The 114,970-nt window shown below is 41.1% G+C and overlaps 2 protein-coding genes across 8 annotated transcripts; both read left to right on the forward strand.

The window, feature by feature from the left end:
* Positions 1-4,021: 4,021 nt before the first annotated feature.
* On the forward strand, positions 4,022-62,727 carry gphna (gephyrin a). 6 transcript variants are annotated; one of them, XM_030081787.1, is made up of 25 exons: positions 4,022-4,165; positions 19,255-19,333; positions 19,420-19,477; positions 19,633-19,725; positions 22,938-23,032; positions 23,127-23,193; positions 24,604-24,900; positions 28,470-28,571; positions 33,014-33,151; positions 43,739-43,781; positions 44,021-44,158; positions 44,419-44,511; positions 45,237-45,292; positions 47,243-47,362; positions 47,739-47,797; positions 48,638-48,791; positions 48,980-49,101; positions 49,734-49,821; positions 50,461-50,534; positions 50,660-50,724; positions 52,121-52,219; positions 55,624-55,727; positions 57,011-57,107; positions 57,186-57,324; positions 59,066-62,727. In XM_030081787.1, exons 1-24 carry the CDS (start codon positions 4,102-4,104, stop codon positions 57,317-57,319), a joined length of 2,439 nt encoding a protein of 812 aa, XP_029937647.1. In that variant the 5' UTR covers positions 4,022-4,101; the 3' UTR covers positions 57,320-57,324; positions 59,066-62,727. The 6 variants fall into 6 exon arrangements, 5 of the variants coding, with proteins under 5 accessions (XP_029937647.1, XP_029937648.1, XP_029937651.1 ...); XM_030081788.1 differs by lacking the exon at positions 28,470-28,571; XM_030081791.1 differs by lacking the exon at positions 52,121-52,219 and having other exon boundaries at positions 4,087-4,165.
* Positions 62,728-64,687: 1,960 nt separating this feature from the next.
* Positions 64,688-114,652, forward strand: pals1a (protein associated with LIN7 1, MAGUK p55 family member a). Of its 2 annotated transcripts, XM_030044378.1 has the most exons (18): positions 64,688-64,884; positions 88,804-89,106; positions 90,115-90,292; positions 91,104-91,204; positions 95,386-95,493; positions 97,961-98,038; positions 98,174-98,314; positions 98,890-99,051; positions 99,382-99,459; positions 99,926-100,109; positions 100,661-100,732; positions 100,850-100,921; positions 103,150-103,317; positions 103,450-103,539; positions 104,498-104,610; positions 104,959-105,069; positions 111,670-111,858; positions 111,919-114,652. In XM_030044378.1, exons 2-17 carry the CDS (start codon positions 88,927-88,929, stop codon positions 111,844-111,846), a joined length of 2,013 nt encoding a protein of 670 aa, XP_029900238.1. In that variant the 5' UTR covers positions 64,688-64,884; positions 88,804-88,926; the 3' UTR covers positions 111,847-111,858; positions 111,919-114,652. The 2 variants fall into 2 exon arrangements, with proteins under 2 accessions (XP_029900238.1, XP_029900237.1); XM_030044377.1 differs by having other exon boundaries at positions 111,670-114,652.
* Positions 114,653-114,970: the final 318 nt, after the last annotated feature.

Here is a 114,970-nt window from a genome sequence, read left to right on the forward strand (position 1 = left end):
GTCTGCGTGGGTTTCCGCCAGGCACTCCGGGTTCCTCCCACCGTCCAAAGAATTGGACATGCTAAATTGCCCCTGCGAATGTCAGTGTTTGTCTGTCTGCCCTGTGATGAACTGGTGACCTGTCCAGGGTGTTTCCTTGCCTTCGCCCTATGACCGCTGGGATAGGCTCCAGCGACCCTAGTGAGCATTTTTCTTAATGCAGAAGTCAATAGAAAAAAGTCATTTTAACCTAAATAATACCAATAACCCGAATTTTGGTTGTATTTTCCAACCCACTTTTTGGTAAGTTTAACCCATCAATATAGTCATTTCTACCCATTTTTTGGGTAGAAAACATAACCCAACATGCTGGGTCAGACCAATAACCCAACTGTGCTGTGTTATAACAACCCAGTGCTGGGTCGGTCCCTTTTTGACCCAGCACTGGGTTACCAAAATAACCCAAATTGAGTTGTTTTTAACCCAGCAGTTTTTAGAGTGTACGGCAGCGGATACTTCTATATCTTTTGCCTGACGGCAGCAGGGTGAACAGGCTGTGGCTGGGGTGGGTGTTGTCTTTTAGGATCTTTTTGGCTCTGCGCAGGCACCTCACCTCCCCGATATCACTGAGGCTTGGTAGATGGGTGCCAATGATGTTTTGGGCAGATATATCACTGTTCTTACTTTGTAGTGACACAGACACACACACCCACGCAGATACACACTCTTCCACGCACATACACTACATAGCTGAATGTAATTGACTTTGTTCATACGTCACTATTCTTACTTTTTAGTGACTGACCTGGCAGAGGTCAGACGCGCACCCCCCGGTGACAGCCCCCCAGCAACAGCCCCCAAGGCACTCTCAAAAATTCTGCACGGGAATTTTCTAGTTGTACCTATTGCACTGTATTGTGACTATTGTTTTACTTTCATATACTACTACATATATACATATATTTTTGTTATTTTTTTCTCTCAGTATATTCTCTTGCTGTCAGTTGCACCCTCAGATTGTATGATGTGAATTAATATATTTTTTCATTATTTCATTCACCATATATTCCAACTTGTGTTGTTTTGTACTGTCCCATTTGCTCTTTTACTGTTTATATTCTTATTTCTGCTTCATCCCATTAGCTGTTGAAACACATATGATATTGAAGCTGAATGGCCTTTTGTGCACAGCAGCAATGAATGGCAGACAACACCAATATATAACTACATTCAAATGATCATTTGCATTCTGTTAATAACTCTGAACCTATCCTCACAGTGAATTTAACCTAGTATGCAATACATTCACGACTGCCTTCATTAAAGTAAAAATTCTGACCTACTATATCATGGCATTGTCTGTGAATAAATCATCTATATTTCCTGTTCATTCACCAATAAAATTATCCTGTGATGTGTGTGTGTGTGTGTGTGTGTGTGTGTGTGTGTGTGTGTGTGTGTGATGAGGGAGATGAAAGGAGATGTTTCTGACCCAGATTATCCAGTTTCACTCATTCTGCTGATCCTATATCTGGAAAGTGTGTGTGTAATGTGTATGTATATGTCATGTCATGTACATGTGTGTGAGTTGGACGTTGGGGGGAGGTAATATGGAATGTGTGCAATATAAAGTATATGTGTGTGTATGAGTGCATTTCTCTGCCTGCATGATTCATGAGCCAACGGGCTCATGAATCATGCGACATGGTGGGACTAATTGACTTTCACAGACCTGAGAGGAGAGAGAAGATTTCCTCCCTCTCCTTTTTTTTTTTTTTTTTTATCCTGTATTGTATTTTTTGCATGAGATCTCAAATGTGGGACAGAGAATTATATGGAACATACAGTCTATGCAAAGGTTCAAAACTGAAAAGTGTATAGATGTTCTATAGATGATTTTATTTTTTTTTATTACTTTTAGATGGTATGCAGATGTTTTTTTCTTTCTTCCTTTGTATTGATCCACTTTATTTAATTTGTTACTTGTGTTAAATGTTTTTTTTTTTCTAAAGCTATATATTTCTCTCTCCTCTAGTGTTGAGAGTTATATTTTGTATAGTATACTATTGGTCCTGTGCAATGTCTGATCAACCTGCTGCTGGAACACAAGAATTTATTGGTTTGCTGATTCTGGCCTTTCATTAAAATCAGATGTAGGTCAGTGTTGTCCTCTCTGATATGACTGATTTACTGGACTGATTATATGACTTCTCCGGCAGGCTGTGGGAAGCCACTTTAGCCTAATTCCACATGAGTATGCATGATGATCCATTCATCCCTCTGTCCATTCATTTATCCATTCAAAACAAAGAGTTTTGGGAGTATCTTGAAACTTCAGTGCTTGATGAGTTTTTGTACCAAAAGTAAGTTTTCCAAACCTTTATTGTGCTATACTGCGCCTTTAAGATACTGAACGTTGACATGAATTATCCGCTTTTGGCACCTGCAGTCCAAAAGCATCAACCCAGATCAATCAGACTTTGAAATGCAAGCCAAAATGAGGCTTGCAAGACATGCTCCCATAGGAATTATTGTCTGCAGGGCTGTGGTCTGAAAACATGTAGTGTTCAACACATCAGGCTGATTTCACTATGGTTAGTCACACATCACATGATACACACTCTGTCCCGAGGCATATGACAATACTGCTGTGGCCCTCAGCCCATGGCCTTCCCTGGGGGGAATTCAGAGCAGAGAAGATCCCACACATTGTTGATGTTTTGCTTTGGTGGGAACTGTTCACTTTTCTAAAGACAGAGGTCCATAGAATTTGTGGAGTGGCTGACTTACAACATTAAACTTTTAGACTGTGGCAGTGCAAAACTCTGAATGGGTTATTTGGATGTGATGGGGATAAAAAAGTATGCACCTGTTTTATCAGCCTGCCTGCTAGATTTCAGCTGAACCCACAAGGACTGGGACAATATGGTAATCTCTTGATTCAATACAATCATGATACTATATGTATTGCAATTCTCAAGTATTGTGATTATACAAGTATTGCAATTTGACATTACAATATATTTCCATTTTTATTATTATTATTTTTAATTATCTTCTAGTTTGTGGATGTAAAGTTTCATGATACAGCGATGTCAATGAAATGGCTACTATAGGGGCTAACATCATCAGGCTCAGGATCAGGGCTCACTGAATCCACAAGAGTCTCAGCTTTGCAGTCAAACCTAATTTATGCAACTCCAAGACTGTTGAAACAGTATGCTGAAATACAGTTTTACAAGAAGGAAAAGAACACATTTGTACTGTATAGTTTGTGCCCAAAACTGCATAGGATTAGCATAAGGTGGGTTATGTCTGCAAAGGGGAGACATGTGGGTGCCCACAGAACCCATTTTCATTCAGACATGTTAAGGTCAGAGTCAAGAGACCCCTTTGAAAATGACCATGCCAGATTTTCCCTTACCAAAATTTAGCCTAATTTTGGAGCAAAATTTAGTCCTGATATTTAGATTAGCATGACATGCTTGGTACCAACAGATTCCTTAAGCCATCTAGTTTCACGATACCAATATGTTTACTTTAAATCGGTTCAGTAATATAAACAATTGGAAAAATAATTATGATACTTAAGTGAATCAGTTTTTCCCCATCTTTAGATTCATTATTATACAGCTGAAAGCAGCTGTATAATGATATTTTATCATTAGATCGGTGGGTGCCAAGTTAAAAAAAAAAAAAAAGAAAGAAAAAGGCACCATTGGTTTGGCCTTGAAACCCTAACCCTAACCCAAGTGAGTTTCATTATTTGGTACCATGTCACACTGGTGCCAAAAGTGAGACATTTGAGTGTATAACCCTGCAACTCAGATTTAAAAAGCCATACACTGTCTGCGGTGTTATGAAGGGATCACCAAGTATTTCTTTGATAGATGGAGGACATCTTCACCAGAGGACACAGATTACACAAATCTTCAGAACCTCTCTCCCCCTCCCTCACGCACGCACACACACACACACACACACACACGCACACGCACACGCACACAAGCGCGCGCGCACTGAATCCCCTCCCTGTCGTGCTCCAGAGGTGCAGCAGCAGCCCATACACCACCACAGTGGTTCTATGTATCTGCTGTCAGGGTGCAGACAGAGGTTGTAAACATGGCGGCGGATGGGATGGTGCTCACCAACCACGACCACCAGACCCGTGTCGGCATCCTGACGGGTAAGGACAAGATTTGATAGATGGTAACAAACTGTTTTGTAAATGTACGCTTCTCTGCCGTTTCGACGTCGGTTGCCTATGCTTGTCGGTGTCACGATACGAGCTGTCTGCGCTGCAGAGCTAGCTAATGATAGCAAGCACGCTAACCGGTACCGTTGACTGCCATTGCACTAACGTTATCTGCCTGCATTTTGACGAGTCGGTCAGAGGTGGAATTAGCATTTGTGCAACGCTTTTCTCCAATTTATCTTTTTTTCAGTTGTGTATTTACATGCGCATGTTGGTTGTGCTGTTAAATGTGATAGTTGTGACGCTATATGGCTTTACAGTGAAGTATTCTACCAGTGTCAAGTCAAATATAATAAACAATATGACTTATGGTAGAGACTTTCAAATCAAAACGTTACTTAACAAATGGGGCTACGATTTGTGCAACACTTTTATTCCGAAGGCGAAATCGTCTTTCTTCCGGGCACATACACTTCATACACTTGACGCGACTGACATTTTGTAGCAAGGTTAGCGTTTGCCTACCTAGCCTACATCAACTGCATTATTCATGTACCCTTGCAGACGCGCTCTGCTGGCCACAGTCGAGGCTGTTTTTATTGAAGTTTATATCGAGGCTTTTTTCTAACCGCTGTTTCATTTGTAGCGCATTTACTTGATGCAAGAAGACAACATTACTGAACTGAAACCCGTGCGTTTGGTTAGCTATTCACAGCTAGCTAGTGGGCAAGACGAGCGCTAATGCAAACTGAATTGTATTCTGCAGATGTTTTAACTTTACTAGGAAACGTAGCTTAATAGGTGTTTGGCTCCGTGTAGTGCCGAGGCAGGACTGTGACTGGCTCGACTAGACCTGCTGTCTCGTCAAACTAGGTACAGACGTGAGGTTAATGCTAACGAGGATGGCAGCTTTCAGCTGGAATTAAAATGTAGCACGGCTTCGAACAGCTAGTATTTCGGCCAACAGCAGCTAACCATCCAAGCAAGTAGATCCTCCTATCACGTTAGCATACATCCACACGCCCCTTGTGTGTGTGTGTGTGTGTGTGTGTGTGTGTGTGTGTGTGTGTGTGTGTGTGTGTGTGTGTGTGTGTGTGTGTGTTTGTTCGCTTGTTCGTCGATCCTCACAAATACTAAATGTCCCAAGTGTCCTCACAGTCACAAGGTAGTAATAAAGGGCTACTAAGGAACAGGGGGCCCTCCATACTGAAGACATTTTGCAGGTCTCCACTTCTACAAAGGGCCAGTACAGGGTCAATGATGATTGGTGGAAATATAATCAGGCTTTATCTAGGTTAAATGTGATTAAAGGTGTCAATAAAATGTAATATAGATCATTAGGGCTGGGATGATATGCTAATCTCCCGATTCAATGCTGTCATACTTGGGTGCTGATTCATTATGTATTTCAATTTTACTGGTATTGTGATTCAGTATTACAAGTTATTGCTGTTTTTGTTTTTTGAATTATCCTCTAGTTTGTCGATGTAAAGTTTAATGAAGCTATGATTATTTTAATGGTCACAATGGGTCATTTTATACAACTGATGTCAACAATGAAATGGCTACTATGGGGACCAGTATCATCACACATAAATAAAATCTGGCTCATTGACTACGTTTACATGCACACCATATTCCAGTTCGGGTCAATATTCTGGTTAAGTTAATTTCGCTGTGGCAACTGGAATGTTACGTTTATATCACTGATTCTTGAGAATTTGGATAAATCACGTCCCACTAAGAAAAATGCTATTTCTGCTGGAAATTTACAACATTTTAATGAATAAAAAGAATCAAGGGCATTATCAGGGGGTCCTTTGCACATTTGTAAGGTTCTTTTATAGGTTTATTTTTAATTTGTATTAATTTAATGATTATATGTTGGCCCATGGCCTACAAAACCAGTTGTCCTCGGATAGGATATAATCATTTCAACTTGATTAAAACAATAAAAAGTAATAATTTCATTGAATAATATCTTTACCACATCAAAGAGTACATCATAATATGTATTAAAAACTACAAGCGATGGGTTTTGAACAATATTTACTATTATTTTGTGGTTACTCAAAATGTGTCCCAGATATTCGTCACCACCGTCAGATATATATTTTAAAAATAATAATAAAAAAACTACAAGGTCAATTACATTCCTGAGGATCCCTTTTCAAACCTTCAGCTCTACTGCATGCTTCAAGACCGCTCAGGCTCCTGGAAGTTTGCTATTTTCTCTTAAATCTCTTCATATTTTTGGACACTGCTACTGTCACAACCATAACATGTCAACACCGTCACTTCTGTATAAAAAATATTAAATTAGATTATGGAATAAATGTATACTTTTTAAGAAGAGGTCTAATTTAGGTAGCAACAGGGCGAAAACAAGCTGGCTAATGTGAACAACTCATGCTTATCATGTGAAAGAGCAGGTTTTTGTCACCACCTGACGGTGGTGACAAAAAACGGTGACGGTGATGACTGAAGTCTGAAAAATGCTTATAACAGTGCTCAGGATTGTTATTTTTTGTACCAAATACTTAAATAAAGTTGTTAAGCAAGAAGTACGGTGGCCGAGAAGGGCAAAACAACATTACAAAATGTGAAACACTTTTACAAAGTTTGAGACAAATTTACATTTTGGAAAACATGTTTACATATCACAAAACATATTACATTACCAAAACACTTTTACCAGTCCCGAAACAAATTTACGTTTCGGAAAACAAATTAACAAGACGCGAAACACTTTTACAAGTGCTGAAACAAATTTACAAATTACACAAACCGGAAAGGGAATGTACCAGAGCCCTGATTGACACGGACTTGACACGGAAGTGAAAAAGTGCCCGGTCAATTTTGATTTTTGTCGTCAGTGGCAGTGGATTTCATGGCCACCCAATATGGACAGCGACCGGGTGCTCTTTTGTCCGTATTGTGGACAATACGTGAGCCAATGGAGTCAGTTTTGTTTTTCATGTGGACGGGGTTTACAGCGGTAGCCAAGCAGTTGTCCAAAGGCCTGTATCACGCAGTGGGATTAAGGCGTTATCCTGAAAGCTAGCCTGCTAGCCTATCCTGAAAGCTAGCCTGCTACATAAAGCACCCGCTCCTTAGCCAATCAGCTGTTTGCCAAACCGTGGCCTGCCCAATCATTGAGGATCCCTCTGAACGACGAGACCAAATGAGGAGAGCATTACGGCGTGAAAGGATTTCCCTGGGCCGATCAAACGCGTTAGATTTTGCCGCTGACTCTCTGTATGAGAGAGAGGCTGTGCAGGGTATCCGCGGGGTCTTGAAAAGTATTGAAAGGTGATAAATCAATTTTGGGAAATTTAAGACCCTTAAAAAGTATTAAAAAGTCTTATCACGACTTTATAAAGTCTTAAATTTGGAAAGTATTTTTTCTGAATTAGCTGTCCAAGAGTTTGAGTCCCAAAAACTTCGTAAAAGTGTGTGAATTTATTCATTTTTATTAAAAAAAACAAAGATGAACAGGTACATAAAAAACGAGGCTATTGTGGGTGCGTTCGTAAATTGTCTCTGAGAGCGGCAGAGTGAGCAGGCAGGTGGAAATTCAGAAGCATAAAGTATGCTCTGGCACTCCCAGTGCATATTACGAATGCACCGAAATGTTAAGTGAATCCATGCGTTCAACTTAGCTAGGGCCGAATCACGGACGGAATCGCGGAGTTAGCCAAATAAAAAGGAATCTATTTTTAACGCGGAATTTGACATAATTTGAATGAAATGCTGTTTTTGTGTGGAATATGGACGTATGTCTGGGGAAAATTACATGGAGGGAAGTAAATCTGGGTGGCACAACCCCTCCAGTCGTTTCATCTGCACCACCAAGAAAAAAACATTACAACACCTGCACCGGCGTACGAGTCCAAAAGGAAAGAAACTTTCCAGGCTGCAGCAGCGCACAGACATAGATTGTGTAACAAAGCGAAGAGGTGCCACTCCGCTGTATTTTCACTGGCTAACAGCAGCACACTGGCTTAGCTTGTCTATTCATAGAAGAGGTATCACTTTGGCTTATTTTTCATATTCAATCTATGTTATCACATGCATACTACTGCTCATGGTAGTTGAATTGTTAGGTCTGTTTGATAATTAATTTACATTTTTAAAACAAATAATAATTTAGCATCTACTCCTTCAAGATAATTTATTATGCTCTACAACTCATAAACATACACTAACACTACATAGTGTTTGAGCAACATAGCCTATCTCCCCTGTGCTACAAAAGATCCGTGGTAAAAAAAAATACTCTGTTGTTGTGCGGTGAGGTATTAAAAAATATTGAAAGGGTCTTGAAAAAGTCTTAAAAAGGTATTAAAATTAACTTCAAGATTCCTGCATATACCCTGCTGTGATAATGTGAAGCAGCTTCAGCCTGGCTAAAAGCTGCCTGCTATACAGAGCTGACACTCTGTAGGAGAGGAAAACACACATGAGAGATCATTAAAGGAAATTTGATAATCAAAAGTATTTTAGAGGCGTTTTGCGACATTTTAGGGACATTTAAAATAGCACAGTTAATTAGCTCTAAATATTTTTGGGGGGCTAATTATTCCTGTGTGAGAGAATGGGCCTGATTGGCAGCTGAGGTGAATGACACCTGGGGGAATTCAGCTCTACCTGTCATACACACAACACATCTGTGCAGTGCAGTGAGTTCATAGGTTTCAGCGTCAGATATGGACTTGAGCTGTTGATGTGTAACTTGTGCATTTACACCGTCGGCAATTTGTTGCCAAGCATTCTGCCTTCTCTTCGCGGCAGCCGCGGTGTTCGATTTAGTGTGTAGATGATGTTTTTCCTCCTCATACTTTTCCAGTATAATACGCTGCACCTCCGCCGTGACATACGCTGTGCGTTTTTCCTTGTCACCCCTTACATGTGCGCATTCACGGCTCTTTATGAGGCAAACCTGGATCGAATGAGCGAGTTGATAACTGGCGTCGTGATACTGGTTATCCCTGAACACCATGATATCAATTAGTGTAGCCAGATAGGTCTGAAAACTAAGCTTGCTTCGTGATACAGGCCTCTGGTCCACGAAGATCCAATCTGATGGCTCTAATTACGGAGTTTATGGGGGAGTTATGCTTCCTGCGGTAGAACCTGGCTTCATTCAGCTTGGTTTTCAGGGACCTCAAGCTGATGTGTACACCATGCACACTAGACACAAAGTCCACAATAACCGCATACGAGTGCCCCTCGTTAAAATACTGGATGCGCTGTTGCAGCATATTTGGCTCCTCTGCCTGCTCTGTGTCGCTAACAAACTCTATGCCCATCTTGGGTCACCAACACAATTGACGACAAAAACCAAAATTGACCGGGCACCTTTTCACTTCCGTGTCAAGTCCGTGTCAATCAGGGCTCTGGTACATTCCCTTTCCGGTTTGTGTAATTTGTAAATTTGTTTCAGCACTTGTAAAAGTGTTTCGCGTCTTGTTCATTTGTTTTCCGAAACGTAAATGTGTTTCGGGACTGGTAAAAGTGTTTTGGTAATGTAATTTTGTTTTGTGATATGTAAAGATGTTTTCCAAAATGTAAATTTGTCTCAAACTTTGTAAAAGTGTTTCACATTTTGTAATGTTGCTTTGCACTTCTCGGCCATTGACTTGAGTGGTATAAATTTTGGAAATGTATGTTGTAATGAGGCCACTGTCACCACCGTCAGATTAGTGTCACCACCGTCAGAGGCAGTTATATTGGTTTTAAATGAATATGCTTACAATATGTTTCTTTGGTGCTGTTGAGTTATTAAAGTAATAGTCTCTTTAATACAAAAATATGTTTTTCAAATAAAAAAAAAAACATTATGGTGACGGTGTTGACAAAAACAAAGTAGCCTAATAACTGGAAAAACCTGTTTTATGAAAAAAATGCAAAATGAGGAGGTTGCACCAGTACATTGCTGAACAGCCAAGACCTTGGCCTATAATGATATACCTTCAGATTTTGTAATTTAACGCACTTTTTTTTTTCCAAAATTAAAACCTGTTTTATCCAAATTCCCAAGAATCAGTGATATGTTACTTGGCATATTCCGGTGTTTCGGCGTATTCCACTCTCTTACATAATGCGACACTCAGCTGCGGTGGACAGCAGTACACGTATAGGCGTCTGGTCTGCCGGAAGTACAGAAGAAGTTTTCTTCTGTCGCTATTTCTGTGTTTTCTACCATTGATATCCTCCATGATATTTAAGTCCTTCATTAGCTGAAGGCAGACTGCAGTCTCCTGGCTCTTGCTGCTTTTTGCCATGCTGTAGTGTGCGCCATGTCATTTTCCCCACTTGCAGTAACCATAGCAACAAAGATGCCCCAGAATTCCTTGCGAATCAAGCACACACAGTCGTGACTGAATATTCCGGTTTGGGGCATTTTCCGACTAAGGTGTTTACATGCCTCAACATTCCGGTTGGAACAGGCATATGCCAGGGGTCTTATTCGGGATTCTCTCCAACCGGAATATGACTTTAATCGGGTTCGGTGCGTGTTTACATGACTCGTGCGCAACCGGAATATTGTGAATATTCAGAATAATACCGGAATATGGTGTGCATGTAAATGTACTCATTGAATCCACAAGAGTCTCAGCTTCCAGTCAAACCCAATTTATTTATTTGCATGCCAAAATGTGCATGGTTTGTGGCCAAACTGCATAGGATTAGTATAAGGTGGGAATGTCTGCAAAGGAAAGACCCGTGGGTGCCCATAGCACCCATTTTCACTCAGATGTCTTGAGGTCAGATGCCAGTTTTTCCCTTTCAAAAATTTAGCCTAATACTTAGCAATATTTAGTTCCCTTTCTGACAACCTAGCACGACATTCTTGGTACCAAGGTAGTCTAGTTTCATATGATCCCTGTATCTTTTCTTTAAATCAATTAAGTAATAATAATAACAATACTCAAGTGAACACCCTCCACCCCCAACCTTTAAAGATCATGCAAGAATTCCTGCTGTATCAATCCTGTTAGCATAAAACCTCCTAGTTTAAAACCTGTAGTTTGACCACTTACCCAAAAACAACAAATGTTTTTCTTTTCTTCTTTTTTTGGACTGTGATTCCCTGAAAGATGACGTTAGATAAGAACCACACATACAACTTGTGCTGTATCAAGCTGAAATACTCCAGGTAATACCTCAGACATGAGAAATATAGTCACAGATCATGGACTAGATCATCAAAGATCAGAAGGTGGTTCCTTTACTTTTAAGAACAGCTCCCTCTTGAATACATCTCAGTCATTCATATGAAATAAGCTAATTTTATACAGGTATTTGAGTCTTTAACCTACATGCTGAAGCTGTTTTTCAGCATGGCATTTGTTTCGTTTGATCAAGCTAGAGAACTTGCTATACATGCTATAATTTATATTTGTCTTGTTATCCATTTTTTTAAAGATAATTATATGAGGTTAGATTTGTTAGATGATGACATTTTCCAGTAAGCCTATAAATTTTGTCAGTAAAACAACAAATATACCTCTAATTCAAAACATTTATGGAGTTCAACGTACACTGAATTTTTGAGCTTGAGCTGTCTGAAATGCATCCATAGCACCTTTTTACAGCAGCCATTTTGACATGAAATAGCAGGGTAAACAGGTGTAATTAATGACATAAATTAAGGTTAGGTTTCACTTAGAGCTAGGGCACTGGTGTTGTTCATGCTGACTCACTGGAATGGCTGTGTTACCCCTAAATGGAACGGAGCCTTAATGTAATTAGTAACACCTGTCTTTACCCTGTTATTTCATGTCAAAATGGCTGCTGTGAAAAAGTTGAAGTTCAAGTGTATTTAGAGCCCAATATCACTGTAAACAGTCTCAAAGGGCTTTACGGGTTGGAGAACGTTAGTGGGACCAAGACAGATAACCAGGTGCATAAGTGTACCATATTGACCCGAATACAGGATGGGGATTTTTACCTGTGAATAAATCTGAAAAAGTAAGGTCATCCTATAGTCGGGGTCTGGACCTTTATACTTCAATGTACATTGGCAACAAGAAAGATGGAGAAACACGGTGAACATGCTGAGGAAAGTGGCTCAAAAGTAGGGCAAGTTAACAAACAAATGAGAAGACACTTTTATGCTAATTCTACGATGATGGTGATAAACATTGCAGAGTCATCAAACAGCTGCCAAGCAGCACAGAAATATGGTGTCACGGAATGTAGGGTTAGGGTTAGGGTTATAACAGTTGTGAATGAGATTTTGTAATAGTTATTATACAATATGTGAATGAAAAACAAAATGAGCCATCATTCAGGTGAAAGCCTTGGAGATTGCCCAAGAGCTGACTATACTCGCCAATGAGTTTAAAGCCAGTCTTGGCTGGTGCAGACGAATGATACGGCGTAAAGGACTGTGTCTGTGGCAACGGAGCCTCCCGCCTTCCATACTAATTTCACACGGACATGCCTCAAGGTTAGCCAATACAGAGTGGTTATTGTGCTTGATGGGGATGAAGATCTGAGTATTGTCAGCATAACCATGTAAGCTAATGTTATAGCTGTGAATGATATCACCCAGAGGGAGCATGTAGATGTAGAACTGGGGTGTGTTTCACAAAGCAGGTTTAGTGAAAACTCAGAGTTTGTTAACCCTGAAATGAGGGAAACTCTGAGTTTTCCGTTTCACAAAGGGAGGTAACTCAAAACAGAGAAAGAGGGGTAACTCTAGCCTGTTTCACAGAGGGAGGTAACTTAAGCTCTCGGTCAGTTACCGCAGTAACAGACTCCATGAAACTAACCTGGTTGGGACCAGGTTTTTCTCATGAAACCTCGAGTTTCTCTCTGTGTCCGCCCTCTTTCAGCCACACACGGTATTTAACTTCCTCATTCATTCAGTCAACAGGCGGACGCTTTTTCTCTAGCTCCCTCCTGCCCTTATCTGCCCTGCTCTGCTCTCTGTCTTGTGCTGTCTCTATCAGAGCCTCTCTCTGCATTTCTCTCCGAAAATCCACAACAATGGATCTGATCAGCTGGTCTCTCAATGCAATTGATCAAATTTTCTCTACAAAAAAACTGGGCAAAGGAGAGCCCGCATGCCCCGCCGGAACGTTTGCCGCTGGGTACACCATGGACTCCTGGGAGAAGTGGAGGGTGATGTGCCTGTCGATTCTTTCCGTCGAGGATGTTGAAGACGTCTACATGATTGGATTTATGATAACAGGATGTCTGCTGTTTGGTGCTGGTGGATTCCTGATTTATCGCAAAGTTCAGAGGGTGTTGGCAGCGCTTTTGGCTCTGGAGAAGCTGCCAGCCATAGAAGGTTTGTGCCGAGCTAACAACACTCATGCGTTGTGCAGGAAGAAATTCCTGGACTTTTACGCCAGATGGATAACAGCTTGGAGAAGTTGGAAGCTCGACACTGAGGAAATGTGCCATAATTTGAAATTATTCGGAATCACCGAGAGAACCACAGAGACTCAAGGCTGATGGAAATTGCAGCCTGACCAAAACAATCACCTTATCCACAATTCGGCGCCCCAGCGACCTTGGAAGGCCGCTATCTTCAATTTCTCCTGGATGTTTATGCAGACAGCCGCTCTCTCCCACTCCCTCCCCATCACCCTCCAGCCGGGAACTTCAACTCTGTTCAGGACTCACGAGGCCGTCTCCCGGGCAACGGCTGGGGGTGTCATCTTATCAGACGGCAGAGACAATGTATAGTCTGTATGGGGAAGATGGTCCTGGACTTACGCATACACATACACAAGGACACACATACACGCATCCCTTGAAACTCAACGCCTCGTTGGCCCCCCACCCCCTCTCCCTCCCGTTTTCAGTGCAGCTCGTGGGTGTGGAGCACCATAGTGGCTGCATACGGCCCTCGTCTGTGCTGGACATTTCCCCCTTCCCAAATCCCTCCCCCCTTCCACATGTGCAATGTCTTGAGTCATGTTGTTTATTATGTGCTTATTGTGCTGGGGTGTGTTTTTTTGCTAATGCCATGTTGTGCTCCCCTTGGAGCCCAGTTTGACATTTGGTGTCTCTTGGACGGGATGTAACTTAAATTGGAATTTCCTCTTGTGGGATTAATAAAGTGTACTTACTTATTTACTTACTTACTTTCGACAACAATCCCGTGGATGAAGGTGCAGTGTTACTGTGCAGAGAATTAAATATTCGTCGGGAGATGGTAATAAAACCGTGCATGAGATTATGCAGAGGTCTTACCTGTTTGAGCAATGTTTTTATATTTCATCTTAAACTGCTGCCAAGTGTGCTTCTCCCCCGCGGGACTGCAGCTAAATGAAATAAATTAATAGACTACCATTCAAGCAGTTTTCCCCTGTAATAGGCCTATTATTGTGATTGCAACGGATTAACCCTACATTTAAACTTACGCACTGACCCGAGCAGCAGTGTTCTCCCACGCCGTCTCCCTCTCCTTTGCCGCTGCAGCGGTGTTGCACTTTAAAAAAAAAAAAAAGAAGCAGCCCGACGCTTCCCCGTTGCCATGGTGACTCGTCAAATCGGGGCTCCATTGACACTGTCTTTTTACAGCTGTGGTGCACGCGCTTAACTCCAGGTGAAACTACTCTGAGTTGATCAAACTAACTCAGATCAGCTGTTCTGGAACCGAAAACTCAGAGTTTCCTATCTCAGAGTAGATCAACTCAGATTTCGGGGTAAGACTCGGAGTTTGTTGAACCTGCTTCGTGAAACGGACCCCAGGAGAGGTCCAAGTAGGGCTGGGCGATATACCGAAAATTTACCGATACCGAAATTTATTTACGATAACTGACGGCACTTTGCTCATGTCGGTATGTTCGGTATTTTAAAAAACAAAATAAAAGTCGTTTTTGTCTTTTTTTGGCTGTGTGTAGGTAGGCCTGTTCATGTCCCTTTAAGACTCTGTACTACATGTACAACGTGTGTAGTCACGTGACTCCACCCATCCAGTCAGCAACAAGAAGGGAAAGAGATGCTGAGGATGGACGACGGTTTAAATGTAGAAGCGGCTGCAGCTGAGGTAGTCAAAGTAGATTCAGCCGAGGAGGACTTGCTTGTCATATTTTATACTACTAAACTTGGTTTGATTGTCAGTTGTTCAATAAATTTAACTAAAAGTATTTAATATGTGTTTTCTTGAGTTATTCTCAGACAGCACAGAGTTAGAGTCGCACTTCTCAGGCATGCAAATTTGTCACCTTTTGGCTACAATCGCCGTTTTTTTTTGTTTGTTTGTTTGTTTGTAGTTTGGAAGAGACGCCTGGCTTCCGAGTCTGGTGGAAAGTTTTAACGTTAGTTTGAACCACCTTACGTTAAATTAGACCTTGCATAACGTTATGCTTTGAGCAAAATGGCCAACATTAGTTAGCAAGACAAGCGGGCCACATGCTGGAATTTCCATTAGCAAGATAGCGAACTAATTAGCCAGCTAACGTTAGCTAGTTCTAATGTTAATTCCAGCATGGTCTGCTTGTCTTGCTAACTAACATTAGCTCTAAGCATATGCTTGCTATGTAAGGGCCTAGTCTTCCAACTAACTAGCAACCCACCCCCACCCCCACCCCCCCGTACCCCTGTGACCCTGTCACCTTTTTTACTCAGAGGAGTTTGCATGTCTGACTTCTGTAAATTCAGCCAAAGGTCAGGTATATAACAATTTTGACCAAGGAGATAAAAGTTGCACCAAAGCCAAACCGCTGGATAACATAAAACAAGTAGGCCCATTGCACGCAATCAAAGGCCTTTTCAGCATCCAGAGACAAAAGTGCCTCTGGACACTGAGAAGACAAAGTGTAAAGGATGTTAAGTCCACGCCTGATATTTTTTTTAAAAATTGTCTATTTTTAATACAACCGATTTGGTCTGAGGAAATAATGGTGGGTAAAATAGATAAGAGTTCAAGACGGAAGGTGGGGTGACGGATGGGTCAAACTATCAACTTCCACCCAAGCAACTAGAGTTTGAGTCGAGCACAAAGTGATAATGGTGTTTGTTTTTTGCAAATGTTATGTTATGTTACTGTAACCTAGTGATTTCATGCCTAAACCTAACCTTAACCAAGTGGTTTTTTTATGCCTAAGCCCAACCTTTCCCTAACCTTAATCAAGTGTTTTTTTATGCCTAAACCCAACCTTTCCCTAACCTTAACCAAGTGGTTTTGTTGCCTAAACCTAACCTTTCCCTAATATTCACCAAGTACTTTTAGTGGCTAAAGTAACAAAAATGGCTAAAATGCCATCTGACATGATATGCAAGATATGTTGATTAGAAATGTATTTGTGATAAATCAGAAACAAACGTAATCCACGGCAAAATACATTTACTCCTAAACATAGTTTAGTTGTATGGAAACATCATTTTTAGGAGACAAAGTTGAATATCACAAGCTAAAACAAAACTTGCATGTGGACAAAAAGGTTGTAAGAGATACTGACACGCCAAAGTGGGGAAATTATGCGTTATTTGTTTGAATTGCATTATTTGTTTAAATTGGAATATACAGAAGTAGAAATCAGGGAGTACAGAGAAAAATGGGGGGCTTTAGCAAGTCTGTTACTGTGGGAGTAGCAGCTTTTCCCCAGTCTTTATGCCCAAGGGTGTTTCAAAGATGCCCCCTGAGCATCCAGTCTCCTTTTATAATCATAGTGTCCCTGCATGTAGCCTAACTGCAGCAGTTAGGCCTATATCATTTTGGTTGGCATGCTAGGGCATAACCATGCATTCTGTGGGGGGTCAAGTTCCCCCAATACTGAGAAAATACCAATTTGTCCCCCCAATGTATACTAGAAAATATGTTTCTATCAGTGGACGTTGGTTCTGAGTCGTTAGATTTGTTCCTGAGATATGGGCCCATTTTAAGTGGATTGGAGATACAGTATGTGAGACATAAAAATCTTTGGTCATTACTAAACTTAGGGGCCTATTTAGGAGCACCTTTCAGGCCATTCTCAGTCCACTGAGACCCGTTGTTTTGGTATCTTTGTACTAGACCATATCATGCTAAAATTGTTTTTTTTGTTGTTGTTTTTTTACATATGTACATGAACATGCTTTGATTATGTAGCCTCTTTTTTCCCATTGGAAGCTCTCATTTGGACCTAGGTGATTCCAGGGGAAGGTTCTAATTTGGGCCCCCTGTTTACGTTCTTGCAGACGTGGGATGTAGCCTATGCTATGCCTAAATCACCTGGGGAGACCAAAGTTGTTACCTAGTAAGCATCTTGTAAATTTATTGTCTGTATAATATATATTTTATTTTATAGCTGAGTGGAGTGGAATTGAGGATGCATAGTAACACATTGCATTCTGCAGTACTGGGCCTGCTGGTTGCACTAGAGGAAAGGTCGTGGGGTCAACCCAAATTGCCAACTTTCATCCTAAAGGCTGCATGAATGTTGTTAACAAATTTCATGCCAATGCAAAACTTTTTTGAGATAGAAGTGTGGAATATAAAAAAAAATACCTGTTGGTGGCACTAGAAGGAAGGTCATAGAGTCACCTAAATGAACAGATGTCATCTTGTAGCCATCTATGACTGTTGCCATGAAATAACATGACAATCCACTAAATAGATTTGGAGATATACCCTGCCTTGCAGGGCCTGCTGGTGGTGCTAGAGGGAAGGTAATGGAATCACCAAAATTACAAGGGTTTCATCTTCTAGCCAACATGAATGTTGTCACCAAAATTAATGGAGATCCACCTTATAGTTATGGAGATATAGGGCCCTATCTTGCGCCAGACTCCCTAAACCCGCTATTTGCGGATTTAGGATTTAGGAAGAGGCGTTCCCCGTAAAAGTTGCTATCTTGTGCACCTCCCGCTATCCGCAAAACACCTCCGCTACCCGCTATATTATGCATAGGTATGTTTTGGGCGTTACGTTAGTTAAACCAATCAGTGTGCCAGGTGCCATTGCCTTTAAGGGCAGGATGCGCTATCCTAAATCCTAAATCCTAAACCCGCGATGGAGAGAGGGAGGTAGATTTTCTCAGGGCTTCTACTGAGGCTAAAGCAAGTTGGCTTTATATATATTATATATTATATTATAGGCGAGTTAATTCGGGAGGTGGAGCCACGTGTCCAAGTGGATGTGTCACAAGGTTGTACAGATTGAGTAAAATCCCCGGGTCACACCACACACACACAAGAGGCAGAGGTGGAACTATGTGTAAACGAATTTATTGACAAGGTAGATTGGGCAAATAAAATATTAAAAATAAAAATATAGCACAGCTGCTGGCTTATGATAAAACAATAAAACGTGCTGGCGTAAGTGTCCAATTAAAACAGTCTTTCCTCTAAACAGTCTATATGAGTAATATACTCAGTCCATTCCGGCGGCGTCCCGGTATCAGTCCGACCGTGTGCGTGGTGAGGCTCCGTCGGGGCGCGCATTGAAGCCGCCTGGGCGCGCTCTCCTAACAGACCAAACTTTATAGCGGATAGCGGGTGGTCAGGACAAGTGTGTGCGCAAGATAGCAACTTTAGGGATAGCGCATGAAACACGCCCACGACGCACCTCCAGGCGCAAATGATGCAGTCGGCATAACGGATAGCGGGTAGCGGGTGGCGCAAGATACTGTTTAGGGATAGCGGAAGTTCCTAAATCCGCAATTTGCGGGTAGCGGGTAGTGGCAGCGGATAGCGGGTGGCACAAGATAGGGCCCATAGCCCTCTGGACATAAACTGCTGACTGCCTGACTGACACAGTGACATATTGGCCCCACCTTCCAGTGGGGCAAAAACAACTTCCTAGTGCCTTCACAAAAAAATTAATTGCACAAAAAAGTACTGAGACTTTTTTTTTTAATCGGCATGTTCCACTTTGTTCACGTTATATCCCACCCCAACATTCTGTACAAACGGGAAATACAGTAAATCAAGGAAGCGGTAATGCCATTTCACAGGATCTTGAAGACCTGTGGTGGCCAGAATCCCATATATACTTAAATTTTGGTAGCGAGCAAAATTATAGGAAAGTTGAGGAAATTATTACTAAATATTTATAATTATTAACAACTTTTTCTTTTCTTTTGTTAATTTGTTGATTTGATGCCCAACACTTGAACTCTTCTCCTCTCCAGTCAGTGACAGCTGCTTCAAGAACTTGGCTGAGGACAGAAGTGGAATCAACCTAAAGGACCTGGTCCATGACCCCTCACTGTGAGTCTGCACACACAAACACACATACACATATAGTATGCTGTATACATCATGCTCTAACTGTGTGTCTGTGTCTTCTCCTGAAGGTTAGGAGGAGTTATATCAGCCTACAAGATTGTTCCAGATGAGATTGATGAAATCAAGGTATGAAACTGAGTCATGAAACAAATGAACACTACTTTGAATGCTTTTACTGATTAGGTCCTTCTCTCAGGTTGAAGTTGTATTAAACAGTGAAATCCCCAGTCTAGTTTGATGTTAATATGTGTGCATGTGTGTGTTTGTCCACTTGTGTATAGGAAACTCTGTTGGACTGGTGTGATGAACAGGAGTTGAATCTCATCCTCACAACTGGAGGGACTGGCTTTGCGCCACGTGATGTCACACCTGAGGTACACACACATAACTGTTGACTACTAAAGTAACTTCAAAAAATCCTCAAATAATACTTTTAAGTTTAGGTTTTTCCTTCAAAGCCTAATAAGAAGTATCTTAGAGAAGAAAGATAAACAGACAAAAGTAGCCACACACCAATATAGAGAATAAGCTGTTTATTCATGTTTTCACCAGCAACCCTTCTTGGTCAGAGTTCCCAAATATGATCGGCTCTCAGTCATCCAGGTCAGGTTATCCACATAGAGTTGAATCGAGGTCAACTCTTTGATGATTCTTGAAGACTTTTCACTCTTATTCAAGAAGCTACTTCAGAACTAAAGTGAAAGTTGAAGCTTCTTGGGAGTGAAGCAAAATGTATACAGAAATCTACAAACATTCCGGTTGACTTCAGTTCTACTCTATATGGATGTCCTCAGCATAGTACAATTTTTCCATTGGCACTTTTGGCCACAGAGTCAAACCGTGCTGCACTGATTTGCATTTCAATTACCAATTTAAGCGCACTGAGATACACTACTCACAAAAAGTTAGGGATATTTGGCTTTTGGGTGAAATTTATGGAAAATGTAAAAAGTTCACACTACAGTGATATTATATCATGAAAGTAGGGCATTTGAGTAGAAACATGCACTGGTGATTTCCTCATCTCAAACAATTTATTGAAACAAAAGCCAACAACAGTGGTGGATATACCACAACAAAAAATGTCAGTGTCAATAACTTGTCATGTGCCCTTGAGCATCAATTACAGCTTGACAACAATGTCTCATGCTGTTCACAAGTCGACTTATTGTCTGCTGAGGCATGGCATCCCACTCCTCTTGAAGGGCGGCCCTCAGGACATTGAGGTTCTGGGGTACAGAGCTCCGAGCCTCTACACGGCGACTCAGCTGATCCCATAGGTTTTCTATGGGATTCAGGCCTGAGAAAGTGCAGGCCACTCCATCTGAGGTACCCCAGTCTCCAGTAGCCATTCCCTAATGATACGACCTCGATGAACTGGAGCATCAAACACCTGATGTGAATTTTGCCGTTAAACTTCTTGTTAGAGAACAGCAACTTGTGCAAAAAGTACTGAAACATTGAACAGTTGGACATGTGCATTCAAAAGTTTACAGAAGGTCACATTAAGTTCACCTGTAAAGGTTAGAATGCATTTTAGGTTCATCCTGAAATTTCACCCGAAAGCCGAATATCCCTAACTTTTTGTGAGTAGTGTATGTCGTGCCTGAGATGGACCATCTCCAGCCAAGGCACACTGGACCAGCCTTCAAGTGGGTTGCAGTGATGTCAGAGGGTTCTGTCATCATTTTTTGGTTGGAGAGAAATTGAACAGTTCTGAAACAGAGCTGCTTACAGCCAGACTCATGAATTTTGTATTGTAGTTGACAATGTATCCATATAAAAATTATTATTATTTTCTTTTTCAGCAAATCTTTAATGCTATTTTTTTCAATTGGCACTTTTGGCCTTGCTGAGTTGAACTGTGCGGCACTGATTTTCATTTCCATCACCTGTTTAAGCACACCAAGTTGTGCTGAGCCTCACCCGAGAGGGACCATCTCTAGAGTAGGGTCAAAGAATGCTGGGCCCATTCTGCAGTGACATCAGAGGCCTTCATCATCATTCATTGGTCAGAGAGATATTAGAGAGATACTCTGAAACAGAGCTGCTCAATCTCTTAGTTACATGAATATTGCTCATGCCATTTCGAGTTGTGTCGTTGATGTTTTTGAAAATAAAACATTCCTTTGGGGCGCTGGAAGAGAAGGGAGGAAAAACTTGTCAACACGCCCACAAGTGACACATCTTCAAGTGGATAGCCCTATTGTCATAGAAATGCAATCCCAGCCACACTGGGCTGACATGCCAAGTTGAACTGAGTAGAGCCAGGCCACCACAAGAGTGTGGAAAAACACTAATCCAGAGTTAGCTGCTGCCCATGGTAGACGTCAAGTCTGAAGCTAATGCTAGCTATTCATACTATTGGCGGCCATTTTTATATGTAGCGTTTTACACATTCAAGTGGTTTGAAGAAATACACAGAGGACGTTAAAACATTTTTCAAAAACATTTACAGAATGACATTAAGTTGTCAAAATGTTGCAAAGATCATATATATATCAAACACACTGTGCACATGTACATGTATTTTGGCTCAAATGTTGCTGCAAAGACTACTTGTGTTTGGAAGGTACTGAGCATATGACTGAATACCAGAGACCTGGATTATATAGCATAATGTGTGTGAGCTTTTTTAAACTTTTGATAGCATTTTGTGGTTGTAAAATCATAAAATTAGAGACGCAGGGCCCTATCTTGCGTCACAGTCCCTAAACCCGTTATTTGGGGATTTAACATTGCGTAAGAGGCGTTCCTCCGCAAAAGTCGCTATCTTGCATACCTGCCTTTATCCCTAAAACACTTGCGCTGCCCATTATATTATGCATAGGCGTGGTTTGGGTGTTACGCCAGTTAAACCAATCAGTGTGCCAGATGCCATTGCCTTTAAGGGCAGGTTGCGCTATCCCAAATCCTCAAATCGAAACCCGTGATGGAGAGAGGAAGGTCGCGATTTAGTACTATCTCTGCCATTTTTTCAGGGGTTCAACTGAGGCTAAAGCAAGGTGGCTTTTTATAGGCGAGTTAATTGGGAAGGTGGAGCCGCATGTGCACGTCCACGTGTCCAAGTGGACACGCATTGAAGCCGCCTAGGCGCGCTCTTGTAAAAGCCCAAATGGGATAGCGGGTGGTTCTGAGGACCCGCTATCCGCTTTCCCTAACGTGTGTGGTCAAGATAGCAATTGTAGGGAAAGTGCATAAACACGCCCACGGGCACACCTCCAGGCGCAAATAAAGGAGTCGGCATAATGTATAGTGGGCAGTGTGGCCGCAAGATACCGTTTAGGGATAGTAGAAGCTGCTAAATGCGCAATTCACGGGTAGCGGGTAGTAGCAACGGGTAGCGCAGTGTGAAAGATGGAACCCCCAGTTTTTTTCCCTTGAATCAGACACAGCTAGCATTTTTGAAATGCAAGTTTACCATGAAGGCTTACAAAGTTTTTTGTTGTGGATTGAAGGTAGCACAGGGTCAATTCTCGCTACTTCTTGCTTTGGGTAAAGTATCCCTATAAGTGTGCTTGACCACAGTTCCTTGGGGTAAATAAAGGTGTCAAGCCCTTAGCCAGGTTAGTCTTTTGTGTTGCAGGCCACCAGAGAGGTGATAGAGAGAGAGGCTCCAGGAATGGCTCTGGCCATGCTGATGGGATCCCTCAATGTCACACCACTCGGCATGCTGTCCAGGTCTGTTGTCTTCTTCATGCTATTTAAACACAGCTCTGCTCGAATCTATTTTATTTTAACCAGGCTAGTGATGTGTCTGTTTCACTGTGTGCAGGCCGGTGTGCGGCATCCGAGGCAAAACTCTGATCATCAACCTGCCAGGGAGCAAGAAGGGCTCTCAGGTAGGACTCCTGGATTCTGCTGTATTCAGATATAATGGAAGATAATGGAAGAAACAATTTCTAGGTCTTAAGCTCTACCTATTATGAGAAACTGTAACTAGCTGGATCACTTTCATCAGCAGGGATTAAAGACCCAGTGTGGCTGTTGGAAGAGAGACACTGTTCCTTAAGAAACACCATCAGTCAGATGTGTTTTATTAGATCAGTGGTTCTCAGTTGGGTTGCAGGTTGATTCTTAGTGCACCGTGGGCATGCAGGTCCACTTTGTAATTTTTTTTTTATTATTTTGAACTACCTTTTCCCAAAGCAGACTCTTGCATAAAAAAACATGCAGCCTCTGTCATGGTGCACAATCCCCCACATCTACATAATGCAATGAGCTGCATCTTTCTACGATGCTTTGCTCCGGAGATGTTGGCCAAAATGTGAATTTTGATCTTCAGGTAATCTTGATATTTGCCCTAAATACTCCAAAATGTAATGGACATCCTTCACTCATTAACATATCATTCACAGGGTCAACAATGCATGAAAGCGTTGTGGATTACTGCACTTTTCATTTTGCAAAATCAAATTGAATGGCTCCTAAGTTAGCCTGTGTGTGGACTGTGACTTAATGATTAAGAACAATTGTGGAGGCTGAGGCTGGACCAAAACCATTGTGTTAGATGTTACATACACAGAAGATAAATTTTTTCTTAATAGACTATATATAAGGCCTTCAGCTTTTGACATTTAATGTAATCTTAAGCTGACATATAGTGCCATTACTGATGGTTTCTAGCTCCAGTTAACCCTGGTTACTTCTCTGACATGAAAATAGTGATTCATGAATAACCTTATTTGTAGAGCACTTATCAAAACAGCAACAAAATGCTCTATAACAGAGGTTTTCAAACTACTTCATGTTCTGGATGCCCACTCTAGTTGAGCCCTGGACCCCCACTTGAAGTGATTTTGCCCTCGGGACTGTGATATGAAAAGGTTATTAGCCAATCAGCAAAAAAAAAAAAAAAACATCAACTGAAATACATTTTTTAATTTCAAGAAAACTGTATTTATAATTACTAAAATTATGCAATTATAGCTAAGATCAGTGATGCTGGTTTCATTTAAATGCTTGTGAAAGGCAAATATTTAAACTAGTGCTGATTTCTATTTCCCTGGAAGACCCTCAAGGACTCATGGGGGTCCTTGGACCTCACACTGAAAACAGCAGCTCTATAAGATGAATAGAAATGTAAGCAATGCATGACAGTATGACTCTACAGCACGATTCCCTCTGTTCCACCAGAGGGAATCCCCAATCTCCAATCAGTATCAAACCTTTCCTTTGAGCCAGAATTTAGGAAAAGTGACGCTTTTTTGATCATTTTTTTCACCCCTGAATATGTGCTTTCCTTCACACAGGAGTGTTTTCAGTTCATCTTGCCTGCTCTGCCGCACGCCATCGACCTGCTGCGCGAGGCCTCAGTCAGGGTTAAATCCACACACGCTGCCCTGGAGCAGCTGCCCTCCCCTCCCCCTCTACTGGCCAACACGCACAGCCATGTGCACAGCAACACGCACACCATGGAGCGCGGCACACAGTGTGAGGAAGAGGAGGAGGAGGAGGAAGAGGACAGGAGGAGAGGTCGACACTCTCACAACCACCACCATCACCAGCATGGCTCCTCCCACATCACCGCAGCCGCCATCGCTGCCAAGGTAACTGCTCTATGGGAGATGCTTCTGCTGGGCAGGACATCAGAGTGATACTGGGCTGAAAATCTGGGTGCCAGTGTTGAGAGAATTTCCACATAGATGAAACTTTAATGATCCCTGTGGGGAAATTGGGTCATTGCAGCAGCAGGCAACTGTACTATAAACAGCTGCAGGACATGTTCTGTAGGCTGTGATTCTGTGAGCTGCTGGAATGCTGTGGGTTGTTACGGGATTCATAACAAGAAATACTTATTACTAGATATAAAGTAAGTACAGAGAAACAAAAGACGCAGGTCTCCCTTTTGTCCTGGAAAACCTAGAAAGTTATCGACTGTTTCAACTAAAGTCATAGAAATTTTCAAATTGATAATAATGTCCCGGAAATATTCATTACATCCTGGAAGATTATAAAGTTCGACTCATCAGATAAATTAAGATGTTTGTGTGCACATTTTTAGCCACTGATGCTTAATTTCAGCTCCCAATCATATCCAGCTGCCATGTTTTGTGTACTGTATGGAAGTCATATATATGGAAGGCTAAAAGGGTCAAAAACTCACAAAACCAACGCTTCAATGAACACAACATTGTCAACGGGTTTGCATGTTGTTAGAATCTTAATTTTTTTTAGCAACACACTGCACAGTGCACAAACAACGTATAATTTGAGACATTGGTTTCATGCAGTCTTGAGCTGTTTGGCATCTGTCCATTGTTAATCATTCTTAGATAACTTTCCGTGAGCAGCAGCTAACATTCATTAGTCAAAAAACAATGTTGAAGTATTTACTTGCAAACCTATGTTTAATAAAGCTTCATTAATGCCATGATACTTAAGCACTTAGGGAAGCCTATGCTTTGAGCAACTTTGGAAGCTTTGGAAGTTTCTTATGGATTCTTGAAAATTTTTTGAAAATGATTTCATTAAAAGAGAGACAGAGGGCCCTATCTTGGGAGTCCCTACACACGTTATTTGGGGATTTAGCATTGCGTAAGAGGTGTTCCCCCGCAAAAGTTTCTGTCTTGCGCACCTGCGGTTATAAAACATAAAACACCTGCGCTACCCGCTGTATTATGCATAGGCGTGGTTTGGGCATTACGCCAGTTAAACCAATCAGTGTGCCAGGTGCCATTGCCTTTAAGGGCAGGATGCGCTATCCTAAATCCTAAATCCTAAACCCGTGATGGAGAGAGGGAGGTAGATTTTCTCAGGGGTTCTACTGAGGCTAAAGCAAGGTGGCTTTTTATATATATATTATATATTATATTATAGGCGAGTTAATTCGGGAGGTGGAGCCGCATGTCCACATGTCCAAGTGGACGTGTCACAAGGTTGTACTGATTGAGTAAAATCCCTGGGTCACACCACACACACACAAGAGGCAGAGGTGTGTCTATGTGTAAACTAATTTATTGACAAGGTAGATTGGGCAAATAAAATATTAAGAATAGAAATATAGCACAGCTGCTGGCTTATGATAAAACAATAAAACACACTGGCGTAAGTGTCCGAGTTAAAACAGTCTTTCCTCTGTGGGCGCCCCAGTGGCTCACTGGTTAAGAGCGCGCACCATGTACCAGGGCTTAGTCCCAATTAGGGATGGTCCGATCCGATCCACTGGATCGGTATCGGGTCCGATCCAGGCCAAAATGACTGGATCGGGTATCGGATTTTTTTATTAGAACCCGTCCGATCCGATCCATAAGCCCAAGCTATCTCATATATCCTCAACTTCACTTTGCGCGACATGCCGTAACACAGACAAGCTGTTGCCATGGTTGCCATGTGCCTGTGTTTTCGTCACGTGAGCAGAAGCCTGCAGAGCTGTAGTCATGTCCTCTGTTAACTTTACGTTAACGGAGGAATATTTAATACTGCGCAGAGAATTAAATATTGGTCGGGAGATGGTTATAAGACCGCGCATAGATGTTTTAGCATTTCCAGACAATTATCTTTTTGAGCGTTACCGTCCCACGTCACCTAAATGAAATAAATTAATTGGCCAGCAGTAATTCAAGCAGTTTTCCCCTGTAATATTATTGATTGCAATGGACATTTAAACTTACGCACTGACCTGAGCAGCAATGTTCAACAAAAACAACAAAAAAAAAACATGTTCAAACTCGCTGTATGAATGCATTAAGATTTCCAATTCAGTTGGGGTGAAAAACGCAGCCCGACGCTTCCTCGTTGCCATGGTGACTCGTCTTATAGCTGCTGTGCACGCGCTTAACTCCAGGTGAAACTACTCTGAGTTGATAAAACTAACTCAAATGCAAAATTTGCACCAAGTTGCCCTTTTATTTTATTTCTAACATTTGAATGGTGCAGCTGGGTCTGTTGTGTTTATAAATGCTGTTAAAAGTGATGTGAGCTTTAAGTTTAAGCCACAGCAGTTACACATGACTTCAGTTGTCACATATTTTCCTTCTTTAGGGGACCAGAATAGTTGTTGTACAGTGAATGTGGTGTTTTTAGATGTCAGTATCAAGCAAATTACATCCACGCATTATTAACAACTTTTAGAGTGACAAAAAGAATCGGATCGGTATCGGTATCGGCCAATCCTCAAGGCTGCAGTATCTGTATCGTTATCGGATGTGAAAAAGTGGTATCGAGCCATCCCTAGTCCCAATCACAGCGACCAGTGTTCGAATCCGACCTCAGGTCCTTTGCTGCATGTCATCCCCTCTCTCTCCCCTGCCTTTCCTGTCTATCTCTACTGTGACTGTCAAATAAAGCAGAAATACCAAAATATATGAGTAAAATATGAGTAATATACTCAGTCCATTCCGACGGCGTCCCGGTATCAGTCCGACTGCGTACGTGGCATTGCTCCGTCAGGGCGCACACTGAAGCCGCATGGGGAAAGTGGACCGTACTAGTTAAATCTGTACGTTGTTTTTTAATCAACGGGTGGCCCTGAGCACCCGCTATCCGCTTTCCCTAAAGTGTGTTCAAGATAGCAATTGTAGGGAAAGTGCATAAACAAACCCACGGACACAACTCCAGGCGCAAATAAAGGAGTCGGCATAATGTATAGAGGGTAGTGTGGCCGCAAGATACTGTTAAGGGATAGTGAAAGCTGCTAAATGCATAATTCACGGGTAGCGGGTAGTGGCAACGGGTAGTGGGTGGCACAAGATAGGGCCCAGAATGTTACAGGAAGTCATTTTGTCTTATACTGACTTTTTCACTTTACATAAAAATATTACTAAGCATTGTGAAGCTTAGGAGAGGTGCTGGGGAGCCAAGTGTGTTGCTTTATGAAGACACATTTCTTGGGAAATGTAAAGGAAAGTGAATTCATTAATTTAATTTCATACCTGGAAAAACATCATTCAAGGCCTTTTCTGAATCCACTGGTGAATTCAACATAGAAGTGTTTGATGAAGCTGTTAGTGTTTCACTAAAATGTCAACTTTGTAAGTGTTTTTTTTTCATGAGCCAAATGGAAACAGTCCATTTCATCTCATTCGCCTGCCTGTCTGTATGGACATGTATCTGTATTTGTGTGTGTGTGTGTGTGTGTGTGTGTGTGTGTGTGTGTGTGTGTGTGTGTGTCCATCAGACGAGTCATGCTGTGGTCATGGCTAAGGGGGGTCCCTACCTGCCCGGCACCACACAAGCCCCACCCACTCATTTCACCTGCTCCTGTAACCATGATGACCAGGTGAGACACACACATCCCTCCTCTCCTGTCATTGTTCATGTCCATCCTCATCATCTCATTGTTAGCCATGTCTGTCAGTCACACCCTGTTGAACATCACTAAATGAATGAGCTATATACTTTAAAGTAAAACTGGACTTTGTTTGAGTGCTGAGTTGTATATTTACCTGTGCTTCGTCATAGTTTAATGTGGTACATGCTCTACACCAGGGGTATTCAGTTAAAATTCAAAGAGGTCCAGTTACTAAAATTTCCTGCCAGCAAAGATCCGAATCTTACAATGTCTAAAATTTAGACATTATTGATTATTAATTATTGATTCACATCATATGAGACACAATGGTTTAGAAGTGGATGCAGGCAGAATGAACATGTATTGGTCCGTCCATTCATCTTTAAAAGTTCGGATTTCACTATCTACTTTTCTCATTTTGGAGCAAGCCATTTTTTCGTCTCATCTCCTCTCTTCCGCTATTCTCTGGCGCTGAAAGGTAAACAATCGATATGATTGGCTTGGCTATTGATGACGCTCCTGTCGTATTGAGGGGCTTTCACATAGCGTGCGGTTTGGGCCGCGCTCTGGTATAGCACCAACAGGTGCAGAGCAGCGCGCGTGTGCGTGATAATTGTATGACTATACTGCATTGTCTTTGCAAGAGTAGTGCATATCAAATGATGTCAGTCATCTAGATTTCTAAATACGTACACCTCCTGTCCGTGTAGTAAATCATTTGCTCCAGTTTACAACAGTATTGATCTTTGATTGCAGAAAAAAAGAAAAAAAGAACTCGCCTATTGTGGAAAGCAAAAACATCATATATCTCTGCCAGTTTTTAAACACACTTGGTATTCCCAAATTGTTGGATCTCTCTCTCCATGATTGGGCTTTTTAATGAGATCTCGGTAGGACTGTTGTCTGGTGTCCCACAGCTCTGCACACAGAGAGACAGCCACAATGATGCTTTCCTCCATTGTTGTTGTGCCGTTCTGCCAAATCCGCCAGATTTTTTTCTGATTCCACTATTCTCTCCTATTGGACTCGCCATGGTGTTGTTAAAACATTTTCAACTTGGGCACAGTGCACCCAGGCGCCGGCGCCAGCCAGTTCGGCACAGACTGAACTGGCCAGACAGGGAAACAAGACAATGTATTCAACTACAGTCTTCCAGCACAAATTCATAAATTCACTTCCTAAGGAAACGGGGAAAGTGGACCGTACTAGTTAAATCTGTAAGTTGTTTTTTAATCATATTTCATGTAAATTTTATCATTCTCCCAGACAAAACTGCCAGATTTAGATGTATATTGTTTGAAATTACTTACCATTTACATTTGGAGCAGCTACAACTTATAATTTTCTCACTTTTGTGATGATACTAATAGCCCGTTATTGCTCAGCATAGCCCCTCTTGCTTACTGACACATGCATACATGATTATGCCATGTTGATTTGGTTTTTACTGCAATTGCAACTTCCAACCGGTAAGTAGCATTCAGGTCAACTTCCGACTTGTGATTATAAGAAAGTATATGTCGTTACATGTAAATAAATCCCACTTTAATGCTACTTTTATCATGCAAACCAATTCTGCCTATGATACCACTGAGGATATTTGTTATTAGAGATATAATTGTGTTACCTTTTGATACAGACTTGAAGAATTGTAATGTTAGCTTACTTTGCTTTCCTATTTTCTTACTTTTACTTTCGAATTGATGTGAACTTTTGCAAGATATATTGATGGGAATCTTTCCTCACTTTATCTTTCTAATATGATGAATGCTGCAGTACTGCACACAACACTACGTTCCCCTCCACACAGTGGAGGGGAACGTAGCATAGGGTAGAGTCGCCCATTAAAAACAACAAAAACTAACATATGAACAGTCTACATTACACAAAAAACGTGTTACCTATTTATAGACTGAAAAGTGGGAGGCAGTTTCTGTGTGTGAGTTTGTGTGTGTGTTTTGGTGCGATTTCAGCGCATAAACCAGCAGAACACTATGACTGTGGTGCTAAATGGACAGCAGCTGCTTGTCTCATCTTTTAGAAAGGCTGAATGTGGGATAGCACATATTTATCTCTATCCTAACAGTCAGTGTCCGCCTCGGTCTTTGTTCCATGTCAACTCATGTAGCCATTTGATAGCAATGAATCCCATGTTGAACTGGGGAATCTGGCACCTAGTAAGTTTTTAATGAGACATTTGCTACATTTACCCTTCATGAATATTTATGACACATATCCGATTTACTACTCAAGGTGTAAACACAACAAGTTACATGATGTCTGTTTTTTTTTTTCCCCAAAAGCAATCTGTGTCACCTTCATATGTGGACCTTGACACAATGCGAAACGTTTATCTCTTCATAATATGAGTGGGTGTGAGGAAGCTGAAGAGTAACTGCAACAATTTGCTGACTTCCCAAAGATAGCAACAAATGCTAGAGCAAATGCGGTTAAATTGTCTAAAACTGTAAGGAAAACAAAGAGGAATGATAACTACAAAGTGAGCTGTAACTTTTAAGAGCAGCTCAGGTTAATGAATATAAGTTGTTGAAAGCAACTCCATGATCAAAGTGGCATCTGTGTGAGGTCATTGTCTCCTGTGAGCATGTGCAGAGCATCAGTGCCACGCCAGTGACATCAGTGTTATCATATTGTTTTGTTATCACCATCCACACCACAAAAGGAAAACAGTTTTTTTTTTGTTTGTTTTTTTTTAATTGAAAGGTTTTGCAAAAGTATCTTAAGCCATGACACTATTGGATTTTTTTGTGGCCAAGTTTCCGATGTTTTTTTTTACAGTGGCCAGTGAACACTGCCATATCATGTTCTTGCCCCCCTGGTAGATGTACCACTCTCTGTATGTGCACCACAGGGATAGCATGAATCCTCCTGCATCATGATCATAAGTAATTGTCAACTGATTAATCGGGCCTATATCTAGCTTTTAGAGATATTTGGGATCAATTGATGCCTCACAAGGGCAATTTTTTTTTTTTTTCATTTAAAATAATAAGTGGAGTGCAGATGCATTTGAGCAAGATGAGGCAATGCAGTTTTTTTCTGTGTTCCAATGAATAAGAAATTGATGTTAAATAAATGTTTATGGAACCAAAAACAAAGAGATGCTGCTGTTGCTACTGTGTGCGCTAATAATGTTTTTTTTTTTGTTTGTTTTTTTTATGTATTCACTTCAATACAGTAAATTAATAAAAAATAATAACAATGTTTACAAATTTCCGTTCTTTGTTTGAAAAAAGGAGATGCTGTTATCTGCTGTTAAATGCTATTGGTAAGGGCACTAAAACTTGCATTCATATACTTTTTTGTTTTTGTTTTTGTTTTACAAAGTTGAGTTTTTTGATTACCTATTTATTTAGGTGATAGTTTTTTAAAAAATTGAAGTAAGTGCACTCCAGACAGAGTGCGAATCTCCTTGAGCAAACGGACAATAACCACAGTAACATTAGTGTTAAATAAATCTTTTGTTAAGTTCATCAATTTTGTGTCTCATTTGTTATCATCATTATTAAAGTGTTGTATTTTATCAGATGCCCAAAAAAAACCAAAAAAAAACACAATGATATGGGCATTGGCATCGGCCATTGAAACCCACGGAAACCCACATTGTTCAACCACTAATCCTAAGCCTTGTTTTGTCCAGGAAAATTTGATTTACATCGCTTGGCAAATATCTCCTGCCACTCCAAATAGATGTAACGGATGCTTGTTCTCATTTTAAACCTTGATGCGTTCCTCTATATGAACAAGGCAGTAGCAATGTTAGCGCAAACATGAAAAATGAAGACATGCTTTCACTAGTCATTAGACACCGTTCACAAGCAAAGGTAAAACCATTACTTTCTGGTTTAGCAAACCAAACAAAGCTGTTGACTTGAGCAGTTTCAATAATCCCTTGCTCTACTTTGTATCAAAAGAGAGATGCACTTCAGCATAAACATGTATGTGGTGAAAAGTGCAAAAATCCTGGTGTAGTGCCATGAAAATGGATTTCCACTTGGATAGTAAATCAGAAGAAACACTTTTTACAGGCATGAAGGCATTTGCGCCACCGTAAACAGTAAATATGGGGGAGCATATGCTAAAGTGTTAGCATGGAGCACCAGAGCGAATGATCGACCAGGGACGCATGGATGATTTTGGTGTCTATGTTTCCATCAGTTATCGGTTAAGTTGGTCATGAGAGTTGAGTGTAATAGAATGCGGAAAGGAAATGTCACACCTTGTTTGTTTTGGTTGTGTTTTGTAGTGGAACAAGAGTCTGTAGTTTCATCAGATTTGGGGACTGGATGAGGTCAGTCTTTTCACATTTACATTTCTTTAACTAGCATTAAGTATGTGTGTGTTTATGTGTTTTTGTGTGCATGTGTGTGTGTGTGTGTGTGTGTGTGTGTGTGTGCGCGCGCGTGTAGATCCCAGACTCGATCATCTCTCGAGGTGTTCAGGTGCTCCCTCGAGATTCGGCCTCTTTAAGCTCCACCCCTTCTGAGTCGCCACGGGCAACACAGGCTACCTCCCGCCTTTCCACCGCCTCCTGCCCGACACCCAAGGTACACACACACACACACACATACACACACATGCACACACACAAATAAACAAATGCCGTCAGCCTCTTCAGCACGTGGCAGCAAGTCGGTCGTGAGCCCAGGTGGCACATGTGTATGTGTGTGTTTGTAGTAGAGTGGTGGTTAATGTGTATGATAGCATTTCTTACTCTCCTGGCCTGCCTCTCAGTTTTTTCCCTTTGCACCATTTTGTATCCTGCTACTTGAAGAAAGGATGTAACTGCCAAGTTGCCTCTGGAAAGCTCCACTGACCTCTGGGTCCTTCAGACGAGTGTGTGTGTGTGTCTGTGTGTCTGTGTGTGTGTGTGTGTGTGTGTGTGTGTGTGTGTGTGTGTGTGTCTGTATATGGAGCAGTTGGCTCTCTTCTTGCTCGCCCATCCTGCTCCTCTGATATGCACTGCTTATAATGGTCTCTTCCATATCTGTGTCTGCCTCTCTGTCACCCAACACAGTTATGGAGAACTGTCTAGTCAGCATTTGATTGAAGACATAAAATTTATGTTGGCATTGTCTTTTCAAACTGCATGCGTCTTTTTTACATTCAAGTCAACGGAAAGTGACTGCCTTGGAAAGGGATTATGTCCAGTGTCTTTTTAGATAAAGTGCAGTGCCTGATATCTGATCTCTAGAAAAATCCGCTGTTAGCCTCCTGCCATTTAGATGGACATCCCCCAGGCTAACAGGCCTAAAAATAACTACCTTAATCTACTCACTGGTTATTTTTAAGAATGTTAGCTGGGGGGAAGGCCTCTTCTGTGGCAGGAAGCTAACAGTTAGCATTTGGAGCATCCAGGCAGTATCCAGCACTCAGTAACAATGGGTCTCATTCACCAGTATCTTCTATCTATTTACTGTTTTTTCATAAATTTCTTATTAAGAAAGATTCTAAGAAAAGTCTACGTCAGATTCATGACGTGTTCTTAAACCACCACATTGTTTTCACCTGTGTTCTTATGTTGATGAATTCCACTGCCTTTGTAAATTGAAAGCACGTGCCAGTTGACCCCATGTCAGATGGCCCAAGCAGTTAAGGAGGCCGTTCTTCTGCACCATGAACAAATATAAAGCCAACACTAAACAACATCATCTTATAGCCTCTCTAACAAACGGTAGAATGCCTGCTCACATAGGGACAACTGAACTAATAGCATTTACCATCTAACAGGAAGTACAAACACAAATTTTCCATACATAAATACATAATAAATATACACATAACCGGAGGTCACGTGATGGTGCCGAGCAAGATGGCTGCTTAGGCTGAGGGCTGCGGCACCACCAGTTTATATTTTGTGTGAATATTCTGGTATTTGCAATTTTTTCTCCTTCACAAGCTGCTGAGTGTAAGTCTCTCCTGCTACCGATATGCCGAATTCCCGGAAAACCGAGGCGAATGCGCCTAAACAGCAGCCAGGCACCAAGGCTACCACTAGCCCTCAAGCTACACAGGCCTCTCCTGGATTGCTAGCTCAGGAGAGTGCGGATGAATCTACCTCCACCGCTAAAATACACGCACTTCTTCAGAAATTATCAGATGACCAAACAAAAATCTTGACTGACCAAGCCAAACACTTTGCAGACGTCCGCAAGGATGTATCTGAAACGAGAAGAGCTGTTGAAGCGATCGAGTCTAAACTAGCCGACATGCTAACTAGGATGACCAGCGTGGAGGCCCGACTGGATATGCTGGAGGCCGAGAGGCAGCGGTGCGACTCGCCCCTGGCTTCGGCTTCTGAGGTTGAAAAGCTAAACGCCAAGCTGACAGAATACGAGGACCGGGAGAGGCGAGTGAATCTACGCATTTATGGCTTTCCAGAACGTGCTGAAGATAAAGACGCCATAACATTTTTGAGGGCGACTCTCCCCGAGATCCTTCAGGCTGATTTCCAGGGAGGCCTGGATTTGGAGCGTGCTCATCGGTCGCTAGTACCCGCTAAGCCCGGGGCACCCCCAAGACCCTTCATCGTGCGTTTCTTGAGGTTTCAGCAGAAGGAGCGGGTGAGACAACTTGCTAGGGATATCGGGGATGTCCGCTGGCAGAATCACAAGATAAGCTTCTATCAAGACTTCTCCAAAGCTACGCAGGAGCGACGGCACTCTTTCCTTGAGTGCAAACGTATGCTTCACTCAGCTAAAATCCCCTTTGGCATCGGGTATCCAGCTGTGCTCTCATTTACAGCACCTGACGGGGTAAAGCACCGCTTTGAAGACCCTAAGAAGGCGTTGAAATGTATCAAAAACCTTTAACTGACACTGCCCCGCTCCCCGCAATCATTGCACTCTACAGTGTTACCTGGGTAAGACTATTTGATTTATGTTTTACTCACCGTCTCCCTCTGAGAGACATTAAGATGAACATCTCGAGTTCTTGACACTGAAGTTGGAGATGTTTTTATTTTTATTTTTATTTTTTTTTCATTTTATTTTCACTCTACCTCATAATACTGGTCTACAACTTTATCATAAGGACTGTTATTGTTATGACTGTTCTCTTTATAGGTTCATGCTTAACATGATTTATAGACCATACGTGCATTATTACCAGGTGGGAATGTATATTTGTGCCTTGGTTTTGGGTGTAGTGCATACTTGGGGTATGTGTGTGGGTTGGAGGATATGTCCAGTGGTGCAATGGGTTGTGGAGGATGTCCCGTATTGATGTGTGGTAGATACTGTAATGATAAGATTTAGGAGGGGAAAGGATGTAAAGAAAGGAGGAGAAAAAAGAGAGAGTGATAAAAAAAAAAAAAAAGTTCATACTATTATGATAACGGGTGGTGCTGCTGCCCTACTTGGGTGTGCCAGAAACTCTTAGTTCCCTGAGTTAGTTATCCAATTTTGGATTTACCAGGAAGGTTTGATAGTTCGTTGTCTCTTCACCTTCCTTTGTTCTTATTGGTGTTGTTGATGTGTGTGTGTTTTTTTTTTTTTTGGGGGGGGGGGGGGGATTTTCCTTTTCCTTTTATGGATCCAGACTTCTCTCTTACTGCTGTGGAGGCAACTTCTTTTTTCATTTTACTACATAGCTTTAATATATGACGGCTCTCAAACTCATTTCAGTCAATGCTAGGGGTCTTAACATTTCACACAAAAGAACCACTGTACTAGAGTTTCTCCGCAAGAAAAATATAGATTTTGCTTTGATTCAGGAGTCACATTTATTGTCCAAAGATGCGGGTCGATTAGCCAATAAACTTTATCATCCAATTGCAACTTCATCTGCAGTTACTAAATGTAAAGGGGTGATGGTACTTTGCAAACGCAAACTAAAATTTGACTTGATTGACTCTTGGTCGGATGATGCCGGTCGGATAGCCATTGCTAAGATACGCATGGATGGAAAAAATATTGCACTTATTTCTGCCTACGCTCCCAATGTGTTTGATGTTGCTTTCTATCATTTATTAACCAAAACTCTGCTTGACCTTACAGGGTTTCAGCTAGTTCTAGGGGCGGACTTTAATGCGGTGTGGGACAACAGCATGGACAAAACAGGTGGCATTGAGTCTAGAGACCAACGTCTTGCGTCTGAGGCACTGCACCAGTGGGCATCTGATACAGGCATGGTTGACATTTGGCGTATGTTAAACCCCTCTTTAAAAGACTTTTCATTTTACTCGGCGAGACATAAATCCTTTTCGAGGCTAGATTTTATCTTTGCCTCAAAAGATTTATTTCAGAATATTCAAGATGCGCATTATATTCCAGTTACCTGGTCTGATCATAAACCAGTATATTGTTCAGTTACTGTTCGCCCGTCTCCCACTAGAGCCACTAGGTGGCGATTTAACTCATCTTTATTGCGAGATGAATTATTCAAGACTCAGTTTGAAAGTAATTTCAGTGAGTTTCTGGAGTTCAATGTTGGCTCTGTTTCTGATCCAAGGATTCTTTGGGAGGCAGTGAAGGGCTTTATAAGAAGTAATAGCACCTTATACGCTTCAACACGAAATAGGGAACGTGCAGCCAAATTAGAAGCTTTAGAATTAAAATATGCGACCCTTGATGCTATCTTGCAACATAACTTTAACGTCCATATAGCATTACAGAAGGAACTGATTAAAAAAGAAATTAACTCTCTTCTGAAGCGTCGCTCAGAATTTCTTATGCATAAAACAAGGCAAAATTATTACTTTAATTCCTCAAAACCCAGTCATCTTCTAGCAATGAAGCTTCGGACAGACGAGCATTTTGCTGATATTTTCTGCATTAAAGACAAAGATGGTCTGACCCGAAAACAGTAAATGCTTCCTTTGCCTCCTTTTATCAGGAATTATACGAGTCGGAAAATAATTTTGACAAAAATGACTGCAATAATTTCTTAAATAGCATTGAACTATCTTCCTTAAGTAGTGATGATTCCGCAGAACTAGATGGTCCGGTTACATTGCAGGAGTGCGAGGCAGCTGTTAAGGACATGCGTAAAGGCAAATCTCCAGGGCCAGATGGTATTCCGCCCGAATTTTATGTCACTTTTTGGCCTCTGATTGGCCCGCTGTTAGTGGATATGATCCAACATTCAATTAAGGAAGGCTCATTTTTTAGGGATGTTAATTCGGCATTAATCTCACTGCTTCTTAAGAAAGGAAAGGATCCAACAGAGTGCTCCAGTTATAGGCCGCTCTCACTGCTAAATGCTGATTTAAAGATCTACGCGAAACTATTGGCTCGACGGCTTCAAAATCATATGACAGAGCTGATTCATAGTGACCAGACGGGGTTCATAAAGTCTAGGCTGGCTACAGACAATGTCAGAAGGTTATTGCATGTCATAGATGGCGCTCAAAGTTTAGATTCCCCTGCTGCTGTCCTTTCACTAGATGCAATGAAGGCCTTTGACCGCCTGGAGTGGCCTTTTTTGTGGTCAGTGCTTGAGTCTATGGGGTTCGGCTTACCGTTCATTAATATGGTTAAAGTGCTGTATAAAAATCCATCAGCAGTAGTGCTCACAGGCAAAACTACCTCCCCTCCCTTCGCTATCTCCAGAGGTTCGAGACAAGGCTGTCCTCTCAGCCCTCTGTTATTCGCCCTCTCTCTTGAACCACTGGCACAAGCCATGCGCAGCTCACCTACAATCTCTCCAATTTCTATTAGTGGAACACACCATCACGTCTCGCTATATGCTGATGACGTTCTATTGTATTTAAACAACCCAGCCCAATGTATCCCACATGTTTTGTCGACCTTTGAAAATTATGGCAAGCTTTCCGGTTTTAAAATAAACTGGCAGAAATCTGCTTTGCTGCCATTAAATCAGGCCATGTGCAATGCTTCCATCCCTGCATCTATCCCAGTCACCAAAAATTTTATTTATCTGGGGATAGATATTTATTCCTCTATACAGGCAGTGATTAAAAACAATTTTGGTAATACACTCAACAAAGTCGTGGCAGACCTTGACAGGTGGTCTAGCTTCCCAAATTCACTTCGCGGGAGGGTAGCTATAATTAAAATGAATATCCTGCCCAGAGTCAATTTTGTTAGCTCAATGCTCCCCCTTCCCCCGCCTCCTCAATATTGGTCCAAATTACAATCGGCTATATCCAAATTTCTTTGGCGTGGCAAACGACCGCGTATTAAGCTTACCACAATGCAGCGAGAGAGACAGGCCGGTGGCCTCTCTCTCCCAAATTTCAAATTTTATTACTGGGCTTTTACACTGAGGCCTCTTTTAACTTGGTTTCAACCTGATGCACAGGTGTCATGGCGAGCTTTAGAGGAGCGGCTGTTAGCCCCGTATTCCTTTGTTAATATCTTGCAGTCAAGTACTTCAGTCAAGCAATGCCGTTTGAGATTTGGTCCCCTAATCTCACATTTGCTATTTATATGGAGGAGGGCGGAGAAATTAGCTCGTTGCTCTTCTGGGTGGGGCCCACATTCTCCAATATTTAATAATGATAAATTGCTGATTGGTGGTCGTCCTATTTGTTTTCCTGACTGGGAAAGAAAAAACATTCGTACTCTTAGTGATATTTATGGGGAGGGGGGATTACTTACTTTTCAGGACATATGTAAAAAGTACGGTACACCACGTACGTCCTTTTTCTTTTACTTACAACTGAGATCGTCTTTAGAAGATACTGGTGTTCCTTTACAGGGCCCCCTCACACCACACCCACTTCATAAATTGTTTCGCTCTGCTAAAAGCACAACTGGTTTTGTTTCAAGACTTTATTGGTTCTTATTACAGCATTCTTACAGACCCCTAGCATTAGACGCAATCTGGAGGAGAGATGTTTCAGATCTGAAACCCGCTTTTGACTGGGATAAAGTGTGGATTAATGTGCACTTAGCATCTAGGAATCCTGATCATCAGCAAATACACTATAACTTTATACATAGGGTATACTTAACTCCAAGGAAGCTTCATTTGATGAAGGTTATAAATGACCCTTTATGTACCTTTTGCTCTTCCAAAGCAACTGGCAGTTTTTTTCATATGTTTTGGGAGTGTCCCCCAGTGGCTGTTTTTTGGAGGATGGTCGCTTTTAACCTCTCAAAGTTGTTCAAGATCAGACTACCCTGCTTGCCTGCCACTCTTATTTTGAATGATCTGTCAGATCTGGTTTTGACACTGGACAAGAAAAGAGCACTGTTGGCTGGACTTACAGCCGGGAAAAAACTGGTTGCCACACGCTGGAAACCTCCGCACTCACTTTCTTTCCGGGCGTGGATTATGATGTATCTGGACATTGTCTATCTAGAGTTGTCGACAGCCAGAGTCCACGATGCTAAAGAGTCGGCAATTAACGCTTGGCACACACTTCTTACTACTCTCCGTGGATTTCCGTTGTGATGTGTGATAGGGGGATGGAGTCCTGGATCCAGGGAGTGGGTGGGTCACTCTTGGGGATTTTTTTTTTTTTTTTTTTTTTCCCCTAATATTTATATTGTTTGTTTATTGAGTTTTTGATTTATTTTGTTCTTATACTTATTGGTTAATTATTTTCTTTACTTTAACTGCTTACTTATGTATATTTGAATATCACTGTATATATAGGTATATGGATATATGTCCTTTGACTTTTTGTTCCGCTCATGTGCCTATCTGTACTTTATTTTTGCAATAAAGTAAAAATTTGATCAAAAAAAAAAAATATACACATAACCATATCTCAAAATATTTACAACCCTAATAAATACACCCAACAATATATACAAAATATTAATAAATATTCTATATCAATTAATACCCTGCCAGACCAAATAAAGTTGCATGGGCCTCCGGGTATCTTTCAGCCTGAACACTTGGGAAGGAGAACAAGTAGAGGTAACCTCATGCATCAGAGACACAGTTCAATATACCGTAGCTCTTAGTGTAACTCCAACACATAGTTTCTCTACACATATTACATTCCGGCTGCACTGAACTACAAATCAGTGTGTGCTTCCTGTTGTTACAGGAAGACAATGAGGCGGAATGGCCCAGCATCCCCATTGTGCGTGACTGACTATGTTAGCTGAAATATACAAACAAACATTCAATAATCAAAATACATTTATAAAACAACCAACAACCACACTCAAACCACACACAGAACCTGATTAAATTGAGAGAAGTCAAGAATGCCATAACACAATTCTAAAGATGGCAGAGCACTGTACACTGGACAGACATTTATAAACATCGCACAAAAAGTAAGGAAATGTGTTTGGTAGATTATTTCTTTGTTGTAACAATGCTTCTTGGCAATAAATGTTATATCGTTGGAAAGCCTGTTTATTTCCCTTTTAAATGGTGCCGCATTTGTAAGGAACATGCATTTGTAGGATGAGCAGCAGAGCTGAGTATGTGGGTTGCCCCCATTAAAAATTTTCCAAATCTTCTCTGCCAATGCCTAACAGCTTATTCTGCTGTTGCTATTGACTCTTGTTTTGAGCTTCTGGTATCCCCAGGTGCTGCCAATCAGGTGCCTGATTGTCACCTGATTGGCAGCACCTGTGAGCATGGACCCTGCTACAGTGGTCAGTAGGTGTCTGCTCCAAGAATTGGCATGCCACGTTCGACTGATCTGGATAGGGCCCGTGCGATAGGACAACTTCAAACTGGTGTTCCGCAAAATCAAGTTGCAGCATTATTTGGAGTGAGCCCTAGTACCATTTCCAAAGTGAAGGCCAAGTTCCATATAACGGGGGTTGTCAGAGACAGGCCCCGAAGTGGGCGTCCCAAGAAGACGGCACCCCAAGAAGACCGTTTCCTCACCCTGTCAGCACTTAGGTACCATAGGCTGTCTGCTACAGATTTGCAGTCAAGGTTTGCAGGACAATATGGCCGATGACTCTCTGCCCATACAATCCGGAACAGACTGCACGCAGCCAAACTCCGGTCTCACAGGGCTGCCAGGAGGCCTGCCATGACTACCCTTCACCGCCAGGCCCGTTTGCGCTGGTGTCGGCAACACATGCACTGGAACCTGAACATATGGAGGAGCGTTATGTTCAGCGATGAGTCCGGATTCTGCCTACGGCATTTGGATTGTATGGTCAAAGTGTTGAGAAGATGCAGAGAACGCTATGCTGATTACTGTACTGAAAGAGTAACATCTTTTGGTGGAGGCAGTGTGATGGTGTGGGGCGGCATCTCCCTCACTGGAAAAATGAGGCTTGTCATCATTGGAGGCAATCTCAAGATATCGAGATCGGAGATGTCGAGATGAGATTCTGCAGCCGGTGGCAATCCCATATCTCCACAGTCTGGGACCGAACTCTATCTTCCAAGATGACAACGCTCACCCTCACAGAGTGGGGTTTATCAGAAACTACCTCCAGATTTGGGAGTGGAGAGAATGGAATGGCCTGCCAGCAGTCCTGACCTCAACCCCATTGAACACTTGTGGGATCAGCTTGGGCATGCTGTTCGTGCCAGAGTGACCAATACAACCACGTTGGCTGACTTGTGACAAATGCTGGTTGAAGAATGGGATGCCATCCCACAGCAGTGTGTGACCCGGCTGCTGATCATCATGAGGAGGAGGTGTCAGGCTGTTGTGGCTGTGTATGGTTCTTCCACACGCTACTGAGGCTCCTGTTTGTTAAATGAATAAATTGTTAAATTGCCAATATGTCTTGTTTACTCAAACTTCAATCATCCAATCACAACAACACCAAACAAGAATCAATGGCAGAATAAGCTGTTAGGCATTGGCAGAGAGGATTTGGCAAATTTTTCATGGGTGCAACCCACATACTCAGCTCTGCTGCTCATCCCACAAATGCATGTTCCCTACAAATGTGGCACCATTTAAAAGGGAAATAAACAGGCTTTCCAATGATATGAGATTTTTTGCGAAGAAACATTGTTACAACAAAGAAATAATCTACCGAACATAAATTTCCTTACTTTTTGTGCATTGTTTATAAAAAGACAGTTCTTTGGCTCTGAAATGGATGCACTGCTGCAGGAAGTGAACACCAAACCACCTGCCATTGTATCTTTTTATTGAGCAAGTGATTGCAAAATGAGTGAGGACAAGTGTAGGGACACATAAACAGCGCTGTCACACACGTGCACACACAATAGCACGACAAGGAACAGCGTGACACGGGACGCTGCAGTGGCACAATGGAGCTGAAATCCTCCAGGATGCAGAACTCAGAGCTCATATTTAGTGTCAGTGGTGGATATAAAGTAAGAAAATAAAACGCATGGGGTGCTGTTCCTGTGAACGCTGTATCTGGTAAAGAGGTAAACTTTTGAGTGCAAATCTATGTTAGCGTTGTGTTTATTTTAACAGACGAAAAGCTCTGTCAAATAATCACAGTAATTGTCAAAAATATTATAAATTATATAAATATTAGTGTAATAATCCTGTAGTGTTATACCACAACTGAGCTGAAGAAAACATAATAGCCAATTATTCTGCCCAAATATGTCAGCACTCAAATGTGCCTCCAAGGGCTCTTGAGTATGTGTAGATTCTGTTCTTACCTAAGAACAAATCTCAAATAAGAAAACACTAATGAATGCCAGAATCTTCTTGAAAACTGTGTAATTGTTTTAAGAACAAATTTGTTCTGAAGAACAGTTGGTCAATGAAGCCCAATGAGATGAAGATAACAACACTACTGTCCTACATAAGAGCTGGGGGGGAATGAAATCAAATTTTTTAAAAACGGATGAACTATCCCTTTAAAGAAGGGTGATCCACCTAACCTATGCCGTTGGCGTACTCTAGATATGACACTGCCTTTAAATGCACTGGCCTGATTAGCTGGTATTTGATATTTAACAAAAGCCCTGATATATTGATCTAACTCCTGCACTGAGTTCATTGTTTTGGGCCTAACCCTGTGTTATTCTGTGCACTTACACATATCTGCCTTTGACTGGGAAACAGACACTGGCTGCTGGGAAGCGGGTTTTGAATCTCCCAGCTAGGATTAATGTAAACGATGTTTTCATGTCCCATGTATTCAACATTGGCTACCAATAGATTCACCACTATTTCTTGTTCTGTCATTGTGATTCCTTTCAAAGTGTAATAAAAGCACAATTTTTAAAAGACCCCTTGTATATATTTGCATTAAAACACTTGACCAAATATAGAATGTTTCTCTGTCTCTCTGCAGGTTCAGTCACGATGTGGCAGTAATGAGAACATTCTGAGAGCCAGTAAGTCCGGTGTGTGTGCTGTGTGCACACACAAGCGTGTGGGTGTCTGATTAACATGTCAGCCTTGCAGTAACAACTTTCATCACTCTGGACAATTTAAAATTTATTATTATAGCTATTGTGAATGCACCACATTGCCCATTCCACTTTCTGCACACACACACACACACACATACACACACAAACTCTGTTATGTTGTTTCTGTGCATGTGTGTCTGTGTGCTCACATGTGTGTGCAGGCCACAGTGCAGTGGACATCAGCAAAGTGGCGCGACGCCATCGCATGTCTCCTTTCCCATTGACATCAATGGACAAAGCCTTCATCACAGTTTTGGAGATGACTCCTATTCTGGGAACTGAGGTCATCAACTACAGAGGTGAGTGTCGTCAGGTGTGTGTGTGTGTGTGTGTGTGTGTGTGTGTGTGTGTGTGTGTGTGTGTGTGCATCTCCTGTTTGACTCTGAAGTGATCAGCTGCACCCACATCTTCAGTGTTGTATTTGAAATGACCTCTACATGCACACAAAGAGCCATGGACACAAACACAGGTATTGTAGCTCTCTGTTGTTCTATCTGACGGTACAGCTGGAGTATCAGTTATTAAATCTCTGATTGGTTGGACCTGTCTGTGTATATAGATGGTATGGGTCGAGTTCTTGCTCAGGACATCTACGCCAAAGACAACCTTCCTCCGTTCCCCGCCTCTGTTAAAGATGGCTACGCTGTACGAGGTCAGGCTTGTGATTTCTGGTATTATTTAAAGAGATGTTATTGTCATCATTTTGTTAAAAACAGCTGTTATTTTAATGAAAGAAACTGGGAAGAAATTATTTAAGTAATGCTGCTCTTGCACCTAGCATCTAACAAGTCATTTTGTAGACATTCATTATTTATCAGCCACTGGCTGCTGATTGCCTGGTAGTATTGATGGTCCCGCCCTCCTTTCTAGCATTAATAATGGCTACTGGCCCACAGGGCTGCTAAAGCACGGGTGGGTGAAATTCAAGACTCTAAATGTTATTTCCCATAGAGAATCCGGTTTATAGTAATTTGTAATCATTTGTAATGTAGTAATTCAATTTGAATATATAATTTATAATTTATATATATACATAAAATGAATAATGATTTTAAGTATAGTTTTTGTTATTATTTGTGACAGTTTGACAGTTGTCTTCTAATTTTTCGTGTAATATTTTAAAATTATTTTTTGGCTAATTTCTTGTATTTCTCTTTAAATTTTGTTGTATTTTTTCTTTTTTACTAATTGTAAATTGTAATTTTTTGACCATTTTTCTTGAAATTATTTTAATTTTTTTTTTTTTTTCAAATTTCCAATAGTTTTCTTGTAATTATCTATCTGTCTATCTATCTATCTAACTATCTATCGATCGATCTATCTAACAATTTAAGTGTTCTGATGTCCTTGATGAACATGATTATCATTGACCTGTAGCTGCTGATGGCCCAGGAGATCGCTTCATTATGGGAGAATCACAGGCTGGACAACAGGTCAGAATATAGTTAAACCACATAAGACCACACCATTAATACCACATAACTGCTACTATTGTTAATAACACAACTACTACCACCTCTAGTGATGCTACCACTAGTAGTAAAACATTGTTAATAATACTACTACTACAGAAGTCACAAAAGCGCGTACTGTAATTCTCAGAGATGTTAATGATTAATCAGTAATTGATTAATCAATATTAAGAATTTGACCATGACCTGTACTTCATTCATCACTTTTCAGTAATACAGTATTATCGCTTTTTTGCATTGATTATTTTAAGCTAAGCAAATTCTTCTCTATGTCTTAAATGTGTCCATCCATATCTCAGATGTTTAAAAAAAAAAGCTTTGATCGGGGAAAGAAAACATGTTTGGTCTCTTAAATCATAAACAAAAAGGGAATACATTTTAAAAACATCAGTTAATTGATTGTTAATGGCAATGACCAATTGATTAATGAAACTTCCCAAAATCAGAACCCTAATTACTATTACTAAAGCTACAACTTTCACTACTACAGTGTTAATTTCGTCAGATGAGACTAGACGAAATGTATTCGTCAACGATGGGTTTTTTCATGATGAAAACGAGATGAAGACGAGACGAAATCAATACCCTTAAACACTGACTGTGACGAAATTAACACGTATTTTTTGTTGACGAAAAAAGACGAGACGAAATCTACTTCATTAAATAAAAACGGAATAAAATTTCTCTTTCCTTTTTCGTCATAGACTTAAATTACAATCCAAAAATTGCATTCATTGGATGTGCGTTAGATTTTCTCCTCCTGCGCTGCTGTGTGCTCATGCTGGGGTGTGTGTGTGTGTGTGTGTGTGTGTGTGTGTGTGTGTGTGTGTGTGTGTGTGACTGAGGAGCACACACCCACCGGCACTGTCTGAAGCGTAGCGCGGCGAGAACAAAGTTAAAACCTGCTGCCAATCAATACACAGTCATTTCACGTGTTGACCTATGTTTCAGTAAATGTATTCCTGCCTGAAACACACTGAACAATAGAAGATAAACTTATTATTCCTGATTTGAGATGTCGTAGCTGCATCTGGATCTATATGCATTTATTTTTTTTTTATTTTATTAGAATATGTCAGGCTTTATTTAAGACCTATTTTCATTTCAGATCAGAAAGGTGGGTTTCTTATGTTGTACTTATGGCAAAAGAGTGGTTTAAAAATATATTGTTGCATGTTCTGCTAATTTTTTTTATCTTGACTGTTTAAAAGTCCTAAAGAGTTGTTTAATAATGTTGGTTCATAATAAAATAAGCAAATTAGAACATGGATGCATTTCTGTGAATATCAGACCAGCCACCTTTACCAACGTAGCATTCCTAATCATTCAACATGTGGAGCTACTTCATCAGGTAATAATCACATAAACCTTAGAGATGATTGAAAAAAGACTAAAATGAATCTATTGGTTAGACTAGATTTTTTAATCAACATTAGTGTCAATCTGCATTCAAAGCCTAAAAAAAGACTATTGACTAAAACAAGACTAAAATACTTTGGAATTTAGACGACTAAAACTAGACTAAAATACTTTGGATTTTCTTCGATTAAAATTCGACTAAAATGCCAAGACTTTTCGTCGACTAAAATGTGACTAAACAAAAAAGAATACAAGTTGACTAAATATGACTAAAACTAATAAGGGCATTTGACACAAGACTGAGACTAAAACTTAACTGAAAAATAGCCGATGAAATTAACACTGCACTGCTACTGGTACTGCTTTTACTACCACTGGTGTGATTACTGCTACTAATCCAGTTTCATTGTGTCAGTGCTAACATTGTTAAAATGAATACTAATTCCAAAATATGTGGTACCTGGTACTGCAAGCATAACAAATGATAGTTGTTGAACTGCATTTCTCTTGAAGCTGCAAAGAAATAAACTGTTTGTGTCTTTATGGATGCAGCCCAGTCATACAGTGATGCCCGGTCAGGTAATGAGGGTGACGACTGGGGCTCCGATCCCCTGTGGAGCTGACGCTGTGGTCCAGGTAGAAGACACAGAGCTGCTGAGAGAGTCTGAAGATGTAAGTGCACAACTTAGGATGCTACCCTGTACCTAGGACACTATCTTGTATATTTATATCATTGGCTCCCAACCCAGTGCTCAAGGCCCCCCTGCCCTGCAGATTTTTGTTTCAGCTCTACTCTTTTACACCTGATCCATTTAAGGGCTTCATGCTGATTGGTTGAAACAGCCCTACCTGAACAGGGCATGCATGAAGGTGCATGGGCCTTAATTGGGTCAGGTGTGCAAGAGTAGAGCTGGAACAAAAACCTACAGGACAGTAGGGCCTTGAGGACAGGTTTGGGAACCACTGTTTTATATCAAATTTTGTGGTCGCACACTGTTTCCTGTAGGCTGGTAGTAGTGTGTGATGTTGACTGTCTTGAGTGTTTCAGGGCACAGAGGAGCTGGAGGTAAGGATCATGGTGCAGGCCCGTCCAGGACAAGACATTAGGTAAGACCAACCACAGCACATAAATACTAAAAAAAACAGTACAGCTGAGTGCACACAGTAGTAGTTTTCACAATACTATATAGTTATCATTTATGTCCTTAATTTTCATAATACATCTACATTCAGTGCAGTGTGACTTGGTTTAATAAATTAATAATTCATTAAATAACTTCAGCTTCAAATCCATTGTTATCCCAAAGGAAATTAGATTGCTTAGATTGCTTAATGGCTTTTTTCACAGCAGCCATTTTGATAAGAAATAGCAGGGTAAACACAGGTGTTAGTAATGACATTAATTAAGGTTCTTTTCAGTTTAAATGCTCCAGAGCCTTTCCAGTGAGTAAGTATGAGTAGTACAAGGACTCTGGCTCTGTTAGACCTAAATGCAACAGAACCTTAGTTAATATCATTAGTACCACCTGTGTTTACCATGCTATTTCATGTCAAATGCCTGCTGTGAAAAAGGTCTAATGGAATGGAAATTTGGAATAAATTGTTTGGGTCAGTTTGTCACCTGATTTATTATATAATATGTTGTATATTTTATTAGTCTAACCAGGTGTTTTGCAGTAGTATGTATAGTAGGTTGTTTAAGCAGTGCATCCTTGCGAAAACCCAGCCCTTAAAAATACCACCCAGAAAATGTACAAAATGCTTAAGAAGTCCTCAAAAATAGTTACTAAGACCTAATATCTAAAATGAGGGAACTGAAAAAGTCTGGTGCTTAAATATATATACCAGCCCCAAGATTGAGTGTATTCTGTATTCAACTTGGTGTAAACTAGTTAAAGCAGAAAACCACCTGTATATAATGTGATCATCTTCTGTCTCTCTGCACAGGCCAATAGGTCATGACATTAGGCGAGGAGAGTGTGTCTTGGCCAAGGGAACCCATATGGGCCCATCAGAGATTGGCCTGCTGGCAACAGTAGGAGTGACTGAGGTCAGCGTCCACAAGTTCCCTGTCGTGGCTGTCATGTCTACTGGCAACGAGGTACACACACACACACACACACACACACACACACACTGATGCAAATACACGTTTTTATTTTTGCACACATATCTTTATGCAGTTGTAAAGGTCAGAAAGCTTTTGGTCTGCTTCTATATCGGATTGCCAGTTGAATTCCTGTGTGTGTGTGTGTGTGTGTGTGTGTGTGTGTGTGTGTGTGTGTCCAGCTGTTGAATCCAGAGGATGATCTCCACCCAGGGAAGATCAGAGACTCCAACCGCTCCACCCTGCTGGCCACCATCCAAGAACATGGATACCCCACCATCAACCTGGGCATCGTCGGTGACAAGTATGAGCATGAAATCTGTTCACTCTCATTGACTTCTTGACCTGCTGGCTCTGATGCTGCAAAAGTAGAAGTATTTATTTAGGGGTTTTGTTCTAAAATCTTGGTGAGGTGCTTTTTCTCTCTGGCAAAGACAAGTGAAAATTTCAGAAAATGCATGTGAGAATATATACATAATTCGGAAATCGTATTTTCACCTGCCTCTTTCTTTTGGGTATTACATGTCACTGGCAAAAATATTTAATAAATGCATATTATTTATTTCACTTTAAGGTAATAGTTTGCTCTAATTTAAAATTTTAATAATAGAACCTATCACTTGTAATCTAATAATAGAGACGCCTCTTGAGTCTGTTAAGGAACAGAAATCTCCTGCTTTTTATTATTATACTGCTTTATTAGGGGCATTTTAATCAGGTGAACAAGATCAGTCAATCAGTCACCATCAGCACTGGCTCAACTAACCACTATAAAAGCCACCTGGTGGCTGCTTTTACCTAAAGCAGCCAAACAGAACTGAGTACTGTCTACTTGTCCTCTTTGGGCTGTGATTATCCCAATAACGACAAACCTGAATATGATATAATGCATGTCATAATACGTCCATTATTATTGTTATTCTATCGTATCTTCAGCCCTGATGACCTGCTGTCAGCTCTCCATGAGGGAATCAGTCGTGCCGATGTCATCATCACCTCAGGGGGTGTGTCCATGGGAGAGAAGGTGACCTGTGACCCATTACCACTAACCAACCAAAGAATCTTTTGACATTTGGAGTTGGTATGCTGTTTAATCATGAACTTCTCACAATGTAGGGGAAACATTTACCAGCAATTCATTTACCCACTAAACTACCACTCAGCACTCAGGCCAAATGAGAAAACGGTAGATCTGAGATCCAAAATTGACAGGGATGGTGAAATCAGATTTCAGGTAGTAACAAGTGATTGACAGTGACGATGACCCCTGATTTCTCTGCCTTTCTGAATTTTGGCAACACCAGCAAGGGAATATTTGTAGTCAGTTATAGGGAGTGATGTATTCCTTTAAAATGAAACAAACAAAATAAAGATTTCCATCACAACATCAAGTCATTTTGTGAACAGAGAGAGATGATTAAGTGTGTCTCTTTCCTCTGGTTTTCTTCAAACTTCGTTTTAAGTGTGGAAAAGCTGTCCAGGAGCAGCCATTGTCTTTGAAAATCTTAAATTGCAGAGGACAAATTAACCATCACATTCCAACAGTTATTCCCAACTCCTGGAAAAACTGGCTTACTGAAGCCCAAAAGGCCATGGTGCAACTGTAACCATCTAAAGTGTGCTACCTTATAATTGTCTATCTGTCTGTCTTTGTCTTTATCAGGACTACCTGAAGCAGGTGTTGGATATTGATCTTCATGCTCAGATCCACTTTGGACGAGTCTTCATGAAGCCAGGGTGAGAGAAACAGAGGAGCCGAACTGATTCCTTGTTCATATCGCTACTACTAGCCTGCTGCTACCACTACTGTTACTACTACAAGGATATTACTATTACTAATGCTGTCTGTCTCTGGTTCTCAGTCTTCCTACTACCTTTGCCACAGTAGACATTGACGGAGCACGGAAACTCATCTTTGCTCTACCAGGTATTATATTTCTTTCCTCAGTGTGTGCATGTGTACATGTGCCTTAGTCCTCAAGGTCCCAGTCTGTTCTAACCGACCCGAACTTTTACCTTTTTGGTTTATGTAATATACTGGTCTATACCGGTTTAACTTCTTTATTCTCTGTCATTTCGGTAGCAGAGGTGAACTGTAACTCTCCCTGTTGTCCAGTCCCCTGGACCCTCTCTGACCCATCTGGCCTTGCTCCAGTGGCCCCTTTGTCTCTTAAGCATTTCTTACCTACTATACGTATTGACTTACCCTGGCCCCAACCTGCAACAGCCAACCAGGACGACATTGGCCATTCCTGTGTTTTCCCCTCTAGCCTGGGACCCCAACGTACCATTAGCCCCTGTTTACTATGTCCACGCCCCAGTTGTCCTCATCCTTGGTTTGTATGGGCAGTTTATGGTGTGGTTTAGACCAATATATTGGTTTGCTGCTATATTGCAACAGGATTTATTATAAATCAGGTACAGGCCAGGCAGTGGTGTTGGCCTCTGCTATGATGGAGGTTTCTTATTTTTTTCATTCACCCAGGCAGCGTGCAGATACCTGTAATGAAACCTGCCTTAGTCTACCATAAAGGATAACTCCAGCTATTTCAACCTGGACTCTGTATTCCCATCATGTTTCATAATACTAAATAATTATGACCAAAACCTCATCAGTTGCCTCAGTTGCATTTGCCTTCCTTGCTAAGGTGAGTGGCTCTCCAGTACAATTCTAATGGTGAGTTGTCAATCCAGAAACACACTTCAAAAGCACACAGAGTGTTTGTCTTTTTAACATATTTTCACTCACTCTGTATTGGAGATTGACATACCCTGTTAAAGGAGCTGCAGGTAGCTCAGTAATGAAGCAATAGACAAGATTTTTGTTAGAATTTATTGAAATAATATTAGGAAGATAGAGTTCAGATAAAGCATGGCTGGAATTTTTGTCTCTGGAGCTGCTAACCTAGCTACAAGTATTTCATTGGTCAGTTTAGTTGACTGTTAAAGTAGTTTATAATTTTAGCATCTTGATGGTTTAAATACTGTTTTAGAGTATCCGCCAATGGAAGAAAAACAAAATTCAGAGAAAATGTTGACTTTCAGCAGTTTCAGTCCAAAATTTTTAAGTATCAGTCTTCAAAATTTCTCAGCAGTTGAACCCTAGTCTATACTGTGGGCAAACTCATCTCTTTACCACTGCTGCCCAGCAACCCCTCACTGCAGTGTGTTGCAGTACCACTTTTGTATTCAGTACTAGATGTCTGTAAAGTTATAATGCTTATTTGAAGGACCTTTCTATTGTGTCCTGTGGTCTCAGTACATGTCCCTGGTGGTTTTCGCTCCAGTCCAGTGCTGTGTATGTATTCCTATTGTTATTAAAGGAAACTTCAGCTTCAGAGAGACTGGGCCCTCTCTGCTGGAGGCCGTAGCCCTGAGCGAGACCGAGGCCAGACACCCAGTACCCCCTCCGCCGAGAGGAAGTAGGTCCTAAAACCAAACTCCAAATGATGCCAAAATTACCTCGCACAGGTTTCTCCTTATTCTATGTAAAGAAAGTATACCCTAACCTTGACACCTAAATGACCCGGAAATGACCTCTTTTCCCACACCACAAATGACCCCAAAATGACCTCTAACCTTATAGATCCCTCCTAACTCCACCAATATGAAGTTGGTCCTAACCTTGAACCCTAAATCACCTGTAACCCCATAAATTTTACCCTGTTCAGTCTAGATGAAGTAGGTGTTAACCTTAAACCCTAAATGACCCCTACACAGTTTCTTTCCCAACAACCCTAATAAGCCCTAAATCACCTATATCTTCACTATGATCTCCCTTACTACACTTAAAAGAAGTTGGTCCAAACCTTGATAATAAACTTGGACCCCTAAATGGCTCCTAAGTAACCTCTTACCTTACAACCCTAATAACCCTTAAGTGACCTCCAAGCTTATAAATCCACATCCTCGATCTACCTGTAGGTCCTTAACATCAAACCTCGAATGAGCTCCTACCTGACGAATTCCTCTTCCCTTTACCCCAATAAAGTGAGAAGGTCAACTACACTCTGGCATTCAAGTGACCTTCACCTCATCCCTACATGATTCCAGATGACAGCACCTTGACCTCAATCCTGAATGCAACCTGCAATATGGCACATGCTTGTTTCTCCATACCACTTGCCCTTGCCCTGTTCCAGATCCTGATCCTGATCCTTGCCTTAGTCAACCTTCATAATGATCTGACCCTTGACCCTCAGTTTGCTGTACCTCTACCTCCTTATTTTGAATCCAGAACCCATGTAATGCTGCATTCACTCTGTGGCCTACAAAAACCGAACCAATTAACATTGTGGCATGCCAGTCAACCACACCACCTCTGTCTTGATGCCACGGACACTGTGATAAACAAGGAGTTTGATCATTATACATGCATTTATATAATAAAAACCTTTGTGATGATTGATTTTTATATTTCATTTCATCTCAAACGGCTAATAGATTGTACTTATCATTATTCCGAATTATTTCATGTGATTCTCACTGCAAAACAAAAAGATACCTAAACACTGACTTGGAATAGCTCAGCTACACCAGAGTTTTGGATCTTGTTCTCCTGGGAAAAGCTTTTCTGAAATCCCAAATGGTCCTCTGGATGAAGAATGTTCTTCACATTTTTTATTTGTCATTTGAAGAAGAGACAAAAAGACCGAAGGTACAAGTGCACATGGTACATAAATATACCTCTGCTTTTTACTCATGTTTGGTCTTCTGGCTCAGTAGGTGACACTTTCATGTGTGCTGGTGGTGTTTACCATCATTCTTTTTAGAAAGTGATAAACATCTATCTATGGTATACCACCCCAATGTGAATGCAGCGTTAGCATTGTATTCATTACACTGAAGGTTTTTCTTGTGCAGTGTACTGCTTGCGTGGGTGTGGTCAAGGCTTACAGGTCTACTCGACTTCTCCTTTCGTTCCTCCTCCCTTCTGTTGTCTTTTTTGTGTTAATTTATTGCCTGATTATGGTGTATAACAGGTAAGTTAGTGGTAGAGAAGATTACAGCTGTGAATATTTATAAAACTAGGGGAGCACTTTGTAGATGGTACTTCTCTGGCCTGCTTTTTCCTAGGGCAGTAACATTCCTCTCTTATTTTGATTACATTTAGATCTGAGTTAGCTTGATTACAACACCTTAAAATCTGTCTGATATTCTCTCTGAAATCTGATCTCTCTCCCTCACGAAAATGCAAACTGATATGCACATCACCTCATCTTATAAAAATTTTCTGCTACCTCACAGTTAACACTTACAGTAGGGCCCTCTCTTCATGCCTGCACAGATCAAGTGCAGTGGCTTTTCACTGGCAAACTGGTAACTTCCAAATGTGCTCAGCTGCAGCCCTTTGTTAATTTTGTGGCTTGTCCCAAAATGGGTGAGGAGTGCAGAAAACCGAAGAGTCAAATTAGTTGGTTCTGTGCTCTGATTTCGGTGTCCAAAAATCTTGGTGTGCCTCCACCTTGTGATGTTCTATACTTTCTACACCTACTGGACAAGAACAGCAGTTTCTTAGGACAGGGATTTTCGAACTTTTTCTCGCTTCGGACCCTCAAGTTGACTTTAATGAAGTTGCTGACCCCAATTCAGCTGATTTTGCCAAGGGACCCTGAAATGAAGATATTTTGTTTGTGTTAAGTATTAGATTGTTTAGACATCATACTTGAACAGTGACATAGATACAAACATAATGCTAAAATCATTATCCATACATTTTTTGTATTATAATTTAAGGTGAATTAAATTATGCTGAAATTAAACTGTTCTCTTTTTGATTTGATTGGTTTTGACCTATGCCACTCATACTACACCAAGCCATAATGTATTCTTCCTGGTACAGTCAATTTCTCTGGCTTTAAATTGCACAAAATCTTTTGGTCATGCCCAAGTGAATGCGTCTTCACTGACTCTGTGCCTTGATTCATAATAGAAGAGCCCTGCAACACACTTGTTCCCTGTCTACTAGTTTGTTCTTTTGCCTGTTATTCTATGAGGTGCCTGCTGTTTTGCTTACATTTGTGGTTCAAATCATAATCAAAAATCAATTTCTATTTCCATAGCTGATATATTGTATATCAATTGGAGACATTGCATGTACACTTTGTTGTTAATGAGGCCAAAAACCGCTCTGACTACTGAAGGTCCAGTTGTCCAAATGACTGGACCTTCAGAACATTTTGGATACAGTTACACCTGAATTCGGTGTGCTGTTGTTCTATTTAGTTGCATTCCAATCACCTAGGACACAGTATAATGCCAGTTGGAAAGAAGTTTGAAGGCAACCCAGCTACAGTTACATTTGCCATGCTTGTCTGTCCATTAAACTAACTCATACAAGCTGAATCAAATTTTAAGCAAATGCCCAGTTATATTGTATTACCAAAATCATTCAGGGAAATCTTGTCAAGATGTTTTTGGATATGGATATGGTCACGACAGTGTTATAGCAGGCCTGTTGAAATACCAACCAAACAATAATAGTAATGTTCTGGAAACTAATAATTATGTTTAGTTATGATGGTAACTGAAACATCAGAACCACTTTGTTAACCAAGGACAATACATGTACAGAGATTTACTTAACTTACATTGGTGCAGGCACATATAGCACAGGGACATCTCTGCAGATAGCACTGCACAGATACACATCCAGCTTTCAGGCACTACTTATACATAGGCAATGTGGTACGCAACACAGTTGCATTGAATCAGTGTACCATGAGGTAGTATAGTTAGTATGTTTACACTGATCTGGATAATGTATGAAATTATGCAGATATTCCGGTTTTCCTTGGTAACCAGTCACTGTTGTGTTGTTTTCTAGGTAACCCAGTGTCAGCAGTGGTGACGTGTAACCTGTTTGTGATTCCTGCTCTGAGAAAGATGCAGGGCATTCTGGATCCCAGACCTACTATTATTAAAGCTAGGGTAATGCACAAACACATACACACATTCTGTCAAACCTGCTTGATTGTAAGGATAAACCACAGTATTTAACTTAAGAAGAGCCCTGATGTAGTAAATGAGGAGACTGTCCCTTGGCTACCTGGACCTGGGTCCAATCCCAACTCTACTGAAGCATCTTTGAGCAAGACACTGACTCCCTATCAACTCCAGGTGTGCTGCCCTCTAGTTGTATTTTAATTATAATAAATAGAAGTCATTATTGGCAAGAAATTTGAAGGCATTAGTAGTCTTGGGCCCTTTCCTTAAAATAATACTGCCTAATTCTTTGAAACCTGAACAAACTCACTTGTTTTCTTTCAAAAACATAATATATTTAAATCAAATTACAAGAATTACCATAAAATTGCCATAAAATCATTCAACAAAATTTGTAAAAATCATTAAAAAAAACACCAGAAAATGACAGTTAAGCCACTTAAATTACAAGAAAATGACCACAAATCTCCAAAACTAAGTAAAAAAAATGAAACAATTACAAGAAAATTACCAAATAATTGTTATACATATATATATATATATATATATATATATATTTAATTCCCACAACATTTAAAATAAAATTAAATGAAGTGAATTAAATGAAGTGAAATCTGTTACGAGTGCGATATAAAACAGGCTTCTGGTTTTCAAAAAGAATGAACTTGAATAAAAACCAAAAACAATATAAAAAATAGACTTTTTCTCTATTAAGGAAAAAAAAAACACTCAAAAACTACACACAACCAAAGCAACAAATGAAATGGATGATCAAGTCTTTGTAAACAATACTTAATACTTATAAATACTTATAATATAATACTTATAAATGTTAAGCACACCAGCTCGTCCAGGTGGCTGGGCTCCCCTCTCTCATTTGCTTTGAATCCAAAATATTCCCACATGGGGGCTGCTGCATTTGGTTTGGGAAGAAGTTCCATGTCGTTCTCATTCGCTCTTTTCTCCGCCTCATCTCTACCTCACAAAAATCGCAGTGTGCAAGAGCGTTCCCTCCGTTCATTCCACTAATGAACTAGCTCACCTCGCTGACAGATGACGCACAGCAGTGAACACTCTTGTCGTCTGGTCTCTTTTGCAGAGAGAGACGAGGAAACAAACATGCATGAATGTGGCAATTAATTAATAAATGAAGTTACCATCTTCATTTAAATTTACCGTGCAATTAACCGACTTATTGCATATCGCATCAGGCCTACGCTGACCGTGTCAGTAAGAGTGTGTGTGTCTGTTTGTGGGGGTTGTTGCAGCTGTCCTGTGATGTCAAGTTGGATCCTAGACCAGAGTACCATCGCTGTATCCTCACCTGGCATCACCAGGAACCCCTTCCCTGGGCACAAAGCACAGGTACACACACACACACACACACACACATAGGAAGATATAAATACACACATTCCCTAACTCCTTCTCCCTATCTGTCAGGTAACCAGGTATCCAGCAGGTTGATGTCTATGCGTAGTGCCAACGGTCTGCTGATGCTGCCTCCTAAAACAGAGCAGTATGTGGAGCTGCATAAAGGAGAGGTCGTGGATGTCATGGTCATCGGACGGCTATGATGCAGGTGCGTTATGCTCTTCTCTCCTCTGTCCTTCTACATATAAAACTGTGTCGGTTATTGGTCAAGTTTAAGTCAAGTTAGCCATTAATCACATTGTTTCTAGATTTATCATCACTATCCTGAAGCGATGACATTTGTTTCCATTTGCCTGAGTGAGCGAGACATAATCCTGTATGAGAAGCCTACAGTAAGCTTCTCGAGTGTCAGAGGTATTGTGTGTGAGCTGAGCGCCATTCTTCCACCAGAGGACCATTTTGGATTTCAGAAAAGCTTTTTTTTTTTAATTCTTAAAAGATTTTTTGGCATATCTGCTTTATCTGATAATTACAGTAGGCAGAGAGACGGGACAGGCATAGGAGAGAGAGGGGATGACATGCAGCAAATGGCCTGGGTTTGAATTCTGAGCCACGTTTCAGTGTGCCTACTTTACCTATGGCATTGAAACTTATATAACATAAAACACTTTGAATAATAGAGACTGGTGTTTGTTTCTTGTCATGCTGGTAAGCAGAGGCCTACACTTCGCTGTTTCCACCAGTTGGTCAGCCAGTCAGCAGTTAGATCCAGAGGGACATATCCAAAATCTATTCAGCAGAGCACCATGTAATTTGGTGACAACATTCATGTTGGCTTAAAGATGAAGCCGGGCAACTTTGGTACACCATGACCTTCCTTCTATGCACCACTGGCAGGTGAAATATTTAATCTTGCACACTAATGTATCAAAAATTGTTTTTTGCATTGCCATGAAATGTACTTTATGGTTCAACATTAATGTTGGCTACATGATACTTCAGCTTTAGTGACTCCATGACCTTTCCTCTAGTGCCACCAGCAGGCCAAATTTTGTAACCGTGGTAGTGGTTGTAACAGTTGATATTTTGTAACAAGATTCATGTTGGCTAGAAATCTGACTATTTTAGTGACCTTCCCTCTAGTGCCACCAGCAGGTCCAGTGGAGTGCTTTCATTAGGAATAACACAATTGTTTATACATGGAAATGTAAAATTATCAAACAACACAGGCCAAAGTAGACATACTATAGGTAATAGTGTCTGTGTCTCTGCCGGTGTCTGCAACCACTTGTTGCTGTTTTTGTGACTGTGATCATAAACGTGTGTCTTGACTATTATATTGTTGTACTGTAGAGCATGCTGACTGTCTTAACCCAAAGAAGAAAGAAAAGATATCAGACGTGCAATAGATTATTCAAATCCTGGACTTTCAGAAGGCAGCCCTACAAATTACAAACTATTCTAACACTTGTCTGGTCAATAACCTGTACTGCTAACTTATAAATGGAGAGGTGGCAAACCCATTCAGCACTTTGTTGACCAGCTCAAAGTTTCCACACTTTTCACCAGTTCTGGCTCTCACGCTTGACAGTAACATGTCCTTTTACACTCCTCACCCCAAGCATGATGTAAATTAATATGTAAATATTAAGAATGACTAAAACAAATTACATTCTATTTACTCAGATAGTGTTTTTGTTCTATTCTGTTCTTTTGAACTTCAATGAAAATAGTGTCACGTACCTACTCAAGAATCTCAACTCAAGTTAATGCACTCTGATTGGTTGATCATAGGTGGATATCTATGTACAGGGACTCAACAACACATGTCAGTGCAGAAATATGTTAGCTTCAATGCAAGTGCTGCCCCATATATTATGTTTACGTTATGTTTAACCATAAAATGTGACAAAGTCCTTGATTTTCTCTTTTTGATATTCTCTTCCTAGACTATGATGTCACTCGCTACCGATTACCATGGCAGTGCCAGGACTTCCTGTCTGGACAGGAAACGGGCAGGGGACAGGAAGTGATGCATGTCTACCTGGTCGCCATTAGCTGTGAAGTCATATGCAACAGCCAATTGGAGCCAGCGGAGGCTGAATCCTCATTGGTCAGCTCTGAGGAGATCACTGTATTTCAACAGAGAAAAATGTGAAGAAAAAAGAAAAAAAAAACTATATAAAATATGAGATTTATTCTGTAATATTATTATTATTCTGATGATAATTAATATTATGATTATTAATATTCTTAATTAATATTCAATTTATTATTATCATTATTAAGGTTCTGATTGAATATTATCATCCCAGTAGTAATCATGCCCTCTTTTCTCCTCTTCCATTTGCTTTGTGTGTTTAATACTTTCCCTTGTAGATCTAGACAGAGAATCTCTTCCCCACCCCCCCACCCCCTCCCCCATCCTCCTCCTATTTCCTATCATCTCTTCTCCTCTCCTCTCCAAATCACAGTTCTTCTCCCTGCAGCTTGACCGATAAGAGATTTGAAGGCCAATACTGATATTTTTGGATTGAAGCCGTGTGATAATTCAGTTTCTTTAAAGATGGCCTTTTTTTATGTCAGAAAATCCAAGACAATGACAACATTTCAGCATTTTTCCTTACAGTTTTATTCCTGTTATGGCTGAAAAGCCCCTGAAACATCATTAGACCATTATGGGACACTAAAACTCTCCACTACAAGCCATAGTGATGAAATTGTTTTTGGTGGGTTAGCAGGGTCAGGGAAGAACCTAAATCGAATGAGAGGTGGACAACACTGACACTATAACACTTTATATCAGTCTTACCCTACCTAATGTTGCATTCTGGTGCTCATAAACTAGACAACTGCTAATTTATAACTTGATGGTGTTCAGGTGCTTGTGCAATTCAAAAATGCCTGGAGAAGTTGGGTCCAGGCTGCAAATCGAACTATTTTGTTCTACTATTTTGTCTTACTGCGTGTAGTTTGATCAGATTTTAGGAACCACAGAAGATCACTGTCATATTTGGCTCACTGTTGATGTTACACATACAGCCACGTTAACATGGTTAGTCGTGTCATAATGATGAAAAAAGTCAGGTATCATTAATCTTAGTTTAACTCTTGCATTTAAAGCATCATGTACTGGATATAATGACCTTGTAGTTAAAATATTGAACTTTGGTGAAGTATTGGGTTGTGTATAGTTACCTGGGCTTGATATGAGTCCAAGTGGTGGTGAAATATCCTCACTAGTTGCTCTGAGCTCCCCTGGAATGCTAATCCACAACACTGTATTTCTATTTCTTCATTCACTTCTATAGACCAGCAACACAAAATAACACTTTTAGTACATAAACAAGTGAGAACAAAGTGTATTATGTTAATTAAAAAAGAACAGCAATAAGTCTTGGTACTTCTTATTCTTCTATTTTTTTTTTTTATTTTTTTTTTTTATACAATTATTTATGAAACGATCATAAATCAGGTTGTTTCTTCCTGGCTCAATGTGGAGGATCCCTGCAGACGCTACCTGCCCAATATTGTTTCCAAATCAAGTAAGAAAATAACAAGAAAAGAGCCATTTAATTTCCTCAAAAAATGGGTACCAGGACTTGTTGTTTTCTATATTGGTATAATCTGTGTTGTTTACATTGGTTTATGGACTTAAAGTGTTGTTTTAGAAGCTGCTCTGCTGCACTGTGGAAGTGAATGGAGAGAGAGAATTAGAGTATTGTGGATTAGCAGATCAGAAATCCAGGGGAGCACATAGCAACTGATGAGGTCATTCCATGTGCACTCATATCAAGTCCAGGAAACTACACCCAACCAGTTCAAGCACTTAAAATTTTCTTTACTTTGTTAACCAATTTATGAGGACCATTGAAGACCTACCCTCTTTTGATGCAGCACACCAGATATAGATCCCCTGTTTCTTCCTGTTTATGTGATCGGTGCCAAATAATCCTGTTTTGTCAGTGGTTTAATGCTGTATTCAGGTTGTACTGGAACAACTTGATGGTACAGAGCAACAACTTGAAAGTTTTGACACACTTCAATGCATTTAATCCTGTCAGGAAGCAATGGTTGACTGTTTTTTTGTAGATGTTGATTGCTGCTAATCAGCTTTTTCACACTTAACAGATCCATGTAGTGAATGACACATTTGGTTACATGTTTTTACTGCATACCAAACATTGCAGCATCAACCATGAACCAAAATTCCAGCAAATAGTTTGGGATTTCAGAAGAGCTGTGAGTAGGAAATTGGGTATTTAATGAAAATTGTTCATTTTGTTGGTTGTTTTTGAAATGAATCCATTGTTTCCTGCACTTGATTCCTAATATCATGTGTCATAATATCATATGTCATCAGAGTTCAGGAAGTGGAAATTTTCGAGAATATTTGCCACCTGAACTTTTTGTTCAAGTCAGAAGCTTATGTCTACCGTCTTTTGCATATGACATCAATGCAGCAGAAGCAAGGGGTTGTTAACTGTGAGTTTTTGCCTGATAGGCTGACACAGTCTTATAGCCCCCCACCCCCCAAGTCCCTCTGTCCTCACTGTCCTTCTCATTTTTATCCTTCCTCCCCACTTTTTTGCTTTTGTGCGCATAAAGGGGTGGGGTGTGTGTGTGTGTGTGTGTGTGTGTGTGTGTGTGTGTGTGTGTGTGTGTGTGTGTGTGTGTGTGTGTGTGTGTGTGTGTGTGTGTGGGTGGGGGGGTGGGTGGGGTCTCTCTCTTTGGGCAGGTTCGATTCAGAGGCCAGAGTGTAGCGCCATGTGCAGGGCCTTCGATCCTGGTAAAAGTTCACCTTATGCGGCAGCCAATCGTTAGTGAGTTTACACCATGTATGACTTTTCTGAGTGCAGCAGCATTTTACCACTCTAGCTTGGATGTGAGAAACTTCTCAGTTACCTTGAATGCACCATTTCTATCAGTGACTCATGCCGTGTTCACGCCATATCGGACAGCATTGAACGAGACGACATCTGATGCTCGCATCTTAAATAATTTATGTCAAAGAATTTCAAATCAACGAACTGCAGCAGATATTGTTAATTTTTGTAAGTAGAGTTGATTATTGGTGTGAATATAACTGATCATTTTGAGATTTTTTTGTATCTTGGACTGCTGACATCAGTGAGTATGCAGCTACATATGCTGCTGTGTTAACGCACTTCTACGATTTTCGATGCCAAGTAGGACGTATGGGAGCTTACAAAAATATTCCCCACATATCCTATTTGTAATTACCACCAGGATGCAGACTTTTTTCCCCAGTCGGCAGCTTGTATTTACCGTAAATCCAATATGGTGTGAAGGCAGCATCGGAGCATGTCCTGGCGCCTGCCCAAGGAGGATCAGTCAAACCCAGATAGATTCATTTGAGTAGGAAGAAGGAGGTTATTGATAAACTGCCTTTGTACTGACTGATTCTAAATACTGGACTGAACTCAGTGTCATACTGCACAGACTATAAAACTATGACCAGCACTTGTAATGAAGCAATGACACAGCATTCTACTACTACTGTATAAATATAATGAAGAGGATGTTTTTTCTGTAATGATATTATTGAAACTGAAGATGAATTAATAAAAATAATCCTGATTATTCTGTACCCTGTTTTAGGAAGTCACTCTCATCTTCATGTTGCTTTGATTGGTGTCTGACTGGCTAATAGAGGGACAGTAACTCAACTATTGATTACTTGGTTATTGTCCCTTAAAAAAAAAAAAAAACAGAAAAACAACCCAAACCCCAACCAAAGAAGTACTTCTTAGTCTTTGAGAGTAAAAGCTTTGAGTCTAAAATAAAACTGAAGTTGAATCTAAGGGACCTGTGGGTATTGTGGTCCCTTTTTTTTTTTTTTTTTTTTTTTTTTTTTTTTTTTTTATCAATTTTTCCTTAATTTTCTGGTAATATTCTATTTTTTTGGTAATATTCTGCTAATATTTACTATTTTTGACAGTGTTTGGCTCATTTCTTGCTAATTTGCTAATCACCTTTATTCCCATGTTTTTGAAAGAAATCCAGTGAATTTTCTTAGCAGGAAAACCTCCATGCCTGGCATAAGGCAAGCAAAGTGAGACTTGATGTTCACAACAGATACTCACCAATGGACTGAGAAGATCAAATGGTCTAACTGTAATCCGACCAAGCTGAGGCTATTTATACCTCAGTGTCCCATTTTATCCAGCTGTAAACCCAATAAAAGTTAAGATTCAGCCTTTGTAAAACAGAAAAGTACACATTTCAGAATTTACCGTGGCTATGTAAATACTCTCCCACTTTTTGCAAATTTTAACATGTTGGTACAAGGTGAAAAAATACATAAATTGGGGGGTTTTGTTGTAATGTTTACTGAGACCTAGGATGAAAAATGCTTGCAAAAAAGAGTGGTTATGTAAAGAATCAGAGTAATTACAAGATTACAAGGAAGTTTATTGGTCATTATACAACAGGTTGTATGATGAAATTAAAATGTGGTTCCGTCTTGATTGATTCTTTTAAGAAGCACTTACTCACTCCCTGAAATATTTTTCCAGTGGATAAATTGGTGATTTTTTTTTTTCTTTTTTTTCTTTCCTGCTCTAATTTGCTCTAACAGCACCCTCTTTTGGTCCCAAGAGAAGCTTCATTTATTTATTTATTTATTTTTTTACTTCACTATGTTTTTTTTTTCTCTTGAAAGCCAGTGCCCTCCTATTATGAATATACATTCCAGCTATTGAATGTATGAGTATATTTAAGTATTTACTGTATTCCACTTATCTTTACTTTTTTTTTTTCCTAAAATTCCACAAAATATGTAGTGAAGCATAAAAGCCAAAAATAATTTCTGCACAACTGAAATGAAAATAGATAGATAGATAGATAGATAGATAGATAGATAGATAGATAGATAGATAGATGACTTTATTGATCCCAACCAGGGAAATTCTCGTGTTACAGCAGCATCAGTAGAAACATATAATAAAGTTAAATAAAATAGAATAAAGACTAAATATATACAATAAAGCCTATAAAGACTAAAAACTAAAAATATAACAGTTAAGGTGCTGAGTAGCGGAGTGAAAAAGCCCACTTGGATAGTTTTATGCATTCACGGTTTACTTTCTCCTCCACATCCAGGTGAATTATAATACACAAACAGGATGCTATAACTAACAAATGTCATACAGAAAAGATAAGCTGCTTGTTGCATGAAAGATACATTTTTCCATGTTGTAAATGCTGGGAGAAACAGGAGTTTCTAGTATTGTTTCTAGGCGTTAGTATTATATGTTTACAGTAGAAAAAATACAATTAAAATGTACACTATCAGAAGCAGAAAAAAATAAAGTGAAAAGAAAACTAAAAAAAAAAAAAAAACAATTTATAGATAGATAGATAGATAGATAGATAGATAAAAAAAAAAAAAAAACAGCTATGATAAATCATTACATTAAATTCCACCTATAAAATTGTGTTTTTAAAAAATCAGTCAACTGATAGCAGGGATAGGGGATTCCTTTCGTCGCTATATCCAATCACCGTCATTGTTTCATCCGGAGCGCAACACTAAGGCTCCTCCCCTTGTCTGGAACTGGAAATGACAGGCAGTCAGAGGGAGAGGTCTGCTATCTCTGGATAAACTAGTTGCTAGTCTGTCAAAGTTAAACTGTAAATTAGAAAAACTGCATCCCCCACTGCGAGTGTGTGGATTAAAATTAAAATTAAGTTCTGACTGGATTTACCAGGTAAAAGGAATACTGGGACAACGCAGACAAAGAGAGTGAGTGTTTTCGATCTGATCTGAAGTGGCTTTGTTATCAACAGGTAGCTGCACGAAGAGGCCAGCTAGCCATTTAGCTGCTAACATTAGCCTGTTAGCGCGGACTACAACTAACACCTACTTTTTGAGTAACACGTAGTTTATGATGCATTGTGGCTGGCCGCGAAACCGTTGTCAAAAATGTTTTCCAACTCCGGGCACTACTAAAAATGAAGCTACTTTATAGTACAGTCTCTATCGTTAGTTGGTTACTTTGACGAGAAGTTAGAGCTGGCAATCCAAACAGTCACTTTTCTAGCTAGCTGTCACACCATGTTGCCAGATTTGATGAAAAAACAAACAAACAAACAAAAAGAAAACCTGCTGCTAAGATAGGTAAAGGTAGCTACTAGCACTCACTATTACAGTGTTTGTTTTGAGGGACATATTTGCATTAAGGACGCCATCTAGTTTGTCTTACTCCGTGGCATAAGGGTGGTTAATCATAAAAAATGCTAATTTTGAGGAGGTCCTCCGGGTAGTCCCATAAAACCTAGCATGCAAATTAAGAAACAGATTTGATTGTTGTAACCGGTTATTGAGGTGTTACCTAGCGATTTCCCAGTACCATACTGTAGGGGACTCTCGACTCGGGCAAAGATTGCATTTAAAATGGTAATTTTATTATAATACATGGTACTTGTTGGAATATATAAATGCCGAATCGAGAACTGCCCCCCTGCGAGTCAGATATAGTCTTATGTTCTACCTGGTGTGTGTACTTTCACTGATAAGCAAGGCAGCTTTACACTGCCACATTTTTTGAAAGGAGTTAGACCTTTCTTTTTCTCTGTGAAAGAGAACTGTATGTATTGGGCCTGTGTCAACATAAGAACTGGAGTATCTCAGGCAACTTATCAGGACTTACTTTCTGTGGCTGATTGATAGATATTTGTGTTTGGTTCCAGATCCTTTACAGACTAGCAAGGTTTCAGACGTTTAGACAGCAAACCGTCATCAGTTAAATGTTTTAATATCAGACCACTAATGAAAGAAAGTGTTCCTGGGATGCCTGATAATTTCTTTGACTTTTTTAAACTCCAGTTAGGCAGCCCCAAGCCCACTTAGAGGTGGTCCCTGATCCCTATGTTTTTCTCAGGGGTTGTTCAGGTGTTACAGTACTGTCTGGGAGAAAGGTAGGAGAGAAATGAGTGGAGGACACAGGCCAGCATGCCACTTAATTACTGTTAGCCACAAAACCACTTAAACCATCTTAAACAGCACTGCCACTCCTAATGTCAGTGAACAATCTGACCTTCCCAGTGTCACAGCTCTGTGTTGGAGGCCCTCAGCTGTGACTTTGATGATAACACTCTGATAACACACTGTTACATTGTCATTGTTTTCCCAGGGGTTTGGACGTTAATTTGGCCAAAGTTTTTCTGTGTGTGTGTGTGTGTGTGTGTGTGTGTGTGTGTGTGTGTGTGTGTGTGACAGACAGAGAGACAGACAGAGAGAAACAGAGAGAGAGTGTGTAGGTAGGTGTGTAGGGCTTAAGGCTGAATTATGCTTCTGCATAAGAAGAGCATACGGGGGTTGTGCGAAGCTTACGGGAGTTGTGTGACCGCCGCAGAGCCTTGCCGCGCACCTCCCAAAAATTGTAACTACGCGGACCCTACGCAGCCCCACAAGAGCTGTGATTGGTCCGCCGAAGTACATCATTTCTGGCATTTTGTTGCAACCGGCATCACATCCTGTTGTTGTGCCGGCCAGCAGCGCCATTTTTAAAACAACTGTTGTGTCTCGACTCGTCGGTTGTGTTTGAAAACTTTGGAGTGCTGGATCTCACGGAAGAACGCCTGGCCGAGGAGGTGCGCAAGTACCTGCACCTATACGACTTGTCCTGGAACAACAACAGGAAGAGCAGCGACTATACGTCACACGGGTCTACGTTGGTGGGCGGAGAATTGCTCAGTGTGTTTCGCAGAGGTATGTTGGACACACACGCTGCGTAGGAAATGCGTGCTTCACACAACCCCCATACGCGGAAGCATAATCCGGCCTTTACAGTCTTTTCTTCCTGAAACAATCACTGTTGAGGTGCTGTTTAGGAAGGCACTGAACCACCAACCCACCCACACACACCTACAGACATGTATGGATGTAGGTCCACTTGCAGTTACTGCCTCATTGAAAACTCAGTCCCTGTATAATAAAAATACACTGTAGGCACTCATTAGGATGCAATATAATGACAGTAGCCTGGTTTTATTGACCCTAATGTGATCAACCAACACTAGCCTGTATTACTTAAACATTATAGCTTGTGAAAAGGATGGGTTGACATAACAGGAGTGGATGTATGTTTGGTAAGTCAGTTATTATTGAGGTATGTGTTAGAAACTGTTCTATGGTAGATCAGATGAAGCTGTTACATGACTGGATGTTAGGGCTGTTGCAGTTGCATTGGAGCACTGCAGTGAACCATAGGCCCATTTCTACCAAAAGGTTCCTGGTAGTGTTAGCTCCCGATTCTTTTGTTGAATGCCCAAGGACAGACCGGAGTCAATCTTCAGCTCTCAGATTTAATATTTATTTGGTCACATATAAAGCAAGACAGCGCTGGTCTCAAAGTGACAGAGCTCTCGCTGGATCTCTATCAGAATGAGCCCCGATATCAGGAAATGATACACATTTATGTTCTTGGGCTGGGCCTGCCCCGTACATAGGTTGGACTTACACGCAACCGAGTATAATTGGCCAGTTACCCAGACATGAACAGGCCAACCACTGTCCATGCCTTGTTCCCGGAATGTGTGATGCTATGTGTGTGAATGTTGACTGGGCGTGTATCTAATGCAACAGACCTAAACAACAACATAGAGAAAGTACATCTGGCTTTTGCTTTGTCTGTCCTCTGCTTAGCAGTCAAGCTGTCCTGAACTATGTAATACATTGGATAATGCAAGAAACATTGAACTATAAGGCCAATTGTAACAGTAGTATTTGGGGGGCAGGAGTTACTGCAGGAACGTCCTCTTGCGGTTGCGCGACCATGACCGGGGCATCAAAATGCGTATTGTTAAAAAAGCGTGTTGTTAGAGTTAGCTAACGTCCGCTAAAGCTAACATTAGCGTCCCTAAAATGCCGGCTAAAAAGCCTGTTGTTAGTGTTAGGTAACGTTCCCTAAAGCTAACGTTAGCGTCCCTAAAAATGCCGGCTAAAAAGTGTGTTGTTAGCGTTAGCTAACATTAGCTGGCATGTTAGCGTTAGCTTGGTAGTGTTGGCCGTGTTTCTAGGGACGCCTAACGTTAGCTGAAGCTAACGCTAGCATCCGGCTATTTTGTTGCTTTCTGTTGACACCACATCGCGGCGTGAGTAAATCCAATCAGCACCAAGTAAACCCCAAGCCCCACCCAGGAGTTTTTTCGGGGCCGCTCAGAGTCCCTACCCCGAGGCAGGGCCTTTTTTTAGCCCCTGTAAAAGTTCAGGAACTCTCTCCTTCGGGGTAGTTCCGGCGGTGGAGATACGTGACAACGGCCCCGGCCCCGTAAAATTACCCCGAAGTTCCGGCGGTGGAAACGGGCCTGATGTCCCAAGTAATTGCACATCTCCACAGCTAGACTACATGCATCAGCACCTCAACACCAACGCTGTGATTGTGATTGTTTCTGGCATAACAGACAGCATAGATGTAAACAGCTTCTAGCTGTGGGGATTTTGTTATCGTTGTTAAATTAGTCTTGAACTGATTTTTGGGTAGCCTTAATGCAGAATTAAACTTTGTCAGAGTGTTGGCGTGTATAGTTACCGGGTCATTTGATGTGTCAACATAGTGCTGAAATATCCTGATTACTTACTCTGTGCTCCCAACAGCTCCCAAAACAACACTTTTAGCAGAGTAGCAGCCCAGGGGAGCATGGAGCAACTGATGACGATATTTCACTACCATGTGGACAGGATCCATATAACATCCAAGTGACTATACAGCCAACACTGTACCAAAGTTCAAGTTTGCTTCAGAATGTCTCAAAACCCTCAGTGGTTTTTGTTTTTCAGGGTTTTTTTTTCAGGGTTTTTCCTGGCTCAAATTGAGGCAGAGGTGGTACTATCCTGATCATGGAGGGGGGGGAGTTACTTTTTACCACAGACCTTTTGTAGCACAGAGGAGATATGTTGCTCAAACACTCGGTATTTAGTGTTAGTGTATGTTTATGTTAACAATATGTTAAATTATTATTATTTTAAAAATGTAAATTACTTATCAAACAGACCTAACAATTCAGCTACCAATGAATGAGCAGTAGTATGCATGTGATAACATAGATTGAAAAATAATCCGAAGTGATACCTCTTCTCTGAATAGACAAGCTAGGCCAGTGTGCTGCTGTTAGCCAGTGAAAATAAACAGAGTGGGAACTCTTCACTTTGTTACACAAACTATGTCAGTGCGCTGCTGTAGCCTAGAAATCCCGGTAAAATAAGACAGTCGCCTAAAAAGTAACTTGTTTTTAGACCACTTTCACTTGTTTCAAGTTCCACTGGCAGTTTTTTTTTTTAACTTACTGAACTGTGTTTTAAAAACAAACAGCTAGCTAAGAGGATGGCTGGGAAAGTGGAAATTCGAGAGAGGTCTGTTGGTTTGACAAGATCCTTTAATTCACACGTGAGCGGGCAAATACTCACGCAAACACACACCGCACACATCGGCAGCGTGTGTGAGCTCGTCGTATATCATCATATAGCAGTCAAACTAAGCTGCATTTTCACTTCCACTACCAGGATGCCGATTAACACACACACTAGCGAAGAAACCGAAACACAAAACAAAATCCTCTAGGAGGGGAATTTCTCGGCTCTGTTCTTCCTCTTTGGCAGTTTTGGCAGCGACTTCCAGTGCACTCTTGTTGATACAGCGCCACCACATCGGCACAATGCTGCAACTGCAGTTAAAATGACATCCATCTACCACGGCGCTTGTCAGAAAATAACAATTTTCCCGACGTCAGAGTTTTGAGAGCCGGGGGCGGCACGAAATTAGGCTGAGGCAGCCGCCTCGTAATTTTATATGCAGGAAAAACCCTGTTTTTACTTCTGGCTCCGTGATACCCGCAGACATTACAAAATAAGGCATAAAACATTACCATGAAACTTGCGCTTGCCACATGTTAAATCTGTCTAGTACACTGGTGCTGTGATGGCATGTTTTGTTGGAAAGATGGATTCTCAAAAGAAGAAAGCAACATTGTATATAGGGCTGTGCAATATATACAATAAATATTGTGTGACAGTACAAGAACGTCAGTTGTTCGATGTTTTGTTCTATCGTTTATTTTATTGTGTCACAAATCAACTCTCTGGAAATTTATTACGCTAGTTTATGTACAGTAATTTGGACAATGCTTAGTGTTCATCTGCATTCCACGCATGAGTGTAGGCAACGTAAATGTAATATAAGTCTTGTGTGGAAGCATAGTGGTAGCTACTCTGTGGTCGACATGGTGCAAGTGTTTGTTCTGAGTGTCACACTTCACTAGTGATTAAAATTCTGGACAGCAGCGGCATTTTATTAAACCTACGCTCATGAAGCTTAGCTGAAAACAGTAGAACTCATGGCTGCATCTGCTGAAACAAAACTTTCATTCCAAAGCAATGTTTTGATTTATTTTTCACTGTGAATTTAGTGACTCCTCCAGTCTGTAGAATTTGGGGAGGAGCTGGCTGATACACAAACCTCCTCAGTTCCAGCCGGTTGATGAGACATGAAGACTGGCATCATGATGTCTTCATCAACCAGCACAAAACACAGAGGTCAAAGTCAAATTTATTTATATAGCACATTTCATACAGCAGGCATAAACTCATTGTGCTTAAAAGCAGGTAAAGATCATACATGACAAAAATATATAATATTACATTAACATTACATATATAAAACAAATAAGATAAAACATAAAATAAGAACATGTTACATATATAAAAACCAATGGTGTCAAATTATTGCGTTAATTGAGATTAATTAATTACAGTCATATTTAGTGCGTTATGTTTTTTAATCAAGTTAATCTTAATACTTAATAAAGTTGTCGGTCCAATGAATGGGAAATTTATATATCAAAAACGCCCTGACGGCACCATTGATAAACATAGAGTGATATCCCTTCTTTGTAAGAAGTTTGCTTACCACCGAAGCAGTGCAAGTTTAGCCTACCACATCAATGCAAAGCACCTAGTCGCAAGTGCAGCCACAGCTAACGTTAGCGGCAAAGATGTTAGCAATTTAGCTATCCATAGCAAAGCTCTTCGCCAAACTACACTCAAGGAGAACAGTTGTATTGCTTAGAAAGGTGTTCTTACTGTTTTTGATGTGTTGGCTTACAGCACTTTATATGGACCTGATGTTTTATTTTATTTTGATAATCTGAAGCATTCTCAGGAAAACAAGTTCACTGTTCAACAACAGCCCTAATTATTTGGAGACTGACAAAAGAACACAGCAATATTTTGCCCCCTGGTGGTCGAAGCTGAAGGTTGCAGGCAGCACTTGGGACTCATCTCAAATACAGTGGAATGTAAATGGCTCGGACTGCATCTGTTCAAGTCTGTTGAAAATTATAAATGACTTTATAAAGCCACTTTTTTGTTATATATCAATCTTTTGATCTGCCACAGTAATGTAATGAATTTAAATGAAAATACCGCAAGCTGAGGGCTTTTCTCAGCAATTTTTAGGTGAGATTAAAAAAAGATTAATTTGATCAATTAATCTTACAATTAATCTTACAGATCATAATTAATTAATCTATCAATTTTTTAAATCTCTTGGCAGCACTAATAAAAACATAAAAATAAGAGACATATAAGACAGCATAAAAAATTAGAAGGTTAGAAGGTATTACAATAAGAGAGTAAGGTAAAAAGTATTATTATTAGCATTGTTAAAAGAAATAACAATAATAATACTGTTTCTGAAAGGGTTTTACCCATTAACCTAACTAAAAGTTTACGAAAAAGATATGTTTTTAGTCTGCTTTTAAAGGAAGACACTGTTGTAACAGACCTAAGTTCCTGTGGTTAAGAATTCCAAAGAGTAGGACCATAATGGCTGAAGGCACCATGAGCTGATTCAGTTGTAGGTATGGTGAGGAGACCTTTATCTGATGATCTCAAGCGTCTGTCTGGCGTGTATTCATGCAAAAAAAGTCTAGCAGACCTATGCGGCCTTGTGTTGCACTACATGCAGGTGCAGTTCTGGAGAGGTGCAGGAAGCCTTGGCAGCAGCCTCTTCAGGGGCCACACACACACCTGCTGTGGCTGTGGTGGAGTTTTTACAGAAAAGTAAATAACCTAGGTAACTGAGTGAAGTAGTGTCCCTCCATATGGTGAATTCACGGCACTATTATTGCCTGGGAAAAAATTGTGTCAGCATAAAGAAGCATGTACAGATCACCGACTCCTTCCATCATTACACTTCTATTTTGCATACATAAAATTGCACAAAAGTTCCAAATAAAAGGAGAAAAATAATAAAATATGATTAAGCACCTTTGTCATTTATATAATTCAAAATGTAATAACAACAGGTCTCCTCATGTCGTCATTTTATATAAATTATTTATTCATGTAATTTACTGAAAATGTGCTATATCGTGATCTGTAGTATTATTATTGGAATATGAAATGACATATATCAGGATTTGAGATTGAGATTTAGGTCATATCCAGTAGCGGTTTTAGGCACGGGCGAAGCGGGCAGCCGGGCATTTTTTCATGTCACGTGGGGGGCGGCACGAGCGCAAAAAAAAAAAAAAAAAAAAAAAAATCAGTGCTGCAAAGCAGTTTTCTATTACTGTATATATAAGACGATATTTTCTCCATTGAAAATGCCCTGAAAAAACACCCTTGTCTAATATTGGGGGTCTAAGCAAATACTTATTATACTTGCATATTTAAACCAGTACGTAGGCTCGCCTGATGCCGTGATTACCGGCGAATGGCCGCATTGCGCCGTCATATCAACCATGTTGTCTGTGTCATTGTCCGTTGTGCTGCTGCAGCCACGTATGAACAAAAGTTGATTTATAATAAAAGGTATATATGGCAGTATGTGTGCGCCGCTCACCTGTCAGATCCGGCAGACCTGACCGGGTGGGCGCGGCACCACGGACGGCCCGCCTGATGCTGACTGGTGCCGCGGCTGGCCCGCCTGATGCCGACCGGTGCCGCGGCCGGTCCGCCTGATGGCGGCCGGTGGCTTTTTTATTCAAACAAGATTTTGTCCATATAAAAAGTATTGGCATGGAATGTGCATGTTCTTGAAGATTTATTTGAATTTCATACGTTTTTTTTGTTGTTGTGTGCTATTTGCATATCATAGCTCATGGGTTGTGTCTGCATAGATAATAAGCAAAAGAAGGTGTGGTTTTGCAACTGTCAGTGCAATTGGCATATTTCTTACTGTTGCTTATAGGTTTGGACCGTGATGCCAGCTAGCTTGTATCAGTCCCTTCTCCTCACAAAGTAAAAACAGGGAATCCCAACTAGATATCCTTTGTTGTTCACAAGAGCAACAATCAGGCCCAAGGTTTTCCTGCATCGTATTCCACTGGTGTAAAAATCTGTAGTGTGGACAGGGCAATATGTGTGAATCTGATAGGAGAACCATACAGTATGCATATGACAAGTATGGAAATTTGATGCACTGACACTCAGAAAGACCTTTGTTTGGCCACGCTATCAGGTATGAGGTCGCGTCACCATGGTGACAGGGTCAAGGCTGACTTTTATGGACACACACACAGTGAAGCAGTGAAGCAGAGAGGTGAGGACGGGCACATTGGGCCACAGGCCAGCAGAGTACAGAAGTCCTCTGTTCTCTGGAATGCTCTCTTTCTCTCTCTCTCTTTCTCTCTCTTGCCCTTTCTGTCTCTTTCTCTTTTTTGCTCTCTCGTTCTCACTCCCTTACCTGTGGGGACCCATGGTTAGGCTGTTTTCAACTGCATTATGACACCAAATTAGGGTCACACTGATATATCAAGCTGTTTTTATTAAAAGTTGAGATGCAGGCCGGTCAGTCACCTCTGGTGTGATGGAGGTTCCTCCCTGACCAGAGCTACATGCTGTTTGAGAGGAATTTTTCATGCTGATAAGAAAAATATTAAGACGCACATAAAGAATACTGGAATTCAAAATGTGAATGCTGAAATACTGATTACAAAATATGGTAACTGGCTGCTTCAATCCAGAAATATCACTATCAGTACTGACCTTAAAAGAGCCATATTAGTCAAACACCATTCTACTGAAAATTCTGAAAGAGAACAAGCTAATTAAATGGCTACAATAATCCCATTGTGACTATACTGCGGTATTTGAACAGTTGGGATTTGTCAAGTCACTGCTATTACTAGCATAACGCCAGCTTTTACTGACTCTCCTCCCCTTAACGTAACACTGAAATAATAATAAAAATAAAATAAAAAACTTTTGTCGTATTTCTGTTTTGCTCTTTTATAAAAATGTGAGATCAGCAAATTGAGAATAAAACGCCATTTCTCAAATATAGCAAATACATTGACATCTGATATCATTGCATATTGGCTCAAGCTTACATGTCACAAAAATATTAATTCAGGTGTGACAGAGCCATGATGCTGGTGTTGTTCATGCTGGGTCACTGGAAAGGCTCTGCTACACTTAAATGAAACAGAACCTTAATTAATGCCATTATGAAAACCAGGTTGTGGAGATATTTTACACACCATCATCGAATGAGTTGAATGAGTTTTATTATTTGTCATTGCACAACAAGTTACAATGAAAATAGGGATTGCTACTTCAGCACAATGTATAATAATAATAATAATAAATAGTTAAAAACACAGTATACAAAACAACACAACAACAACAACAACCGCAACAGTTAAAAGGTGCAGCAGTATAAAGTGCAAATTGGCAGTATAAAGTGCATATGATGATGGGAGTGGCTGTTCATGTGTGAATGTTACGTGTTCTGATGGCTGTGGAAAAGAAACTGTCTCTGAGTCTGGATGTGCGGGTTTTGATCTGTCTGTATCTCCTTCCTAAGGGGAGTAGGTGAAAAAGTTCATGTCCTGGGTGTGAGAAGTCCTTGATTATTTTGTTTGCTCTGCAGTTTGCATACCATGCCGTGATGCAATATGTTAAAATACTTTCTATAGCAGAGCTATAGAAAGTCACCAGCAGCTTCTGCTCCAGGTTGTTCCTCTTCAGCAGCCTCAGGAAGTGGAGACACTGCTGAGTTTTCTTGATGATGGCAGTGGTGTTAAAAGTCCATGTGAGTTCATCAGAGATGTGGACGCCCAGGAATTTGAAGGTGTTGACTCTTTTCACACAGGTCCCATTGATCAGAAGTGGCAGAGGTTCCGTCTGCTGCTTCTTCCTGAAGTAAATGATCAGCTCCTTGGTTTTTGTGGTGTTCAGTTCCAGGTTGTTATTTTGACACCACGCTGTCAGTCCCTCAATCTCCTCACTGTAGTGCTCTTCATCACCCTCTGTAATGAGACCGATGACTGTTGTGTCATCGGCAAACTTAATGATGGTGTTGGATGGGTGAGCTGGAGTGCAGTCGTAGGTGTAGAGGGAGTAGAGTAGAGGGCTGAGAACGCACCCTTGTGGTGCGCCGGTGCTGAGCCTGATGGTGGAGGAGAGGTGGGGTCCCAGTCTGACTACCTGTGAACGGTTGGTGAGGAAGTCTTTGATCCATGTGCAGATGGAGAGGCCTAGGTGAAGCAGCTTGTCTGTTAGGATGTCCGGGATGATGGTGTTAAATGTGGAGCTGAAGTCCACAAAAAGCATCCTCACGTAGGCTAGGTGCTGCAGTGTTCCAGATGACTCAGGGCAGTGTGTTTTTCCGTGACAGTGGCGTCCTCAGTGGACCTGTTAGACCTGTATGCGTATTGATGAGAGTCAAAAGTGGCTGGGAGGCTGGATTTAATGTGCTGTAAAATCAGGTAAAATCTGGAATTAAGGACCCTGCCTGGCACTCCATCAGGTCCAGTTGCCTTCTGAGGGTTGACTGCCTTCAGCACACGTCTCACCTGATGTTCCTGCAGGGTGAGTGTGTGGCTGGTGGAAGCTTGGAGAGCAGGTGGCAGATCTGTTGCAGGTCTCTCAGCCTAACCCTAACTCTTCTGCCAGTGAGGCGTCGGTGTGGCTGGAGCTGCTGACAGTGTTGCCTTTGTAGTTTGTCAGCTGTTGATTCCCTGCCACATTCTGCGTGGGTCTTCATTTGCCAGGTGATCCTCCACTGTCTTCTTGTAAGCCTCCTTCACCTTCCTGATACTCCTCCTCAGGTCGGCTCTAGCAGAGCTGCACAGTTCTTTATCCCCCGATCTGAAGGCAGTGTTACGTTTCCTCAGCAGTCTTTTAACCTCATTTCAGGGTTTCTGATTTGGGAATGTTCTCACTTGCTTTTCGACTGTGACATTGCTAATGCAATATGTGATGTAATCTATTACAGTCTCTGTGTGGCCATCCAAGTCATTCTGTGAGAATAAGTCCCATTCAGTGTGTTGAAAACAATCCTGCAGCTGAGCAAGGGCAGATTCTGGCCAGACTTTGACAGTTTTTGTGCAAGGTCTGGTTTTCCTCCTCAGGGGGATGTATGCAGAGATCAGAAGCAGTTGAATGTGGTCAGACTTGCCCAGATGTGGGAGGGGAACAGCTCTGTATGCCTGCTTGATGTTAGAATAAACATGGTCCAGTGTTTTTTCCCCTCTGGTGGCACATTTGACATGCTGATAGAAGCAGGGTAGAACAGTTTTTAAAGATGCCTTGTTAAAGTCCCCAGCTACAATGTGAGCTCCTTCTGGGTGGTCATGCTGCAGTTTGTTGAATGACATGCAAATGAGCCAGAGCGGTGCTAACTGTAGCTTCTGGGGGGATGTACACAGCAGCTCTTGTGGCAGGTAAAATGATCTGCAGAGAACCGACAGGGCTTCCAAATCGGGTGAGCAATGCTGAGCCACTATCCTGCCGTTGGTACACGAGTCATTATGCAGGTACATACACAGACCTCCCCCCCTGCTCTTACTGGTGCTCTTGTCTCTGTGCTGCCAGTAGCTGGCGTGTCCTGCGAACTGCACAGCGGAGTCGGGGATGAGCGGGTGTAGCCAGGACTTGGTGATAATCATAACACTGCAATCCCTGATGTAGTTGTCGGTTGCAATGCTGAGTTACAGCTCGTCCATTTTATGCACGATGGATATGGGATTGGTGAGGAAGAGGCTCAGTAACGGAGGTCTGTGAGGAAGTTTCCTTAGCCGGGCTAGCAGGCCTGACCGGCACCCCCGTTATAGCTTACTCTCCCGATGCTGCCTACATCGCTTGTATCCTCCGCCAACAATCCAGGGAGTGCTGGCTGGCCTGGCTATTTCCTCCGGGATATTATGAGTCTCTCGGAAAACTCCTAAAACTGCACCATCGCCATCCTGTAATCACAGTAGTACATATGTTAAAATAAAGTGTACACTGCAACAAAGAAAAGTATACACTGCAGAGATATCAACAAGAACAGTCATACTAACACTCAGAGAGGTGTGTTCACTGGTTTCCTTGTAAAGAGTGGAATTGTAGAAACCTTCCCCATTTATCATTGTACTTCTCCATCTGATTTACTAGGCTATGAGATATTCTTTCAAAAGCCGCCACCTTACCCAGTTCTGCAATCCAGTCCTGAAATAACGGACCTTCAACAGCTTTCCACTTTCTCATTATCATCTGTTTACCAATCATAATACTTGTCTGAATCCAATTAGCTAAGGGTGTTTCAATTTGGTCCGTGGATTTGAGATTTCCAAGTATGTAAACTTCCAGACAAAACTCATAGTCTACCCCTGCAATCTCAGTAATGTACTTATGGACTCTGGTCCAAAAGGTCTGTACCTTTGAGCATGACCACAGTGCATGGACTAAGTCACCTCACTCCCCACTACATCTCCAACAAACTGGGCTTTCTTTTAAACCCAGCCTGAATAACGTACTACGGTACCAGTAGAAGTGATGGGGGATTTTAAATTTTATTAACCTTATTCTAATATCTCTAGAGACCTGTTTAGTAATCCCCATGATACTATCCCACTTCTTTTTGTCAAAGGTGGTGTCCAAGTCCCTTTCCCACAGTAATTTAAGAGCTGTGATGGACTTACAACCAGGTTGGTTTATAAGCATAGAATAAAAGTGGGATGCCCCGTGTCCTGTCTCTGTGACATGCAAAATCTTCTTAATAAGGTTCATACCTTGAAGAGGAGTGTTAATAGAGCCAAAAGGACCAACAAGAAGGTGTCTCAGTTGTAGATACCTCCAAAATTGATTATTGGCTAAATTAAATTGATCCACCAGGTTTTCGAATAATTTCAACACCCCTTCTTCATAGAGGTCACCCAAGGTATAAATGCCCCTATTTAACCATTCCCTCCATATAATTGGGGATTTGCCAATAAGGAGTTTGGGGTTAACCCATATACCAGAAGACAGACTTAAGTATGGTTTAATTTGAAATATACAAGACACTTTCCTCCAAATTCCCTGCAAGTGAGAAATGATTGGATGGGTTCGGGCACATGATGGCATTTTTATTGTTCCATAAGAAACTATTACAGAGTAAATCAAATTGTTTAAAATGCTATTTTAAACAACAACAACTGTTTAAAATACAGGAATATTCACTGGAAGAGACTAAAGGAGATAGTTTACTTTGGGAGCACAATTCATCTTTATAATATTAACCTTACCGCAAAGCGAAAGAAAGAGCGGGGACCATCTTTCTATATCTGTTTTGATTTTTTTCTAGGAGAGGGTCAAAATTATGTTTTACTATGTCCCTTAATTGTCTAGGGAAGAGTATTCCCAAGTATGTAATTCCCTTGTGGGGCCAATGAAATGAGCCAGCGTGGAATAATGATTTGGGGCAGTAGGAGGTCAAGGGGAGGGCCTCCGACTTTGTCCAGTTTACCCGATAACCGGAGAAATTTGAGAATTTTTTTATAATTTGTAGTAGGGTGGGTATGGATTTGCCTGGGTCTGTAATAAAAAGCAAAATATCATCAGCATAAAGCATAAGTTTGTGTGTGGAGTCCTCAATGCGAATTGCTGCAGCAAGAGGTTCTGTTGCCAAACAGAATAACAAAGGAGAGAGCGGTGAGCCTTGCTGGGTCCCACGACCAAGTTTAAAGTATGGTGAGATTATCCCATTAGTTAGGACAGCTGCCTGAGGAGCACTGTATAGCCTAATAATTTCACCCATTTTATAAATGTCTCTCCAAACCCAAACATCTCTAGCATAAGAAACAGGTAATGCCATTCAACGCAGTCAAATGCCTTTTTGGCATCAAGCGAAATGGCTGCAATGGGTGTATTATCATTTCTGACTGTCCACATTATATTAATCAAGCTACGAATATTGTCTGAGGCAAATCTATTACAAATGAACCCAACTTGGTCGGATTTATTAGGGAGGCTATGACTCTACTGAGGCAGTTTGCAAGAATTTTGGAAAGTATTTTAGTATCAAGTGAAATCAGAGATATTGGTCAGTAACTTTTGCAGTCAGTAGGTTCTTTGCCTTTTTTCCAGGATTAGAGATACACTCCTGATCAAAATCTTAAGACCAGTTGAGAAATTGCAAGAATTTACATTTTGCACTGTTGGATCTTAAGAAGGTTCTAAGTAGAGCTTCAAAATGCAAAATGAAGAAATGGGAGTGAGACAAAAAAAAATTTGAGTAAGCAATTTATTGCAAACAACCATTAAACTGAAATAGGCTGTTCATCAGCTGATCAAAAGTTTAAGACCACTGCCTTTAAAAGCCCAAATCTTGGCAAAAATGGGGATTCAGTGTGATTTTCTCGTGCGGTGCCGGTGCAGCTGTTATGCCAAATTCTGCGTTAAAAATAGATTCCGTTTTATTTGGCTAATCTGCACGCTTCACACAAGTCACCCAAATGGCCAATGGATCACTGGTATTTGCGAGCGCTTGTGTTTTTTGCGCTAGGCGATTCATACATTCCACCACCAAGCCTACAGCGGATGTGTTGCGGCTGAAAGCCATCCTCTCAGCGTTCACGCAGAAAGTATTCGCTGCAGTGATTGGTTAATTCCATTGTCAGTATTTCATGACGTACGGCCCAGTACCCGCCTAAGAGATTCAGTGGTATTTCTGTCTCCCTCTCTCTCCCTCACTTTCCTGCTTTTCCTCTGTCTGGTACAGGGTGGTACAGCCTTTCTCAAGAATCTGGATGTGTGTGTGTGCGTGTGTGTGTGTGTGTGTGTGTGTGTGTGCGTGTGTGTGTGTGTGTGTGTGTGTGTGTGTGTGTGTGTGTGTGTGTGTGTTAGAACAGGAGATAAGAGTCAGCTCTGCTTCTGCTCCATGGTGACACTCACAGCACTCACACTTGTAGGTTCTTTATTGCTGACACAGCACGCCCTGCTGCTGTTTTCACTCTGTCACACCAAGTACTTTGTTTGCAGTTGCTGTGCTAAGAATTCATTTTGGATCTCATTGTGCTGAAAAATATACAGCTAGGGCTGTGTCTTGATCATGAAGGAAAAAAAACTGCTTAGAAAAACATGAACTCTTCAAATTCAAGTAGTTCATTCATTTTTTCATTCATTTTCCAAACTACTTATCTGTAAGGTTTGCGGGGCTTTTTGGAGCCTATCCCAGCACTCAGTGGCCAGAAGGCAGGGGAAACAGTTTGAACAGGTCCAGTCCATCACAGGGCAGACAGACAAACAAGCACATTCACACCCAGGGGCATCTACCTATTTGTTTTTTACGGGGTGAACATGCGAACTCCACACATAAAGGACCCTTGCAAGTAGTGCTATAGAATATTCCCAACGCATAATTGCAGGAGCAGTTTGTTTTCTACAGCCTTGCCTTGAATTGTTGCATCAGTTGGTAAGGCACACACAACAGGGGGTAGGCTGCGGTAACAGATTTTAAGGGGGGGGGGGGGGGTCCCCATATTTTGTGTGTGTGTGTTTGCTTGTTTGTTTGTTTGTTTGTCTGGCAGATAAAGGCCTATTTCCCTGAGTCCTTCATACAGCCATAATACTGGCTCTTCTAGCCAAACTGGGTTTCAGAACCAAACCTAACCCCCTGCCCCTGGAAGAGTGAGTGGAGAATGGCGGCAAGTTCCATTTTCCACCCTAGCTGGGATGCCATCAGGACCTGGGGCTTTGCCTACTTTACACCGGCTGAGCTGTTGCTGTACCTCCTCCACTGAGAAGGGGTCCGGTTCTGTAGGATCTAGAGGAGAAAGACTTGTCAGCCATTCCTCACTTGCTGCAGAGAAGTCTTGGTTGTCAAACCGGGAGTAAAAGGTGTTCATCTCTGCTGCAAAAGATACCGGGTTATATATGCCATTGAGGTTGGATCTGGGCTCGCATCCTGTCAGAGTTTTGACTTTCTGGAATGCCTGCCTAGTGTTCATGTTGCTGAATTTCTGTTCCATTTTATTCCTGAATTCCAGTTTAGCCCTAAACACCTCGTTTTTAACCTTTCGGTTTTACCATTTTAGGCCGATCCAGTCTTTGAGGCTGAAGGCTGCATGTTTTTCCCTCAGGCACTGTTTAATTTGGGGTGTGATCCAGGGTTTAGAGTAAGGGTATTTTTTTATTACTTTAACCAGAATGGAGGTGTGCATGCCGAATTTGATGTAGTCTGTGATCACATCAACCTTGTCATTCAGCTGTCCATCAAAAACACTCCAGGTGGTGCATACCAGGGAGCCTTGGAGTTGAGTAATGGCAGCCTCCGACCACTGTGTGGCGCTGTAGCGTTGTGGCTTGTGACTTTTCAGTACTTGTTTGTACAGAGGAAGTAAGCAGATGACGTTGTGGTCTGCATCTCCCAGCGGTGGATATGAATGGGCATGGAGTGTGTCTGTGATATTGCCGTAGCACAAGTCCAGAATGTTTCCTCTCCTGGTGTGAATATCCACGTACTGCTGGAATGATGGTAGTACGCTGTCAAGTTTACAGGTGTTGAAGTCCCCCAGGAAGAACACAGGAGCTCCCGGGTATTTGGCTAGCATCGCGTTAGCCTCCTTGGCTACAAGCTCCGCAGATGCCTTGTCATTTGCACTGGGGGCGATGTAAACACAGCAGACCACAACAGTTGGGAATTCTTGTGGGAGATAATAAGGATGCAGGGACACGGTCAGAATCTCCAGGTTGGGTGTGCACACCTTTCGGTGTACCTTGATGTTGTTACACCACCTGTTATTGACGTAGAGACACACCCCGCCGCCCTTCGTCTTCCCCGACTGACGTGTCCTGTCAGACCTAATGATGGTAAAGTTGTCCAGGCTGACATCGACATCAGGTACCGACCCATCAAGCCAGGTCTCAGTCAAGGTGATAATGCAGATGTCCCTGAAGGCCCTTTCCAGTCGGCAACGGGCGTAAAGTAGGTCCATTTTATTCCAGAGTGAGCGGACATTGGGCAGGATAATGGAGGGAAGAGGTGGTTTAAATGGACGCTTCCTTACTCTGCTGCGGATGCCGCCGCGTCTTCCCCTTTTTCTTGGCCGGAGCTCTGGAGGTACAGTGCTGTGAAAAAGTATTTGCCCCCTTCCTGATTTCTTATTTTTTTGCATATTTGTCACACTTAAATGTTTCAGATCAAATCAGAACAAATTTTAATATTAGACAAAGATAACTAGAGTAAATACAAAATACAGTTTTTAAATGATGATTTTATTTATTAAGGGAAAAAAGCTATCCAAACCTACCTGGCCCTATGTGAAAAAGCAATTGCCCCCCTAACCCTAATAACTGGTTGTGTCACCCTTGGTGCCAACAACCGCATTTTTGCCCCCTCTTCTTTACAGAAATGTTTTAACTCAGCCAAATTGGAGGGTTTTCGAGCATGAAAGGCCTGTTTAAGGTCATGCCACAGTATCTCAATTGGATTTAAGTCTGGGCTTTGACTAGGCCACTCCAAAACCTTCATTTTGTTTTTTTTTTAAGGCTGGGGTCAAATTTACCCCAAACATAATAGGAGGGTTAAGTCACCACTCTCGAATTTGTACTGTCATTGTGTATAGTCAGGTGCTTTTTCACCATTTGACAGTCAGTAATGTGTGTTTTTCAAAGGTGACACAGCATAGATGTTATTTCAGCAACACCAAATTTTTGAAATGCACGTGATCATGTGACACAAACAGTTCCTCGTATGTGATGGTAGAGTTGGAATGGAAAAATATGGAGATGCTAAGCTTGTATTTATATATGAAGAGGTGGTCAGATTAATGGTCTGTAGTATTGACAAGTGAGAAGAACTGCTCTTTAATATTCCTTCACATCTATTTCAGCTCTGTTCTGCTTATAGTGGTAAGTGTGCCATTGTCTAGCCAGAAAGAGACCGGCTTTCTAGACGGACCTTGAATGAACACAGTGAAAGTCAGAATGTTTGGCATTTTGATATCTATCCTCAACTAAGGCTTGGTGAGGATTAATTCATCCATGTGGTGGAGAAGTAGAGGTTTAGGGCCCTTTTCCACTGCACTACAAGAACCAGACAAAACGGGAGCAAAAAGGAACTGGTGCTATATCTGGTTCTAGTTATCGTTTGTGTTTAAACTGACTTCATAGGAAACAGAAATAGTTTTAGATTTGTTTGTCTGTTTATTTACTTTGGGGTTTGTTTTCATGAGCATGTTCAATTCCAAGAGTCTTAAACCAGATTGGTAATTCGTCTAGGCAGAGGATTGCTCTATGCTGGTTTATAGTCTGTATATGCATAGAATATTCCTGTGCTGAAATACCACCAGTTTTACAGATATAGAAGTTGTTAAAGTTTTGTTGTCTTTTTTCTTGTTCTCTTTAATATGCTATTCTAACTGCAAAGTACATTGCCTTGCATTTAATTGTATGAAATGTGCTATAAAGTTTGGTTTGACAGAACAATGCGACTGACATTAGACAAACTTAAGTGGAGTAGACATTTCTGTCCATTCGATTCCACCTCTGTTGTTGTTATCCTTCAGTTTTTTATAGTCCTGCTTCAGGATGGAAATCAGTGCGGAATCCATGGTAATGATGGTATCATGATACAGGTTATGTTATCATATGTGATATACTGTAAGATAATTGACTATGATACATGGCGGTATGTGTAACTGAAGAAGAAAAAATACCCTGGAAAAGGCAAAACAGTCACTTAAGTGACACAGGTATGTAACCAGTCAACAGTAAAATGTGCAGTTGTCGTGCCCCTAGGGTGCCATTGGTTCCGGTGGTCGTAGATGTTGAGCAGGGACCAAATAAAAAGTCAACTGGAATAGGACCCTTGGGGAATGGATTATCCAAAGTTCGTGTTTTTTGTAGTTCCAAAGAAGAGCCAAATGGTTTGGTGCTGCTGCAGTGGAAAAGGACCCCTTAGATGCTACCACTGTTCAGCCAATCAGAAGCCTGTTTGATACAGAATTTATTATTTCTTAGTTAAAGAAGAGACATTTTGTTAACCAGTTTATTAATGACAAAATCAGTTAAATATACACAGATGAACTGTAATCTTAACCATAACCACAATCTTAACCATAGTGAGGCCTGTGATATGTTACATATGCATGATCATATATTGTGCCCAGGCTGTTTTTGTATGTTGTGTTTTTGGCAGATAATCCATCTGAGTGCTTTCCAGTGGTTGGGGTTCCTGAATGAATCTGAAGAGGCCTCACTCTTGTGGCTGTAGTGTGTTGTTTTTCTCATGGTTATTTGTTGTTGAGGGAGGCTGGACCTCCAGTCCACCTCTCCTCCAGTTGCTGATATCTGATTATCCAGACACTGACTGCAGACTATATTGACATTGTTTGGGAGGTTTATCTCTGCTTTACGGCTCTGCTCTCTCTCTTAGACAGGAGGCTTATCAGAGCTTCCACTCACCTGCTGCTTGGCCTCTCATCTGTCTTTACATGTTTGCATGGTAGGGCTGGGCAATATACCGAAAATTTACCGATACCGAAATTTATGACGATAACCGACGTCACTTTGCTCATGTCGGTATGTTCGGTATTTTAAAAAATAAATAAATAAAATAAATAAATAAATAAAAATAAAAGTTGTTTTTGTCTCTTTTTTTTTTGGCTGTGTAGGTAGGCCTGTTCATGTCCCTTTAAGACGCTATACTACGTGTACAGCGTGTGTAGTCACGTGACTCCACCCCCTCCAGTCTGCAACAAGACGGGAAAGAGACGATGAGGAAACGGAGGACGGCTGAAATGTAGAAGCGGCTGCGACTGCAGCTGAAGTAGCTGAAGTAGATTCAGTCGAGGAGGACTTGCTTGTCATATTTTATACTTTTAAACTTGGTTTGATTGTCAGTTGTTCAATAAATGTAACTAAAAGTATTTAATATGTATTTTCTTGAGTTATTCTCAGACAGCACAGAGTTAGAGTTGCACTTCTCAGGCATGCAAACTTGTCGCCTTTCGGCTACAATCGCCACTTTTTTGGTCAGTCGGCTCATTCACGTGAATCGCGTAGTTTGGAAGAGACACCTGGCTTCCGAGTCCGGTGGAAAGTTTTAACGTTAGTTTGAAGGAACCACCGTACGTTAAATTAGACCTTGTATAACGTTATGCTTCGAGCAAAATGGCTAACATTAGTTAGCAAGACAAGCGGGCCATATGATGCTGGAATTTCCATTAGCAAGATAGCGAACTAATTAGCCAGCTAACGTTAGCTAGTTCTAATGTTAATTTCAGCATGGTCTGCTTGTCTTGCTAACTAACGTTAGCCATTTATTTCTAAGCAAATGCTTGCTATGTAAGGGCCTAGTCTTCCAGCTAACTAGCAACTCCTGTTATAGTTACTAGTTAGTTATAGTTGCTAAGGGGGGGGGGGGTCTGACTTCTGTAAATACAGCAGTTGTAGCAAGTAGGAGGCATACTGTCTATAAAACTGTGTGTGGAGCAAGAAATTATGCTGCCATTGCCCCATCTAGTGGCGAATGGAGAAAAAAAAACTTTCCTTCCATTGCAATAAATAGGTCCAGGGAGGCATACTGTCAATACACCAAACCCTTGCTCATTTTCTTACTCTGATAATGTGCCTGAAACATTTTGTGTTACAGGTTTAAATAAATATAATAGTGACAGTCTTTCAGTATTTTTCAAGGCTTCAAGGCTTTTAGTTGATCAGTCACAAAGTAAATAAGTCCAAGTCCTGAGATAATGCACGGCAAGTGTGTTTCAATACAAATGCAAACTATACACATACTCCCCTCCCCCACTGGTGGAACTTTGTTCCCAAGCTGCCCAGCATTCCTCACTGCTGCATCATGGGACCTCTGTTCTCTGTGTGTGTGTGTGTGTGTGTGTGTGTGTGTGTGTGTGTGTGTGTGTGTGTGTGTGTGTGTGTGTGTGTGTGTATCCCTTGTTCTGTAAGAGATAGCATATCAAACATGCAGTTATTGTGGTGTTGTAAGATAAGACATTCATCCACCCATCTCTTCCCTTCTGTCTCCACCTTGTTCTGTCCCTCTGTTGTCCATCCTTCTCCTCTCCACAGTCCTCTATCCTTCAAGTGTGTGTGTGTGTGTGTGTGTGTATGTGTGGCAGTGTGGCAGAGGGACCTCCCAGCTGCTGACAAAGCCGTTGTCATGGTTATGCGTGAGAGTGGGGTGGAGGGCTGTTACAGCGTGTATTTTTTAATCAAGTGAAGAGATTGGTAGAGCGAGGCAGTGATGACTGAGAAAAAGAGACAGAAAGGTTGTGTTTGATGCTAAGGTCGGACTACAAAACCTCCCAAGTGTTTAGGGTACATTAGAATTTACCATTCAGTCAGGACACTGTTGACTCCATGATTTTCAAAGTGCAGTTCAGGGACGCCAAGGGATCATTGCCAGGCCTCCACAGGTCCTCTGAAATCAAACAATATAAGAATTGTTTGATTTCACTGTAATTCACTAGAAACAGAAATGAATATTTATGAATGATTATTTTGACATTATGTTCTGATCTCAACCCTTTAAATCTGTGTATCAGAATTTAAGTTTGACAATGAAACAATTGCTTAAGATGCTTAATACCACCTTCACATGGCCACCTTTTGAAAGGCATGTGGTTTTCTTGGAGAATTTAAGTAAATAAAACAAATAAGGAGCTCTGACTTTGACAAAACAGTAGGTCATTTGCTCTAATCACAGAAGTCGTCCATAGACACAGATATGGTGGATTTGGATGGGACAAAATCACCAAACACAAAATTACCTGACACCCCTCTCAAAACGGATCCTGTTTGAATAGGGCTAGAGAGTTCTTTCACTGAATCTGTAATTGTATACTTTTGTTGACTGATCCAGACACAATGCCATTTTTACACATTTTTGTGAGTTAATTCCAAGTGGAGTTGTTGCTGATATCAACTTTTTGAGTGGCTGTTGGTAAAAACAACTTCTCCATTGGTACATTTTCTGTTTCTTCTCCCACCCTGTATCTAACCTGCCACTGACTGTTGCCAGTGTCATTCTCACTTATCAGTCCAGGTGAGTCTTTTGCCTCCTAACCAGACTGCATTCACACAGAATCCAGTGTCATGCTGCAGGTCTGTGTGAAGGTGTGGGTGGTTCACTTTACAGCCTGTATGTCCACTGTCTACCAGCTTGGTATGATCACTGGCTCCATGATTGGGCAATGCAGTATGGCAATTAGTTGTGTTGTGGCAGAAGTTTATTCTGACTCAACTTTGTTGTCAGACACTGCTGCGTTTTTTTTGTTTTGTTTTGTTTTTTTGTGAAACCCCCTGTGGCACACACTGCCACAGAATGAGATTCCTTTGGTTTTTGCCACAATGCCTGATCCTGTAGGCCTCAACTCTGTCCCCCACTTCCTCAAGCCAAATCAGATGTTGAAATCATCAAGCACACAGCCATCCGGACTTCATAGACAGGATGGTGTTGTTTTGATGATGGACTATTTTGGGATTATGTTTGTATGTGTTATGTTTTGCAGTTAAAGCCAAAAAGTTCTGTTACTAAAAAAGTTATTTTTTGTTCCATCTGACCACAAAACCTTCTTCCAGTTTGTTGCAGGATCCTTCAGGTGTTTTTTTTTTTTTTTTTTTTTTTTTTTTTTGCAAACTTCAAACAGGACCCAGGTGGATCTTTTTGATAAATGTTTTCCTCTGTTGGAGGTGAAACCCTGGAGGTCTTCCAGGTTTGCCATTGGATTCCTGGTGGCCTTTCTGACCGATTGTCTTCTCTTCTGGTCATTTAGTTTTGATGGATGCGCTGATTTTGACAGACTGTGGGTGGTGCCATGCATTTTCCACTTCTTAATGATTTGAATTTTCAAAGCCTTAGAAATCTTGACAGACTGGACTTGTTTTGGGAAGGTGTTTGAGTGCACGCTGCTGTCTTTGTGCAGGACTGCACTTGAAAACTAAAGGACCACAGTAAACAGCTGTTTTTGTTTGTGTTTTGTTTTGTTATAAAGCTTGTTATCAAGTTACAAAGTTATAAAGCTGGATTACTGTGATTTTGAAGGCAAATGGTTATTCCTGAGATACTTAGGAATGCAAGGGATGCTATAGTGAAGTGAGTGCATATTTCATGAACCAAGATATTGAAGTTGTTTTGATATTTTTTATGTGTTTTTCACTTTGATATTGTTAAGTATTTTTGTTGATTATTTGGAAAAATATAGGTGTATTTGCATTTTAATTCTGGGCAATAGGTTAACTGGATACTTTGGATATTTATGAATGGGTTGTATTCATTTCCTGTCCACTTTAAGTGTGACACTCAATGAAATGTTGCAGCAAGCAAATACACATTATGGTTGTGATATTGCTGCACAATTTGGTTAAAAAAAAAAAAAAAAAGTCTGATTTTTTTTTTAATTTGAAGCTTTCACTGTGGTTTGATGTGATCATTTTCCTGTTTTTCTTTAGGTGAAGGTCATGGCCACTGTGTTTGCTGAGCTACTCTCCCAGACTGATAAATAGATATACAAACATATCCCTCCAGTCGACACAGATACACACAGTCGTGTGTGCTCCCTGTATGTGTGAGGGATGACAACCTCCCATCTGAATGGCCACGTCGGGGGAGCTGGAGAAGGAGGAGGAGGAGGAGAGGACGAGCTGAGAGGCCAACAGCACCGGGAAATGGCCGTCGACTGTCCAGGAGAGCTGGGGAGTCGAACACTGCCACTCCGGCGATCCGCACAGCTCGAGAGGATACGACAACACCAGGTACAGCAGGTCCAAAAGTCCAAGAACTCTGCTATTTAAAGCATTTGTCAACAACTGAATGCTGTTGTTAGTTAAATATTTTTAAAACATACCTATCTATCTATCAAGTAATCTTGTGCCAATTCCCTTGCCACATCTGTGTGATCATTTCCGCTCGAGCGCATATCCTTCCTTAAAGCTGTTTGAATGCCAGGTGGGTCATGCAGCAGCCAAGAAAAAAAGGAGGAAATTTATACCCCTCTCAGGTATAAATCAGCAGTTTCGAAATATTTCGGATTTCCGAGAAGACATCAACAGCCAAAACACATGCCATCTGCAAACAACACCATAGATGTGCATCGTTTATGTTCATAACTGGAGGGTCGTTAATGGTTCTTTAAGTTAACTGAACGTTTGTGCTTTAAAAAGGCAAAATGTAGCCAAACGGAATCTATTTAAATTCTTTCTGTTAAAACAAATATTTTTTTTCAAAGATCTATTTTTTGTTAATATTAAATATAATATTTTTAAAATAGGATAGTCTCCAGCACCCTATAATGGTCTAGAAGAGCCCAAAATAAAAACACTGAATCACTGAAACTGAAATCACTGAAACACCCACAGATCATTTATGTTTAGACTTTACTAGGGTTTTGGGTGGCGGCCCAAGTGTAATTTTGTTTTCAACAGGTAAGAGTAGTGTAGCCAGGTTAGACGTTTTTCTTTTCTTCTTTCAGCTGTGTTTTCTTAAAGCTGAACAGCTGAATAGGTAGGTTAGCGTTTCCTTTTGTTTAATAGCAGGCTAGTGTTTTTTTTTGTTTTTTTTTTGGTGTATTTTGCTCTTTGTTGTGTCGTCATTCTTCTGCCTTCCCCTTTTGTGCCTTTGTGTTTACCTCCGTTCACCTACAAATAAATGGCTGTACATGCTAATACAACCCCATTTGTTGCTTCCCTTAATTCCCTAGACATTTTACATTTTTTAGGGTTGTAACAACAATTATAAACATATAATGCATTTGTGTGTGTTAGGAGGATCTTCGTCGTCGTCGGGAGGAAGAGGGTCGGCAGCTTGACCTGAACGCCTCTCTGAGACTCAGGAAGTTGTCCCAGAATCCCCACATTGGAATCGACAATCCCACATTTCTGCTGGACACACACACACCACAGCAGCCACCGCTAGACATCCAGCACACACATGCATTGCTGGGTAATACACATACACACACACACACACACACATATACACACACACACACGTATACTGTTTTGCCCAGCTTGTTCAGGCCACAACAAACAAGGGAGGTCCACACAATAAACTTGAATAAACATATGTTTCTTTAATAAGAAACCCAAAAAAGTAAACCAAATGTATGGGGTGTGAAGTCAGTAATCAGTGTGTGGTGTAAGTGTTGGATGCAGGGAAGCCGGTTTTGTGTGCAAATGTGTATAATGTGGTGGAAAATAAACACACACACACACACACACATTCTCACACTCTGGTCTCACTTTCTGTGCTGAAGAATCACTCAGCAGCAGAGACAGGGGAATTGAAGAGAGGAAGGAAAGAACAGTTGAAGTAGAGAGAGAGAGGGGGAGAGAGAAACGAGGAAGAGGAATGTAAGGAAGACATTTCTGCCATCAGGGATGGAATTCCTTAGGGAGGGTGAGAGGGCGAGCTGAGAGGCTCTTGAGGGCAAGTTAATTAAAACTCTTAGAAAACTTATTGAGACACACACACACAGTCTCAAGTAGTTTGAGTTCAAGTCTTATGCCATCAACCTTGCTTTAAACACCTCAAAGTGAATAACTTAGATATGAATATATATTTATAAGGGACTAACTGGAAATAAGTGTGTGATGTTTGATGATTTCACACTCTGTGATGTAGCGCATTCCCTGATTGTGATATCAAAGTCTAGTTTCGTATATGTCTTTGCTCATCAAATGCTATTGACCTGAGTGTGTGTGTGTGTGTGTGTGTGTGTGTGTGTGTGTGCGTGCGCACGTGCGCCTTCCAGAGCTTGAGGAGTTGCTGCTGTCCCTGAAACAGGTCCAGGGCTGCCTTTCCGACCAGCAGAGTCAGAACGACATCGAGCTGGTTCTTGCACTACTACACAAGGTAATATCAAAGAGACAGGACACTAACGTGTCATTGCTCATTAAAATGTTTTTTATTTATTGTCAGCAACAGAAAATATGTGAGAATCTGACATCCTTTCTATCCTGAGAGAGGCCTAGTGGTTGATTTCTGCTGAGTCAGTAATCAGTTTTACTGGAAATTAAAAGTTACTTTCACATGTTACAGCGGAAGGGATCCAATAAGAACACAACCTTAGTTTTTATTCCTCCTGCACCAGTTTGATTGACACTTCAACTGCATCTGTTGTCCTCTGCTAGGCTCACCAGATTGAAAGGAGGAACTCTTAACTGTTAGCAGCACAGCGATGAACAATTCTATTAACAGCAGAGCTGCTGAGGTTGTGCTGTTCCTGTGCTGCTCCTAACATTCCATGAGAAGAGGTGGGGGCTAGTGAAGTGCCCTGGTCTGATATGGAACTTTAGCCAGCAATTGTGCCAGATGTGGACTTTCTCATATTAGCTCTACTACTACAAGATTCCATTGTGGAGGCTTTATCAAGTGATTCCCACAGTAATGTTAGCGAGGAAAACACTAACTTACATATTGTTGCAGTGCTAGTAAGAGCCATAGCTCTTCCTGTTCTTACAACAAGAATATTTTTACTTTGCTGGACAGTTAATCAACTGTCTTATCAGAGTCCAGACAGTATTGTTTAGGCTTTTTGGTACCTGTAAGAGAATCATTCAAAAAAGGCCTCACGTTAGTAGACAACTGGGGAGTTTCTGACCTATAAACTAGAGGAGCTTTGCAAGGAGACGGCGGTATTTATTTAGCGAATGCAAAGTCCTTGAGCCAAGCAGTTGCCTCTTGATCTGCTGCATGGAGGGTGACCAATCCTCCTTCGAGTCTTTGTAGAGGGCAAATTTCAATGATGTGTTGCGTTGTTTGCTGCTCTCCACAAGCACACAGTGGGGTTGGGCTATTGCCCCACTTGTGAAGGCTGGCCAAGCAGGGGCCATGTCCAGTCCTGAATCTGTTGAGGGTTGACCACTGTCTCCTTGGGAGGTTTGTGCCAGGGACCGGTAGGGTGGGGTCTGACACCAGATGTTTGTTTGGGACGTCTTTGGACTCCCATTCCTTTTTCCAAGCTGATTGGATGGTGAAGTCAGCTGGTGGGGGGTTCTTCCAAATTGGACGTCTGGATGAAAGTCGAGCGGTGGGTCGAAGGGTGGGTGGGTTGAAGATGTCTGTGTTGATTGGCAGGTGAGGGGAGTCTTTGGTCTTTTGGAGCATCCTTTGAGTGAGGGCTACTCACCGGATGTGTGGAGGGGCTATGTTTGATAGGACAGGGAGCCAGGGGAGTGGTGTTGAGCGGATTGTTCCTGTGATGATCCTCATTGTTGTTGAGTTGGGTGTCCCCATGGTATGTGTCGGGTGCCCTGGACCAAACAGGGGCACAGTATTCTGCTGAGGAGTAAGCAAGGGTCAGTGCTGAAGTGCGCAAAGTGGGGGCTGTTGCCCCCCACTTTGAGCCAGCAAGCTTGCTGAACAGATTGTTTCTGGACATCACCTTAGCTGCTGTCCCTTTAAGATGTTCTTTGAAGGATAGGGTCCTGTCAAGGGTCACTCCGAGGTAGGTTGGATTGGGGGCATGCTTCAGTTTGGTCCTGCTCAGATGGATGTTTAGTTCTCTTGTGGCTTCTGCATTATGGAGGTGGAACACACTGGAGACCGTTTTTGCTGGGCTTGGGTTTAGGCGCCAGGTTTTGCAGTACTCATCCAGTTTAACAAGGCCTTCACTGAGCACCTGTTCCAATGTACCAAAATCTGGTTAGACAGATGTCATCTGCATAGATGAATTTGTGGGATTTGGTGGTGGGTAAGTCATTTGTGTAGATGTTGAACAGGGTTGGGGCTAAAACTGACCCTTGCGGGAGCCCACTCTTCTGCGTTCTCCATGCACTCTTGTTCTGTCCGAGGTGAACTCTGAACTTGCGGTTGGAGAGCAGAGATTTGATGGTTTCTGATGCCCAGGCAGGGAGTGCTTTGATGAGTTTTAGGAGGAGGCCTTTGTGCCAAACAGTGTCATAGGCTGCGGTGAGGTCAAGAAACACTGATCCGGTCTTCAGTTTGTTCTCGAAGCCATTTTCAATGCAGGTGGTTTGGGCCAGTACTTGTTCTCCTGTGCTGCGGTCCTTGCGGAAACCTGCCTGATCCACACAGAGGATCTCTTCTTCTCCTGGAGATATACGTTGCAGTATAAGGCGTTACAAGATTTTGAACGGGACGCAGAGTAAAGAGATTGGGCGGTACCTTGCTGGTAGTTTTTTTTTTGGCCAGGTTTTGGTATAGCAATGACTTTTGCTGTCTGCCATATTTTTGGGATCGAGTTAGTCTGTATGGCCCTGGTGTAGAATTGGATCAGCCAGGTTAGAGCTTGGGGGCCCATGTGTTTCATGAACTCTGGAGAGATATTATCATATCCTGCTGCCTTTCCACATTTCAGGCCCTGCAGGACTTTCTCCAGTTCAGCCACCTCGAACGGCTCAGGGTTTCTTTCCCTTCCAGGTGTTCTCCGAAGTGTCCTTAGCTCTGTTGTAACAGCTCTTCTGGTGAGTTTGTCTTGGGCTGCTTTTGCGGTAGTCAGTAGGTGGGATGCAACCTGGTTGGGTGTGACGGATGGTCAGCTTTGGGTAGGGGGTTTCTGTGCAGCTCCTAGGTGGCGGATGAGGCTCCAGCATTTCCTGCTAGAGTGAGTGAAGTTCAGCTCTGCTACTGTCTCCTCCCATTTCCTTCGCCAAACAGAAGATAGTGATTCAATGAGATGGTCTGCTATCCCAGGGTCCCCTGATGTTTAATAGGCTTTTAGGAGGGCAGCGCTTTCTCCGTCCAGGCATGGAACGTAGAGCGGGTGGTAGCCTCGTGGAATTGTTGTGTAGGTGGCTTTATAGATGGCGCTGCAGAAGTGGTTGTATGCTTCATCTACAGTGATGGTGTGGAGTGGGATGGTGACAGCACTCTGGTCTAGGGTTTCACTGTATTTCTTCCAGCTGGCTTTGCGGAAGTTCCACCGCATCTTCCTCAGACTGTGACTATGACTGGGAGATGTAGGCCAATGTGTATAAGTGAGGGGCGGTGTTGACTGTGTGGGAAATCTTCCAGGATGAGGGTCTGTGCAGGATAGGGGGTTCCATTCAAAGAGTTGACCCAGCACAGGTCAGGGGATTAGTCCTTGTTCCACCTTGCTGAGTGGAATGTTCCTCTTTGTTTGAGGTTGTGTATGAGAGAAAGGTCATTTCTGGATGCCCAGTCTGAAAGTGCCTCCGCATCAGTGTCTGCTGCTGGGTATCCCCAGTCAGGTTGGTGGCTGTTAAAGTCCCCCACATAGATGGCAGGGTGGGGTAGGGTGGGTAGGACTTGCAGGTCCCAGTTGGCACTTGGTGGCTTGTACACATTGGCAATGTGGAAGCCACCAATGGTTATGGTATCCGAGAAATTTGCTGTGGTCAGGTGGTTTGCTTCAACTATCTCAGAGTGCACATATGTGGCACGTCCAATGTTTGGCATGGGAAGTGTAGCACAGGAGGTCAAAGCCATTGATGGTGTAACGGCCTGCCTCCTCTGTACCAATGTGAGTCTCTTGGAGACAGATGACGTCAGTGGAGTGTTGGGGGGCGAGGACTTCGATGAGGCGTCGCTTGGCTGAGTTGTAGTATTCAAAGGGCAGGTCCAACTGCTAGGTGCTCTTGAGGCTGGTCGTTGTTGCTGCTTTTGGCTTTGGGACTGTGACTAAGATTCTTTCTCGTAGAATTTAGTCTGCTGGAAGAATCATTGGCTTCCACAGCAAGCCTGGGTACTGATGGGGGACGCGTCAAGAACGCTGATCCATTGCCCCCCATCATCAAACAAATTTTAATATTAGACAAAGATAACCCAAGTAAATACAAAATGCAGTTCTTAAATGATGATTTTATTTATTAAGGGGAAAAAAAGCTATCTAAACCTATATTAAAATTTGTCTGATGATCTGAAACATTTAAGTGTGACAAATATGCAAAAAAAAAAAAAAGAAATCAGGAAGGGGTCAAATACTTTTTCACAGCACTGTAAATATAATAAAAAAAAAAAAGTGTCTATCAAGCTCAGAGGCTGATAAACTTGAATGAATAAAATTAATAAAGTCCATGTAAGTTAATCCTGGTGTCCTTTCTCCTGTCCAGTCTGATTTCCAGTCGGCACTGAGGATCCATAATGCCGTGGCCAGTAGTATGCACCAACCCTCTCCTCCATACCCACACACACAGCAGGCCCATCAACTGGCAATGGAGGTAACACACACACACACACACACACACACACACACACACATCTCCATACAAACAGTTTTAGCTTGAGTGGGGATAGTCATGGATATCCTAGTCTCATTCAGTTTCCGTTTTTAGTGATTGAACAGTTCTTTTTGCATTGTGTTGATCTGGGGAAAAAAACTACCCACACACACACACACACACACACACACACACACATACATACATACATACACACACAGACACCAGTCTAGATAAGTGTGTGTAATAATGTTTCTGCTGTTGTCTGCTGTCCCAGTTTGTCCCTATCTCCCTGTCTCTGTCTCCTTGTCTCTCTCTCTCCCCTCCCACCCAACCGGTAGAGGTAGATGACCACCCGCCCTGAGTCTGGTTCTACCTGAGGGTTCTTCCCGTTAAAGGGGAGTTTTACCTTGCCACTGTCGCCAAGAGCATGCTCAGGAGGGAATCTGTTGGGTTTCTTGTTTCTCTACTATAATTTGTAGAACGTGGTCCTTACCTGCTCTACCTGTAAAGCGTCATGAGATAACTTCTGTTGTGATTTGACGCTATATAAATAAAGTTTGATTGATTGATTGATTGAATAGCAAGATTGGAAGTGGAGCAGCGCTGTGCAACATCAGTAAATTTTGTAACTGTGTTTTACATCTTAGCAGACTTTTTGTTATAATTTGATACATTGTATTGGGTTGTATTTTAATCTCTACTTAAAATCTTGCAGTCATATTTGAATCATCAGATTTTTTATATATTACTGTAATGGTAGTAGATACTGTCATTTTTCTGCTTGCCTGTTTTCTTCTTGTCATCTGATTTCAACTTCAATTTTTGTGTCTGTAATTGTTTTATTTTATTGTTCAATGTGTGGTTGTAAAATATGAATATATGTTGAATGAATCTGGATATTGGGCCACTACAAATTTTTATTCTGATGACTGTGGCAGCCATTTTCAAAACTGGCTGCCAGTGGTTACTGGCATGGAATGCTTTGCCTACCCTTCAGCCACTGTTCCATGTTTTCAGTACCACAAATATAATTTAGAGACAGTGGGAAAAAGCTTTATTACAATGTAACAGAACAGAACATAAACTTTAATAAGCTCTCACATTCCCCTTCACAGACTACGAATCCTGTACTTTAAAAATTCTACAAGGGCAAAATCCTTGTCCTGAGGTGTGTGACAGTGATGGAATGATAAAATAAATAAATAAAAAAGAACCACATGGGTAAAGGAGACATTTAAGTTCTAAAAAAGCATAATGAAAGTAAATGAAGTTTCAGGAAGTGTTTTTTTATTATTATTATTTATTTGTTTTTAGCTCAAACAGTCACAAAACTACAGTAAAATAAATATGGCTTGTTTGCTGTCACTAACGACATGGCTTTTTTTTTTTTGCATTATCAGTACAGCATTTTAAAGAGTATCAATGTTTTCTTACTCCCCTACTATCTATCAAAATGTAATTTTGTTGAAATGTCTACATTCTACAATACATAATTTTACAGTGTCTTACTCTCCCACACTCAGCTTTGCTACACACTTGCTACAATCCAAGCTAGCTACATGTTCCAAACTAACTACCTAGCTTAACTATCTAGTTTTGCTAGCTTGAAAATTTACCTCTCCACTGTTCCCCACAGTAATTCTTTTTCTCTTTAGCCTTTATCTATGATGTTCAAAATGTATACATCCAAAAACTAACATATTTTATTCATAATTATTACAGTTGAAATAAAGTGTTTAGGCCTACCTTGATGGACTGTCCACTGCACTGCTTGTCGCAGGAAGCATATGCTTGCCAGCTCGTTGGCTAGTTGGCTTGCAGTGGTGGTTGTGGTGGTGGGGCAGAAAGTGTTTGAGAAACTGAGTGTGTATAACTGTATTTTTTCTTAATGTAATGTGTATTTACATTTTTAAAATATTTTAATGAATCATTTTAATATTGTTATTCATTTTAACAAATCAAATGCCTGCTATGGCCACTAGGGGGCGATTTTGCGATGGCCCAATATCCAGATTTGTTTGAAATATATCCACCATCATGGACATGAATCTGTGCGATTCATGTCCATCTAATAATCTCTCCCAAAACATACCATTAGCTTAGATGAAGCTTTTGATTAATTAATATGACACAGCAAAAAAAAAAAAAAAAAAAAAAAAATTAGAAATATTTTGATGAAAAATATGATGATACATGAATTAGAGTCAGATGAGCAGCTTGCTGTATAGAGCTTACTGACGCAAACAGTCACTGAAGTAGGTAAGAAATGGGGTAAGAAAAGTGGGTAAGAAATAAATGATAACATTATACAAGCGTGTTACCTACTGCTATATTGTGCTGAATAAAGGTTGAAAATACCAACTTTAATATGTGAATATGTCAGAAGTGGAAATTTGTGCATGATAACTATGGTAATATGTTGTTCATGAGGTTGCTGATGATGTTGTCGTTGTCATGGTAACAGGTTCAAAAAATGGTCCAGTCCAGTCAGAGCAAAGATGGACTCGAACTCAACAGCTTGCTGTCAGATACACATATACAGGTAGACACACACACACACACACACACACATGCATGCATGCATGTGCATAAAACCAAACTCCAAATCCCATGACTGAGTTTTTGTGTGTGTGTGTGTGTGTGTGTGTGTGTGTGTGTGTGTGTGTGTGTGTTGCAGGCATTGCTCCTGGCCCATGATGGTGTCGCAGAAAGGGAAATGCAGCCTGAGCCGCCGCCACCCTCAGGAGAAACCCTGACCCAGTTGGGAGGAGAGACAGTCAAGATAGTCCGCATAGAGAAAGCCAGAGACATACCATTGGTAAGACATACACATACACAGAGGAGAGAAGGCCAAGGAGAAACATCTGTACTTACACACCAACACATTAGCAGGAGTTGGGACACTGTGTTCAGACATATACCATAATCCTTCATGGCTGGGAAATCAGTCATTAGTGCACTACTAGTAGCACCCAAAACAGTGTTTTTAATTGATGTTAACAGCTGTCATCAGCTAGTACCTTGTTAGTTAGATTAACTCGTTATGGCACATAATCAGCACTGACAAACACAGAGCCCATGTAGGACAGGTTCGGTATTTCTTATCTCAGGCTGTCATCATTCATAACCACAGAAGAAATCAAACCAATGAGTTACTGTTTCAGTTGTAACTCCCGACCTCTTGAGTTTGTGCACACATGTAGATGGCAATAGACACTAGATGGTGCTAAAACATCATAAAGTTACATAGTGTACATTTAAGTAGCTTCTCAAACATGTAAGAATTCATAACATTTACCATTTTGCAGGAGATTTTGCACTAAAACACAGTAACATAAATCAAACAGTGTGTGTCCATATTCTACCATATTTTGTTTTGTGTGTGCTCCGTAGGGAGCGACTGTGCGTAATGACATGGACAGTGTTGTGATCAGTCGCATTGTTCGAGGTGGCGCGGCTGAACGTAGCGGACTGCTGTCAGAAGGCGATGAAATATTGGAGATTAACGGCATAGAGATCAGAGGCAAAGATGTCAACCAAGTGTTTGACATTCTTGTAAGTTTTCCTGCATCCACAAACAGCAAAGTGTTCTACAAAGAGATCAAGGAAACATAATTGTTGGGTGGTAATTGTTGGGTGTCGCTTATTAGTTGTGTAATGAACTTAGTTTTATTGATAATGCTAGAATTACCTAGAACATGTTGCTAACTTTATTGTCAAACTCCTATATATCACATTGAAGTTGAATTATGGAAAAACTCCATCCCTGGATTTTAACTGGGAATTTTAAGTAGTTAACTGCAGTTCAAATGTAGGAGATAGATGTAAGATGGGTAATAGTTGATTTTCTCTTTCTCTCTCACTGTGTGTGTGTGTGTGTGTCAGGCGGACATGCATGGCCTCCTAACTTTCGTGTTGATTCCCAGCTCTCAGAATAAACCTCCTCCTGTCAAAGAGACTGTGGTGAGTCCTGAGTCTGTTGAGACCACTGCATTGCAAATAAAAAGATAAAGTCAGCTCTGTAACTGACACAGTGATTCATACCTATGAAATGAGAGAGAGTTAAAGAGTTATTTTCTGAGGATCCATTTCCAGTGTGATAATGAAGACCACATCTATCAAATATGATATGCTGTATGTGATCCACAAACTCGGTCAACGTTGGCATAGAGGAAAATCCTCTCAAACTTCATCAAGGTTCTGTCTAGTAAAGGAAGTGACTGCTCCCACACAGTGTTGTTTGAAAAACTTTCGCAGTTTGAAAATTTGCCATTTGAAACACACATAAAGCAATATAGAAGTTGAAAAAAGTGACAACCCGTCCCTTGATTCAGACCAAAGCAAACAGAAAAGAGGACCTAATCTAACCTTGTCTTGAGAATTTCCTTATCTTTCTCTGTTTATCATTCCCCTTCCTCTGCTTCTCCAGATCCATGTAAAGGCCCATTTTGACTACGACCCGTCAGACGACCCCTACGTGCCTTGCAGAGAGCTGGGCCTCTCCTTCCAGAAAGGAGATATTCTCCACATTATCAGCCAGACAGACCCCAACTGGTGGCAGGCCTACAGGGATGGAGATGAGGAAAACCAGCCATTGGCTGGACTGGTACCAGGTACAGTTCTGTTTCTGGTCCTCTGCCTTCATGTGATGGCTGCAGCTAGTGATTCTTTTGGGAATTTAGTGGTCCGCATGGTTTTAATTAACTGACTAGCTGACTTGATTGATCTGACTTGATTCAATTATTTTTGTAGATTTGGCTGATTTGTTGGTTTTGTATGTTGGTATAGAAACATTCCAAACCCTCACATAACCTAACTAGAGTCTGTATGCCTGCCAGACCCATGAACACCCTAGCAACCACCAAGTATTACCCTAGCAACCACATAGTTTGGACAGATTTTGGACAGTTATTTATCTGTGCAGCCTGACAGTGTATCACAAATCATTTCAAAATCCTTGTTTCAGCATTTGTGTTGTTGGTTTCATTGACTAGCACCAAGTAGTTGTGGATGGCTTATTCTGAAACTGTACTCGCTCTATGAACAAATTAGAGTAGCTTTCTTGAAAGTCAGTCTACATCAGAGCACCAGTTAAATGCCTTAAGTGTAAATGTTACCACATGACATATCTGTTGTTTTTTTTCTCTCTGATTTTTATCTGTAGGAAAGTGTTTCCAGCAGCAAAGAGAAGCCATGAAACAAACCATAGAAGAAGACAAGGAGCCTGAAAAGTCTGGTCAGTCCCCACATCTGCTCCATCACTCCTTAGTAACCTTACCTCTGTAGCCTTTAGTACTTGAACCGTGCTAGAGAATACAGTCAGATTGTGTTATGGCATCTTGTCCCTCCACAGGGAAGCTGTGGTGTGCAAAGAAGAACAAAAGGAAGAGAAAGAAGCTGCTATACAATGCCCACAGGAATGATGGTACGACCTATCCACCTGTCTGTTTTGTTCTGTCTGTTTACATCAAGCCATTTTGATGGCTGGTTTGGAGACGCTGTCTAGTCTTGAACCAGTTCTTTCTGTTTCGACAAAAGAACTGGCTCTCGACCAGGAAAAACTGGTTCCACAGCGGCACCACCTCTTTGCTCATCTACAACAAAGAACCAACAAAGAATGCTTACGTCTGGTGCTGGGGATGGGATTATTGATCAGATCAGAGTTTCTAACAAACCAAATCTAGACTGTGCTGGATCCTGTAAAATGTCAATAAAAAGCCAAGCCAGTTACATCAAAACAGTCATAAAGCATCAGGGTGTTGAACTAACCTATTTTAAGCCCAGCTTGTTGAAAGATTATATCAACCTCTGAAACTTCTTATTGAGCACGTTTACATGCACACCTTATTCCTGTATTAACCGGAATATGACCTTAATCGGGTTCGGTGCGTGTTTACATGACACGTGCGCAACCGGAATATTGCGAATATTCCGGTTAATACAGGAATAAGGTGTGCATGTAAACGTGCTCACTGTCTTTTTCTGACATAAGCACAGCAGGCAGTTCTCCCCCATTCTGCTTGCACGAGAGAAGCAGCCTCCTCTGTCCAGCAGCTGCTGCTGTTGCTGTGTAGCCGCTGTGAGGAGATTGTTCTCGAGTCACATCCTGCTCTCTGCACCAGGATAGTGGAAGCGAATACTCATCTGTTATGCACTCCTGGGAAACAGAGTATACAGTGATGAAATGACATGGTTCTCTTGCCAGCTCTAGCCGGTGGAAAAGAATACTGGCAGTTCACAGGTTGAACCAACTTCAAACCATGTCACAAGGATGTCACAATCTGTCACGTCAGTGTTTTTTATGTCTCTCTGGTTTTGGATTTCCCCCAGGAAATACAGTGTATTTATTTATGAATACGTACATATGTATGTATGTATGTATGTATGTATCTATGCATGTATGTATGTATGCATGTATATACCTTTTCTTACTCAGAGGCATGAAATGTAATAGAACAAACATGCACATATGCAGGGTCTGAAACTCAGTGTCGTAAATGAAAAAAATTTGTCTGGCATTTTGTGGTGTAGAAATCAAGCTGCAGAAAAAAATCCTAGAGATGTAGCTACATGCCAGTTCATGGCATTACAGCAGTCAAATCCCACAAATCCTTGCATTAAGTGAAAATCATTGGCAGAATTATCTATTGTTAATCAGCTGTCCAAAATGATGAGGCAATACATTGTCGGAGATAAAAAAAAAAATTTAAAAAAAATAGATAGCAAATACACTACTATGAAAGCAGAACACACCATGAAAGCAATGAAGTGAATCAAACTAACCTAATACAGGCAGGTTAAACTTATTATGAATCCTGTTCTACATTAATCAAAATATCTTAGATCATGGGTCTTTCCTTTTAATGATCTTTGAATTGAATTTAATCGGGTGTTTAATAGCTGATTGCGATCAGTTAAAAAAGCCTGGATACTCTAATCACCAGTTCCTACATTTTTTTGGCTGGATTGAAACATTCAGGGCTTATGAAAGATGTTCTAAAGTCCAATTTTTACTTGAGTTAAAGTACAAGGGTACTTGCTGTTAAAAATACTTAAGTATTCAAAAGTATATTTTCTTTGTAATATCAAAGCATTGCTGTATTGTTTTCACAGTGCATTTATAGAGCCTCCTTCTCTAAAACTTAATAACTGCCCCAACAATGTGTTTTACTTTGAAAGTCGATGTCTTGCTTGTGCTTTTTTCACACTTTTTTAGTTTTACATCAATACCATATGAGGTACTGCGATTGTTTTTTCTCCTGTGAGGAACACAGCATGCAGCCAGTCACATTTTAGAAAAGAAAAAATTCAGCAGCTGACTTCAAAGCTGTGCTTTAAAGTAACAACAACCTTCATAGAAATGTACTGGGTTAAAAGTTCAATATTTGTCCTTGAAGACTTGTTAGTACGAATCTTCGATGAGAATGTCTTACAGATAATAATCAGCTGCTTGTGTCTTCCTCTCTTTCTCCTACTGCCCTCTCAAGGCTTCTGTCTTTCCTGCTGTCTCTCTTTTTCTTTCACTGTATCTCTTTCTTCTGTCTTTGGGTTTTTGCCTCCTTTACTCTTTCTCTTCTGCATGCCCACAGCTTTTCCTGTCAGCCTTATTAATGATAATGAGTCACCTCTGTTCTTTTTTTCTTTTTGCCCCAGATTATGATAACGAGGAGATCCTGACTTATGAGGAGATGGCTCTGTACCACCAGCCAGCCAACAGGAAGCGACCGATTGCTCTGATTGGTCCGGGCAGCTGTGGACAGGCGGATCTTAGGCAGAGACTGCTCAACAGCCAACCAGAACGCTTCGCTGGAGCTGTACCCCGTAAGACTTTGACATCGCCTTGATCATTTTTTAAATTGTACATGCATACATACTTGCTGTGTGTTTTTGTGTCTAAACCACATACCTGCATGCGTGCTTCCTTGTATGTGTGTGTGTGTGTGTGTATTTCAGACACTACACGGAGCCGTCGCGAAGGCGAGCTGAACGGCAGAGATTACCACTTTGTGTCTCGTCAGACTTTCGAGACTGAACTGGCAGCTGGTAGGATTTTCCTTCCATAGCTGTGTTTTCTTGTGGGGTAAACCCCACCCACCCAGAGCTCCCAGACGTTTAAAACAAGCGTCAAAGAATTCAAATAGGAAATATACTGGAGCATTCAAGTGTCTGGTCATGGATTTTGATATACTATCAAAACAATTCCCAAAATACCAAGAGTGATTTCCAGCTAGTATTTCAACGACAACTCTGTGTTTGACAACTCAGAAGCTGCTTTAAGGACATAGAGCAGAGAAAAAAAACATCACAGAGAAATATTGTTCTATAACTCTGGTACTTTGTTGAAGTCATACCATGACATTTTGAAGAATACTCTGACTTTTGACCACTGGGCACTTGTCACAGTGTGGAGATATGATTGTTGTATAAGCCTCAGAAGCTGTTTTGTTATTTGTCTCTAATTTGTTAGCATGTAAAGAATTCTGGATCCTAAAAGAAAAATCTAAATTCAAAATAATGTATCCCAGTTGTGATTCTCCTCCTAACACTTTTGTTGTCGTTCTTGAATAAAGAAATGAACATGTGAGTCAGCTAACCAGGTATTTTTATGGCTCAGCAGCAAGGTAGAATGATTCTAGTCGTAAATTTATTGGACAAAGCCACCTATAGAACAGGTGCATATTTAATGTGTGCCAGCTTTGTGTTGGCAAAATAATGATTTGTGTTGAAAAGCGGCCACAGAATTCAGTGGGTCCAGTCTTTTTCGATTGAGAAGTATGCAGATAAAAACTTTTTCAAGTTTAAAACACTATGGTAAATCACAGACTGTGACAGGACTGATTATGTGAAAACTCCATGGATTTTCCCTTTAGAGGAAATATGTTGGATCTGGAATTCCATATTTGGGCAAAGGTTTTGTAGTCATCTGACTTCTGTGGCCTATTGACAGTTAACCCAACATTAAACTGTCTTGTTCGTGTTTCTCCATGGTGTGTTTCTCCAGGTAAGCTGATAGAGTCTGGTGAGTTTGAGAAGAACCTGTATGGAACTAGCACAGACTCAGTGAGACAGGTCATTAACACTGGAAAGATCTGTCTGCTCTGTTTGCACACACAGGTTAGTACACAAACACACACACACACACACACACACACTGTGCAGGATGGTGTAGTGAGCAGAGAGAATGTCCTTCACCTAGAGGACACAGGTTCAAACTCTCATATTGGCATCAGCATCCACGTTACTGAAGTGCCTTTGAGAAAAACGCTATGGTAGAAATAGATTTAGTTACTTACTCTGATTGGGTATGTTAGAACATCAGTATATGGCCTGAATATATGAATTATCTGAATTTGTTGATGTGTGTAATAAATTGGATTGGTGTATGTCTCTGTGTGTGCATGCACGTGTGTGTGTGTGTGTGTGTGTGTGTGTGTGTGTGTGTGTGTGTGTGGTGGTGTGTAGTCTCTAAAGGTGTTGAGGAGTTCAGATCTCAAGCCTTACATAATCTTCATAGCCCCACCCTCCCAGGAGCGTCTCCGAGCCTTATTGGCTAAAGACAACAAGAACCCAAAGGTACCGATCAGTCTGACTACATAGTTTATGAACATTAAAACTGACACGACAGCACTTGTATCACTTGAGACATATAGCTGGCTTGTTTCTGTAACAGGTTGTCATATCAAAATCACTCCTTTCCTGCATTTTGTCATATGAGAAAGGCTGAAGTTGTTGGAATTGCTGTGGATAGAAAACTAAAGAAACTTGTCTGTATTTATTTATTAATTGTTATTTATTATTACTATTATTATTATTATTATTGTTGTTGTATTTTTAAGATGCAAAGCACCTCTATGAACTGTAATGAAACTCACTCACAGGGTCATATTTAGCTTATAGTTGAGTTCCATTTGTGCATGTAGAGCTGGCCCTTCTCTAAAAGCAGAGAGTTGTGGTAGAAAAGTGCAGTGCAGTGGTTGTTAGACAGATCATACAGGGTCATATGGAGCACATTAGCTGTTGTGGAGTTGCTGCTGAATATGAGACTGGTGCAGCACAACTACTGGCTGATAGTGGAGCTGCTGCAGCTTGTCATCATGGAAACAAACCCGCCTTTTATTATCAGCATAAAATGTAGTTGAGGCAGCAGTTTTTCCACACAGTGGGAACATGGCCTGACCACATTATGTGTCAGCCAGCAGGGGTTACATGATGGCTAGTGGAAGGATTGCTCCAGTTGTGGCAAGTGTTGTTTTTTGATTAGTCATTTCTCTAACTTAAATCACATCACAAGAAAGTAAAAAGAAAGAGGGGTCTCTGCAGGTGGATTGCAGTTGTCACCAGTATATTGAAGTTATATAAGACAGAGAAAGTAAGGCAATTTGAAAAATAAATTTTCTTAATAGGTCATTTTACAGGAATAAAGCGGAAGAATTTCTCACAAATCCATCATCTCAGATGGTTTTAAGTCGAACTGTGATACACAGTCATCAGTAATGAGGTACACACATGCATCGTGGCAAATAATAGAACACCTACAAGTCTAATAAGGTCAGAATACTGCATCCCTTTACTGTAATGTAGGGCTACTCAACTTAAGATGACAGCAAAATTCAGGTGTGTCCAAGGGCTGCAAACTAAACATGTCTGTCCTATTTTGGACGTTAAAACAATAATTTTGTCACAGGCTACATGACTAGTCTAAAAATTAATGAAACTAATGAAACAGCTACATTTCCATCTAAGGCCAAACCTCACTGAATAAAAGACTGTCCTGCAATGATTAATGATGAAATGATCAAGTTACAATAAAATGAGGCTTCATTCCCAAAATGTGAACAGAATGGGCAACTTGCTCAGAGGTTAATACTGAAATTAGGCCACATCACACTCCCTTTGAACATTATAAAATAAACAGGCTTCATTCCCAAAATGTGAACAGTGATATGTGATACTTCTATCTTCCTTTTCGGTTTGGAATTGGCCATGATTGAGACCTCCTTTCATCGCTATGGAGGACTAAAAGGGACAGAATGAAATAAATAAATACATCTTTAAATAAATACTTAAAAGTGTCATTAATTAATTAAAATGGGAATTAAATAAATAAATGTGTCATTAAATAAATAAATGTGTCATTAAATGTGTCATTAATTCATTAAAATACCAGTTCATTTAATGTAAAAACATATATATAATTATTTCATTATTTATGTAATTATTTCATGAACCGGTGTTGCAGTGCTTCATGAATTAATTTTATCTGTCAAACTCACCCATCAAAGTCAGTGGGCGGGACTAACGCGAATCTAGCCTAATCGATTGCTTAGGTCTGAAGCCTGGAAGTCTGCCGGAGCCGGAGGAGTTTTGCTGAGAGCCTCTCCAGTTAAAGTTACTGCTTCTCTGAGTAGTTCTGGGCAACTTCTCGACATTTTGTGGCTGCACCTATCTAGCACGCAACGTACACCGCAGTAACATTTGCTCCTGCAAATCCCCCATTTGCTTGAACCGAGTAAAGGTTGCGCCACCAAGTGTGTCAGAATATCAAATCAAATCAAATCAAATCAAATCAAGCTTTATTGTCATTAAGCTACACATACAGCAGTAGTGCACACAAAATGAGATAGAGTGATTCACTTGGGATCCCCGAGTGATGGTAAAGTCAGCAGTTTAAAAGTCTAACAGCTTTCTGGAGGAAGCTGTTGCTCATTCTAGCGGTTTTGCTTTTCACCGTTTGCCTGATGGAAGCAGCTCAAAGTATTTGTGGAGCGGGGGAGAGGGGTCTCTGGCAATGTTCAGTGCTCTACTCCTGCAGGGATGGGATGTTTCCATGGAGCCATGTCTCCGCAAAAGCAAGCACACAGCAGTCTCTCTCCTGCGGGTGTCTCTTAGCAAGCGTAGCTCGTCCAGCTTGTTGTCGAGGGAGTGAACATTAGAGAGCAAGAGCCACGGTCCTGCTGGTCTGGAGGGGTTAGCCTTTAGCCTTTAGCCTGTAGCCTGTAGCCTAGCGTGGATCCCGGCTCTCTTCCCCCTCATTTGTTTACGTTTGCACCGCTTGCGCTCCCTCCTCTCCCTGGTGACAGCCGGTGTAGACGCAGGTAAAATCCCGTGCTGGCGTAGTGTGTCCACATCAAAGCAGAGAGCCTCAGTTCTTGCAGCATGCTTTACCTGATGTTTAGTAAAGTCTCTCGGCTGTAGGTTATGCAACCTGAGCGTCTGGGTTAAGCAAAACAGTTAAAAACTTTCACTCTAGAATATGTTTACTTGCTCTGCATCAATCGATTATCTGAAGTCATTCTGTCTTGACTTGCTGTGCTGGGTAACCAATCAGGTGTTAGGATCCGCCCACTGACTTTGATGGGTGAGTTTGACAGATAAATTAATTCATGAAGCACTGCAACACCGGTCCATGAAATAATTAAATAAATAATGAAATAATTATATATATGTTTTTACATTAAATGAACTGGTATTTTAATGAATTAATGACACATTTAATGACACATTTATTTATTTAATGACACATTTATTTATTTAATGACACATTTATTTATTTAATTCCCATTTTAATTAATTAATGACACTTTTAAGTATTTATTTAAAGATGTATTTATTTATTTCATTCTGTCCCTTTTAGTCCTCCATACATCGCACTGTAACATCAAGCCCTATACTTTGTCATACGACAGATACGCAACGCACGGCGAACATAGCTGATGTACAATGTACAGTACAGGCCAAAAGTTTGGACACACCTCCTCATTCAATGCGTTTTCTTTATTTTCATGACCATTTACATTGTAGATTCTAACTGAAGGAATCAAAACTATGAATGAACACGTGGAGTTATGTACTTAACAAAAAAAGGTGAAATAACTGAAAACATGTTTTATATTCTAGTTTCTTCAAAATAGCCACCCTTTGCTCTGATTACTGCTTTGCACACTCTTGGCATTCTCTCGATGAGCTTTGTCAGGGACCCAGCAGTCAGGCAAAAGAGAGCCACAGGCATTTTAATGAAAAAACAGGATTTTATTCACCCAAAATAGGAAAATGTCCAAAACAATAAGACAATTCAAAAAATGTCCGGCCATAAAAGAGGTCAACATAAAAGTCGGTCGCCGACTTCTGCCATAAAGTCACGCCCTCACCGGCAGCCCCATCCTTTACAATGCGCCACGGGAGGAAGATGCCACGGCAGCCGAGGCCGCTGCAGCCGCAGCCCTCACAAGCTTCAAGAGGTAGTCACCTGAAATGGTTTTCCAACAGTCTTGAAGGAGTTCCCAGAGGTGTTTAGCACTTGTTGGCCCCTTTGCCTTCACTCTGCGGTCCAGCTCACCACAAACCATCTCCATTGGGTTCAGGTCCGGTGACTGTGGAGGCCAGGTCATCTGCCGCAGCACTCCATCACTCTCCTTTTTGGTCAAATAGCCCTTACACAGCCTGGAGGTGTGTTTGGGGTCATTGTCCTGTTGAAAAATAAATGATGGTCCAACTAAACGCAAACCGGATGGGATGGCATGTCGCTGCAGGATGCTGTGGAAGCCATGCTGGTTCAGTGTGCCTTCAATTTTGAATAAATCCCCAACAGTGTCACCAGCAAAACACCCCCACACCATCACACCTCCTCCTCCATGCTTCACAGTGGGAACCAGGCATGTGGAATCCATCCGTTCACCTTTTCTGCGTCTCACAAAGACACGGCGGTTGGAACCAAAGATCTCAAATTTGGACTCATCAGACCAAAGCACAGATTTCCACTGGTCTAATGTCCATTCCTTGTGTTTCTTGGCCCAAACAAATCTCTTCTGCTTGTTGCCTCTCCTTAGCAGTGGTTTCCTAGCAGCTATTTGACCATGAAGGCCTGATTGGCGCAGTCTCCTCTTAACAGTTGTTCTAGAGATGGGTCTGCAGCTAGAACTCTGTGTGGCAGCTCAGATCTCTGATCTGAGCTGCTGTTAACTTGCGATTTCTGAGGCTGGTGACTCGGATGAACTTGTCCTCAGAAGCAGAGGTGACTCTTGGTCTTCCTTTCATGGGTCGGTCCTCATGTGTGCCAGTTTCGTTGTAGCGCTTGATGGTTTTTGCGACTCCACTTGGGGACACATTTAAAGTTTTTGCAATTTTCCGGACTGACTGACATTCATTACTTAAAGTAATGATGGCCACTCATTTTTCTTTAGTTAGCTGATTGGTTCTTGCCATAATATGAATTTTAACAGTTGTCCAATAGGGCTGTCGGCTGTGTAGTAACCCGACTTCTGCACAACACAACTGATTGTCCCAACCCCATTGATAAAGCAAGAAATTCCACTAATTAACCCTGATAAGGCACACCTGTGAAGTGAAAACCATTTCAGGTGACTACCTCTTGAAGCTCATCGAGAGAATGCCAAGAGTGTGCAAAGCAGTAATCAGAGCAAAGGGTGGCTATTTTGAAGAAACTAGAATATAAAACATGTTTTCAGTTATTTCACCTTTTTTTGTTAAGTACATAACTCCACATGTGTTCATTCATAGTTTTGATTCCTTCAGTTAGAATCTACAATGTAAATAGTCATGAAAATAAAGAAAACGCATTGAATGAGAAGGTGTGTCCAAACTTTTGGCCTGTACTGTACATCAGCTGTGGAAGGTGAGGCACGCCTACTTCTGGTTAGGGATGGTCTGATGCGATCCACTGGATCGGTATCGGGTCCGATCCAGTGCAGTGTTATGCGCAGAGAATTAAATATTCGTCGGGAGATGGTTATAAGATCTTGCATAGATGTTTTAGCATTTCCAGACAATTATCTTTTTGAGCGTTACCGTCCCACGTCACCTAAATGAAATAAATTAATTGGCCAGCAGTAATTCAAGCAGTTTTCCCCTGTAATATTATTGATTGCAACGGACTCCATTTAAACTTACGCATTGACCCGAGCAGCAGTGTTCTCCCACGCCGTCTCCCTCTCCTTTGCCGCTGCAGCGGTGTTGCACTTTTTTTTTTACTTTTTTTTAAAAACATGTTCAAACTCGCTGTATGAATGCATTAAGATTTCCAATTCAATTGTGAAAAATGCAGCCCGACGCTTCCCCGTTGCCATGGTGACTTGTCTTATAGCTGCTGTGCACGCGCTTAACTCCAGGTGAAACTACTCCGAGTTGATAAAACTAACTCAAATGCAAAATTTGCACCAAGTTGCCCTTTTATTTTATTTCTAACATTTGAATGGTGCAGCTGGGTCTGTTGTGTTTATAAATGCTGTTAAAAGTGATGTGAGCTTTAAGTTTAAGCCACAGCAGTTACACATGACTTCAGTTGTTGTCACATATTTTCCTTCTTTCTTTAGGGGACCAGAATAGTTGTTGTACAGTGAATGTGGTGTTTTTAGATGTCAGTATCAAGCAAATTACATCCACGTATTATTAACAAGGCTGCAGTATCGGTATTGGATGTGAAAAAGTGGTATCGAGCCATCCCTACTTCTGGTCAGTAGGTCAAAACAGGTTCATGACATCAGCGCCATAGACTATGCATTATCGCCCTCTTGTGGTTAGTGATAGAAATGAATTGTCCACAGACTGAAAGTCAATAATTAGATAGAATTATAATATTTTTATTATATGACAGTGGCGGGCTGCATAAAAATGCCGCACGGGCCACATGCGGCCCCTGGGCCACAGGTTGAGTAGCCCTGCTGTAATGCAACCTTTAAAACCAGGAAAACACAACAGGTATGCCACATCACCATATTATGACATCCAAAATTCCTAATGATATATTATCTAGTATCACAACATAGATATTGATGCATACCCCAGCCCTACATTAACTGTGAATTTTGGGTGTGTTGGAGCATGTGAATAAGGTCAGAGGGAAATGGGTTGATTGTTTGTTTGTTTTTTTTTTTAGTTCTTTGAATCACAGAGGCCTGTGGGCAGACTTTTTTAAGAGTCAAAACCCACTTTATTTCTTTTCATTTTCTTATATTTTTTACACCCTTTGTGGGGTACTTTGTGGTGACTGTTTTGAATTTTTTTGTAATTTAATGTTGGTTACATACTCCTAATAATTATTAATAGTTTTCTTGTAAATTTCTTCTCATCATTTCCTATCATTTTCTTACCATTTACTGGTATTTTAATTGTAACCTTTTACTAATTTCTTGCTTATTTTGTGTGTGTGGTCCATAGCCCGAGGAGCTCCGAGAAATCATTGAGAAAGCACGGGAGATGGAGCAGAGCTGTGGTCATCTGTTTGACGCTGTCATCGTTAACTCAGACCAGGACAAGGCCTTCAGTGAGCTGCTGCGACTCATCAACAAGTTGGACACCGAGCCACAGTGGGTGCCCTGCTCCTGGCTCCGCTGACCACAAAAACTAACACACACACACACACGCACACGCACACTCACACACACACGCACACACACACACACACACACACACACACACACACACACACACACAAACCATTAGTCCACAGCATACGCCTTTCTGTACAGTTTAATAGACTGGACACTGAAACTGTTTGGGTTTCAGACTCACTGCTGTGGTGAAAATAGAGTATATATTATACCATGTACACACACAGAATAGACATATCAGATATCCGAAAGCACAGAGTCCACATATATAGAATGTATTGATATGGTTAGTGAGAGCAAAGAGAAGATCCTGTTATAGGAAACCATGAACACACACTAAACTCATCCTGGAAAGGGCCTACCCTGGTCCTTTTATTTTTAATTTTATTTTATTTTTCTTGGTTCAGCACTGACATTCATCTGGTATTTGTTGAGAGTGATTTCTTTCTCATCATCACAACTATTTTGCCAGACCAAAATCTGGGCCTGGGATGTTTATTATTTAAAACTTGTACTTCCCTCTCAGAAGCATGGGGCCTCATTTATAACATAAATAGAGAGACTTTTCCACTTTGCCTTTGACTTAATCTGATGAAGATTTCAGTGAATGCAGTTACAAATTAGATAAAAATTTATCTTTGGCAAAGATGAATTTTAGCTTTTGATGTATTACACACATGAAAAATCAGTTTGTAAACCTCTGATTTTGACTTTGAGTCGCTTTCTTTTTATAAATCATTGAAACTTTAGCCTCAAGCACTCAATGTAAATAAATGAGGCCCCTAGTGAGGAGTAAATGTGAAAATCTTACAGAACTGTACGATGTCCTGTTTTTTTTTTCTTTTTTCTTCTTCTTTCTCATTGCTGGAACAAAAACAGCTACCAGTATATGCCTGCAAAATGCTGACACTGGCCAATGGCATTGGCCAGTGTTGAAGTCCAAATGCAGTTCACACATGAAAGGAACAGTTCACCTATTTTTGAAAAAAAAAAAAAAAAAAAAAAAATAGGACAGTAGGACAGTAGTGGTGCTATCTTCCTCTCATTGTTACTGAGTGCTGGATACTGGCTGGATGCTCCAAATGCTAACTGTTAGCCTCCTGCCATCGAGGTGGACTTCCCGCCACTAACATTATAAAAAATAGTCCACTCAAAGAAGTATTGCTTTCCAGAACTAAAAGGCACATACATCTACCATGTGCAAACACATAATTTTGCTTAGATTACTGTTTCAGACTTTATTTTTCCTGTTATCCACATCCAGAAAGATCCAGTAACTTCTGCACTTCTTGTATCACTCCATGTCAGAGGAGCAGTAGCCACCGCAGAGACAGAAGTAGATTGCTTGAGTTTGCTTTTGTTTGTTTTTATTTCATTAAACACATGTATGCATATTGGAGAAAATTGTTATTTTTCTCCTCCAGAGTACTAAAACATAGCTAACAAATAATGTTGTGGCTTTCTTCTTCTTTTCTTCCACTCCCCTCTACCACTTTTCATATACCTTTCAGGTACCTACCAGCCACCATTGTAACTGAGAACCAGCAAAGAAAAAGCAGTTCTACTGTTGATTTTTTTTTTAAGTTCAACATTTTTCTTCTAATTCAGGTTGTAATAATTCTGCTAGAAATCACAGAACTCAAACTTTGTTCAGTTAACAGTGGTTTATGGTGGTTATTTTTAAGAATGTTAGCCAGGGGGAAGTCCACATCAATGTCAGGAGGCTAACAGTTAGCAGTGTTCAGCACTCAGTAACAGTGAGAGGAAGATAGCACCACTACTGCCCTACAGAACAGCTAAGGGCAGGGAAATAATACGATATTTTTCAAATTGGGTGAAGTCTCCCTTTAATGCTTACTGAGCTGTAGCCTTCACACTGCATTACTTACATAGTACTCACACAATGCAGTAAACAGTAAACCCTTAAAGCCACACTGAGCTGCCGCCTTCATTGCTAGGAAGAACACACACAATGCCAGTGCATTAGCAGCTGACTCTCATAGTGGAGAGTCAGTGGTGATCCACAGCCTTCTGCTCGCTGACCCACTGACCCACTGAGCAACTGACTGACTTCCTGGCTGGCTGACTGGCTTCTGACTGGCCAGCCAGATGCACACTACTACTAAATCACACTAACAGAAAGGACACAGCACTTGATATCTGTTTTTCTGCCTGGCTGTTCCATGTTGTGTGGACCGGTTGTCTTGCTGACTGTCTGCCTGTCCTGTCTGAACACATTTTAAAAGAAATGACCTCTGACCCCAAATCGTGAGGAGGGAATGGATTCAAAAAGTTGAGTTGTAGTTTTTAGATGTGTGTTCCTGATCAGCAGGCAATGTTGACTTTGATTATTATATATTTAGAGAGAATGTTTGTCTGGGTCTGTGTGCACATGTCTCTGTAAGTGAACGTATATGGCTGTGTGTGTGTGTGTGTGTGTGTGTGTGTGTGTGTGTGTGTGTGTGTGCTTGTCTCTAAAGACAGCAAAGTATTATTACCTGAAATAGATCTGACACCATATCACTGTTGTTATCACTGTGTAGAGCCTTTATATATTTGAAAAATAGATCTATGAAGTCCAGAATGCACCAATAGGATCACACACTCTGCCGGACCCTCCCACCCTCCCTGCTATTGGTCCAGAAGGCAGCAGCAGGGAGATGAGGCGAAGTGGAATTAGCTGAATTGAATGTAAAGTTGTTTATTAAAATCACTTCCTGTTTATCCGACATCACTTCCTCTTTGACAAACTCTGCTTTTTTCTATGAATATTCACAAGAATGAATAAATAAATAAATAGATGATTGATAGAAAATAACTGTTTTTAGTTTTATGGCTTTTTTTTTACTGTCAAATAATATTAAATGACACTTGTAAAATGTTATTGAGACAAACAGAAAAGTTGCAGTCAACAACTTTAAAAAGAAATAAATTCAGAAAACAATCCTACTCATTAAAGTCCAGTACAATAATATTTTATAACATTTTCAGAAGAGATAACGGAAAACATGGGGGGTTGTCCTACATGCACGAGTTAACGTAAAAAGATAGAACTGCGTTCTGTTTTCTCCGACATAGAAACATTAGTATTGAGCCTCTTATACACTGGTCTACAAACGTCTTTGTGG

The sequence above is a fragment of the Myripristis murdjan genome, chromosome 22 (assembly GCF_902150065.1).
Source record: "Myripristis murdjan chromosome 22, fMyrMur1.1, whole genome shotgun sequence".
In the NCBI taxonomy this organism is placed as follows: Eukaryota; Metazoa; Chordata; class Actinopteri; order Holocentriformes; family Holocentridae; genus Myripristis; species Myripristis murdjan.

What these genes read in the sequence shown, in the direction of transcription:
- gphna (XM_030081787.1), top strand. Translation starts at nt 4,102, where the DNA reads ATGGCGGCGGATGGGATGGTGCTCACCAACCACGACCACCAGACCCGT. An exon ending in CACGTGATGTCACACCTGAG is followed by an intron (nt 19,726 to 22,937) that starts GTACACACACAT and finishes TTTGTGTTGCAG; the next exon opens with GCCACCAGAGAGGTGATAGA. An exon ending in CGAGTCTTCATGAAGCCAGG is followed by an intron (nt 50,535 to 50,659) that starts GTGAGAGAAACA and finishes TCTGGTTCTCAG; the next exon opens with TCTTCCTACTACCTTTGCCA.
- pals1a (XM_030044377.1), top strand. Translation starts at nt 88,927, where the DNA reads ATGACAACCTCCCATCTGAATGGCCACGTCGGGGGAGCTGGAGAAGGA. An exon ending in AAGCCAGAGACATACCATTG is followed by an intron (nt 98,315 to 98,889) that starts GTAAGACATACA and finishes TGTGCTCCGTAG; the next exon opens with GGAGCGACTGTGCGTAATGA. An exon ending in TGCTCTGTTTGCACACACAG is followed by an intron (nt 104,611 to 104,958) that starts GTTAGTACACAA and finishes GGTGGTGTGTAG; the next exon opens with TCTCTAAAGGTGTTGAGGAG.